The sequence below is a fragment of the Oncorhynchus mykiss genome, chromosome 12 (genome assembly GCF_057628025.1).
Source record: "Oncorhynchus mykiss isolate SJ-2025 chromosome 12, ASM5762802v1, whole genome shotgun sequence".
Lineage (NCBI taxonomy): Eukaryota > Metazoa > Chordata > Actinopteri > Salmoniformes > Salmonidae > Oncorhynchus > Oncorhynchus mykiss.
In genome coordinates, this window is record NC_143033.1 from 37,103,296 (window position 1) to 37,247,474 (window position 144,179).

The following is a 144,179-nucleotide window of genomic DNA, read 5'->3' on the forward strand; positions in this document are numbered from 1 at the left end:
ACACAAAGTTACAAATGGAATAAACAAACATACAGTCAATAATACAGAATAATTTTTTTTTTATATACATTGTGTGCAAATGAGGTAAGATAAGGGAGGTACGGCAATAAATAGGCCATGGTGGCGAAGTAATTACAATATAGCAATTAAACACTGGAATAGTGATGTGCAGAAGATGAATGTGCAAGTAGAGATACTGGGGTGCAAAGGAGCAAGATAAATAAATACAGTATGGGGATGAGGTAGTTGGACGGGCTATTTACAGATGGGCTATGTACAGATGCAGTGATCTGTGAGCTGCTCTGACAGCTGGTGTTTAAAGCTAGTGAGGGAGATATGTGTCTCCAGCTTCAGTGATTTTTTCAGTTCGTTCTAGTCATTGGCAGCAGAGAACTGGAAGAAAAGGTGGCCAAAGTAGGAATTGGCTTTGGGGGTGACCAGTGAGATATACCTGCTGGAGCGCATGCTACGGGTGGGTTCTGCTATGGTGACCAGTGAGCTGAGATAAGGCGGGGCTTTACCTGGCAAAGATTTGTAGATGACCTGGAGCCAGTGGGTTTGTCGAGTTTGCAGATAAAAAAAATGTATGCATTTTCTTTTCCCCTGAACGTAAATACTCTGAACTGCCCGCAAATTCTGAAACATTGTCTAGGCCTACCCTAGACATATGAAATAACAAAGTGAATCCTCTGTTCTACTGTTACGTTCTAATGTAACATTTTAACCTGAGCTCCGGATCTGATCATATATAGCATAATACTTGAAATAGCTTATCTATTTACTACTTTGAAGTAGGTCCAATTAAATATGCAATATGCAACGTTTTGGGCCACCCAACCAAATTCACAGAAAAGTGTGTTAGATCTGTCATCCTCATTGAAAGCAAGTCTAACAAGCGGTCTGTTCTATGTGCGCCATTTATATGTTTCAGGTTCTTAAGTTTTGTTTTTGCATATTTAACTTTCTGTTTTGTACACCAGCTGAAAATACTTTTTGGGGTTTTATGAATAAGCTTGTCATATCCCCTATTTGCACAAAATACCACTTACCTGCTTGCAATGAAATACTTCCACCACCAAAAATAGTATGCTCGCATGGTCTCAAGTTTTCTGGAAGTTAAGCACACGATCTTAATTTTTTTTATTGAACCTTTATTTAAGAACAAATTCGTATTTACAATGATGGCCTACTAAAAGGACAAAGGCCTCCTGTAGGGAGGGGGGCTGGGATGAAAAAATAAATATATATATATATATAAATATAGGACAAAACACACATCATGACAAGAGAGAACACAATACAAAGAGAGACCTAAGATAACTGGTCAAGTAAATGTTTTATAAATGCCAACTTTGCGTGAAAACTGGCATATGCATGCTTTATTGCAAACCGACCCCTTGCCAATAGGCACAAGAGTAGCACAGAGTATTGAATTGCTTACTCAAGTTCTGTCAGATCTATACGTGCTTTCAAAACAACTGGGAACTCTGAAAAAAACGAGGTCATATCATGACGTCAGGGATCTTCAGGTCGGAAAGTCTGAGTTCTAGAAAAATGCCAGAGTTTCGGACTTGGAATTCCAAGTTGGATTTGACCAGTCGGAGGTTATTTCCCCCTCCGACTGAGGTGTTCCTCATTTTATTGACAATGATTTCACTGTTCACTGGTTACTTTAGTGTAGTTTACAAATGTTTTAAATATTTACTAATTTCACAACTAGAAGTGTTTTAAATATAGGTCATTATGATCTACAGTCCAAAAGAAAACAGTACAAAACAGTACATCAGTGAAATTTCACTGCAGGGTAAATATTTAGGCCCTATTATATAGATAAGGTTTTTTTTATTTCAAGGGAACTGACATGCCCTATTGCAATTACATTAAAAGTGAACTCAGAGGCTTCGTCCACAAAGTACAGTCAGTAGCTGTTGTTGCGCAGCCCATACTCTCTGCTGTCCACACGAATCGAACCGACTGAAGGGTACAAGGAGGGTGCTGACGGGGCTCTTTCCAGAACAAACAAAGCGGAGAGATCAGGTGCACTGTCCACAGTGAAAGTCATTAGATCATTTCATCGTTGGTTAGCTGTTGTGTCCTGGAACGCAACATTATCCGGCCTCCCAGAAGTTCCACATGGTTCTGCTTCGGCACATATCCATCGCCCTATCTGCAGCGGTGGCTGCATTCGGGTCCGCGATGTTTATCGCGTTAAATTATTTATACAGAAGGCGAATATGGTATCCCCAAGCGGAATATTATATGATCAAAGAGGTATGCTCTTACCTTTGCCATGTACTGTTAGTGGGACCAGTTACATTAATAACGGATGTAAAAAATAAAATAAAGAACGATAGCAAAAATTAGTTATGTAAAAATGATTTCATACTCGGCATTTAGGCCCCCCCACCCCAGTCGGCATAAATGTATGGCTCTGAAACTGTTGCAATCGGGGGACAGACGCACAGTTTTCACGGTTTATCTCTGAATTCTTGACGTGCCAGAGCGTTAAAGTTCTGTAGGGGCGCCAGTGGAATCGAACGCATGCAGGCATAGAGATGATTTAACGAATCACTTATGTATCGACATGGTGTTACGGTGAGTGAATGAGGACCCAAAAGCGAACTAACTTAAACAGAGCTTCTTTAATAACTAAACATAGGTAGGCTCAGATAGACCGGCAGATTCCGACAGGACAGGACAAGGTTACAGCAAACATGACGATAGTCTGGCTCAGGCATGAAACACAACAAACAAGAATCCGACAAGGACAGGAACAAAAACAGAGAGAGATATAGGGACCTAATCAGAGGGAAAAAGGGAACAGGTGGGAAACGGGGTGAATGGGTAGTTAGGAGGAGACAAGGAACAGCTGGGGGAAAGCGGGGGAGAAAAGGTAACCTAAGACGACCAGCAGAGGGAGACAGGGTGAAAGGAAAGGACAGAGACAAGACACAACATGACAGTACATGACACATGGGGCCTTCCAGCCCAGAGAATGCATATGACAATGATGCACGTTCATCTCAGAACAAGTAAACTGACAATCTGACTACACGTTGATAATGATGAAGGGTTTTGATAAAGAATGATGCACATAATGGTTACGGTCCAAGAAAGCTACAGTATAAGAAAATACACACTAATCGTCTAATGTTAAAGGAGAAAATGCAAATCATTCCAAAGTAATTAAAATATATATATATATATATATATATATATATTTCACCTTTATTTAACCAGGTAGGCTAGTTGAGAACAAGTTCTCATTTGCAACTGCGACCTGGCCAAGATAAAGCATAGCAACAACACAGAGTTACACATGGAATAAACAAAACATAGTCAATAATACAGTACAACAAAAGAAAACAAAAAGTCTATATACAGTGAGTGCAAATGAGGCAAGATAAGGGAGTTAAGGCAATAACTGTCACGACAGTCGTTGTCACGACTTCTACCGAAGGTAACTCCTCTCCCTGTTCGGGCGGCGCTCGGCGTCACCGGTTTACTAGCCGCAACCGATCCCTTTTTCCTTTTCTGGTTGTTTTGTCTGTGTTCCTTTTCACACCTGGTTTCATTTGCGTTTATTTCTGTGTGTATATAGGGCACCTGTTGCCTGCCTTAGTTCGTGCGGGATTAAGCTTGTGTGTATTTGCGCTCGATTATCTTTGATGTTTATTGTTTTCACTATTACGCACGTGTAGTTAAGTTTCGGAACTGAGTTTGTTCCTCCGTGCAAAGTTTCTGTATTGTTTTCACTATTTAGGCACGTGTATGTAAGTGTCGGCACTGTGGTTGTTCCTCCGTGTGTTGGCACGAGTTTCTGATCCTTCAAGAGCTTAGTTTTGGATTTTCGTCTGTGCCATTTTTGTATTGGTGGACTATATATATATATATATATTAAACACGCTTCTCAGAAATCCCTGCTCTCCTGCGCCTGACTCCTACATCTCTCACCGAGACGCACCTTATCACAGAATCCCGCACCAGTTATGGAGTCAGCAGGAGCAGACGCACTCCCAGGGTCCGTGGAGGAGGGAGTTCAACACCACATGGTAGTGTTACACCGGCTGGGGACCGCCATGGATCAGGTGATGGAGAGATGGGAGAGAGGTGGCCTTCCCACACCTTTATCAGCCACACCCCAACCAGTACCACTACCCTCTCCTTCATTGCCTGGGCACAGTGGGATTCGACTCGCCATCCCGAGGGAGTACGATGGGACGGCGGCCGGGTGCCAGGGGTTCTTACTCCAGATGGACCTATATCTGGCGACCGTTCGTCCGGCTCCTTCGTGAGGTGAGAGCGTGAACGCCCTCGTCTCCTGCCTCTCAGGTAAAGCCCTGGAGTGGGCCAACGCGGTATGGAACGATCCTGACTCGGCGAGGGCCACTACCCAGAGTTCACCCGCCGCTTTCGGGCCGTGTTCAATCACCCACCTGAGGGTTGAGCGGCGGGTGAACGGCTGTTCCATCTGAGGCAGGAGAAGAGGAGTGCTTAGGACTTTGCTCTAGAGTTCCGGGCCTTGGCCGCTGGCGCGGGATGGAACGACAGGGCCTTGATCGATCACTATAGGTGTAGTTTGCGTGAGGACGTCCGTAGGGAGCTGGCCTGTAGAGACACCACCCTCTCCTTGGACCAGTTGGCGCCCCGCGGATGTCCAGATCGGGCTCTGTCAGTTCCATCCCCCAGCTCCACCCCTCTAACGCCCATGGAGCTAGGAGGTGCTGCAGCGAGGGCGACCGGAGGAGGGGGCCTTTCCTGTGCCAGCTGTGGTCGCAGAGGGCACACTGCTGACTGGTGCTGAGGGGGTCCTCCAGGGAGTCGAGACGCCAGGCCGAGCACTGCTCGGCACCAGGCTCACCCAGAGCCCCCTGTTGGTCACATGTATGTATGGATTGTTTTTCCTGAATTTTCCCCTCTTTCCCGGCATTAGGCGGTAGTAGATTCAGGCGCGGCGGGGAATTTTATTGACCGCGGTATAGCACACAGGTTAGGGATCCCCCTTGTTCAGCTTGACAAACCCTTCCCAGTGCACGCCTTAGATAGCCGACCATTCAGGTCAGGGCTAGTCAGGGAGGCCACGGCTCCACTGGGTATGGTCACGCAGGAGGGTCATGAGGAGAGAATTAGTCTCTTCCTCATTGATTCTCCTGCGTTTCCGGTGGTGTTGGGAATCCCCTGGTTGGCCCGTCACAACCCCAGGATTTCGTGGCAACAGAGGACTCTACAGGGGTGGTCGGAGGAGTGCTCAAGCAGGTGTGTAGGAGTTTCCATCGGTGCTACAACAGTGGAGAGTCCAGACCAAGACTCCACCGTGCGCATTCCCTCAGAATATGCCGATTTGGCTATCGCCTTCTGTAAAAACCCAATTACCACCTCATCGACGAGGGGATTGTGCGATAAATCTCCTGGTAGGCACTGCACTTCCCAGGAGTCACGTGTATCCCCTGTCCCAGGAGGAAACGGTGGCATTACAATTCAAAAACTTGCACAATTGGTGGCTGACTAAATACTTTTTTGCCCCACTGTATATATTACATCTTTACAGACAACGAATCTGTTGTGTTATGAAAGACACATTTTAGTCAATCAATCTTTTGGTCTTAATCTTTGACCAATAACCCTAATTTTATTGTTCATATTAAATCAACCCATCTCATGAAACCTGAAATGTGTAATTAAAAATTACTGATAAATTGATACAATTTCTTTGAAATAATCTTATGTTTGTCATTGGTTTCACATTGTGTCACTGTATGGCATATTGGTGGTCTGGCATCAGAGTTGCCCAATTTAACTTAATATGTTTTTTGTATCTACCTAACTGTTGCTACATTCATTAGTAAACATTTTAAGGACATTTTGATGACTCAATCTTAATTATTTATGTTTCAAAAAAATATTAGTAGAAATGGAAAAATGTCAGACAATAGAACTTTACACATGCATGTTTAAAGTAAATTATCAATCCAAACAATTTCTTAGTATTACCATAAATGTTTGTCTTTGACTATATATGCAAAGTAAAGACTGAAATTACATTCTAGAAAGCCTGAATTGTCATCTAAAATATAGTTAACACCAGTGACAAAAAAGGCAGAACAAGCATTTTTTTTAAATGTAATGTAGTAAAAATATACAAATGTTAAGCTGTCATTTGTTGATTTATAATGTTAAGGGGTTAACTATTATCTGACTAAGTTTAGATTTTAATTTTTTATTATTACAATTTGTAAAAAGTTGGCTGTTCAAGAAGCCACCATTTTCATAGAATGACCCAGTTAATATAAGTTAAGCATGTAAATTGATGTAAGATTAATATAAATAGGTGTATGGACTTTGTTGTTGTTGAGAAATTCATGCTCTGTTTGAATTATTCAATATTTGTATGTTTTAACTTTTAGGAGGCAGTTGTTTTGCAGACAGCTTTTATTGAAACATTACCTTTCAATCGTCTGATCTTCAACCTTGTTATCAATGACCAGTCATTCCTAAATCATGTATGAATTGTAATGCCATGTTTCTACTGAAGTGGCACCTCTGGGTGTTTTGTTTGACTGCTAAAGTAAAGTGTGATTATTAAAGTGATGGCCTTATTTGTTTAAATCTTAGGTTTTTTGACACAGTTGGAAAGTAGAGGCACTTTTTTATGGGGGTAGATCAGCTTTAATATCAGATTGTGGGTTCTATCATTTTAACTGTTTGTATCATTTCTAATTCACTTTATTTTTCTTTACCCTGTTTTTCACCCATCCCTACCATCTGTTTGAATGTTAAATGACGAGACAGAGGCATTGATGCGAGTAACCAGTCTTGTTCAGTACATCACAACACATCCAGGTATCTCAAGCACCCCGGTAAAACACAAGAGTTGCAGTAATGAACATTTACCAACAGACAGGCATCACGGTGCCATCTTACACCCATGACATCTCCCCTTTAATAAAATAGGACAGGAGGTGTCAATTCACTAACAAAACAAACCTAGTAATAACTTCCAACATGAACAGTTCAGTATTTTCTTTCTTTTCTCAGGTAACAACAACACATTTTGATATTCTCTTAACTTTTATCTCTGTCAACAATCCCTGATGGGAAACCTACAGATTAAGCATTTTTGGTGGCTGGGACAGACGCCCGCAGCGTGAAAAGACAGACGGCTTGTCTGTGAGGACTGCGGGTTCCCACACAGGCATGTCACCTGACTGTCTAAGGGGAGGATTGATGGGTGAGGGAGCGGCCGACCTGTGATCCCCTGGCTCTTCGCCCAGTGCCTCAGGCCCCATGTGACTTGCTGGGGTTCTGTCTTTTGTCATGCGACCCCTTTGACCATCAGGGTTCTGAGTAGGTGCTGGCTCAGCAATCCGAAGGTCCACCCTGTTACAACGGTACAGTGATCCATTCACTTCGACCAAGTAGGAGCGTGGTGCCACTTTCTGTACACAGGATCCGAGTCTCCAGAGGCCTGTCCGGTCCCCTGGTAGGGGCTTCATTCGCACCATTTCACCCTGAGCTCAGACAAGTATTTTGCTGATTTGTCATAGATGAACTTGGAGACCTGTCTTCTGTGACGTAGCTTCACCAGCACGTCTGTCACCACACATGGCTCCAGGAGAGTGCTGGCTACTGGCAGAGCTGCTTTTAAGCGCCATGCCATGAGGCGCTGTGCCGGGCTGCTATCCATGCCTTCTGTCTGGGTATTGCGCCACTGCAGGATTGCTTTCCAGGCATCTTTGCCCTCTCGCAGATTCTTTTTGCAGAGGTTCTTTGCGATTTTTACTGCGGACTCCGCCTTCCCATTAGCTTTTGGGTATCGTGGTGATGAAGTGACGTGCTCGAATTCCCATCCTGCAGCAAATTTTCGGAACTTGACTCCGGAGAATTGGGGTCCATTGTCTGAAATTACCCTATCTGGCTGGCCATAGCGGGCAAACTGAGCCTTGCAGCGTTTGATCGTTGTCTCTGCTGAGAGGTCGGGGAGGAGGTCAATCTCCCAAAAGTCTGAGTAATGATCGACTACCAGCAGAAAGTCTTTGCCACTGTGCTGGAAGAGATCTAGACTTACTATCTGCCAGGGGCGCAACGGTAGCTCATGGGACATCATCGTCTCTCTCTGTTGCTCAATGGCATATTCATTGCAGATTTTGCATTTACTGACATAGTCTTTGATTTCACTCTGCATTCCTGGCCAATACAGTGTGTCACGTGCTTGTCTGTAACAGGTCTCACCTCCTATGTGACTTGAGCGCACGATCGCCAACATCTCAGGGCGCAGAGAACGGGGAATAACGACTCTGACACTTGAATATTACTCAGTTTTGAACACTGAGCTCCTCTTTGACTGGCCAATATTCTCTGACGGCTAAAGCAGTTTCTTCCCTGCAGTCGGGCCAGCCCATCAGAATCACAGACCTCAATGCCTGGAGTTGCTCGTCCCTGTCTGTGTGCTGTCTGATTTGTATAAGGCGCTGGTCCGTAACATTGAGGTAGTCAGCCTGGTTGATGTGTTCAACATCCACTTGCTCTGTTTGTAAGCTGCACACTGCGTGTTGTTCATGCATGGAGCGTGTGTGAGTGCCTGATGCAGTAGCCCTGCTGAGCGTGTCACTCACATACATCTCTGGCCCTGGCTTATACACCACCTTGAGGTTGTAGTTTTGTAGGGCCAGTAGCATGCTCTGCAGTCGTTTTGGGGCATTCAGAAGAAGCTTGCTGAATATAGCAATAAGGGGCTTGTGTTGAAAAGATAAGTGATCAGAAAAGATAAGTGATCATCATTCAGAATCAGTAGGATATGTAGATCTCAGTAAAATTAAGTTAATCATGCAATCAGACATAAAGGAACCTCCTACATATAAAGGAGATGGTACAGACAAATGCTCCATTCATGAATGGGAGGAGTTGATGAGAATATACTTGAGGAGGAAGGGATTTGACCTATTCATGCATGCCTTTGGCTGATTTTTACAATACTAAACCTGTACCCGGAGAGGCTGTTATGGAGTATTGGGTTCGATTGAACAAGGCCGTAGATGTCGCTGACGAGGGCCTTAACCTGTTGATCCTACTTGAGACGCAGACGTCTCAACTAGGCACCTGGAAATGCAAATGCGCTACGCTAAATGCTAAATGTACTTGTTAAAACTCAAACGTTCATTAAAACACACATGCAGGGTATTGAATTAAAGCTACACTCGTTGTGAATCTAGCCAACAAGTCAGATTTTTAAAATGCTTTTCGGCGAAAGCATGAGATGCTATTATCTGATAGCATGCAACACCCCAATATACCTGAAGGGGACATAAACAAAATAATTAGCGTAGCCGGCGCTACACAAAACGCAGAAATAAAATATAAAACATTCATTACCTTTGATGATATTCTTTGTTGGCACTCCTATATGTTCCATAAACATCACAATTGGGTCTTTTTCCCGATTAAATCCGTCCATGTATGCCCAAAATATCCATTTGTATAGCCTGTCTGGTTCAGGAAAAAAGCTCTCTTCCAACACGCAACGTCATTTTTTAAAATTATATAAGTTTCCTATATTCTTTGACAAAACACTTCAACCTACTTTTGTAACCCAACTTTAGGTATTTGTAAACGTTAATAAGCGATCAAATTGATCACTGGGCGATCTGTATTCAATAGCAGCTACTCAAGAAAACAATGTCCCTTTTTCTCTCTCCCAAAATCGATTGCTGTATGCTGGACGGAATGAAGGATCTATTTGTCATGACACAAAGGATTTTTGTCAATGAAAATGACGTTTTTGGCTACATCGTGTGGAAGCTGTAGGAATTGCAACCTCGGCCCTATTTAATTTGGTGCCCCTTAAACAATACATGCAAGTGGCGCATGGATATTTTTTTCAGTTTTCAGTGACCAGTTTTTCTTGCGCTTTTCGATGAAACACACGCTCTGTTATAGTCACAGCCGTGATTTAACCAGTTTAAGAAACTTCAGAGTGTTTTCTATCCACACATACTAATCATATGCATATACTATATTCCTGGAATGAGTAGCAGGACGCTGAAATGTTGCGCGATTTTTAACAGAATGTTCGAAAAAGGAGGGGTAGACTTAACAGGTAAGAAGATTGACAGCTCCAACTCCGATGTCGTTAGGATGTTTGTAACATACTGCCCTGACCCCAAACTGGCAGCAGTATTCCAATACAAGTCTGTTGAGAAATGGACTGCGAGTGAAGTACAGGAGAGAATCTATGAACGTGCCTCCCGGGTGGTTAAGGGCGCTGTACGGCAGCGCCAGCTGTGCCACAAGAGACTCTGGGATCGCGCCCAGGCTCTGTTGTAACCGGCCACGACTGGGAGGTCAGTGGGGTAACGCACAATTGGCCTAGCGTCATCTTGGTTAGGGAGGGCTTGGCCGGTAGGGATATCCTTGTCTCATCACGTAACAGCGACTCCTGTGGCGGGCCGGGCGCAGTGCGCGCTAGCCAAGGTTGCCAGGTGCATGGTGTTTCCTCCGACACATTGGTGCAGCTGGCTTCCGGGTTGGATGCGCACTGTGTTAAGAAGCAGTGCGGCTTGGTTGGGTTGTGTATCGGAGGACGCATGACCTTCAACCTTCGTCTCTCCCGAGCCCGTACGGGAGTTGTAGCGATGAGACAAGATAGTAGCTACTAACAATTGGATACCACGAAATTGGGGAGAAAAAGGGGTAAAAAAAAAAAAAAAGAATCTATGAACATGAACGCCGCAGGAAGGCCACCATGTGTAAATCTACCTCTGTATCCTCAAAGCAAGTAACAGTACATCCCCAGATAACTCCATGTGAAGGCGGGGTCAATGCTGGTGCATGCAGTGACACTTCTCTCACATCAAGCACCAAACAAGATGGGCAGAGTGCAAGTATCGAGAGACTCATTCACCTGCTTGAACGTACCTTAGAGAAGAGCATACCACCCGTTATGGTTTCACAGACACAGGCCAAGGCAACATATTTCCCCGCCCAACCCTTCAGGCGTAGGGAATGCAGGGTTTGTGGCTCAACAGATCACTCTACTGTGATGCTCAACCTGTGCCTCTGGTGCTTTTCCCCAGATCATTGGAAGTCAAATTGTCCAAAACCGGGGGAACGCTATGCCAATCCCGGTGGTGAGAGACGCCCACCACAACAGCAGCAACCATTAAAACTGACACGCCCACAGGTGAAGGGGGGGAATGTGGGTGTTCAACTGTCTACCCCCAAGAAAGAATTTGATGATCTCGAGAAAACGTATGAGATTTTGTGCTCTCTCCTGCGAAAGAAGGAAAGAACATTGTTATGTTAGGTTCACAAGAGGTTGAGGCTTTTTCAGATTTGTTTTACACCTCTGTGTCTGTACATGGGAAAGTACAGCTTAAGTGCATGCTTGACACTGGGTCTATGGCCTGTACATTGAGTGAACATGCGGAGCAGAGACTTTTGGAAGCAAGTGCCCTTCCTCAGCATTATCAGCCTCCCACAGAGTTAGTATTAGTGGGGTGTGGGGGGAAGAAGACCTCAACAAAGTGTTTCTATGATTTGGAGATGCAAATCTATGGGATTGATGTTAAAGTACCCACTAGTTGTTCCTGGACAGCGTGATGATCTCATCCTGGGATCGAACGTCATTAAGCATCTATTGCATGAGATGAAAGGCACTGACGAATACTGGAAGCTCGTCAACAACATGGATGGCCAGACCCACTCACCAGAGGGTGAGCAGTTTCTGCAGATGATGACAAGTGTCACAAGATGGAAGGGACAGCAAGTCGATGACAAGATTGGGACAGTGAAGCTCACTCAAGCTGTGACTCTTTCGCCCAAGACTGAACACTTAGTTTGGGGTAAACTTCCTAAAAATGTGGCATTGTCTCCAGGCAGCACTGTAATAGTAGAACATACCAGGTCAAAGGTCATGCCCAGAAACATACTCGTGGGTAGAGTTATTACACCCATATGGGGAGATGGCTGGGTCCCTTTAAAGGTAGTAAACTGTTCTGACAAACATCTCACCCTAAGACGTAACATGAAGTTGGCCGATGTGTCTACATGCTTGGCTGTCGAGGATGCAACAATCTTTCAGGGCCTTCATGAAGTGAGGAAAACCCCAATGGAACAGAAGCAGGATGACAATGGCTGCCACAATCTGAAACAAAGACTGTCTGATCTAGGAATAGTAGACATTGATGGATGCCAGGTAACTGACCAGTGGAAGGAGAAGCTTGTGAATACCATCACAAAATATGAAGACATCTTCTCAAGGCATAATCTGGACTGCGGAGAAGCCAGGGGTTATGTTCACCGTATCCACCTGGTTGATGACAGACCCTTCCGGCTACCATACAGAAGAGTTCCGCCTGCTCATTACCTGAAGCTGAGGAAGGTATTGACAGACATGGAAGAAGTAGGTCTTATACGCAAGTCAGTTAGTGAGTATGCCTCCCCTTTAGTCATGGTATGGAAGAAAGACGGGAGTCTGAGGTGGATGACTTCAGGTGGATGAATGCACGAACGGTGAAGGACACTCATCCCCTTCCTCATCAAGCAGATTGCCTCGCAGCCCTTGGTGGCAGTGCATTTTTCAGCACCATGGACTTGACCTCAGGATTTTATAACATTCCAGTTCATGAAGAGGACAAGAAGTACACAGCCTTTACCACACCGATGTGACTTTATGAGTACAATCGCATGCCACAAGGTCTGTGTAACAGCCCGGCCTCTTTCATGAGAATGATGTTAAGTATATTTGGGGACCTAAACTTCTCAAATATCCTTTGTTACCTAGATGACTTGTTGGTCTTTGCACCCGCCGAGGAACAGGCTCTACAGCGACTTGAAGCTGTGTTTAGCTGTCTAAGAGCCAACAATCTCAAACTAGCACTGGGGCTGTGCTTTGCCAAGTACCTGAAGGTGAAGATAAGGCAAGGCCCATAGCATTTGCAAGCAAGACCCTGAGTAAGTCGCAGAGAAGGTATCAAATCAAATCAAATTTTATTTGTCACATACACATGGTTAGCAGATGTTAATGCGAGTGTAGTGAAATGCTTGTGCTTCTAGTTCCGACAATGCAGTAATAACAAGTAATCTAACTAACAATTCCAAAACTACTGTCTTGTACACAGTGTAAGGGGATAAAGAATATGTACATAAGGATATATGAATGAGTGATGGTACAGAGCAGCATACGCAAGATACAGTAGATGGTATCGAGTACAGTATGTACAAATGAGATGAGTATGTAAACAAAGTGGCATAGTATAGTATAAAGTGGCTAGTGATACATGTATTACATAAGGATACCGTCGATGATATAGAGTACAGTATATACGTATGCATATGAGATGAATAATGTAGGGTAAGTAACATTTATATAAGGTAGCATTGTTTAAAGTGGCTAGTGATATATTTACATCATTTCCCATCAATTCCCATTATTAAAGTGGCTGGAGTTGAGTCAGTGTCAGTGTGTTGGCAGCAGCCACTCAGTGTTAGTGGTGGCTGTTTAACAGTCTGATGGCCTTGAGATAGAAGCTGTTTTTCAGTCTCTCGGTCCCAGCTTTGATGCACCTGTACTGACCTCGCCTTCTGGATGATAGCGGGGTGAACAGGCAGTGGCTCGGGTGGTTGATGTCCTTGATGATCTTTATGGCCTTCCTGTGACATCGGGTGGTGTAGGTGTCCTGGAGGGCAGGTAGTTTGCCCCCGGTGATGCGTTGTGCAGACCTCACTACCCTCTGGAGAGCCTTACGGTTGAGGGCGGTGCAGTTGCCATACCAGGCGGTGATACAGCCCGCCAGGATGCTCTCGATTGTGCATCTGTAGAAGTTTGTGAGTGCTTTTGGTGACAAGCCGAATTTCTTCAGCCTCCTGAGGTTGAAGAGGCGCTGCTGCGCCTTCTTCACAATGCTGTCTGTGTGAGTGGACCAATTCAGTTTGTCTGTGATGTGTATGCCGAGGAACTTAAAACTTGCTACCCTCTCCACTACTGTTCCATCGATGTGGATAGGGGGGTGTTCCCTCTGCTGTTTCCTGAAGTCCACAATCATCTCCTTAGTTTTGTTGACGTTGATTGTGAGGTTATTTTCCTGACACCACACTCCGAGGGCCCTGACCTCCTCCCTGTAGGCCGTCTCATCGTTGTTGGTAATCAAGCCTACCACTGTTGTGTCGTCCGCAAACTTGATGATTGAGTTGGAGGCGTGCGTGGCCACGCAGTCGTGGGTGAACAGGGAGTACAGGAGAGGGCTCAGGACGCACCCTTGTGGGGCCCCAGTGTTGAGGATCAGCGGGGAGGAGATGTTGTTGCCTACCCTCACCACCTGGGGGCGGCCCGTCAGGAAGTCCAGTACCCAGTTGCACAGGGCGGGGTCGAGACCCAGGGTCTCGAGCTTGATGACGAGCTTGGAGGGCACTATGGTGTTGAATGCCGAGCTGTAGTCGATGAACAGCATTCTCACATAGGTATTCCTCTTGTCCAGATGGGTTAGGGCAGTGTGCAGTGTGGTTGAGATTGCATCGTCTGTGGACCTATTTGGGCGGTAAGCAAATTGGAGTGGGTCTAGGGTGTCAGGTAGGGTGGAGGTGATATGTTCCTTGACTAGTCTCTCAAAGCACTTCATGATGACCAATGTGAGTGCTACGGGGCGGTAGTCGTTTAGCTCAGTTACCTTAGGGAACAGGAACAATGGTGGCCCTCTTGAAGCATGTGGGAACAGCAGACTGGTATAGGGATTGATTGAATATGTCCGTAAACACACCGGCCAGCTGGTCTGCGCATGCTCTGAGGGCGCGGCTGGGGATGCCGTCTGGGCCTGCAGCCTTGCGAGGGTTAACACGTTTAAATGTCTTACTCACCTCGGCTGCAGTGAAGGAGAGACCGCATGTTTTCGTTGCAGGCCGTGTCAGTGGCACTGTATTGTCCTCAAAGCGGGCAAAAAAGTTATTTAGTCTGCCTGGGAGCAAGACATCCTGGTCCGTGACTGGGCTGGATTTCTTCCTGTAGTCCGTGATTGACTGTAGACCCTGCCACATGCCTCTTGTGTCTGAGCCGTTGAATTGAGATTCTACTTTGTCTCTGTACTGGCGCTTAGCTTGTTTGATAGCCTTGCGGAGGGAATAGCTGCACTGTTTGTATTCGGTCATGTTACCAGACACCTTGCCCTGATTAAAAGCAGTGGTTCGCGCTTTCAGTTTCACACGAATGCTGCCATCAATCCACGGTTTCTGGTTAGGGAATGTTTTAATCGTTGCTATGGGAACGACATCTTCAACGCACGTTCTAATGAACTCGCACACCGAATCAGCGTATTCGTCAATGTTGTTATCTGACGCAATACGAAACATCTCCCAGTCCACGTGATGGAAGCAGTCTTGGAGTGTGGAGTCAGCTTGGTCGGACCAGCGTTGGACAGACCTCAGCGTGGGAGCCTCTTGTTTTAGTTTCTGTCTGTAGGCAGGGATCAACAAAATGGAGTCGTGGTCAGCTTTTCCGAAAGGGGGGCGGGGCAGGGCCTTATATGCGTCGCGGAAGTTAGAGTAACAATGATCCAAGGTCTTTCCTCCCCTGGTTGCGCAATCGATATGCTGATAAAATTTGGGGAGTCTTGTTTTCAGATTAGCCTTGTTAAAATCCCCAGCTACAATGAATGCAGCCTCCGGAACACAGACTTGAATTTCTAGCACTGAAATGGAGTGTGTGTGAGAAATTCCGTCACTGGCTTAAGGGGCACGAGTTCACTGTCTGGACAGATAGTAACCCGTTAACGTACATCATGACAAAACCCAAGCTGGACGCTTGCGAGCAAAGATGGGTTGCCAAGCTGGCACCGTACAACTTTGATTTGAAGCATATCCCAGGCAGCAAGAATACAGTAGCAGATGCACTGAGCCGCGACCCCTTCACAGTGACTGTCGCTCAGAGACTGATGAGGGAGTCCTACCTAGCACTTCTATCTGAGGCTGTTGGGACGTTGAATGATGATGTCCAAGATGCCTTCCGTTGGGCTTCTAATCCCCAGGAGATAACCTCTTTGACCACTGCTGAAGTGAAGGCCATATGTCAGCTCCATATCGACTGGGAATGTTCAACAGAGATGCAAGCAATCCAGCTTGGTTCCAACACCCAACGGCTGCTTTCTCCTGCTATTGACACTTTGCCTGAACTCTCGCACGAGGAACTTCGAAATCTCCAGCTGCAAGACTCTGTGACTTCCATGGTCATCCCTTTCGTCTTCAGTAAGAAACGGCCCACCAGACGAGATCGATACAATGTTTCTTCTAAAGTGTTGTTGCTGATGAAACAGTGGGATCACTTGATCCTAAGAGAGGGAGTTCTGTATCGTGTCATGAAGGAGAGTCACACAAACCGGAGAAAGTTCCAGTATGTCTTGCCAGAGGTGTTGAGACTCAAAGCGATGACTGGCATTCACGACCTTGCAGGACATCAAGGCCAAGCTAGAACTCTAGCTCTGGCCAGACAGAGATTTTTCTGGCCTGCAATGGAGAGAGACATCAAGGAGTATGTGCGCTGCTGCCAGAGATGCGTTCTAGCAAAGACTCCAGAGCCAGCGGCTAGAGCCCCGTTAGAGAGCATCAAAACTTGCTCTCCCATGGAGTTGGTGTGTTTGGATTTTTGGACAGCGGAAGACAGTAAGAACTCAGTTGATGTTCTGGTGGTGACTGACCACTTCACTAAACTTGCCCATGCATGGCCATGCAGAAACCAGACAGCCAAGCAAGTAGCTCGTAAACTGTGGGATCATGTCTTCTGTGTCTACGGATTTGCATCAAGGATCCATAATGATCAAGGCGCAAATTTTGAGAGTGAGCTAATAGCAGAACTGCTTAAGCTCTCCGGTGTCCAAAAGTCAAGAACCACAGCATATCACCCAATGGGGAATGGAGAAACTGAATGCTTCAACGGGACTTTAGGTAGCATGCTCAGGAGTCTGCCCTTGAAAACCAAAGAACATTGGCCTGAACAAATCCAGTCATTAACATTTGCCTAGAATGCCACTGTTCACAAGACTATGGGCTATGCTCCATTCTTTCTCATGTTTGGTAGAGTCCCTCGGCTACCAGGGGATGTTGCGCAGTGTTTTGGACGACTCCAGTGTTGTGGATTGCAACAAGTATGTCGAGACTCTGATCACTGGGCTGAAGGAAGCTATGAGTGTTGCCCAAAGGCACACTGACAAGCAACAGAGACGACAAGGTCGGGAGTATGACAAGCGGGTTAAAGGCATCGGTTTGTCCATAGGGGATTGTGTCCTCATCTCCAACAAGAGTGAAAGGGGTCGCCGCAAGCTGACTGACAAGTGGAACCCCGAGATTTTCACAGTGACTTCAGTTAATCCACAAACTCACACGTACATAATCCAAGACCGTTACGGCAGAGAGAAAGTGTTAAGGGAATTTTTATCAATAGTGACTAATTATGTAGTAGTACTGAATATAATGTGTGTAAATATAATCAAGAATTAGAACAATGACTGTCTGTACCATGGTAGAAATGAATTAACTTATAGCCAGGCTGGCTAGAAGGCTTATCTACACAAGCTGGCCTTGGCTCAGTCATATATTATCTTAATAGGGAGAGACGTGAGAACCATACAGCCATTGTACTAGAGCGGAGATGACACGGGCTAGTACTAAAACTAATGACGTCATTTTCAGTTTATAACCTGTGGTAAAATGTGTAATGGGCAGTACTCATGAATAAACGCTGCTGGTTGACTTTAAGACTGGGCTCTGTCCATTTTATACAAATAAGGGTCATACAAATTCTTATGAATTGACAGAGTGTTTGATTTTAATTGGGTATTAAAACAGAGGAATTTAATTCCTGCAACAGAAAGTGGTTCACAGGAATCTACTGCTGCAGGTGAATTTCTTGCCATTTGAAATTGATGATTCAGTACACTTCAATGACAGTGATGCTGCAGGGCCTTCAATCAATGTAGATGCAGGAGAGGTCACCCACTCCGGCGATGGACTGGACAGGGAAGACATGGAGGACTCTGGGGAGGAAAGTGCATCCTGGCTGGCGGAGGATTCAAGTGATTACTCCGAGCTCTGGACATTGGATGGAAATTCAGAGCCAGAAGAACCTTGTTTGCTTGAGGAAAATGACCGGGGAAGCACCTCTGAGATTCTGGAGCTGATTCCTTCAAACGCACCTCTGATCAATGATCTAAGGCCAGAGCCACTGTTAGTCACCATGGCCTCTAGCCACGTGGCAGGTCGCCCAAGGGCGGGGAGGGTAGGTAAACCAGTCAAGAGACTAATAGAGTCAATCCACCAGAAAGTGTAAATTTAACATAGTACAGAGATGATCTAGTACAGAGATGATCTAGTACAGGATTATTTTTTTAAGGCTAAGAATGTAGGTATAGTGTAAGAGGCACTATGCATCTAGGGGCAGTTTAAGGCCTGACCAACTTTCACTTGCCCTGAACCCTATGAGTAGCTTTGAGCTGAATTCAGAATTAAGCCCTGAGCTTGGTAGGTTATTTTGTCGTTTTACAAGGTTGGTGAAATTCAGGAGGGGTGAATGTAACAGTTGTTCAAGTACTGTGAATTTCACCAGGTTCATATATTAATATGTCGTGTAGATTTGTTATGCATGCCTGCATCCTGGGAGAAGGGGAGTGTGTACTTACGTTTTGCCCTGCATGCTCAAATCATTTTGATGCACTGAGAGATAGGCACGCCTTTTCTGTCTTCAGAAAAGTTGGATTATTTTAAGTACAAAGTCATACACAATGTTTTGTTCATGAATAATGTATATTTAGAGGTTACTCATAAGTGGATGGTATTGTTAAGATGCACTTGTAATTGTACTTTTTAGGATGATCATCAACATTCTGAATTCAACATGTGGTTAATAGCTAGCTAAGGTATTAGCAGGCTATTGTATGTGAACTATGGCTAGCTCCTCGAATGATCCCAGTCCCTCCTATTGTGCATCTGTTGTAGAAAGAGGCGACAATTCTCAGAACAGATGTGCTCTACAAATGTTTTATTTCCTTTTGGATGCAGGTATGTGGTTTTATCTATGTAAAATATGTTATGTATAATAAGGAGAGAGTGTATACATTTTTGTATTCAAAAATTATTTTGATGCACTGAGAGAGAAAGAGGCGACGATTCTCAGAACATATGTGCTCTACAAATGTTTTATTTCCTCAGAGTGAGTTCTGCTTGATTAAAACTACCTGATCTCCAAAGTCCACGTCTATAGTCTCAATCAACCACACACAACGCAGTTACAGGTTACATGCACACACAAAAAATAAAACAATGATCGAAAGACCTGTGTTTCCCTTGTTAATGCAGAGAGATAATCTACAACTTCTTAATCATAGCCTCAATTTTATCCCGCACATTGAATATAGTTGCAGAGTCCCAGTAATCCTAGATTCAGATCATTCAAGCGAGAAAAAAACCTTAGCCAGATACGCCAGTCGTGTGAGAAACTCGTCATCATGCAAGCGGTCAGACAAATGAAAATGGTCAGTAAAGACAACTTTAAGCTCATCTCTCAATTTTTAAAAACGTGTTAATACTTTGCCCCTTGATAACCAGCACAGTGAATTATATGCGTTACAGCTGGATGAGTCAACAGATGTGGTGGGCCTGGTCGTAAAAGCGTTAATGGTCGAGACCCATATCATTGCATAATGCAGAAAATACGAGCGTCCAGGGGCCTTGCTTTAACAAAGTTAATCATTTTTACTGTAGTGTCCAAAATGTCTTTCAAGCTGTCAGGCATTTCCTTTGCAGCAAGAGCCTCTTGATGGATGCCACAGTGTACCCAAGTGGTGTCAGGAGGAACTGCTTGCACGCGCGTTACCCCTCCACTATGTCTCCCTGTCATGGCTTTTGTGCCATCAGTACAGATAAACACATCTTGACCAGTCCATTTGATGTCACAAAGCGGTCCAGGACTTTTAAAATTATCCTCTCATGTCGTCCTGGTTTGCAGAAGAGGATGTCTTCCTTAATTGGCCCCCCATAAACGTAACGGACATATACCAGGAGCTGTGCCAGGCCCACCACACCTGTTGACTCATCCAGCTGTAACACATATAATTCACTGGCTTGTATGCGAAGCAGTAATTGTTTCAAAACATCTCCTGCCATGTAGAGCTGGTATGTCTATTTTCGAGCAAACGGAATGAGCTGCAGCTACGTTTGACTACATACGGACCATTAGTAGAATTCCTGTGAGAGCAACGGTTAATGTGATTGATGTTAATTATTTGACTATGCTACCCGTATTTGACATTGTGTGGTTATTCCGCTGAACAGTACATCATTTGATTTTATTTTTGGCAGTGAAACGAGGCTACTCAGGCGAGAAAAAAATATCACCCAAATGTATAGCCCCGTTGGAAAATCTAAATGGACTTTTTGAAAATGTCAATCACATTTTTATTTTGCGTACCCTCAACGGCATTAGGCGTACCCCAGTTTGGGAATAGCCGCCCTAGAGCATGTTCTTCATATTTCTTTATTTTATTGTGTTGAGTTGTAATACTTTTATATGCTGCTGTAAGGTTTCTGACTTTTATTTTTTACAGTGACATTGTTACAACCTTTTGTACAAGCTTGACAAATGACTATGCTTATACATCTTCCCAAAAAAAATCCAAAGAGGAAATGCATTAATGAAACTTACAAACATATGTTGACATCATTACAAAAGCAGACTTAAATGTTCTTACTGTATATCATTTGTGTAACTGTATTTTGGGGAAACATACTATAAGTATGAAGGAGAAAAAAAAGAGTATTTTATGCATGTTAAATCTTGTCTTGTCTTTTTCTCAAATGTTTACAGTTCTTTAAAATCCCAACTCACCGTCTATTCTAAATTAAGAAAGCTTGTGTTTCTGGGTGCACTTTGACCCCCATCTCCTGTTCATCTTTACCACAGTCACAATACTTGCTGAAGAGGAATGGTTTCTTCCCCCCTTCACATTGAACGTCTTTTCCCACCACAGACAGCCAGTTATGTGGAAACTGCTTTCCCACCTTTGAGAGACTCCATGAAGGTGGTGTATTCCTCTGGATGGCAACGTTTATACTGGTCCACTTTCCTCCTGATCTGCGAGGGAGTGTCCTGGTAATAGTTCTTCTCATCTCTGGCCATAGCCTACAGAAAGAGAAAAATCTTGTCTCACAATGCCCAAAAGAACATACAGTAATTATTGCTATGACCCAAAAGGCAATATACTGCAACTACAAGAATAGTACTACTGTACTACTGTAAAGAGTTGTCAGGTAAAGTGAAACTCCTCATCGGCTGTTCTTACCTTGTAGTTCTCGCTGTGTTCCCTGACCATGTACTGCACATACTCGATCAAGTCTGTGGATAAGGTCTTTGTGTCTTTCTCTGGGAGACTGGCCTCAGCCACCAGCTCTGTTGAAAACAAGAAGACATACATGAGTTCACATGAACAGATCTTCTGATCAAATGTAATAGGTGAAGCATTATATGACTAGTCATATTACTGTCAAAGGGAATGTGTATACAGTAGGTGTAATGGTCCTCTGTAGCTCAGTTGGTAGAGCATGCATGGCGCTTGCAACACCAGGATAGTGGGCAGGACCACCCATATGCATTATGTATGCACGCATGACTTAGTCGCCTTGGATATGAGTGTCTGCTAAATGGCATATTAACATCCTGCTGGGTGAAGAACACAAACATGATGTCAAACAAGAAAATATGATTGGTGCCTTACCATTGAGTACATATGGCTTCCTTACAAGTTTGGGAGCGGTAGCATCTTCAGTTCTCCCCACAGCAGCAATCTGCAGACATATCAATTATAAGTGACTCAAATTCACTAATTATTGAAAGTATAGCATATCACCACGATGGACAGGATATACTCACAGCTGGTGTCTTAATTGGGAGGGCGCGGTTTGGGTCAAATGCCAGACCCATGTCTCGCAAGTTTCTTGCCACAGACTTTTTGTCACTCCAGGCATTTCGGATCTGAGGACTTGGAATGAACATTAATTTGTTACACAACTATAGCCATCTACCCATATGAATCTGATAAGTGGGTGAAGTATTGTATGTCTGGAGAGTAGCCACCCTTTGCCTTTAACAGCTTTGCACATTCTTGGCATGAAGAAATTACTCATATTTCCCCTGTTTTTTTCTGCCTTCTAGCCATTAAATCTCATTGAGGAAATCAATGCCGTTGCAGCCTGAACGGAGAATGTTTTGGGTACGAACCGTTACACAGAGACACAAGAGTATTGGCTGCAGGTAGCCTAGCCACCAGTAACCCAAAGGTCGCTGGTTCAAATACCCGAGCCGACAAGGTGAAAAATCTGTCGATGTGCCCTTGAGTTAGGCACTTAACCCCAATTTGCTCCAGGGGCGCTGTACTACTGTGGTTGACCCTGTAGAACACCACATTTCACTGCACCCATCTGGTAGAAGTAACAAAATATTCCTGGCTGCATACAATGCATTTGGTCAGTAAGATGAAACCATCAATACCAGATCGCCATCTGCCAACCTTTGTGCTACCATTAAACAAAATTCCCCTATGACTATTTCATGGAACACTTATCACATAGTCCCAATGTGATATGGCTATGCTTTCCACTGCATGTACACATCTAGCAGACTAAACTCAACGATTTATGATGGAGACTAATGTGGAGGGAATGTTGATATTCAAGTAGGTAGTTAGTTAATAGTTAATAAAAAACAAATTATTATTTACAAAGACGGCCTACCACGGCCAACCCCGAACGACGATGGATAAATTGTGCGCCGCCATATGGGCCTTCCAATCACGGCCGGATGTGATTCACCCTGGATTCGAACCAGGGACTGTTGCACTGAGATGCAGTGCCTTAGCCCGCTGCGCTACTCGGGAGCCCACTCATGAGTTCCGAATTCACATAAAATGACATGATCAAAAACGTATAATTGCGGGTGTTTAAATCAATCGTTTTTGATAACGTAATTTTACGTGACTTCGAGGTCCTGTCCGCCGACAATAGTCGCCGCTCAACTCCATTGTAAATCGTGGAGTTTGTTTAATCAGCTAAACCACTGCAGGACTAGCAAACTGCCACAAAACAAGAAAATAGACTACATACAATAATTCAAGTTATAACGATTCGCTAGCTAGTAGTTACCTATCTATATAGTTTGCATTGATTGCTAGCAAACCTAGCTAGGTAACGTTAATAGAAACAACCGCACAGGATGCATTGCTAGCATAGTTTGTTTTTCATCAACAATATTCGACTTACCACTCTATTCTCGGGGCTTCCCTTTTCTTAAACTGCTTTTTAAGTTTCTTTCTGTCTTTACTGTAGTCAAACGTGTTTCCTTTCCTTTTCTTTTTGGCTTTAGGCATTGTTACTTTGCTTTAAAACGAGCTACCTTTTGATTCTGAACAACGCGTGGAACTGAGCAGGAAGCAAGTGTGGACGCATGTGTTCTAATTCTTCTTCGATGGGGTTTAGCGGCGGTTGACATACAATGTTAATGGTGCGTTACCGCCACCAGCTGGACGGGGTATTGAATAATAAAAAAATAAAAATAAACACTTTCCGTGAAAGGGGGAAAACGACCTGCAAAAAAGGTTTACTAAATAAAATAACATCATAGTTCTTAAATCACAGTTCACTCCAAAATACATCCTCACACAGCCTCAGGGGCCTGTGATGGGGCTTCATTCGCAGACAGGATTTCTTGCACAGCCTCGGCTGTGAAATGACTTAGACCCCAAAAAACATCAGCATTCACAAAGATTCCGATTTTGTTAGACTTCTTCTCCGCTTGTGCTGTACAGTTTGAGAATTGCAATAAATACAAAGTCCACCTTTTCAGCATGTGGCATTTAACTATCCCTCAGTTGATGAGTAACCTTCACTGCTCGTGGTGGCTCTAACTTTACTACCATTGATTCGTCCTTGTTCCTTCCAATTTTCTCACCGCCTCCAGATAGGCGACATGTTGGACACTCCTTATCGTTGCAGAGCACTCCAATAATTCAGGCGCATGTTCACCTCCACAGTTGCAGCATCTCCCTTCATCTGGCATAACAATATTCGTCACTTCTGCACACACTTAACACATGACCAAATATGTTACATTTATAACACTGAAGGGGTTTGTGCACAAAAGCTTTTACAACGTATCTCATGAATCCTAACTTTATATGAGAAGGGAGAGACTTCATCAAAGACCAGTAGCATGAATGAAGTGAACTTATTTTCTCCGTCCACCGTACAGGCCTATAGATGTGCACCAACCACTCCACTGAGGTCTTCAGTTACATCTTTTGCCTTTATATCTCGCGCCATCCCAGACATAAACACCGTTGATATGCGCCCTGCTACGAAAATCCATGCAGGAAACATTCCACTCGGATATTATTTTGTGTCTTAAAACACGTTTATTCTGCTCCGCAGACACAAACATCAAAATAAGACTACTTCTTGTGACTCTCACCGACTCCACACTTTCTTACAATACATTCGGGCTCCCGAGTGGCGCAGCTGTTTTAGGCACTGCATCCCAGTGCTTGAGGCATCACTACAGACACTCCAGTTCGATTCCAGGCTGAATCACAACCTACCGTGATTGGGAGTCCCATAGGGCGGCGCACAATTGGCCCATCGTTGTCCGGGTTTGGCCGGTGTAGGCCGTCATTGTAAATACTAACTGGCTTGCCTAGTTAAATAAAACAAATCCCGATTTTATTAAGCGGATTTCCCAAGTAGCGTTGATCCAATACCCTCTAGTGGTTCCTATTTTCCAACATAGCTTGACTATTCTTGTTTTCCATTTTCTTCGCCACTGTAACCCACTCATTCTCACTTGCTGTACTATTAGCGTCACTCGTCTCACTAGCAGTTTCAAACAAAACCTCAGTTTCCGAATGTGAAGCGCAAGGCCTTATTTTTATTTGCTAAACAATTTCGAACAGATTTTTGTTTTTTTCAAGAGTCTCACTCAATTTTGGCTGATGCCAACTTCTGGAGGTCACAGTGGGGCAACGATATTTGGCTCTCCCATGGATCTGAACGCTCCGCCGGTGTCACTACAATGAAAAATACCTTTGGTGGTAATAATCTACACTCGGAATGTGACCCCTTTGGTCACTTTATTTGTCTTGTGATCAGTTACAATGACATTACGCTCATTACTGTAAACTTCTACAGGTACAACACCAAACATAAGAATGATGAGTTGCTTGAATCTATAGAGAAACATATACTTCATTGGTTATCTAAATTTCCCAATTCGATATTATTGATAGGAGGGGACTTTAACATTACAATAGATAATTCAACTGATAGATGGCCCCCAGGTAGGCCAACCAATCAGAATTTGGGTTTAATACTTATTATGGAAAAGTTTGATCTTACGAGAGTTTGATATGGAGAGAGAGGTTTCCGTCTGAAAGATCATTCACGTGGAGAAACAAAACAGGTTCCAGACAATCCAGAATAGATTGTTGTCTTATATCCAAATGTATTGATGGTGAATGTGTTACTACAAATATTTGTACTACTCCCCTCACAGACCATAGGGCTATTTACATTGATATCAAAATATTTACCCCTGATACGAACCTTGGTAGAGCATCCTACTGGAAGCTAAATAGCTCATTATTAAATAATGATATAGTTAAATTTGAGGTTAAAGATCTGCTCTCACACTTCTGGGAAAGGGCTTGCGAAGAAAAATCTTATTGCAAGAACTGGGAGCTCTTTAAATTTGAGGTGTCAAATACCTTAGAAAATATGGTAATAATCTTGCTAAGACCAGAAGAGCTGAGGAGGAAAAGGTGATCATTAAGATTGCTTCCCTTTCTCAGAGGTCCCCAGCCGACCTCTTGGGGGAGGAGAAGATGGAACTAATTGAGTTACAAAATAAACTGGATAATATATATAAATTAAAAGCAGAAGGAGCCTTTATTAGATCTAGGAAAAAATCGATTGAGGAGGGAGAACAGAATTCGTCCTATTTCTTTAGACTTGAGAAAACACTATCCATAAGTTAAACATTGATGGTGTTATTACAGATGACCAAAAATTAATCGCTAAATACTGTAGCAATTTTTACAGAAAATTATATAGCTCAACGTACTGTCAGGAATCCACAGATAAGTTTTTTAACTCACTGAATAATGTTCACTCTATCAGTGATATAGAATCTAAACAGTGTGATGAACCCATCAAAGTTGAAGAGATTATAGAGTCTATCAAACATCTAAAGAACAATAAATCACCAGGTGTTGATGGAATTCCATCAGAATTTTACTAATTATTTTCTGAACAAGTCCCTTCCTATTTGAAGTCTTTTTAGAGAGTATTAAAAACAATGTTCTCCCTCCTACAATGAGTCAGGGGTTAATAATACTGATACCTAAGCCTAAAAAAGAAGTGCTGCTCATCGATAACTGGCGTCCAATTTGTCTTCTTAATAATGACTATAAGATATTAGCCTTACTACTTGCAAAAATAATTAAAGAAGTCCTGGATGCAATCATTGATGAAACACAGTCTGGCTTCATGAGGAACATACATATTTCTAACAATGTCAGACTAGTATTAGACGTACTTGACTACTCAGACCTAATATCTGAGGATAGCTTCATATTATTTTTAGATTTTTATAAAGCATTTGACACAGTAGAGCATCAGTTTCTCTTCTACTCCCTTGAGAGACTTGGCTTTGGGGATTTTTTCTGTAAGGCTATTAAGACTCTCTATGCAAATGGTAACAGCTCTATCAAATTGAAATATGGCACCTCACCTAGATTTGAGTTAAAGAGAGGAATTAGGCAAGGTTGTCCTATCTCTCCGTACCTGTTTTTATTAATCACCCAACTTCTTGCAAATTCTTTAAATAATAGTCCTGTACAAGGTATTTCCATAGCTGGTAAAGAAATTATTATAAGCCAGCTGGCTGACATTACTACACTTTCTCTGAAAGACGCTAACCAAATTCCCATATCGATCAATGTGATACAATCCTTTTCCAAAGCGTCTGGTCTATATCTTAACATTAATACATGTGAACTCATAGCAGTCAAAGATTGTGTGACACCTTCATATTATGGTATTCCAGTAAAATAAGAACGTACATATTTAGGCATAACCATTACAAAGGATCAGAAGTCTAGAGGCTTACTAAATTTGAACCCTCTTATTAAAAAAACCCAGAAGAAACTAAATCAATGGCTACAGAGGGACTTATCTTTAAAAGGTAGAGTCCTAATAACCAAGGCTGAAGGTATCTCTAGACTAACCTATGGTGCTCTATCTTTATATCTTGACAGTAAAATAAGCAAGGAGATAGACCAGATGCTTTTCAACTTTCTTTGGAGAAACCGTACCCATTACCTTAGGAAAACTGTTGTAATGAACACTTATGAGAATGGTGGACTGAATTTTCTGGACTTTACTACTTTAAATAATACTTTCAAGATCAATTGGATAAAAAAATTCCTAAGGAGACCCACTTCTATCTGGAATTTTATTCCTCATCATGTCTTCTCTACTTTTGGTGGCCTTAACTTCATGTTGTTTTGCAATTATAATATTGACAAAGTTCCAGTGAAACTTTCTGCTTTTCATCGGCAGGTTTTCTTGTCATGGTCCTTAATTTATAAACACAATTTTTCTCCACACAGATATTATATATGGAATAATCGGGATATATTGTATAAAAATACCTCTCTGTTTTTAGAATATTGGTTCAGAAATAATATCCTATTGGTGAGCCACCTAGTAAATGCTAAGTTATAAAGAATTCTTATCACTTTACAAGGTCCCTGTAACGCCTAAAGATTTTGCAATTGTTTTAGATGCCATTCCCTCAGGCGTTGCTATGTTATTCAGGAACGTGTCAAGACCTGACCCTCAGAGCTTACCTTCTATTGACCCTGTTGACTCATCAGTAGGAAAGATTTGTTTCTCTTTTGGTCCATTCAACAACAGAGCGATACGATCCTTGTTTCAGCAGGATGTTGTATATATACCTATACCTTATGTCATGCCTTATTGGAATGGATTTATTGATAATATCTGTTGGAAAAAAGTTTGGATGTTGCCACACACATTGTCATGTATTGTCATGTTGTGTCTTGTTTCTGTCCTTTCCCTTCACCCTGTCTCCCTCTGCTGGTCGTTATTAGGTTACCTTTTCTCCCCCTCTTTCCCCCCAGCTGTTCCTTGTCTCCTCCTAACTACCTCGTCACCCCTTTTCCCACCTGTTCCCTTTTTCCCTCTGATTAGTCCTCTATATCTCTCTCTGTTTTTGTTTCTGTCTTTGTCGGATTCTTGTTTGTGTTAGTCATGCCTGAACCAGACTATCGTCATGTTTGCTGCAACCTTGTCCTGTCCTGTCGGAATCTGCCGGTCCATCTGAGCCTACCTTTGTTTGGTTATTAAAGAAGCTCTGTTTACATTAATTCGCTTTTGGGTCCTCATTCACGCACCGTAACAGAAGAATCCGACCAAGAATGGACCCAGCGACTTCGGATCCTCTCCACTCAGCCGTCGAGATCCAGGGAGCGATGCTAGGCAGACACGAGCAGGAATTGTCTGCTGCTCGACATGCCGTTGAGACCCTGGCCACCCAAGTCTCCAACCTCACAGAACAGGTTCACCATCTCCGCCTCGATCCACCGGCCACTTCCAGGGCTTTCGAATCTCCGGAGCCCAGAATCAATAACCCGCCGTGTTACTCTGGGGAGCCCACTGAATGCCGCTCGTTCCTCACCCAGTGTGATATTGTGTTTTCTCTCCAGCCCAACACTTACTCCAGGAGCACTGCTCGTGTCGCCTACGTCATATCTCTCCTTACTGGACGGGCTCGTGAGTGGGGCACGGCAATCTGGGAGGCAAGGGCTGAGTGTACTAACCAGTATCAGGACTTTAAGGAGGAGATGATACGGGTTTTTGATCGATCTGTTTTTGGGGAGGAGGCTTCCAGGGCCCTGTCTTCCCTATGTCAAGGTAATCGATCCATAACAGACTACTCTATTGAGTTTCGCACTCTTGCTGCCTCCAGTGGCTGGAACGAGCCGGCTTTGCTCGCTCGTTTTCTGGAGGGTCTCCGCGCAGAGGTTAAGGATGAGATTCTCTCCCGGGAGGTTCCTTCCAGCATGGATTCCTTGATTGAACTCGCTATTCGCATTGAGCGACGGGTTGATCTTCGTCACCGAGCTCGTGGAAAGGAGCTCGCGTTCTCCGTTGTCCCCCTCTCCGCATCACTACCATCTTCCTCTGCCGGCTCGGGTGCTGAGCCTATGCAGCTGGGAGGTATCCGCATCTCGACTAAGGAGAGGGAACGGAGAATCACCAACCGCCTCTGTCTCTATTGCGGTTCCGCTGGTCATTTTGTCACTTCATGTCCAGTAAAAGCCAGAGCTCATCAGTAAGCGGAGGGCTACTGGTGAGCGCTACTACTCCTGTCTCTCCTTCAAGATCCTGCACTACCTTGTCGGTCCATCTACGCTGGACCGGTTCGTCAGCTTCCTGCAGTGCCTTAATAGACTCTGGGGCGGAGGGCTGTTTTATGGACGAGACCTGGGCTCGGGAACATGACATTCCTCTCAGACAGTTAAGGGAGTCCACGGCCTTGTTCGCCCTGGATGGTAGTCCTCTCCCCAGGATTCAGCGTGAGACGCTACCTTTAACCCTCACTGTTTCTGGTAATCATAGCGAAACCATTTCTTTTTTAATTTTTCGTTCACCTTTTACACCTGTTGTTTTGGGCCATCCCTGGCTAGTTTGTCATAATCCTTCTATTAATTGGTCTAGTAATTCTATCCTCTCCTGGAACGTCTCTTGTCATGTGAAATGTTTAATGTCTGCTATCCCTCCTGTTTCCTCTGTCTCTTCTTCACAGGAGGAGCCTGGTGATTTGACAGGGGTGCCGGAGGAATATCACGATCTGCGCACGGTGTTCAGTCGGTCCAGGGCCACCTCTCTTCCTCCACACCGGTCGTATGATTGTAGTATTGATCTCCTTCCGGGAACCACTCCCCCCCGGGGTAGACTATACTCTCTGTCGGCTCCCGAACGTAAGGCTCTCGAAGATTATTTGTCTGTAGCTCTTGACGCCGGTACCATAGTCCCCTCCTCCTCTCCCGCCGGAGCGGGGTTTTTTTTTGTTAAGAAGAAGGACGGGTCCCTGCGCCCCTGCATAGATTATCGAGGGCTGAATGACATAACAGTGAAGAATCGTTATCCGCTTCCTCTTATGTCTTCAGCCTTCGAGATCCTGCAGGGAGCCAGGTTTTTCACTAAGTTGGACCTTCGTAACGCTTACCATCTCGTGCGCATCAGGGAGGGGGACGAGTGGAAGACGGCGTTTAACACTCCGTTAGGGCACTTTGAATACCGGGTTCTTCCTTTCGGCCTCGCTAACGCTCCAGCTGTCTTTCAGGCATTAGTCAATGATGTCCTGAGAGACATGCTGAACATCTTTGTTTTCGTTTACCTTGACGATATCCTGATTTTTTCACCGTCACTCCAGATTCATGTTCAGCACGTTCGACGTGTCCTCCAGCGCCTTTTAGAGAATTGTCTTTTTGTGAAGGCTGAGAAGTGCTCTTTTCATGCCTCCTCCGTCACATTTCTCGGTTCTGTTATTTCCGCTGAAGGCATTAAGATGGATCCCGCTAAGGTCCAAGCTGTCATTGATTGGCCCGTCCCTAAGTCACGCGTCGAGCTGCAGCGCTTTCTCGGCTTCGCGAACTTCTATCGTCGTTTCATCCGTAATTTCGGTCAGGTGGCAGCTCCTCTCACAGCCCTTACTTCTGTCAAGACGTGCTTTAAGTGGTCCGTTTCCGCCCAGGGAGCTTTTGATCTCCTCAAGAATAGTTTTACATCCGCACCTATCCTTGTTACACCTGACGTCACTAGACAGTTCGTTGTCGAGGTTGACGCGTCAGAGGTGGGCGTGGGAGCCATTCTTTCTCAGCGCTCCCTCTCTGACGACAAGGTCCACCCTTGCGCGTATTTTTCTCATCGCCTGTCGCCGTCGGAACGTAACTATGATGTAGGAAACCGCGAACTGCTCGCCATCCGCTTAGCCCTAGGCGAATGGCGACAGTGGTTGGAGGGGGCGACCGTTCCTTTTGTCGTTTGGACTGACCATAGGAACCTTGAGTACATCCGTTCTGCCAAACGACTTAATGCGCGTCAGGCGCGCTGGGCGCTGTTTTTCGCTCGTTTCGAGTTCGTGATTTCTTATCGTCCGGGCTCTAAGAACACCAAGCCTGATGCTTTATCTCGTCTCTTCAGTTCTTCAGTAGCCTCCACTGACCCCGAGGGGATTCTCCCTGAGGGGCGTGTTGTCGGGTTGACTGTCTGGGGAATTGAGAGGCAGGTAAAGCAAGCACTCACTCAAACTCCGTCGCCGCGCGCTTGTCCTAGGAACCTTCTTTTCGTTCCCGTTCCTACTCGTCTGGCCGTTCTTCAGTGGGCTCACTCTGCCAAGTTAGCCGGCCACCCTGGCGTTCGGGGTACGCTTGCTTCCATTCGCCAGCGTTTTTGGTGGCCCACCCGGGAGCATGACACGCGTCGCTTCGTGGCTGCTTGTTCGGTCTGCGCGCAGACTAAGTCCGGTAACTCTCCTCCTGCCGGCCGTCTCAGGCCGCTTCCCATTCCCTCTCGACCGTGGTCTCACATCGCCTTAGATTTTGTCACCGGACTGCCTTCGTCAGCGGGGAAGACTGTTATTCTTACGGTTGTCGACAGGTTCTCTAAGGCGGCTCATTTTATTCCCCTTGCTAAGCTTCCTTCTGCTAAAGAGACGGCACATCATCATCGAGAATGTTTTCAGAATTCATGGCCTTCCGTCAGACGTCGTTTCGGACAGAGGTCCGCAATTCACGTCTCAATTTTGGAGGGAGTTTTGCCGTTTGATTGGGGCTTCCGTCAGTCTCTCTTCCGGCTTTCACCCCCAGTCTAACGGTCAAGCAGAACGGGCCAATCAGACTATTGGTCGCATCTTACGCAGTCTTTCTTTTCGCAACCCTGCGTCTTGGTCAGAACAGCTCCCCTGGGCAGAATACGCCCACAACTCGCTTCCTTCGTCTGCGACCGGGCTATCTCCTTTTCAGAGTAGCCTCGGGTACCAGCCTCCGCTGTTCTCATCTCAGTTCGCCGAGTCCAGCGTCCCCTCCGCTCAGGCTTTTGTCCAACGTTGCGAGCGCACCTGGAAGAGGGTCAGGTCTGCACTTTGCCGTTATAGGGCGCAGACTGTGAGAGCTGCTAATAAGCGTAGAACTAAGAGTCCTAGATATTGTCGCGGTCAGAGAGTTTGGCTCTCCACTCAGAACCTTCCCCTTAAGACCGCTTCTCGCAAGTTGACCCCGCGGTTCATTGGTCCGTTCCGTATTTCTCGGATCATTAATCCTGTCGCAGTGCGACTTCTTCTTCCGCGATATCTTCGTCGCGTCCACCCGGTCTTCCATGTCTCCTGTGTCAAGCCCGTTCTTCGCGCCCCCGCTCGTCTCCCCCCCCCCCCCCCCCATCCTTGTCGAGGGCGCACCCATCTACAGGGTCCGTAGGATTTTGGACATGCGTCCTCGGGGCCGTGGTCATCAGTACCTAGTAGATTGGGAGGGGTACGGTCCTGAGGAGAGGAGTTGGGTTCCCTCTCGGGACGTGCTGGACCGTGCGCTGATCGATGATTTCCTCCGTTGCCGCCAGGTTTCCTCCTCGAGTGCGCCAGGAGGCGCTCGGTGAGTGGGGGGGTACTGTCATGTATTGTCATGTTGTGTCTTGTTTCTGTCCTTTCCCTTCACCCTGTCTCCCTCTGCTGGTCGTTATTAGGTTACCTTTTCTCCCCCTCTTTCCCCCCAGCTGTTCCTTGTCTCCTCCTAACTACCTCGTCACCCCTTTTCCCACCTGTTCCCTTTTTCCCTCTGATTAGTCCTCTATATCTCTCTCTGTTTTTGTTTCTGTCTTTGTCGGATTCTTGTTTGTGTTAGTCATGCCTGAACCAGACTATCGTCATGTTTGCTGCAACCTTGTCCTGTCCTGTCGGAATCTGCCGGTCCATCTGAGCCTACCTTTGTTTGGTTATTAAAGAAGCTCTGTTTACATTAATTCGCTTTTGGGTCCTCATTCACGCACCGTAACACACATACCTACTTGTTAACAAAATTAAGGAAGTTTCCTTTAAAATTATTCATAAATATTATCCTGCCAACCACTATATGAAGAAGTTTAAGGAAAACATAAACTCAAATTGCTCCTTTTGTAATGACCACCCAGAAACAGTTTTGCATCTTTTTTGGCATTGTATGCATGTAAGAAAACTATGGAAAGACATCAGTAGGTTTATAATTGAACACATTTATGAAGATTTTACACTATTGTGGAGAGATGTACTGTTTGGATTCTTTACATACAATAGAAATAAGCGGAAACATTTTTATGTAATTAATTTCATTATTCTTTTGGCCAAATTTCATATACACAAATGTAAATTTACAAACAGAAAACCACATTTTCGTACCCTACAAAAAGAAATTGAACTGTATTTTAAGACGGTTAAATGCTCTACTAACAAAAAAGCTGTTAGAATTGTAAGTATATGCATGTCCCTTAAGGTCCTTGTGTAATTGTAATGTGATATTGTACCCCCTAGCTCGATTGTCTATTGTTTGAAATCTATGTATGCTTGTGTTCCCTCATGTGATTTATGTATTGATTTGTTGTTAATAAAAAAAATATAAAAAAATAAAAATATAAAAACAAAACCTCAGTTTCCGCCATCTTCCATTTCCCACATCCGTTACATCCCTCCTCCTCTCTTCGGAGTTCGGACGCCTGGTGTTTGGTGTCACGTGGGTGGAATAAACGGCCCTTTATCTTTGACCTTTCTGTAGTAAAGAAAATAAGAAATAAATATTATTACAGTAGTAGCAGATTAAATAAAAGTATCAAGACAATATTACTATTAAAATCTAATTTAAATCCATTCAATGATGGGCGATAATTTGATAACAGGGAAGGTGTGACAATGACCTATTCTGCTTCTGGTGGTGCTTATCTTGCTGCTACTGGTGATGATGATTATTATGATGAATGATTAGGGATTCATTATGGAATACAATTATATATTCATTTGCAAGTAATATAACCCAAGAGTTGTCATTCTTCATCAGTGTCAACACAAAGGTTCCAACCACCTAGCCAACTGCGCAAACATCAGAAAGCTATACTTGTCCATCTGGGTTCATTTCAATTGATTGACAATGACAAACATGGCAAGGACTTTTAGCAACGATTGAGTTGAAATTGGTTTTCTTTCTTATTTTCAGAATATATTTCTTAACAAATTAGAAAGGATGTACACAAGCATTGGAGAAAGAGGAAGAGGAAGAGGAGAGAGAGAGTTCGCCACCTCTGTGCAAAATCTATTCCAGATGACAATAGCCTCAAAGATATGAACATCCAAGAGGATTTCTACATCTCATTCTGAGGACAAAAATAAAATGAGGCTTGTAGTGGTATCATTATTTTTTATTCCTTGTCTTCTGGGGACCATGGTAACCAGGCTGCCAGCATCAAACCTCATTCAGGGGTGTAAGGGAACACATATTTTACTGAGAAGGAGAGATCTCACTTTTTTGAACCGTTGGATTAGTGTGTTCTCAGGAGCGTTGATTCGATTTCATACTCTCCAAATGGACTTTGGTATATGACTGTTTCCATTTCCTTCATCTTAATGGAGGATTCTGCTACTCTCAGAGGAGATCTCTTATGTCCATCATAACAACCCACACTCACTGAGACTGTAACAACTAGGTTACCAAAAGAGAGCTTTTCCTAGGACGTGAAAGAACATTTCTTTCAATTCCTTTTTTCTTTCTATCCATTCACACTTTTTTTCAGCATAGACTACGATATCTAGTTTTATAAAGCATACCAACCCGAGAGCCAATATGAGAAACAAGACCCAATGCTATTACACGTCTATACATAGTTTATGCTATTACATTATCTATAAATGTGTTAGTTTAAAAAAAATGTTGGTAACCATATTTTAATCTCAGAGAGACAAATAGTCTCTCTCGCCAGACTCCGTGCATGACAAAAAAAAGAGACACACAATGGTCAAGGAGGTGTTAAGCGGCGCAGCACAGGGGAACCCAAGAGCAGACTCAGACCAGGAAACAGGGATGAATGAACCAATATATTTATTGTAACACATGGAGAACTGAAGTGCAGATCCAGGGAGGCTTGGATGAGTTGTAGGAAACCAGATGTGGAGGCTGAGGTTGGAGTGAGCTGGGTTGGGACAGGGTAAACAGGTCCGGAGGGGAATCCAAGGGAGTGGTGGTGTGGTGAGTCCAGAACAGGGTAGTGAGATGTGTAGCAGGAGACAGGAACCAGAGTGGCAAAACAGCAGCGAGAGGAGAAACAGTGTCACGCAAGGAAATAGGCACAGCAGGATATTAAATAACAACAAATTGCTAGAAGCATGACTGACTGAACGGCGATTACGATCTGGCAGAGTGGAAGTGGCAGTGGCAGGACTGAGTATTTATAGAGGTCTTGATTATGGAACGGGCTGCAGGTGGTGGGGAACTGCTTTGACTCCAGCACACCTGTCTCCAACCACACAATCGCACACATAGAGAGCGAAGAAGAGGGAGAGAACTGGGGGAATGGCTGCAGGTCAATGAGACTTCGGATGTCCACTAGGGGGTGTAGCAGGAGCAGATGGGACAGGGGGATTCTTGTTAATGCAATGCCATGCCTCTAGATGTCCCTGTAACCAAGCAAAATTTCCGTTTACTGTAGAATCCATTCTTCATGCTCATTTTCTTTAGTCAGACATTGCATTCAACTGAATGGTCATCAGGTAAAAAGTGTTATATTGCCTCCCCTAAAATGTGAATGGCAACATTTTGTTACTAGTTGGCCTTCATTTGAGACTATGCTGCATTCATAACCAAGTGGGGAAGTGGTAATTACCAGTTGTGAAGTCGTAAATACCGATTGGATTTATTCCAGTGATTTGAACTCGAAACGCTGACTGGCCAACAAGCTGCATCAACCCTAAACTAAAAGTACAGTTATCATGCTTTTAAACAGATTGTAGTGTAAAAAATGGTATGTGCCTCCCAAGTGGCGCAGTGGTCTAAGGCACTGCATCGGCAGTGCTAGAGGCATTACTACAGACCTGGGTCACAGCCGGCCGTGACAGGAGACCCATGAGGCGGTGTACAATTGGCCCAGCGTTGTCCGGGTTAGAGGAGGGTTTGTCCGGCTGGCTGTCTTTGTCCCATCGCGCTCTAGAGACTACTTGTGGCTGGCCGGGCACATGCACGCGGACACGGTCACCAGTGTTTCCTCCGACACATTGGTGCGGGTGGCTTCTGGGTCAAGCGAGCAGTGTGTCAAGAAGCAGTGCGGATTGGTGGGGTCGTGTTTCAGAGGACGCATGGCTCTCGACCTTCACCTCTACCGAGTCAGTATGGGAGTTGCAGCAATGGGACAAGACTGTAACTACCAATTGGATATCACGAAATTGGGGAAAAAGTACACACAAAAAAAATGAATTAAAAAAATAACTTATTATATTGCTTTTCATAAATAATGTTTTGTGTTACATTTAACTGCTGACAAGTGTGTAATCTTGGTCATTTCCTTAGTAGGTGACGTCAGAGGTCAGGATGTGGGAGAAGTCGAAGCTCAGGAATGATTGTGGAGTTTCCCACTTGTATTTACGATTTGGAGGGGCGTTCATGTGTATGGTTCCCAGTCATATGTGGTAAATACCACCGTTCACTTGGTTATGAATGCAGCATTGTTTTGCGCTTCTTACGTCATGCGTTGAATAACTGAATATGAATATGAAGATTTTATCCAAGTTTGGTATTAAATGGGCGTGGTTATGTCACTAGAGTCCAATGAAAAAAACACAACTACTTCCACTGTCAGAATACACCAATAGTTCACGTGTGGGCGGGGTCCAGTGGTAAACACAAAATAGTCCCAGTTGGAATCGACGCAGTTTGACGCTTCGGGGGTGGCGGTACTACGGGGAGAGAACGACGGAGCGGAGAGTCATTCAGGGTTAAAATATTCCGCCTTGGGGGGTGGGGGAGGACATACTTCACTGCCAACCCAGTGACAAGGTTGGGTCTGCGGTGCCTGCAACCCAGGAAAACATGGAGCTCGAGAATATCGTGGCCAACACAGTCCTGTTGAAAGCAAGAGAAGGTAAGAGACGTCGAAGGGCAGGGACTAAGCTTGACAAGCTTGACAGCTCCTCTCTCTGCACCGCCAGAACCAACTCTGAATCCGGGGATTCCCCCAGGAAGTCCAGGCCATAGAGATAGGCGCTGGATGATTGCTGCCCCTCTTTATTATTTGCAAATCCTCTGAAGCGTTAAGATAAATATTAACATCCCATATGCTCGCTGTGGCCTTCGTCACACAATATTTATCCGAGTTTAACCTTGGACAGTGGTAGGCTACAGAAAAGATGCGAGTGTCAATCTGACTGCGCGAGACGTTTGATTCCCCTTATTCCGCTTTGTACACTACAGCGTCCTTCGGTATTTTTTTTATACAGGATGTTGAACAGAATACCATATTCAATGAGAATAAAAAGAGCAACACTCATCACTCATGCCAGTACGTACGCATGCATTTGTGGACCTCTTTTTGGCATTGACAGCGTATGTCAGTGCGCTCCATGGTTGCAAGAATATTGTAGTGGTGTTGACAAGGGTGTCAACATTGTCAATTTGTGAAACGACAACAAAGATTACGACTGAATTAGCAGCACTATAGACTCTAGCGTACTATCTAACTGTAACAGGCAGGATGCACATTTGAATAACTGTATAATGTGTCCATCTGAAACACAAATTGCAACAATGTATATCAATTTACCACCCAATCACAGATTATCTGCAGAAGTAAGACATTGATGTATCTGTTGTAACTCTTTCCTACTAAATCAATTAGTGCAAACACAATAAACAAATATCTTGTTTTAGAACTAAGGAATGTTTTTCCTTCAAACTATTTACAGAATCATTCGGTTCACAGGGTGGTAGACCCCAATCTCATGAACCTCACTCTGGCTGTATCAGTCTCATGGCGTGCACAGCTTTCTAGCAGATCTGGCAGTAGTGGATATATAAAGTAGAATAGAAAGTAATATAATAACTTTTATTTTCCCCAGATAGAACATCAGTATCATCATTGAATAACATCATACTGATCTGTAAATGTGTTTTATTTCCAATCAATCAATCAGTTTTTCATTAGTTAAATGTTTTATAATGGCAAACAAAAAAAACAATTGTACTGTGGTAGTCTATAGCAAAACACAGGGTTCAAAATGTTATTGTCCTGTGGTAGGATCAGTAATGAACCACTGTGCTGGCTCTGTCTACTGTGCTGGCTCTGTTTGATAGAGGAGAAGTATTGAATCAGCCATAGACATTACAGACTTCTGTTGTCATGTCGCCTTTCTCTGGTCAGGTTGTATGCAATTGAAATCTACATTCAATGCCACTGTGTAGTGTTATTATAGTTCGGTATAGTACACCTCAACACTAAGTTCTACTTAAAATCTCTTAAGATTGCAAGTCTTATTTCAGCCATCAGGGACTAAAGAGGGTGTGTTTTGCAGCAGAATGTAAAAAGATGAATCAATTAATTCTAAATGATAAAAGTAGTTATCTGAGAGACCGAGCCCTACTCAGTAGCCAAGTGAAGTGGTATGATCAACTCAAGCACCTCTACTTTATTTCCACTCTTGCTGTTTATGGTGGTGGTAATAACACTGCAAGTATCTTATTATTATCAAATAGTGATAAAGTAGTTAATAATAGCTTTATACTTTCGGTCACAAACAACAGTTTAAAATGGAAAAGGGCGGTAGAGTGAAAGAATAAGTCTCTGATTTGCAATATTATTTCCATACTGTTTGTCTGTCTTTGCATTTGCACTAATGCAGGATGTGGACACCTGCATGTCGAACATCTCATTCCAAAATCATGGGCATTAATATGGAGTTGGTCCCCCTTTGCTTCTATAACAACCTCCACTCTTCTGGGAAGGCTTTCCACTAGATGTTGGAACATTGCTGCGAGGACTTGCTTTCGTTCAGCCGCAAGAGCATTCCAAAGTTGGAAGCACAGAATGGTCTAGAATGTCATTGTAGGCTGTAGCGTTAACATTTCCCTTCACTAGAGCTAAAGGGCCTAGCCCGAACCATGAAAAACTTCCCCAGACCATTATTTCTCCTGCACCAAACTTTACAGTTGGCACTAAACATTGGGCAGGTAGCGTTCTCCTGGCATTCGCCAAACCCACCGTCAGACTGCCAGATGGTGAAGTGTGATTCATCACTCCAGAGAACATATTTCCACTGCTGCAGAGTCCAATGGCGGCAAGCTTTACACCACAACTTTACACCAAACCCATTTCATGAAGCTCCTGACGAACAGTTCTTGTGCTGACATTGCTTCCAGAGGCATTTTGGAACCTGGTATTGAGTGTTGGGACTGAGGAGAAATTATTTTTTACACACTACGTGCTTCAGTATTCGGCAGTCCCATTCTGTGAGCTTGTGTGGCCTACCACTTCGTGGATGAGCTGTTGTTGCTCCTAGATGTTTCCACCTCACAATAACAGCATTTACAGTTGACCAGGGTAGAAATTTGACTGACTTGTTGGAAAGGTTGCAGACTATGACAGTACCACGTTGAACGTCACTGAGCTCTTCAGTAAGGCCATTCTACTGCCAATGTTTGACAATGGAGATTGCATGGCTGTGTGTTCCATTTTCCATTTTGTCTTTGCATTTGCACTAATGCAGGATGTGAATAGGTCGGATCTCATTCTTTCAACACCAGTGAGTATATCTCCATCAAACAATACTGGGTTAGTGATAATATACTGTACACTGTCATTTGTCATTCTTGTACATCTATTTGCCAGGCATAAACAATGTACTCAGCGTGTTATTTGCATCCTGTCCACTTCCCATTGTGATAAAACATTGTTAGCCACACAGTGTCAATATTTTCTCTGCCAACTACTATTTGAATAGCAAATGTTACTTTGCATGGCATCCAGTTCCTCCTCGTGCCCCTTATAGAGTTGGTTTCCCCATCCAACCAAGATGGGAAACTTTACATCATAGGCAGAAGGCATATTCTGCATGTCAGTTTGTTTGTTGTCATACTGTGGCTACCCTTGACCAATGTCAGATTGGGCGAGGATGTTTGCATAGTTGGTGTCCTTTATTTGCACTGGTGAAAGTTAAAGCAGGATAATGGTCAGCTGTGCAAAGCCTTGTTTTGAATCTGGGTTCTGTTGATTTTTTTTGAAGGTGCACACCATTACCATAGGGCAACAAGTTAACCCCTAGCTTTTTAACTGGCACTTAGTTGAAACGAAGATGAGGAACTGACTTAATTTTCTCTCCTTATGTTCTTTGTCTGCGGGACAGACGTTAACAAGTTCCTCATTGCTGCCCTGAGTCCATGTATGCTAGCTAAGCTATATATCACTACACTAAAACCCTCCCTCCCCATTCCCTTCCTCTGCCTTCCTCTACCACTAAAGACAAAGGGCCTCAACCCTCCTGCCTCAGTGTGTACTGTAGGCTCCAGTTTACACACACACAGTCAGCCCTGTGACCTTTCCCTGGACGGCATGTTGACAAGCCAGCTTTTCTAATAAGGAGGGAGCAGCAGGGCCTCCCACCTGGACCAGCCATTCTGCCTGCTCGCTGTGTGTGAATGCTGCAGCGTGTGACGTGGGTCTCACAGACGTTAGGACAGCGGGGCATTCTCATGGCATTGACATGATTCTTTTCCTGAAGCCACTCCAGGACGCCTGCAGTCCATAGGCCTGTGGGAGGGAAGGTGGTGGGAGGGAAGGGAATAGTGGAGCCTTAGGCTGGGCAGTCTCCCTTGAGGAAAACAGAAACAGTTCACTCTCTCTCCAGTAACCTTTGGAGTTGAGCAAAGTTGTACTTTTATGTCGTACTGTTTTCTATCATCTATTGGAAGATTGGCATCTGGATTTTGTAGTCCCCCTGGCTCTTTCAGACCCCATGACCTTGGTGTGGGTCAGGGTCTCACCAGGTCACCATTCAAGGTCAATATTTGTGTCAAGACCTTAAAGAAATTCAAAAGCTGTAGGCTATTTATTAGCATTGTGGTTGGGTATTACTAACCCTATCTCATAGACAGTAATAAAGTAAGTATGCTTTTTCTATGTCAACAATGGAGCACTGTCTTCTTGAAACACACTCCAGGACATCCATTATTTTAATCACCCTGACCCTCCTCTTTATCTTGGCCGATGTACAACAGCACTTTTGTTCTGAGTGTTTTTAGGAGAGCTGTATGTATTTTATGGATTGCTCAAGTCTTAGTCTACTTACTGTATGTATAAGGTATTATTTAGTGTTTCCCCATGTGTTAAATGTTCCCTTTATTTGATTAATCAACCACTGTTCTTTTGCAGGAGGTGGTGGAAACAGAAAAGGAAAGAGCAAGAAATGGAAACAGATGCTTCAGTTCCCCCACATCAGCCTGTGTGAGGAGCTCCGGCAAACTACAGGTACGCTACCTCTCCTCTGCCCGCTAGCTCACCGCTGGCTCATGACTAGATATACTATATGTCCAAAAGTATGTGGACACTTGCTTGTCGAACATCTCATTCCAAAATCACGGGCATTATTATGGAGTTGGTCCCCCTTTGCTTCTATAACAACCTCCACTCTTCTGGGAAGGCTTTCCACTAGATGTTGGAACATTGCTGCGGGGACTTGCTTTCGTTCAGCCGCAAGATCATTCCGAAGTTGGAAGCACAGAATGGTCTAGAATGTCATTGTAGGCTGTAGCGTTAACATTTCCCTTCACTAGAGCTAAAGGGCCTAGCCCGAACCATGAATAACTTCCTCAGACCATTATTTCTCCTGCACCAAACTTTACAGTTGGCACTAAACATTGGGCAGGTAGCGTTCTCCTGGCATCCGCCAAACCCATATTAGTCCGTCAGACTGCCAGATGGTGAAGCGTGATTCATCACTCCAGAGAACATATTTCCACTGCTGCAGAGTCCAATGGTAGGGAGCTTTACACCACTTCAGCCAACGCTTGGCATTGCGCATGGTGATCTTAGGTTTGTGTGCGGCTGCTCGGCCATGGAAACCCATTTCATGAAGCTCCCGACGAACAGGTCTTGTGCTTACATTGCTTCCAGAGGCATTTTGGAAAGGTTGCAGCCTATGACAGTGCCACGTTGAACGTCACTGAGCTCTTCAGTAAGGCCGTTCTACTGCCAATGTTTGACAATGGAGATTGCATGGCTGTGTGTTCCATTATTTTTACACCGGTCATCAACGGGTGCAGCTGAAATAGCCAAATCCACTATTTGAAGGGGTGTCCACATACAGTGCCTTGCGAAAGTATTCGGCCCCCTTGAACTTTGCGACCTTTTGCCACATTTCAGGCTTCAAACATAAAGATATAAAACTGTATTTTTTTGTGAAGAATCAACAACAAGTGGGACACAATCATGAAGTGGAACGACATTTATTGGATATTTCAAACTTTTTTAACAAATCAAAAACTGAAAAATTGGGCGTGCAAAATTATTCAGCCCCTTTACTTTCAGTGCAGCAAACTCTCTCCAGAAGTTCAGTGAGGATCTCTGAATGATCCAATGTTGACCTAAATGACTAATGATGATAAATACAATCCACCTGTGTGTAATCAAGTCTCCGTATAAATGCACCTGCACTGTGATAGTCTCAGAGGTCCGTTAAAAGCGCAGAGAGCATCATGAAGAACAAGGAACACACCAGGCAGGTCCGAGATACTGTTGTGAAGAAGTTTAAAGCCGGATTTGGATACAAAAAGATTTCCCAAGCTTTAAACATCCCAAGGAGCACTGTGCAAGCGATAATATTGAAATGGAAGGAGTATCAGACCACTGCAAATCTACCAAGACCTGGCCGTCCCTCTAAACTTTCAGCTCATACAAGGAGAAGACTGATCAGAGATGCAGCCAAGAGGCCCATGATCACTCTGGATGAACTGCAGAGATCTACAGCTGAGGTGGGAGACTCTGTCCATAGGACAACAATCAGTCGTATATTGCACAAATCTGGCCTTTATGGAAGAGTGGCAAGAAGAAAGCCATTTCTTAAAGATATCCATAAAAAGTGTTGTTTAAAGTTTGCCACAAGCCACCTGGGAGACACACCAAACATGTGGAAGAAGGTGCTCTGGTCAGATGAAACCAAAATTGAACTTTTTGGCAACAATGCAAAACGTTATGTTTAGCGTAAAAGCAACACAGCTGAACACACCATCCCCACTGTCAAACATGGTGGTGGCAGCATCATGGTTTGGGCCTGCTTTTCTTCAGCAGGGATAGGGAAGATGGTTAAAATTGATGGGAAGATGGATGGAGCCAAATACAGGACCATTCTGGAAGAAAACCTGATGGAGTCTGCAAAAGACCTGAGACTGGGATGGAGATTTGTCTTCCAACAAGACAATGATCCAAAACATAAAGCAAAATCTACAATGGAATGGTTCAAAAATAAACATATCCAGGTGTTAGAATGGCCAAGTCAAAGTCCAGACCTGAATCCAATCGAGAATCTGTGGAAAGAACTGAAAACTGCTGTTCACAAATGCTCTCCATCCAACCTCACTGAGCTCGAGCTGTTTTGCAAGGAGGAATGGGAAAAAAATTCAGTCTCTCGATGTGCAAAACTGATAGAGACATACCCCAAGCGACTTACAGCTGTAATCGCAGCAAAAGGTGGCGCTACAAAGTATTAACTTAAGGGGGCTGAATAATTTTGCACGCCCAATTTTTCAGTTTTTGATTTGTTAAAAAAGTTTGAAATATCCAATAAATGTCGTTCCACTTCATGATTGTGTCCCACTTGTTGTTGATTCTTCACAAAAAAATACAGTTTTATATCTTTATGTTTGAAGCCTGAAATGTGGCAAAAGGTCGCAAAGTTCAAGGGGGCCGAATACTTTCGCAAGGCACTGTACCTTTGTATATATAGTGTACCATGGTAGTAAAAGTCTGAACAAAAACACAAGATGGGAGAACCTGCAATCCACACTCGAGGTGAAAATTCACACAAAACAATAACTAGGCACTGAGATTCTTTATAAAATGCAATTCAATGTGACGTTCACTGTGGTGTGGTCTGACAGAAGTCAAGGTGGGGTTGGTGGTGACAGACTGTGTTATGAAGTAGTCTGATGGCAGTTGACCATACTGTCCTTTCAATGGTGGAGCAAATCACCACCCCATCCTCTCAAGACAAGAAGCATATATAATTTAGTACAGTTGGAATGCAGGTCTGTATAATATGCATCAGTTATCTTATTGTCTAATCAGGAGTCATTATTCTATCATCCCATTATTTCCTTAGGAAGTACATTAGTTATTGTCAATTTTGTGCACAAAGCAACATATATTGGCTTTGTGTTTTTTGGCAGTTGTGGCTGGTGCTGCTGGTGGTAGTCAGGAGTTGTTGAACATGGAGTCACACCAATGCAGATCAGCTCACTGCATGGTCTTTTGTAATCATGGGGCTTGCATTGCATCCTGTGGAACACGTGAATGATGAAGATAGGCTGCTGTGGTAACTTCTGTTTTTCTCAACCTTTCCCGATGATTTAGAGGCATTGTCGGCTGTTCCTCTACAGCTGCACAGAGAGGGTTTATAAATCCCTCTCATCCATCACTCTCTCAGATGGATGAGTTTGGGATTAGGGCTGTGATGGTCATGTAATTTTGGATGACGATTATTGGCCAGCGAAATGACCGCAGTCACCATAATTTAAGACGCACATTTTCTCCTCTCCTCTGCTCCTGACTTCATGTGCTGCCATAGAAATAGAATGAATAGAACGGGCGTCCCCGTTCAAGTCAATGAGGGCATAATGGGTGGACTGTACCCATTGGAGCAAAGCAGGAAGTAAAAGCAGGAAATGTACCCATCAATATGTGCTGTAATTTGTTGATTCAACTCAACTGACATTACAAAAATATATTCCATTGCATGAGCCACATCAGTTAAAGCTTTTGCTTTTGGTTTTGTACAAAGCTTCAAACAGCTGAAAATACTATATTTTTGGTTATTGAAAAGGTATTTCACAGCGGTTTAGATGGTACAATGATGCTCTACACTATACTTGCTTGTTTTGTCACATAAACTAAAATTAAACGAACGATTAGAATTTTAGCAACCAGGAAATAGTTAATCTTTAAAATAATTTGAATGAACATTCTATATTACCATGAAAATGATTGCGTCACAATACCAGTAAGCCATTGCGACGGTATCCATGAGTATACCAGTCAAATTGTCTGGGTTAGAGGTCCGTTCTATTCATTCTGTGACTCAACCACATGAATGCCCTGCCATCCTGTCTTCAGTCAGCTGTTCGTGACAGTTATTTTATTTTCATGACCGTCATCATCCATATCCAACTGTTACATGGTAACTGTACCAGCCCTATTTGGGATGTTTATGAAATGAATCCTGTTTACGCTGTAAATGCTGAGTGCATTTTATCATTGACTTCAGCCATGAAGCAGAGGCAGACATACTGTATTCATGCTTCAATTGTACCACAGAGGAAACTGTGGCCTGGGCAGAAAGAGGAAGCTGACTCGCATGTATACTTGAATTCACTCTGCCGTTTTTAAAAAGAAAATGGTGACACAAATGTTTATAGATCACTGGTTTGGAACACAAAGTAGGCACAGAACACACACACACAGTTTTACTGTGAGATTTCACTCACGATTATTGAAGTTTCGTACAATAAGTAGACGTTAGAACGGTCAAAATAGGTTTGTGTTGCATATTTGAGTATGTTCTGCAGCAGTTTGAAGAGATTGCATTAGTTTAATACAAAACACAATCTAAACTAAGGAAACAAAGGTGGGTTGTTCCTCTAAAATGAGTGCCTCAATTAGAAGTTGTGCACCAATATTGATTTTTAAAAGCCAGTTATATTCAATGAAGTTCCCTTTATTATAAACCACATAAATGCAGCCCAATTCTGATCTTTTGCCCCATTAGTGGCAAAACATCTGAGCTGATTGGCAAAATACCAATTAGAGACAAAATATCAGAATTGGGTTGCCTGTAGAGGTGTGAACATTTACATGTTCAAATATTTAAACGAAATTGGGATCCTGAAAGCTGCAATATGGAACTTTTTGGATGACCCAACCAAATGATCATAGAAATGTAAGTTATAGATCTGTCATTCTAATTGAAAACAAGTCTAAGAAACGGTAGATCTGTTCTATGTGCGCTATTTATATGCTTCAAACAGCTGAAAATACAATACTTTTGGTTATGGAAAATATATATCACAGCGGTTTAGATGGTACAATGATTTTCTACACTATTCCTGCTTTGCCACAAACTGGTGAACTAGTCGTTTTTAGACTTATTCATCTTATTGCTTGCTAGCTACTCTGTGACAAGAACATGTGGTAGGTAGCTAACTAGCTTGTTGTTAATGGTTTACAAACCAATTAGTGAATGTGTTAGAAAGCTAAACAGCTACCTAGCTAGACAGGGGACTGCTGTGCCTAGCCAAAAAGGACTCGCTTTGAAAGTTGGATCATGTTATTCTTTGAGGGATTTTAAAAGAGTTCTTACCCTATGATTTTGAACATTCAAAGCAACTGGGAATAGTCCATGGCAGGCATTGTCACCATAGCTTGCTAAATAACTTCTGAGTGATAGAAAGCACAAGCGCCACCACCAATCATCCTACCCCAGGGTTCCCCAACTGGGATGCTGGCCTAGGCAGAGTTCCTCTCTGTCCAGTGTCTGTTCTTTTTCCCATCTTAATATTTTATTTTTATTGGCCAGTCTGAGATATGACTTTTTCTTTGCAACTCTGCCAAGAAGGCCAGCATCCCAGAGTCGCCTCTTCACTGTTGATGTTGAGACTGGTGTTTTGCGGATACTATTCAATGAAGCTGCCAGTTGAGGACTTGTGAGGCGTCGTGAGAAATACTGTACTTTATTAATGTTACAATGGAACCAACCAAAATCATACAAATATTTAATACAAAATACATTACACCAAAATCAAGGTTTCATAATTATTGGCACTCCTCATTTAGTACTTTGTGCAAACACCTCTGGCAATGATATCAGCACGGAGGCTTTTCCTGTAATGTTTGACAAGGTTAAAGAACACATTTGGAGGGATTTTGGACCTTTCCTCTATTCAGATCCTTTCAACATCCTTCACATTCTTGGGTTTGCTTATCAACTGCCCTCTTCAACTCAGGCCACAGGTTTTTGATTGGATTGAGGTCCGGCTACTGAGATGGCCATGGCAGAACATTGATTTTGTTGTCACAGAACCATTTCTGTGTGGATCTTGAGGTATGTTTTGGGTCATTGTCTTGTTGGAAAGTCCACCTACGGCCAAGTCCCAGACTTCTGGCGGAGGCAACCAGATTGTCAGACAAAATTGCCTGATACTTGGTGGAATTCATTATGTCATCAATCTTAACTAGTGCCCCTGGACCTCTGGAATTAAAACAGCCCCAAAACATCACTGACCCACCACCATATTTAACAGTGGGTATGAGGTGCCTCTCCTTGTATGTATCTCTGTTTTGACGCCAAACATGCCGATGCTGTATCTGACCAAAATGTTGGTCTCATCTGACCAGAGCACCTTCTTCTCTCACCATCCTCCTCCCTATCCTGGGGGACAAAATGGATTTGCGTCCTCTACCCATGAGGATTTCAACTGTTCCATATCTTTTGAATTTTTTAATAATTGCCCTGACAGTGCTCAGTGGTATATTAAATTGCTTGTGGATGTTCTTGTTGTCATTACCAGATTTATGAAGGTCTATGACCATCTGTCTCTTTTGAACTGCCAGTTCTTTAGTTTCCTTCATGGTGTTGGATGACAAAGGGATATTGCATGCGTGTTACGTCATGTCTATACCCTATTGAAACATGAAGTGATATAATGGCTCAATATAGTTCCTTAATACTTAGATAAACTTAAATAAGGGGCATTTAATTCCTTGTTTATAATCGTTTAGGGTGCCATTCATTGTGAAACCTTGATTTGGAGGACATTGATTTTTAATTAAATCAATAAATGATTTTGGTGGGTTCCATTGAAACATTAATAAAGTACAGTATTTCTCACCTGTTGGTATTTTGAGTTTCTCTTTAATAATATTGTTTATATTTTTTTTAATGTATTGTTTTATTGTGCGTAGCCAGTCAGTGGTGCCAGTAATTTTGGAGCCCACTGTGTGTATAACACATGGACTCATGTCGTAACTAAAAAAGTGTTAAACAAATCAAAATAGATTTGATATTTTATATTCTTCAAAGTAGCTACCCTTTGCCTTGATGATAGCTTTGCACAATCTTGGCATTCTCTCAACCAGCTTCACCTGGAATGATTTTCCAACAGTCTTGAAGGAGTTCCCACATATGCTGAGCACATGTTGGCTGCTTTTCCTTCACTCTGCGGTCCAACTCGTCCCAAAACATCTCAATTGGGTTGAGGTTGGGTGATTATGGAGGCCATGTCATCTGATGCAGCACTCCGTTACTCTCTTTCTTGGTCTAATAGCACTTACACAGCATGGAGGTGTGTTGGGTCATTGTCCTGTTGAAAAACAAATTATACTAAGCGCAAACCAGATGGGATGGCACGCTGGTTAAGTGTGCCTTGAATTCTAAATAAATCAGAGTGTCACCAGCAAAGCAACTCCACACCATCACACCTCCTCCATGCTTCATGGTGGGAACCACACATGCAGAGATCATCTGTTCACCTACTCTGCATCTCACAAAGACACGGCGGTTGGAACCAAAAATTTGGAATCATCAGACCAAAAGACAGATTTCCACCGGTCTAATATCCATTGCGTGTGTTTCTTGGCCCAAGCAAGTCTCTTCTTATTGGTGTCCTTTAATAGTGGTTTCTTTGCAGCAATTCAACCATGAAGGCCTGATTCACGCAGTCTCCTCTGAAAGTTGATGTTCCAGGTGTGTCTGTTACTTGAGCTCTGTGAAGCCTTTATTTGGGCAGCAATTTCTGAGGCTGGTAACTCTCTAATGAACTTATCCTCTGCAGCAGAGGTAACTCTGGGTCTTCCTTTCCTGTGGCGGTCCTCATAAGAGCCAGGTTCAACATAGCGCTTGATTAGTTTTGCGACTGCACATGAACAAACTTTCAAAGTTCTTTGTACCGTATTGACTGACCATAATGTCTTAAAGTAATGATGGACTGTTTCTCTTTGCTTGTTTGAGCTGTTCTTGCATAATATGGACTTAGCCCTATTTGGTAAAATACCTTCTTCTGTGTACCACCGCTCCCTTGTCAAAACACAACTGATTGTCTCAAATACATTAAGGGAATAAATTCCACAAATGAACTTTTAACAAGGCACACCTGTTCATTGAAATGCATTCCAGGTGACTACCTCATGAAGCTGGTTGAGAGAATTCCAAGTGTGTGCAAAGCTGTCATCAAGACAAAGGGTGGCTACTTTGAAGTATCTCAAATATAAAATAGGTTTTTATTTAACTAACACGTTTTTGGTTACTACATGATTCCATATGTTTTATTTCATATATTTGATGTTTTCACTATTATTCTACAATGTAGAAAAACCCCTGAATGAGTAGGTGTGTCCAAATTTTTAACTGGTACTCCCTTTTTCCTCCAAACATAATGATGGTCATTATGGCCAAACAGTTCTATTTTTGTTTCATCAGACCAGAGGACATTTCTCCAAAAAGTAAGATCTTTGTCCCCATGTGCAGTTGCAAACCATAGTCTGGCTTTTTATGGCGGTTTTGGAGCAGTGGCTTCTTACTTGCTGAGCGGCCTTTCAGCTTATGTCGATATTAGACTCGTTTTTACTGTGGATATGGATACCTTTGTACCTGTTTCCTCCAGTATCTTCATAAGGTCCTTTGCTGTTGTTCTGGGATTGATTTGCACTAAAGTACGTTAATCTCTAGGAGACGGAACGCGTCTCATTCCTGAGCGGTATGGTTGCTGCATGGTCCCATGGTGTTTATACTTGCGTACTATTGTTTGTACAGATCAACATGGTACCTTCAGGCATTTGGAAATTTCTTCCAAGGATGAACCAGACTTGTGGAGGTCTACAATTTTTTTTTTCTGAGGTCTTGGCTGATTTCTTTTGATTTTCAACATGATGTCAAGCAGAAAGGCACTGAGTTTGAAGATAGGCCTTGAAATACATTCACAGGTACACCTCCAATTGACTCAAATTATGTCAATTAGCCAATGAGAAGCTTCTAAAGCCATGACATAATTTTCTGGAATTTTCCAAGCTGTTTAAAGGCACAGTCAACTTCGTGTATGTAAACTTCTGACCCACTGGAATTGTGATGGAGTGAGTAATAAGTGAAATAATCTGTCTGTAAACAATTGTTGGAAAAATTGTGTCATGCACAAAGTAGATGTCCTAACCGACTTGCCAAAACTATAGTTTGTTAACAAGAAATTTGTTGAGTGGTTGAAAAATTAGTTTTAATGACTACAACCTAAGTGTATGTGAACTTCCGACTTCAACTGTGTGTGTATGAATAAATGTTGGGCTTTCATCTTCCACTATATATATATATATACTATGCCATCATGGATTAAAATCCTGCTGTGCACGCAAGGTCCCCCTGCTCAAGCCAGCGCATGTCCAGGCCCGTCTGAAGTTTGCCAATGACCATCTGGATGATCCAGAGGAGGAATGGGAGAAGGTCATGTGGTCTGATGAGACAAAAATAGAGCTTTTTGGTCTAAACTCCACTTGCCGTGTTTGGAGGAAGAAGGATGAGTGCAACCCCAAGAACACCATCCCAACCGTGAAGCATGGAGGTGGAAACATCATTCTTTGGGGATGCTTTTCTGCAAAGGGGACAGGACGACTGCACCGTATTGAGGGGAGGATGGGTGGGGCCATGTATCGCGAGATCTCGGGCCACAACCTCCTTCCCTCAGTAAGAGTATTTAAGATGGGTCGTGGCTGGGTCTTCCAGCATGACAATGACCCAAAATAATACGGAGTGGCTCCGTATGAAGCATCTCAAGGTCCTGGAGTGGCCTAGCCAGTCTCCAGACCTGAAGGGAGCTGAAAGTCCGTATTGCCCAGCGACAACCCCGAAACCTGAAGGATCTGGAGAAGGTCTGTATGGAGGAGTGGGCCAAAATCCCTGCTGCAGTGTGTGCAAACCTGGTCAAGAACTACAGGAAACGTATGATCTCTGTAATTGCAAACAAAGGTTTCTGTACCAAATATTAAGTTCTGCTTTTCTGATGTGTCAAATACTTATGTCATGCAGTAAAATGCAAATTAATTACTTAATCATACAATGTGATTTTCTAGGTTTTTGTTTTAGATTCCGTCTCTCACGGTTGAAATATGATACCTATGATAAAAATTACAGACCTCGACATGCTTTGTAAGTAGGACAACCTGCAACATTGGCAGTGTATCAAATATTTGTTCTCCCCACTGTATATAGTGGAAGATCAAAGCCCAACTTTTAGGATAAGATGGCTGTTTTTAAGGGTGTCAGTTTAGTCGATGGCCTACACCCAGTTTGGAGCGGTTTGTTACAACACCTCGTTGACACCATTTACTCATTGCAAAATCTCACTACGCTTCCTGTCCATCAAAGTGTCATGAAACTAGGGGCAAACAATTGTATTGTGGTTCCTGTTCCTAGTTCTTACCCATCTTGTCTCTAAGGGCAGCACAATTTTATGGATTTGAGTCAGGTTCACACAGTAGGTTGTTGGGGGGTGGTGGACAAAGAAAGAAACAGTCCCTTATTAAGGTTAAATGGAATCATATGATTGCCTAATTGTCATGATTTATCTCCATAATACATTATGTTGAGATGCATCCACTGGGCTGAGGCTCCATCTGGCCAAGGGCCTTCTGGGTTATGACTCCAGCTCCCATGGTGGCCTTCCATACATACAATAGACACATTGATTGTTCCCTGATCATTCAAATGTTTTATTTTCCCCTGAGGTTATGAACGAATGTATTCTGTCTTTTTCTTTACTGTGCTTTCTGAATGAAGCTACAACAGCTAGCTCAATAGACTAGGCTGCTTGGCCTACATCTCAGCATTGGCAGACAGTGTTGTCGTGCTGAAACGTGGGAATGGTGGTGGTAGAAACATGCAGGTGAAGGAGTCTTGAGTCTAGTGGTGCATTGTTCACTTAGGCTCTTGGTGCTCCACTGGAGTCTAACGGTACAGTGCTTTCCACTTCAGCTGAGGCTCAACTTGCTTCAATCAGGAAGTGAAAACAGCACTTCGTGCAAGTGGTGCATTTAGGGGCGGGGGAAACAAGGACAGGCTTAAACGGTTCTGAATTGTTGGTTTGTTCATTCACTTAATGTCGATCATAGTCATGGGTCCTCAGACAGTCAAAATGGCATTCTGTACGCTCTCACAATTCTTGAAAATTTCCCTCTATGAAGTTATGAACGATAATGGTTGTCAGGAGCCAAACAATGTAAACATTGTGAGCAGGAATAAACTGTTAAGATGAGCTTAGAAGATAACAGGACTGCCCTAAGGTCTTTGGTTTATTTAAAAACTCACCCTAATGGCTAGGCCTATTCCTAGATGTTATTTTCCATCTAAAACGCACATATACATACATACACTCACACACACACACACACACACACACACACACACACACACACACGCTCAGTAAAGTCTTCTTAATCATTGTGTTTTGAATTTTTTTTCAAAGGACATAATCACAGTGTCATGACCTGGTGAATTGCAAATATAAATTTGACTAGCTATTCATCAACGCTGAAACCGACTCCTAAGGCTTCGGAGCGTTCCTTTTAAGTGTTATTTTCTAAAGCTCCGCTTGAGATCCACTTTGTCAGATTCATGTTGCCCCAAACTAAAACGACCCACGTAGTGGGAGGTCAATGCAGGCGATGCAATCTTCTTTTTGTCCTCCAGGAAAAAGGCATGGCACAACACAAAGCTTGACAGTGTTGCGAAGAGGTCTTGTTTGTGTCATATTCTCACCATAATGTTCATGCTTTAAGCTACAAACTCCGACCAGGCTATCACAGAGAGGCTGTTGTTGGAAAGACATCCGGAAGTTAAACAATTAACTGATGATGACCCGGGAGCCAGTGCTATATGCTCCCTCAGGGAGGTGACCAAGAACCCTCTGTGGAGATGGGAGAACCTTCCAGAAGGAAAACCATCTCCACCAATCAGGCCTTGATGGTAGGGTGACCAGACGGAAGCAACTCCTTTGTAAAAGGCACATGACAGCCCACAGATTATCTGGTCTGATGAAACCAAGATGTAACTATTTGGCTTAAATGCCAAGTGTCACATCTGGAGGAAACTTGGCACCATCCCTACGGTGAAGCATGGTGGTGGCAGCATCATGCTGTGGGGATGTTTTTCAGTTGCAGGGACTGAGAGACTAGTCAGGATCGAGGCAAAGATGAACAGAGTCTGTAAGGGCAGCACAGAGTTTCTTGATGAAATGTCCTTGAGTGGCCAGACAGAACCCAGACTTGAACCCGATCGAACATCTCTGGAGATACCTGAAAATATCTGTGCAGCAACGCTCCCCATCCAACCTGACAGAGCTTGAGAGGTTCTGCAGAGAAGAATGGGAGAAACTCCTCAAATACAGGTGTGCCAAGCTTGTGGCGTCATACCCAAGAAGACTCAATGCTGCAATCGCTGCCAAAGGTGTCTGAATACATTTTGTAAATGTAAATTAAAATAATATGCAAACATGTCCAAAAACTATTTTTTGCTTTGTAATTATGGTGTTTTGTGCTTAAATTGATGAGGGAAAAATTATTGAATACATTTTAGAGTAAGGCTGTAATGTAACAAAATGTGGAAAAAGTCAAGGGGTCTGAATACTTTCAGAAGCCACATTACAACAGGGGGCATCATTACAGGCCTGAGCGGCTGACATTTGGATATTTCTCATTGTTCACTGCTTGTTACCTTCACCAGATGCTGTCTGATACACAGCGACAGAGAAGGACAACCTCCCACTGAGATTGTGCAGGATAAAAACAGACCGTTGTCTGAGCACCAATCAAAGCTTTTCTTCTGCCTGCAGTTTGCAAAGAGAGTCTAGAGAGAGGGAGAGTGCGTGGGGTTCAGGAAACCCTCAACTTCCGTGTTTACCGCTGAGGCCTGACAGAGAAATTGTCTGCTACCCTCTGTTAAAGTGGGGCAGGAGAAAACCTATGTACACCCCCAGTTTCCTTCCAGTCTCCCAGGGAGCTAACGCCACTGTGCCACCCAACGGGGCAGAGAATGACTGGACTGTCACTGACTGAATGACTTTTCTCATCTCCTGAATGACCTGGTTATTTAGAAAGGCCCAGGCCGCCCCTCTTCCTCTCCCCCACTGCCCTCCTCCTCCCAGGCTTCAGCCCTAATGAGGGACCCTCTGGTCTCCATGCTCGGCCTGGAGTGGCTGTCCAATCGTCCGGTGGTCAATAAAGCTTTGTGCACTCTCTGTGTTAGCTAATGAGCACATGCTTCAGGTTTAACATACAGCGCCTGTGCTCGCTGCCTCCCTCCTCTCTCCATACATTTTGTTACTGTTATCTGAGAATTGCCCCCATTTGACAGTCAGAGCAGCGATGAGAGAGGAGATTGAACAGGGCAGGGTGCAGTATCGGGCTATCAGCCCCAATGCAATATGGCACAGATTCGCTGAATGCAAATAGCTTACCGTTTTAATGCCTGTGATCTTGTGGGATTAATTTCACAATTGGAACATCACTACAATTTTTTTAAGAGCCCATGGAATCAAGTGTATATGTTTATGTATTAAATTACACCAAATACAGTGCTACATTTTTTTGGGGGGCTGACTTAAATTCACCTCTCGATCTTCTGACTCACATTTTGGTTGAATCAGGTGCTCTTGTAGCGGGGCCAAAACAATCCATCCATTGGATGCAACAATAGATGTGAAAAGGCCAGGGCTCAAAGGGGGGGAGCTGCATGATCTCTTCCGACTGTCTTCCTGTCAATAGAGCCTCTGTCAGGGACTAAATGAAATTGCATTGTAACTAATGTGATTATCTCCATGAAACGGCCATTAGTGGGTCAAACCTTGTTTGTCCTCCTCATCGTTTCATTGTACAACCCAATCAGAGACCACCTAGCATAGGCCACTGGCAGAGCACATAGGGCCCTATAGATACACAACAGACCCACAACAACCGACAGCTCATGAAAATCTATCAAAATGATTTATTGGAAAGAAATGGGTAGTACTACTGTTTTTAGTGTCATTAAAGGGCAAATCTGCAATTTTATTATAAACAAATAAGACATACACATAAGACAAGCATGTTGCTAAATTAGGCTACAACCTGTAACTGGAAATCTCTACACTATTATCGCATAACATGCGCATAACACTTCTAGCAACTAATTTAGTTAAGGCCAGTGGTGATTTTAGCAGTAAATCTTGGTGGGGCAAACCCCCAAACATGTTTTAGATGCATGCCACAAAGCCACTACACAACACTAAACAATGCATTAATTGCTCTATAATGGTGACAAACTGTTAGGGCCTACAGAGCTTTCTTTTCAGCACCATGGAGTGAATCCTTACAACTGCTACACCTGGCTATCAGCAGAGCCTTGTCTGGCAGTAAAACGGTTCATTCTGGCTCATTTACTGCCTAAAAAAACAAACATGTGGTTTCTACTGACAATTGAGATGTACAAACAATGGCATAAGGGAAAGATAAGAGGCAATCCGTAATTTCGATTAAGACAGTAATGAGCGAGCTAAGACTGACGTAGTCAATATAACTATTCTAATCAAATTTTAGTCACATGCGCCAAATACAACCGGTGTAGACCTTACAGTGAAATGCTTACTTACGAGCCCCTAACCAACAATGCAATTTAAAAAAATACGGATAAGAATAAAAAAATAAAAGTATCAAGTAATTAAAGAGCAGCAGTAAAATAACAATAGCGAGACTATATATAGGGGGGTACTGGTACATAGTCAATGTGCAGGGGCACCGGTTAGTTGAGGTAATATGTATATGTTGGTAGAGTTATTAAAGTGACTATGCATAGTTGATAACAACAGAGAGTAGCAGCGGTATTTGTTCAGCACTTTTGAAATGTACAGCGTATGAATTCAGAACATGGGCCGTTCTTACAGTATTCTCCCTGTACACCAAGTCAGAACAGTAGGATAAATAAAGGGGGCATATAAGCAAACAATGAAAGCTCATGCAATATGTGAATGTTTATCATTTTAAGCTTGGAAAAGAGACCCTTAAACCCAGACTTGGACCACACACCCTCTTCACTGAATAGCAGGCTACGGATGGCTTTGCAATGCTTGCAGTTAGCCACTGATTCCTTCCTAACCACTCACTGTTGAATTTGCGATTTCCAACTTGTTGTGTAATGTTTATGTTCTATGGTCGTTCAGCACCGATACGTTTTATCTATCATTTATTTTCATAATACAAGGATTTGCCAGTAGATTGTTGACTTGATTCATGATGATGACTGCTTGTCTAGCTTGCTAGCTAAGATTTTGAAAGTATGATGTTGACATTATCAGTCCAATTAAAGCTACGGTAGATATAACGTGATTTGACGTCATTTTATCTGTGGCCAATGACCTTTAGCCTTCTTGGATGGGCACTTCTAATGTAAATCCATGGCAGCCCCAAGGGGCTTGACATTTTGAGCTCTCCCTGTAGAGTTTGTGGTGAGTAGTGTCCCATGACTGATAGAACACTGAGTCAATCACAGTGCAAACTTTAGCTCTGTATGTTACGCTGGCTGCCCCACCACCATACAAAGTACTGAGCTAGGCTGAAGCACCTGCATATTAGAGCTGCCTTACTCAAGAGAGCAAAAAGAGACCATGTTTGTATGTGGCATTATTAACCCAATTACATATATTTTTAACATTGTTTGCAAACTGATACGTGACACATATTAATGCCAAAATAACATGCAAAACAGGCAACACTAGTTTTTTTACCTTAACATTTTTTTTTCTTTTTTCTAGCTAAACAGGTGGGGCTCAAAACAGGTTTTGAATGATGGGTCGCCACCGGTTAAGGCACAGTAGAGCTTTTGTTTTTTTTAGTAGAGAGTAGGGCTGTGGCTGTTATGCAATGTTGTCAGCCTGTTTAATATCATGCAAAAGCCTACGGACTCATGGTAACATAAACACATTTAGCATCTCCAGGCCTCCACGCATACAAGCTGCTGATGTGCCTTTTGAACATCTACATTTAAAAGAGTAAAATAAATCAGTACCTACAAGCTGTAGGCTTGTTTATTTAGCTGACAAGATCGGTTTATAAGTCACATGCCATTTATGTTATAGGATTTTATAGAATATAATTGAACTTAGCTGAATAAAATGGAAAGGATATTTTTCCCATTACAGAGCAAGTGCGCATGTGAAGTGGTTATGTTGAGTGTAAAAGTGATCATTCGAAACACGTCCTATATGCCAGATTTTGAGTTATTTGGCAACTTCAGTTGTGAACTATACCAACCTTAGAATGTCTTAGAAATCAACACATATATGGGCAGCATGGTGCGACTATAGGCTATTGACAAAGTAGCAAAAAAGCTTGCGATCTGTTCCTTGCCCCAGGCTGCACAGCTGTTCTTTCATCATGTGATCATATTTTCATCCATCAGACTAAATTTCAATTGAATCTTGCCTTTCGATTTAGAATGGCCCAATGGAATGGCCAAATTAGAATGATCAAATGGGCAGGGGGAAAATACATGTAATCTATATGCCCTCGAATAGCGAATGGAGGCCGCGTGCTTTCACGCCGGTCCATTTTGTAGGCTACTTCGGGTTATATAGCAGAGCATGTGCTTAATGAGTAGCTGAGAAATACATTTAAGAACACTTATTTCACTCCACGCATAAACATCTGTTTGAGGCGCATGTTCTCTCTGCCTGACAGGTGATACAAAAATTCCCTATTACTAGGCTATTCAAAATCAAATACAAATTCACTAATTGTAGGCTAACTGTAAGCCTGCCCTGCACAATCAGTGAACCAACAGCATCGCCTAGGGCTGGCTATACGTTCTCTAAAAGACTCATGGGTATACATTTTGGGGCATAGCATAAGGTAACCAGTCCATCCAGTATAAATAATAATACAGTCCACACTCAAAAGCTAGACCAATTATGTACCAAACACTTCTTAAATCAGTTTTACATTTTGTACTTTTTTCTGCAATGCTTAAAATGCGGTAGGCTATATATTCTATAACAGCACAATCATCATTTTTTCTTGTTTTGATGATGTTTGATGTGGTTTTTCGATTGCATATGCATTGATATCAGAGTAGTTAGAGGGACAACAGATCTCTGAGTACCAGCCCATTAGGACCTGATGGTAGTTACACAGTTGGGTACTACCAAAGCATGTCCAGAGTGCATAAAATGAGATTCCGGTGTGGCCATAATAAGGTCACCGCAACAGACCTAGCAGATAGCATGTAAGGTACCATACTGTACATGCATAGGCCTAACACTTCCAGAATGATGTCTGCTCCTGAAAAATGTAACAGCTAGCTAATAGCTGTGTGTGCACTGTGCACATGCTTGTGCGTTGGTGTGTGTCTAAAGTTGCTCTCCGGTTACAGAGAGGAGCTTGCAGCAGCTCTCAAATGTATTTACTCAATAACGGCCACCTACACATGTCCTCCTTAGGCTCGGCTGGATCCTCACATTGTTTTTTTTTTGGTCATACAGCCACCTGTGTCCTCTTTTGCATCTACCTGAGCCGCAGATGCAAATCGCAGTTTCCCTCTGTCAATTTGTTGTTCACCACACATACACAGACAGACAGGGAAATGGGGCCTAATAACTTGGATACATAAATGTAAAATACCTCTTCATAGCTATTTACACATGTGGAGAGACGATGGACCGTTTCTGATTAATTAGTTGAAGATGAGATTGTGCTGTGTGTAGGGTACGTCTAGACCTCATTCATAACCCTTTCTCCGTCTACAAAGGGTGGTTAGGCAGAGGTGTGTGGGAATAGTTTGATACTCATAGTACTCACAGTACATTTGCTAATGTGCCCTATGTCTATACAAGATGTTTAAGTGCACACGCCTTTGAGTAGGCGTGAGCATGTGCGTTATGCACAGTACAGTATATATTTGTTTACTTCTTACGTGTTTTTGTGCTTGAGTGTTTTCATTATACCCCGAGAGAGGCCCTCATTGACACCCCTGTCTTGTGTTCTTCCACAGAGAAATACTACAACAGCCTTTGTGAGCGGCAGCCAATCGGACGCATGCTCTTTCGCCAGTTCTGTGAAACCCGGGTTGAGCTGAGGCGCTGTGTCAAATTCCTGGACACTGTGGTAAGCAAGAAAGACAGATAGGCAGGATTAAAACACTTGTGTTTGTTTTTCCTCGAGATGCACATCTTCTGAAGGACTCTGAATGAGCTTGTCCAAATGTATCAAGTTCTCATGTGTTAGGGGGGAGGAGAGGAGAGGGGAAATCATTCATTTGAAGGCATTCAGTTATACAACTGACTTGGTATCCACCTTTCCTTTCCCTCATGAAATACAGGATCTCTTGAGTTCTGGGAGCAAAGGGTTGCAATCTGTGTACATTTTCCACCCTCCCTCTCCTCTACTTTTTCAGTGAATGTGCCCCGCACTACGCTCTTGTGGAATAATGTTTAGGTTCTACTCACTCAGTCCCGCGAGGGAAGGGGCAGTGTTAGGTGGTGATGTGGAGGTGCAGGGGGGGCAGCAGGTTAGCTAGCCTACCAGTGTGTTGTTTAGAGCCCCTACCTGTTGACTCAATGATAAACCTGATCTTCCTCTTTCCACCCTGGCTTACCCCCATAGCATTGTGTGGCATTCTTCTAAAATATTGTTCTGGTACACACACACATACACACACACACACACACTCGCGCATGCATGCACGCTAGAGGTCTTCATGTGTCCAACAGGCCTAAAATTCTGAGATCTGACCCGGGACCAGTGCAGTCCTAAATTATGACTTTTGTCTTTGATCTGGGTTGGGTCTGATATACAGTGGGGTAAAAAAGTATTTAGTCAGCCACCAATTGTGCAAGATGAGGCCTGTAATTTTCATCATAGGTACACTTCAACTATGACAGACAAAATTAGAAAAAAAAATCCAGAAAATCACATTGTAGGATTTTTAATGACTTTGTTTGCAAATTATGGTGGAAAATAAGTATTTGGTCACCTACAAACAAGCAAGATGTCTGGCTCTCACAGACCTGTAACTTCTTCTTTAAGAGGCACCTCTGTCCTCCACTCGTTACCTGTATTAATGGCACCTGTTTGAACTTGTTATAAGTATAAAAGACACCTGTCCACAACCTCAAACAGTCACACTCCAAACTCCACTATGGCCAAGACCAAAGAGCTGTCAAAGGACACCAGAAACAAAATTGTAGACCTGCACCAGGCTGGGAAGACTGAATCTGCAATAGGTAAGCAGCTTGGTTTGAAGAAATCAACTGTGGGAGCAATTATTAGGAAATGGAAGACATACAAGACCATTGATAATCTCCCTCGATCTGGGGCTCCACGCAAGATCTCACCCCGTGGGGTCAAAATGATCACAAGAACAGTGAGCAAAAATCCCAGAACCACACGGGGGGACCTAGTGAATGACCTGCAGAGAGCTGGGACCAAAGTAACAAAGCCTACCATCAGTAACCCACTACGCCGCTAGGGACTCAAATCCTGCAGTGCCAGACGTGTCCCCCTGCTTAAGACAGTGCATGTCCAGGCCCGTCTGAAGTTTGCTAGAGAGCATTTGGATGATCCAGAAGAAGATTGGGAGAATGTCAGATGCAACCAAGATAGAACTTTTTGGTAAAAACTCAACTCGTCGTGTTTGGAGGACAAAGAATGCTGAGTTGCATGCAAAGAACACCATACCTACTGTGAAGCATGGGGGTGGAAACATCATGCTTTGGGGCTGTTTTTCTGCAAAGGGACCAGGACGACTGATCCGTGTAAAGGAAAGAATGAATGGGGCCATGTATCGTGAGATTTTGAGTGAAAACCTCCTTCCATCAGCAAGGGCATTGAAGATGAAACGTGGCTGGGTCTTTTAGCATGACAATGATCCCAAACACACTGCCCGGGCAACGAAGGAGTGGCTTCGTAAGAAGCATTTCAAGGTCCTGGAGTGGCCTAGCCAGTCTCCAGATCTCAACCCCATAGAAAATCTTTGGAGGGAGTTGAAAGTCCATGTTGCTCTAGAGGAGATCTGCATGGAGGAATGGGCCAAAAGACCAGCAACAGTGTGTGAAAACCTTGTGAAGACTTACAGAAAACGTTTGACCTCTGTCATTGCCAACAAAGGGTATATAACAAAGTATTGAGAAACTTTTGTTATTGACCAAATACTTATTTTCCACCATAATTTGCAAATAAATTCATTAAAAATCCTACAATGTGATTTTCTGGATTTTTTTTCTCTCATTTTGTCTGTCATAGTTGAAGTGTACCTATGATGAAAATTACAGGCCTCTCTCATCTTTTTAAGTGGGAGAACTTGCACAATTGGTGGCTGACTAAATACTTTCTTTGCCCCACTGTAATTGCCACAGATCTCGGGTATGTACAATTGAAATGTATACTGACTGGACCTGATTGGACAGTGTCCTCTGTTAAAGAAGCCAACAAGGGGAATGTCTTCAAGGACAAGTTTTAGTGAACAAAGATGAGAAGAATGTTGGCGCAGTCAAATGGACTGTGTGCAACTCGCTATTCAGGTTTGATGCAATTTTCTAACATTCATTAATTTTCATATTTGTTTTTGTATATCATTATTATTGTTGTAGGCCTATTTAATAAATATAAGCCAGTTCTTTTAAATGAGGCAAAAAGTGTTTTTTGTTTCATTTTGCTGAGATTTTTGTTGGCTAAATGAAGTTCAAACTGTCTTTTTATGTTTGTGCGATGTATTTAATTAAAGATAGATTAAAAGTAGGCCTGTTGTAAAATAAATAAGATTAGCCTCTTGCGGTCATTTGATGGGTGGGCCTTTGGTAGGCACTCACTTTTGTTGGTAATTTCTGCAATATAAGCCTGTTCAAAACTTTTGAAGGTTGAAATTGGTGTTTATTTCTTTCTGTTGAGACATTTTCTTTGGCAAATTAAGTTAATGTTGTGTTTTCCGCAATATAATAGAATTACCGGTAGTGCTACTCACACTCGAACCACGAAGAGGAAAAACCAAAGAGGGCAAGATGCAAAACTTATTTTAATGCCACAATATAATAACATGTTCGTATTTTCCTTATAAACAATGACTTTAATTACTTTTGATATTACTAATAAAGTCAACATTTTGTGAAGGTATGGTGGGGTGTGGCTATTATTAGGCTTAGCTATGCAGGCCTATGAAGGCAGAGCGCACCAGCGTTCCAACTGACTCCTACAGTTGAACTTGAGGTGAGGAAGTATGTTTTGGGCCTACGAGGGTTACCAGTCTGTCGATTGAGAATAAATTATTCCGCTGCTCTGTCGTTCTCTACATACTTTAGTCTGAGACTGACATAATTTGAAGTTGTTTGTGATGATGAGGGGCGTTGTACAAGAAGTCATCAGCAATTTGATCGTCTCTAACCAATCTGAATATCAAAGCCACATTTTCAAACTGCCGCTTTACCTGTGCCGCTTTACTTTCACCTGTGTCCTGGCTCTGGCCCAACCCATGGGTATCTGGACCAATCAGACGGCCCTAAATGTGTTCGCATTCGGTGAATGTTGGAAGAGGTACTCCGGTCCAGACTTATTGCGGAGAAGAAACTAACGTCCATTGGAGTGGTGCAGCGTTTGGCCAGAGCAAGGAGTCTGGGTAGCCAGGCAACAGAGTTACCCCTTTAATCTAACAATATAATGCTTATCTTTATAAAAAATGTACGAATTAGCCTCTGTCTGTATGCCTATAGAGTATCACAGTATGTCATAATACCCATAAAACCTAGCGGTCAAACAAGGAAATGGTTCCAATCGTTTTTCCACCATACATTTTTCCCATAGGGGATTTTATAAACACTTAAAATAATGGCTGTTTCATGTAGGCTTACCGTGGTGTGATGTTTTGAGGTCCTAGAGAGATTTACACGGTTAAGGTGACATCAATATATTCTTCCGTATTTACCCCCAAAATTAAATGCTAATGTGGCTATCATAAAGAACTACAAATGCCATGATCTGGATGAGACTGCCATTGAGGCAGGATTAACTATCTCATTTGAGCTACATATAGTAATGAATAAATGGTCTATATTTCTTTAAATTGACAATTCTTTGAATTATCTTGTGCAAGTTTTAAATTGACACAATACCTGTTAGCAAAGGTATCAGCTAGATGACGTTAGCAAAGGTATCAGCTAGAGGACATGCAGGAGCTTGCAGGGATTTATAGCCAAGCATGATGTCTACTTTGACGCTAATTAGCATTTTTGAATCGGAGTAAATAGAGCCGAATGTATTGATAAAAGTCACTTTGTCCGAGAGAGATTTACATGGTTATCAAAACGTCATGCCAGGGTAGGCCTACGAAACACTGCCCTTTTATTTTAAGTTTTTATAAAATACCATGTGGGAAAAATGAATGGTGGAACAACAATTGGAACCATTTCACTCTTTGACCGCTAGATTTTATGGATATTTGGTATTTTGGTATTTATTGGGATCCACATTAGCCGCTGTAAACGCATCAGCTACTATTACTGTGGTTCCACATGAAACATGACATAATGCATTAGCCAAGGAAATGAAATACATACATTTAAAAACGCCACACACAGCCGACATTCCAGAACGTACACACAATATCTAGGTCTAGTACATAGTACAGTGTAAATTACAATACAGGTTATTTAAAATAGCTGTATCTCTTCACAGTTCCCTTTGTGCAGTAAGGTGTTTTTTAAACTGTTTTTCTTTTGTTTTTTTGTTGCTAGTTACCTGTTGTGGCAGAGAGTTCCATGTATTCATGGCTCTATTTTAATACTGTGTGTTTCCCAGCCTCTGTTCAATATTATGACACCTCCCCTGTGGGGCTCTATATCTGTACAGTAGTACAAAGACAAGTACAAAGAAATGTATATCTGTGTCAGAACTAAAATGTAGAATGGGAACATGGTACCGACCATATCTTTCTCTCGGTCTCTCTAGGGTTAGGCCTAAGCTTCTCTTCCTTTTTATATATACATTTGTTTAAATATTCAAATCATACAGTGGACGTCTAGGCCTATAGGAATGACATGATGCATTTAGCTCTCATCTCTGACTGCTGATCCGTGAAGTGGACAAATATTGTTTTTGAAAAGTAGAAACCAATAAAACAATAGGCTACAAAATGTTGATTATGCTATACAACGAATAGTTTTTTCTTTCATTTGTTATAGGCAGTTAAGAACACATACTTGGCCAATATTGCTTGTTGATTGATGGCGCTGCCCGGTCGGAGGGTTTCTTTATCTCTCTTTCTACTCTTGGATATGAACGGGTCTCTCGAATCCGATGGGTCTGTTTTTCCACAGGCCTTTTCCAAATGGGTCTGATTGTCCTTGGGTCCATTTGAACAGGTCTCTGTTTTCCTTTTTTAAATTTGTATTTATATCTGGTTGGGTGGGAAAGCCATGGATCCATTTCGGACAGATCCAACTTACGCACACACACACTCAGTTATGAGCCACCCACTTTATCTCCTTCCCTCTAACACATTATTACTTACACACGCTAATATTGATATGAGGAAGTGTCCTTGTAGCTAGATCCTCTCTGGTTGATTTAACAAACGCAAAAGCCAAGTAGAAAAAAGGCTCAATGGGATGATGGCTAGTAGCATAATGAAGATAGTCAATGGCAGTAAAATGATGAATAGGTGGCTGACTTTATGAATCAAGAGAGAGCAGACAGTCATAACAGTTTTTATCAAGCAGTCTTCTCAAACTTTGTAAGTAGTGATCATGTCCTTTTACTGCACTGTCTCCTTCCTGCCTCGCACAGAGCCTGGGCTACATGAGAAGGAGCAAATGAGATTTGAACCTTCTCAACTGTCATTAACCATTATGGACAAGTTGTGCTGAGAGTCCATCGGAAGCACTTTAGAGTGAGGCTCTTAGCTTACTGTAAGTCATGCTGCTGGATGGCTGGATGATGGCATGGCACATGGGCTTGATGCTTTTGTACTTAGCAGGATTCAGGAATCAACAACACAGAGAGAAATATTAAAATAAAAATGATTTTGGGAGTGGGACCCAGGCATGTGGCTCTGTAGAACTGTGCCTTAGTGAAGGGATATACTACTTACAGTAGGACTGGGTTGTGTTCAGTATTCATATTAAACTTGTTTAATGAACATACTCAGGTACTATTTATTCCGTTTCAAATAGTGTTCTACGGCTGCGTGCCTATTGAACACCCCTGTGGTTGCAGTGATGTGGTAATTTGGTACCATCAGAGGTTGTACAGAAAGTACTAGATTGTAGGCTACTGTTATGTGGAAATAGTAGAACTGACCTGTTAGAGCAGGTGTATGTTGAATGATGTATGTTACTGTTTCTTCCCCCCACAGGCAGAGTATGAGGTCAGTCCAGATGAGAAGAGGAGGGACTGTGCTCAGGAGCTCCTAGACAAGTACTTCAGCCCAAAGGTACAGTAGAAGAACCCCTATTTTCAGCCAATGAGTGATTTGATGTCAACTATTCAATAATGGTGACGTGTGGTTTCCCGAACCCAGATTAAAACTATTCACGGTCTAAAAATCTATTTCAATTAAGATACTCCATCGAGCATGCTTTTTAATTCAGGAGAGGGCTTAATCTGGGCCTATGATGTCATATATATGAAATTCACGCTGTATTGTGTTCCATCCCCCTGTAGTCAGAGGATCATGTCCCCGAGTTGGGGGAGGAAATGATGGGTCAGTTTACAGAGAGACTGGAGCAGGAGCAGGAGCCCTGTAAAGAACTCTTCAACGAGTGCACCAAGTGAGTCTGTTAACACAGAAACCCAGTCACAGAGAATAAACTAACATCAATACTTACTTAGCATATGGGATATATTCAAGATTGGAAAAGGTTGATTTTTTTTATTTTTATGATCATCACACCATTATTCAACGAAGGAAGTCAGTTAAGAATAAAGGGTCATTTTCAGTGATAAAATATGCCAAGAGGTTTTCCTTTAAATTGTCTCCTACATTGTGCAACATCCTGTGAAAGGTTGTTCACACTTGTTGTATGGGCATGTCAACAGCATTGAGTGTATGTGGCGGCTGATGAAAATAGTTCTAATCAATCAACCCTAGCAACTTCAATCACCCGCCATTCCATTCAGCAACATTTATATTCTAGAACATTCTCACAACATGAACAGACTCTTTGTCATTCCTCCATCTGGTTGGGGTTAATGAATGTTTAGATGTGAACTGATGTTTGGGAATGGTAGACAGAGAGATGGGCCCATGGCAGCATGGTACATGTGTAGGGCCTGGAGATTTTCCTGGCCATGTGACCTGACCAGAAAAACTCAAGGCCTTAGGGAGGGACCAGAGTATTTCCTGTTTAGGTCATGTAGTGGGCTGTATGTGTTCTGACTGTGTTCTGTCCTCTGTTGTAGACTGATCCATGACTACCTGAGTGTGGCTCCCTTCGCAGACTACCTCGACAGCATGTACTATAACCGATTCCTGCAGTGGAAGTGGCTGGAGAGGTATGGTAGCCTACTAGTTGAAATCAAAGTAAAAATGACAAATACTCACACACACCCTTTTGCTGCTTCCCACACTTATGAACACACACACACTCTCTTATCAGCCTGAGAACCTCACCTCAACACAGCACAAGTGATTACATGTTACGCTAACTTCACACCGCTCCATAGTATCCTCCTAGTCACGTGTACTCAACTCTCAATGGGACTGTGTTTTTGAAATGCTCTGCTGTTAATTCGCTAATATTGATGGGATTTATATAAATATTAGCGGCTCTCAAGGTTTCCTCCTATCTAGAGTTATTCTTATCAACTGTTCCTCAACTTGGTCTCATGGGTTTTTAGGCCAGTTTACCATTAAGAGCTTTGTGACAAAAGTATTTGTTAAAAGCTCTACACAACGCACATACAATGTTATGAAGTGATTGATAGTGTTCAGGATAGTGGCATTGTGATGTACTGTATAACCTACACTTTTGGTTTCGTTTACATTCGTACTCATACTTCAAATCAAGCTTTATTTATACAGCACATTTCAGACATGGAATGATTAACAATGTGCTTCACAGGAAAAAACTCAACTGAAATATTTACTACATAATTAACCTAAGAGGATGAAAAGCAAAAGAATAACAATAGAGACTGAAAAACTAAAAAGCACCCTAAGCAAAAGCAAAGCTATGTTTTAAGATCTCATATAAATATACAGTGCCTTGCGAAAGTATTTGGCCCCCTTGAACTTTGCGACCTTTTGCCACATTTCAGGCTTCAAACATGAAGATATAAAACTGTATTTTTTTGTGAAGAATCAACAACAATCATGAAGTGGAACGACATTTATTGGATATTTCAAACTTTTTTAACAAATCAAAAACTGAAAAATTGGGCGTGCAAAATTATTCAGCCCCTTTACTTTCAGTGCAGCAAACTCTCTCCAGAAGTTCAGTGAGGATCTCTGAATGATCCAATGTTGACCTAAATGACTAATGATGATAAATACAATCCACCTGTGTGTAATCAAGTCTCCGTATAAATGCACCTGCACTGTGATAGTCTCAGAGGTCCGTTAAAAGCGCAGAGAGCATCATGAAGAACAAGGAACACGCCAGGCAGGTCCGAGATACTGTTGTGAAGAAGTTTAAAGCCGGATTTGGATACAAAAAGATTTCCCAAGCTTTAAACATCCTAAGGAGCACTGTGCAAGCGATAATATTGAAATGGAAGGAGTATCAGACCACTGCAAATCTACCAAGACCTGGCCGTCCCTCTAAACTTTCAGCTCATACAAGGAGAAGACTGATCAGAGATGCAGCCAAGAGGCCCATGATCACTCTGGATGAACTGCAGAGATCTACAGCTGAGGTGGGAGACTCTGTCCATAGGACAACAATCAGTCGTATATTGCACAAATCTGGCCTTTATGGAAGAGTGGCAAGAAGAAAGCCATTTCTTAAAGATATCCATAAAAAGTGTCGTTTAAAGTTTGCCACAAGCCACCTGGGAGACACACCAAACATGTGGAAGAAGGTGCTCTGGTCAGATGAAACCAAAATTGAACTTTTTGGCAACAATGCAAAACGTTATGTTTGGCGTTAAAGCAACACAGCTCATCACCCTGAACACACCATACCCACTGTCAAACATGGTGGTGGCAGCATCATGGTTTGGGCCTGCTTTTCTTCAGCAGGGACAGGGAAGATGGTTAAAATTGATGGGAAGATGGATGGAGCCAAATACAGGACCATTCTGGAAGAAAACCTGATGGAGTCTGCAAAAGACCTGAGACTGGGACGGAGATTTGTCTTCCAACAAGACAATGATCCAAAAGATAAAGCAAAATCTACAATGGAATGGTTCAAAAATAAACATATCCAGGTGTTAGAATGGCCAAGTCAAAGTCCAGACCTGAATCCAATCGAGAATCTGTGGAAAGAACTGAAAACTGCTGTTCACAAATGCTCTCCATCCAACCTCACTGAGCTCGAGCTGTTTTGCAAGGAGGAATGGGAAAAAATGTCAGTCTCTCGATGTGCAAAACTGATAGAGACATACCCCAAGCGACTTACAGCTGTAATCGCAGCAAAAGGTGGCGCTACAAAGTATTAACTTAAGGGGGCTGAATAATTTTTCAGTTTTTGATTTGTTAAAAAAGTTTGAAATATCCAATAAATGTCGTTCCACTTCATGATTGTGTCCCACTTGTTGTTGATTCTTCACAAAAAAATACAGTTTATATCTTTGTTTGAAGCCTGAAATGTGGCAAAAGGTCGCAAAGTTCAAGGGGGCCGAATACTTTCGCAAGGCACTGTAACTACAGTTTCGGCCACCATCGGGTTCTCTGGCAGGCTATTCCAGATGCTAGGGGCGTAATAACTAAAGGCTGCCTTTCCCTGCCTCGTGGTCCTAGGCTTTGTGATAGTTAAAGTGCCAGAGGACCTGAGAGACCTACTGGGCACATAACTTAAACTCATGTCTGACATGTATTGGGGTGGACAATCATGGATTGATTTTAAAAACCAATAGAAGAATCTTAAAATGTATTCTAAAACTCACAGGCAGCCAGTGCAGACACCTTAAAACTGGTGTAATACGTTATCTCCGTCTGGTCCTATATGGGCCATTTAAAGACCTTTAGCCCAGCAGGCCTATCATACATGGAATGGTCTCTATATTTATTTACATTTGCAAACAGAACATGTCTCCACTCATCAGCCTAGCAGAGCGGCAAGGCTTGTGCAATGCCTTTGCCATAATAGTCATAGATTAAGTTTACCCACACACTTTCATCACTTTGGCTGTTTCGTAAATGGCACCTTTAGTGCACTACTTTTGACCAGGGCCCATAGAGTTCTGGTCAAAAGTAGTGCACTATGTAGGGAATAGAGTGCCATTTGGGATGCATGCATCCTTTGACTCACAGTAAATATGCCAACACTTGTTAAAGGCCTTAAGAAAGTTGTCTCATCTTGTCTTTGGTGCTGGGCCAAACTCAAGTTTTTCTCTACAAGATAAAACAGAACATTTGACAGAATAGTATTTTTAAAGCAAAAACATTGTTAAAGTGTAATGGTCAAGCTGCTTACTTACAAAGTCAGATGTGTATGTTCCTGTGCATTGCTGCTGTACAGTCAGTGTATGTCCATGAAGTTGAGCAAATTTCCCCCACATTGGACAATAAAGTTGTTGTTTTCTATTGTATTGACCCTCTTCTCTGTATCCTCATAGGCAGCCAGTCACCAAGAACACATTCCGACAGTACAGGGTATTAGGAAAGGGAGGCTTTGGTGAGGTAAGGACTCTCTCTGTTTCTCTCTTTAACTAAAGCATACTTTCATTTAGAATGAGATTATAGAAGTGAAGTTAGTCTACAGTCAGTCTCTTCATCAAAGTTAGTCAACTTGTAAATTATCAACAAGGTCCAACAAGGATCTCAGTCTGGATGTAATTTGATGGGCCTATAAAATTATAAACTGTGTGTTTGGGAAATAACTGCCATTTAACTGGTGTCATCTTGTGGTGTGAAATGGGTCATGCCACCATTACATTGTATTTACTGGGTCAAAGAGTAGACATTGCAATGGGGTGTTCATCACTTTTCTCTTGACCCTCACCCTCCTCCTCTCCCTTTCTCTCTCTCATCCACTTCTCTCATCAGGTGTGTGCTTGCCAGGTGCGAGCCACAGGAAAGATGTATGCGTGTAAGAAGTTGGAGAAGAAGAGGATTAAGAAGAGGAAAGGAGAGTCCATGGCCTTGAACGAGAAGCAGATTTTAGAGAAAGTCAACAGTAGGTTTGTAGTAAGTATTCGAGCTACCTATTTACCCCCTACCATTTGTCACGTATGTATAAGATATGCACTGTATGTAGGGTTGTGCGATATCAAAATAATTTGAATATATGTTTTAGCGCAATGTTCCAAATGCCTTTATTGCAAGTCTCTAGGTTTTTTTATTTGGTCTTGTCTCATTCGCTCCTTCTGTGCTGTGTGCACTGTGCACCTTCCCACTCGCACACAGACACCAAGCCCCGCCCTTTGCCACTCACAGCAACAAAGATAAAATATCACTTCTTCCTGTCTGAAAACAAACAGTTTCAACTCGCTATTTGCATTTGAGGTTTGGTCGATTTTCCCTTCTAACGATACCCTTTTATGTCTCAACTTCCAAAATGTAGAATGGAGTAGACCCTACTAAAACGGGAGTTATCAATGAACATGATTGTGGAAAATGAATGCTCAGTTTCTGCAGTACCGTAAGCAGCATTTTAGCTACATACTATTATGTGCTAGCTCTCTAGTCTGTGTTTTATAAATGTGCAATGAGCATAAAAATAAGCATTTATATAAGGAATTGGCAACTGTTCTCATTCTGAGAAGTAAGCATGTTATCCAGGTTAGCCACTTGATTTCAACATCTAAACAAAGTTAACAGGCTGTTGTTCAAACAGACGGACAGGAGCGTGTGTTCATAATAGTTCAGCTGTTCTACCTTGTTAGCAAGCATATAGATCCAAGTTGGCTAGACTTGAAATACAAAGATTAGCTGGCTACTCACTAGAGATTATTTGAGATCTGTGTTCATTTTCTATAATGCCTGCTACAAGTAGTTGGTCATTATTAGTGGATGTGCATGGTTCTGGTTAAATTTGTAACAAAAAGAGCATTTTCATCGACAGACATGAAAGCCAGATCAGTGATTATTGCAACAAAAAAAAAGCATGTTAAACTATACCGAACAAGAATATACCCCCTGGGGAGCCAGGCTCAGCCAATCATAATTTGTTTTTCCCCACAAAAGAGCTTTATTACAGACAGCAATACTCCTCAGTTTCATCAGTTGTTCAGGTGGCTGGTCTGACAATCCCGCAGGTGAAGAAGCAGGATATGGAAATCATGGGCTGGCATGGGAAAACGTGGTATGTGGTTGTGAGGCCTGTTGGACGTACTGCAAAATTCTCTAAAATGACATTGACAATGACATGACTTATGGTAGAGAAATTAACATTAAATTCTCAGGCAACAACTCTGGTGGACATTCCTGCAGTCAGCATGCCAATTGCACACTCTCGAAACTTGAGACATCTGTGGCATTGTGTTATGTGATAAAACTGCACATTTTAGAGTGCCATTTTATTGTCCCCATCACAAGGTGCACCTGTGTAATGATCATACTGTTTAATTAACTTCTTGAAATGCTACACCTGTCAAGTGGATGGATTACCTTGGCAAAAGAGAAATGCTCACTAACAGGGATGTAAACACATTTTTGCACAACATTTGAGAGAAATAAGCTTTTTTGTGTGGATGGAAAATTTCAGGGATCTTTTATTTCAGCTCATAAAGCATGGGACCAACACTTTACAGGTTGCGTTTATATTTTTGTTCAGTATATTTTGATAAAATAATGTAATTATTAGTAGGTCTTGTTTGTGGAAGGCTTATATTTAGCCTTGGTATAATTTTTCAAGCCCTGATTTAGATTACATTATGTTATTCCTAACTGTTTGAAATGCAGTGTATTGACCTTAATTTGTCCTTATTTAGAGAAAAGATGAACAAAATAGATCGAGTCGCTCATAAGTTTGAAAAAAAATTAAAAAATGGGCTAAAAATCCTATTTGTATGTACAGTATATGTAATATATTTAATGTATACAGTACATGATCTACATTCATATATTATGCTGCACCACTTACTCATATTTCGATCAAAGATGTCAAGATGTCTGAACTCATCGAATTCAACTGTTGACCGCAACATAAACACTTTTGACAGTTGAGTCTAGATGGCTCTTCCAGACGACTGTGTGATAGCTCGTAATAATAATAAAAACAACACTAGTAATTAAAAGATAACATCAGGGTTTGGTTCAGTGGGGTTTGTTTTCATTTCAAGTGACCCCACACAATCCATTTTAGACTTATTTTATTTGGACATCCATCAGTCAGTGATCCAATGTTCTGGCCAAAAGTGGACTTAGATGTTCATTCTGTTTTCCACACACACTCCTCTCCTTCTCTTAACTCATAGCTTCAAACTGGTCTCTAAGCCCAGGGTCGTATTCATTAGGGCACACCATAACAGAATGTAGCGAAAACAAGCGCTTATTGTACAAGTTCAGGTAGGCCCTCCCTGTTTTAAGTCTGTTTTCTTTTGTTTGGTGCCTAATGAATATGACCGTGTTGTCTGTCTCTCATGGAGGTGAGTCTAGCGTACGCCTATGAGACGAAGGATGCTCTGTGTCTGGTGCTCACCCTGATGAACGGAGGAGACCTCAAGTTCCACATCTACCACATGGGAGACGCCGGCTTCGAGGAGAATAGGGCTGTGTTCTACTCTGCCGAGCTGGCCTGTGGCCTTGAGGACCTGCACAGAGAGAGGATCGTATACAGGTCAGGCTGCACACACAGTCTCTCTCTCTCTCTCTCTCTGTTCTAGGCTGTTCTAGGGGAATGGTTTAGCGGGTACTCAGCTTTCTGCTTACAAGGCTGCAGGAACTTTATGGAGCATATTTAGTGTTTACACAAGTATCAGCTTACAAGGGAGGATGGAGAGAAAGAGAGAGAGCGCTTCATGTTTTCAAAAGGGAGAGAGAGAGATGGAGAATGATGGCTAGCAAGATGTAGATTGAAAGAAAGGGGGGAGAGGGAGAACAATAAGTAGTAAGATGTAGAGAGAAACAAAGAGAGAAGGAGCGATGGAGAGCTTGTCAAAGTTTTGTAAATCTGTCCCTCAGCTGCTCACAATGCTGTTGGAGGCGATAAAAGTTAGTTCTTAGTTTCATAACTCCTGGTATTTATCTCTTCTTCCAGGGACCTGAAGCCTGAGAACATACTATTGGACGACCATGGTGAGTAGAGAGAGCAATAATATGAATGCCCACTTGTATACAAGTAAATAAATATTCTAATGGACCAACCCTGGTCTTGGAGACCAACCATGGTCCTGGAACAATAGCCTGCATACCTTGTTGTTCCAGCTGAGCACTACTTTAAAATAATTGATTCAACTAATCAAGGTCTTGATGATTAATTGATTAATAGATCCGGTGTGTTAGTGATGGGCTGGAACAAAAGCCTGCACACACACTGTAGCTCTCTGTAACCAGACCTTACTGCTTGTGTGAACCAACGCTGCCATTCTGTTATTCACCAATAGAGGGAGCAGATTGTCTATGAAAAGACTTGTCTCAAGATAAGGGCTCCTGCTTTCTCAAGGTTGTCAGTGAAGCCTGCTACCACTGAATGGTGCTCTTTAGCAAAACAAAATAGATAAGGTTTCCACAGTACATGGCTTTCATGAGATCTGCTTTGACCAAAGGAAGCCCTCTATTGATATACATAGTCTCTTGTCCAGACTCCAGACTGGAGATAGCCTGTCAAATGACATCGGATTGAAGGGTATGATAAGTAATACTGTATGTGTCTTGTTGTGTTGTGTCGTGATTGGCCGTACCCGGGATCTCCATTGGTATGCATCGTCTGTGGGATAGCATGTCATTTGACATAAGGTTAACTGTTCCAGCATTAGGCAGTGTACTGTAACACAGTGTGTGTTGTGTTCCTATAGGCCATATCCGGATATCAGACCTGGGCTTGGCTGTCCACGTGCCCGAGGGAGAGACTATCAAGGGTCGGGTTGGCACCGTTGGGTACATGGGTAAGTACATTCAACAACATTCAACAAAAGATATTCAACATATTGTTTTCTTATACTGTTCCTGTACTGTATAATGAACAGTACCAATATACACGGAACAAAAAAACTCAACATGTAAAGTGTTGGTCCCATGTTTCATGAGCTGAAATAAAAAATCCCCAAAATGTTCCATACGCACAAAAAGCTTATTTCTCTCAAATGTTGTGCAGATTTCTTTACATCCCTGTTATTGAGCATTTCTCATTTGCCAAGATAATCCATCCACCTGACAGGTGTGGCATATCAAGAAGCTTATCAAACAGCATGATCGTTACACAGATGCACCTTGTGCAGTGGACAATAAAAGGCCATTCTAAAATGTGCAGTTTTGTCACAGAACACAATGCCACAGATGTCTCAAATGTTGAGGGAGAGTGCAATTGGCATGCTGATTGCAGGAATGTCCACCAGAGCTGTTGCTACCATAAGCTGCCTCCAATCTCGTTTTAGAGAATTTGGCAGTACATCCAACAGGCCTCATAACCGCAGACAACGTATAACCACGCTAGACCTTGATCTCCACATCCGGCTTCTTCACCTGCGGGATCGTCTGAGGGGTGCTGAGGTTGTGCTGAGGAGTATTTCTGTCTGTAATAAAGCCCTTTTGTGGGGAAAAAAACGTATTCTGATTGGCTGGGCCTGGTTCCCCAGTGGTAGGGCCTGAATGCCAAGTGGGTGGGCCTTTACCCTCTTATGCCCACCCATGACTCCCCCCCTGCCCAGTCATGTGAAATCCATAGATTAGGGCCTAATGAATGAATTTAAATTGACTGATTTCCTTATATGAGCTGTAACTCAGTAAAATCTTTGAAATTGTTGCGTGTTGTATTTATATTTTTGTTCAGTATAAATGAACAACGACATTCATAAAGTCATAAGTTCTACGTAAATGCTTCTAAAATTATTTGTAATCATGTGTCTGTTTGTTTGCGCATACGTATGTATGCTTGCCTCTCATCCTAATGTGTGTCAGCTCCGGAGGTGGTTAAGAATGAGCGCTACACATTCAGCCCAGACTGGTGGGCGCTGGGCTGTCTGCTGTATGAGATGATCGAGGGACAGTCTCCCTTCCAGCAGCGCAAGAAGAAGATTAAACGTGAGGACGTGGAGAGGCTGGTCAGAGACGTGGAGGAGGAGTACTCAGACAAGTTCTCAGAGGACACCAAGTCCCTCTGCAAAATGGTACCGGACATATTATCAACAACATGAGATCATGCTTTGTCTGTTGGCACAGGCATTTGCTTTGCATATCAAAATATATCTTTATAGTAGTGACTTTTATTTGTGAAGGCAGCGTCATGTTTAAAAAACATTTGCATTCGTGACGTACGTGGATGAAGGACGCTTTTATTCAGTTTTTTTACGACTTCTAATATAAGCACAGAAGGTTGTCTTTGATGATTTGAAAACGAACTCCAAACACATAGTTCCAGTCAGTATCCACATAATAATAAGGAATTTTCCTCGACCATGCCCATAAATTGGGGAAAACCAACATTCTTTCCTATTGACCCTCTTTGTAAGAGGCAACTTCGTCGTCGATGTTATACAGAAACAACAAAATATGCCGAGAAGCTGCTGTGTTGTTCAAATGTACATGTAGCCAGGTCAAAAATCCCAACCCACAGTTCGCAATGCTCCCATGTAAGGAAATAGAGCCTGCGAGAAGAGCCCTGTGGCTTGAGGCTATTCGGTGTGGTAAATGTGGGGATGCGTAGGCTACACGTAGCTATGTGTGTGTGGAAAACATTTAATCACAGGTAAGACATTTAACTTGTACAGCCCGTTTGTAACTCCACTCACTACTTGTAGCTGTATAGTCCGTTTTGTTTGTGTTGTTGGTCTTGGCTAGCCTAATGTTCCGGTCGGTAGCTAACTAGCACTCACGCTCAAGTGGCTGCTAGCATCGTCATGAAAAGGGGCATGAGGGAAGCGGTACAATATTACGTTTTTCTAAGTAGGGAGAATGCTAGGGAGCAGGCAATGTTGAATCTTTAGACACACTTTTCTTTAAATGTAGTTTTGTAATGAACTAAAACAAGCAGACAAGAAAATTGCTTTGAAAATGTCAAGTTTTTGCTGTGAGCCAATGGGGTAACTTAGGTAACCACATGTTGTTTTCCTCACAGATGGGCATGGTCGCAACATTTTTATCTATTGCCGACTGGGTCTATACAGCAGATCAGTCAATCATTCATCAATTTAACAGCATAACATATTTACTTTGTTGCCTAGTAACACTGCTATCTCTCACTCTTGTCTTCGCCCAGCTGCTGGCCAAAGAGCCCAGTGAGAGGCTGGGCTGCCAGGGGGAGGGTGCTACGGAGGTGAAGGCCCACCACATCTTCCGATCCATCAACTTTAAAAGGCTGAAGGCTGGCAGGCTGAAGGCCCCCTTCACCCCTGATGTAAGGAAACACACTGTGGTCCAATCTGTTCACTGTACAGACGTCATCCTTCATAATGCATAATTTAGATTTCAAGTGGCACATGTAGTGATGTTGTCATGACATGAAACATCTAGCCTTTTTGTCTTTATATGGTAGTCGTCTTGGTTAGAATTAATGAGCTGCCTCCACTTGATGTGACTGCGTGTGTGCACGCATGTGTTTAGTGCATTAAAAAGTAGGATTGAAATAGATGTAATTCGGTCATTGATCTATACAAAATACTCCATAATGTCAAAGGGATACTTGAGGATTGTTACAATGAGGCCCTTTATCTACTTCCCCAGAGTCAGATGAACTTGTGGATACCATTTTTAAGTCTGCTAGCCGATACCCATAGACTTCCAGTCATTGCTCTAATGCTAGTTAGCATTGGCTCGCAAAACTACCTTTAACTTCCTTCATACTGGACACAGACACACAAAAAATGTATCCACGAGTTGGGGAAGTAGTTAATGACCTCATTGAGAAAATCCCAAGGTATCCCTTACAAATTAAATAACTCTGTCTGCCATACATACAACATCTGTAAGGTCCCGCATGACCCCAAGTCACTTTGGATAAAAGCGGTTACTAAATGGCATATGCATTCGGAAAGTATTCAGACCCCTTCCCTTTTTTCACATTTTGTTATTTTACAAATGGATAAAATATATATTTTGCCTCAATCTACATACAAAAACTGCTTTTTTAAAAATTTGTGCACATTTATAAAATAATCTGAAATCAGAACCTTTACTTAGTACTTTGTTGAAGCACCTTTGGCAGCGATTACAGCCTCGAGTCTTCTTGGATATGACACTACCTTATTTACATAAGTATTCAGGCCCTTTGCTATGAGACTCAAAATGTAGCACACACCATAAGGTCCCACAGTTAACTGTGCATGTCAGAGCAAAAACCAAGCCATGAGGTCTGTTAGGTTCTAATTCTAAGAGTAAAACACTCAACGGACATTATGAAAGCTTAACCAAGTTTATTCTGCCCAGTGGGTCAATACAGCTGCATTCAGACAAAACATGTTTCCACCACCACAAGTATATATACTCCAATTTAGGCACTCCTCCTCGCCAATCCGTACATCTATTATGGTTTGACAGGAAGACAAAGTAATAGGGTAATAAACCATAATTTCTCCCTTAAGGGGATCTGACCTGACCTCAACCCCTCATTTGCCTAATCCACAGATGTCCACCCGTTTCCCCTATAGCAATCCTGTGTCTTCCTGTCCACCCAGCGCCATCAGGCTCCTAGAGATAACTATTCACTTCTGATGTAAAAACCCTCTAAACCTCAGCACTCCATCAGTGACATGAATAAGTATATTCTCAGAACCCAACAGGTCGAAGAGATTGTCTGTTGCGCTTCAAGACCGGATGGTGTCACGGCACAGAGCTGGGGAAGGGTACCAAAAACATTATGCAGCATTGAAGGTCCCCATGAACAGAGTGGCCTACATAATTCTTAAATGGAAGAAGTTTGGAACCACCAAGACTTCCTAGAGCTGAGCTATCGGGGGAGAAGGCCTTGGTCAGGGAGGTGACCAAGAACCCGATGGTGACTCTGACAGAGCTCCAGTGGAGATCTCTGTGGAGATAGGAGAACCTTCCAGAAGGACAACCATCTCTGCAGCACTCCACCATTCAGGCCTTAATAGTAGAGTGGCCAGACGGAAGCTACTCCTCAGTAAATGGTACATTGACAGCCCAATTCGAGTTTGCCAAAAGGCACCTAAAGGACTCTCAGACCATGAGAAACAAGATTCTCTGGTCTGATGAATCCAAGATTTCCGGGTTTGGCTGTTGTAGGCTGTCATTGTAAATAATAATTTGTTCTTCACTGACTTGCTTAGTTAAATAAAGGTTGAATAAAATAAGAAATGTAACTATTTGGCCTGAATGCCAAGTGTCACGTCTGTAGGGAACATGGCACCATCCCTACGGTGAAGCATGGTGGTGGCAGCATCATGTTGTGGGGATGTTTTTCAGCGGCAGGGACTGGGAGACTAGTCAGGAATGAAGCAAAGATGAACAGAGCGAAGTAGAGAGATCCTTGATGGAAACCTGCTCCAGAGCGCTCAGGATCTTAGACTGGAGCAAAGGTTCACCTTCCAACAGGACAATGACTCTAAGCACACAGCCAAGACAACGCAGGAGTGGCTTTGGGACAAGTCTCTGAATGTCCTTGAGTGGCCCAGCCAGAGCCCGGACTTGAACCCGATCTAATATTTCTGGAGAGACCTGAAAATAGCTGTGCAGTGACGCTCCCTATCCAACCTGACAGAGCTTGAGTGGCTCTGCAGAGAAGAATGGGAGAAACTCTCCAAATACATGTATGCCAAGCTTGTAGTGTCATACCCAAGAAGACAAGAGACTGTAATCGCTGCCAAGGTGCTTCAACAAAGTACTGAGTAAAGGGTTTGAATATTTATGTAAATGTACAAATCAGTTCAAAAAAATATATACATTACCAAAAATTTCCAAAAAACAGTTTTTGCTTTGTCGAAATGGGGTATTTTGTGTAGATCGATGAGGAGGGAAATTATTTAATCAATTGTAGAATAAGGCTATAACAAAATGTGGAAAAAGTCAAAGGGTCTGAATACTTTCTGAATGCATTTCAAGCACAGACTAAACTACAAAGACCAGAGAGCTTTTCAGAAGCCTCATAAAGGGCAGTGATTGGTAGATCAAATCAGTCATTGAATATCTCTTTAAAGGCAGCTATTTCTATCTCGGTAACAATTAAGGTCCTTACTGTTTATTAATTTATTTTTTAAATGGTTAAAAAGAGACAAAAATAGCTTCTTAGCAAAGAGCAATTTCTCAAGCAAGAATTTTGCCAGGAGTGGCCTGATTGAGGGGCTTAATTGGCCAAGATTATGGGAGGGATATGTAATCTGAAAACAAGCTGTTATTGGAAACTCTTTGTTATTGGTCTATTAATTTATACTGCCTGGTGATGTCGCCAGGCAGGCCAAAACTCAATCCCACCAAAACAGGATTACATTTCAGGTGGTCTTTACAAACCGCTCTTCCACTAAAAGGACATTATCATTTTCACAATTTCATAACCTCATAGTGGGGAAATAAACTGACAGAGCTTGAGAAGGATGGGAGAAAATCCTCAAATACAGGTGAACAAATCTTGTAGTGTCAACCTGAAGAATGGTGACGGAGGGGGGATGGCTGCCGTTTTACGGGCACCTAACCCATTGTGCTATTTTGTGTGTTTTTTTCGCATTGTTTGTAACTTATTTTGTACATAATGTTGATGCTACCTTCTCTTATGACCAAAAAGAGCTTCTGGATATCAGAACAGCGATTACTCACCTCGACCTGGTCGAAGATTTGTTTTTTAATGAGTCTGACGCGAAGAATATAATGTCTAATTTGAGAAACAGATGCCTCAAAAGTCCTGAACTGACAGCTTCATTAAATAGTACCTGCAAAACACCCGTCTCAACGTCAATGGTGAAGATGCGACTCTGTGATGCTGGCCTTCTAGGCAGAGTTCCTCTGTCCGTGTCTGTTATTTTGCCCATCTTAATCTTTTCTTTTTATTGGCCAGTCTGAGATGGCTTTTTCTTTGCAACTCTGCCTATAAGACCAGCATCCCGGAGTCGCCTCTTCACTGTTGACATTGAGACGGGTGTTTTGCGGGTACTATCTAATAAAGCTGCCAGTTGAGGTCTTGTGAGGTGTCTGTTTCTCAAACTAGACACTAATGTACTTGTCCTCTTGCTCAGTTGTGCACCGGGGCCTCCCACTCCTCTTTCTATTCTGGCTAGAGCCAGTTTGCGCTGTTCTGTGAAGGGAGTAGTACACAGCGCTGTACGAGAACTTTAGTTTCTTGGCAATTTCTCGCATGCAATAGCCTTCATTTATCAGAACAAAAATAGACTGAGTTTCAGAAGAAAGACCTTGTTTCTGGCCATTTTGAGCCTGTTATCGAACCCACAAATGCTGATGCTCCAGATACTCAATTAGTTTAAAGAAGGCCAGTTTTATTGCTTCTTTAAGCAGGACAACAGTTTTCAGCGTGCTAACATAACTGCAAAAGGGTTTCTTAATGATCAATTAGCCTTTTAAAATTATAAACTTGGTTTAGCTAACACAACGTGCCATTGGAACAGAAGGAAGCAACACTGATTGACAATAAATTTCACATGCTGTTGTGCAAATGGAATAGACAACAGGTGGAAATTATAGGCAAGACACCCCCAATAAAGAAGTGGTTCTGCAGGTGGTGGCCACAGACCACTTCTCAGTTCCTATGCTTCCTGGCTGATGTTTTGGTCACTTTTGAATGCTGGCGGTGGTAGCATGAGACGGAGTCAACAACCCACACAAGTGGCTCAGGTAGTGCAGCTCATCCAGGATGGCACATCAATGCGAGCTGTGGCAAGAAGGTTTGCTGTGTGTGTGTCAGCGTAGTGTCCAGAGCATGGAGGCGCTACCAGGAGACAGCCGTAGGAGGGCAACAACCCAGCAGCCGGACCGCTACCTCCGCCTTTGTGCAAGGAGGAGCACTGCCAGAGCCCTGCAAAATGACCTCCAGCAGGCCACAAATGTGCATGTGTCTGCTCAAACGGTCACAAACAGACCCCATGAGGGGTCTGACGTCCACAGGTGGGGGTTGTGCTTACAGGGACATCATCATGTCTCGCTCCACTCACCAACGCCACATTGCACCACATACTGTTCAGGAGTTGGCGGATGCTTTAGTCCAGGTCTGGGAGGAGATCCCTCAGGAGACCATCCGCCACCTCATCAGGAGCATGCCCAGGCATTGTAGGGAGGTCATACAGGCAAGTGGAGGCCACACACACTACTGAGCCTCATTTTGACTTGTTTTAAGGACATTACATCAAAGTTGGATCAGCCTGTAGTGTGGTTTTCCACTTTCATTTTGAGTGTGACTCCAAATCCAGACCTCCATGGGTTGATAAATTTGATTTCCATTGATAATTTTTGTGTGATTTTGTTGTCAGCACATTCAACTATGTAAAGAAAAAAGTATTTCATAAGAATATTTCATTAATTCAGATCTAGGATGTGTTATTTTAGTGTTCCCTTTATTTTTTTGAGCAGTGTCGTTTCATTTACTTGATTGCCTATCCAATATGCTGTGTCTATGGGGCCAAATTGCACTTCCCAAGGCTTCCAGCAGATGTCAACAGTCTTTAGAAAATTGTTTGAGGCTTCTATTGTGGAAGGGTGTCGAATAAGAGCTGTTTCAACAAGTGGACTAGGCTGAGGCCAATCAGTTGTTTACTGCGCGGTCACACGGGTGCGCCGTGCCTTCTTTTTCCTCTCTAATGAATACGCTATTGTCCGGTTGGAATATTATTGAAGATTTATTATAAAAATACCCCAAGGGTCTTGATTGCCCCTTGATTGTAAACATCGTTTGACATGTTTCTACAAACTGTAATGGAACTCTTGACTTTTTGTCTGGATTTTGCGCTCGGGCATTGTGCCTTTGGAATAGTGAACTAAACGCGCGAACAAAACGGAGGTATTTGGGCGTAATCGAACAAAAAAATAAATAATTGTGGGAGTGCATTCTGACGAAGATCAGCAAAGGTAAGTGAAGATTTATAATGCTATTTATGACTTTTGTTGACTCCACAATTTGGCGGGTAACTGTATGGCTTGCATTCGTGGCTGAACGCTCTTCTCAGATGATTAAATATTGTGCTTTTGCGAAATCTGACACAGTGGTTGCATTAAGAACAAGTGAAAAAGGAAAAACATCTTTCATTAAAGTCTATGATGAGTATTTCTGTTATTTGATGTGGCTCTCCGGATGTTTTGGAGGCATTTCTGAACATGGCGCCAATGTAAACTGAGGTTTTTGGATATAAATATGAACTTGATCGAACAAAACACACATGTATTGTGTAACATTGAGTCCTGGGAGTGTCATCTGATGAAGTCAAAGGTTAGTGATTTCTGCTTTTTGTGACACCTCTCTTTGGTTGGAAAGTGGCTGAATGCTTTATGTGACTAGTTGCTGACCTAACATAATGATATGTTCTGCTTTCGCTGAAAAGCCTTTTTGAAATCGGACACTGTGGTTGGATTAATGAGAAGTGTATCTTTAAAATGGTGTAAAATACTTGTATGGTTAAGGAATTTTAATTATAAGATTTCTGTTGTTTTGAATTTGGCGCCCTGCAATTTCACTGGCTGTTGGCGAGGTGGGACGCTAGCGTCCCGAACGATCCCAGAGAGGTTAATGGGGGAAAAAGCTTTTCTTTAAAAAACAGGGACATTTCTAAGTGACCTCAAACTTTTGAATGGCAGTGTAGGGGTTCCTTTTGTCCAGGTGTGAAAGGGCAGTGTGGAGTGCAATAGAGATTGTATCATCTGTGGATCTGTTGGTGCGGTAAGCAAACTGGAGTGGGTCTAGGATAATGGTGTTGAAGTGAGCCATGACCAGCCTTTCAAAGTACTTCATGGCTACAGACGTGAGTGCTATGGGTCGGTAGTCATTTAGGCAGGTTACCTTTGGACTATGGTGGTCTGCTTGAAACATGTTGGTATTACAGACTTGAGCAGGGAGGTTGAAAATGTCAGTGAAGACACTTGCCAGTTGGTCAGCGCATGCTCACAGTACACGTCCTGGTAGCCCTGCGTCCTTGTGAATTTTGACCTGTACAATGGTCTTTCTCACATCGGTTGTGGAGAGCGTGATCACACAGTCTTCCGGAACAGCTGGTGCTCTCATGCATGTTTCAGAAGCGAGCATAGAGGTAGTTTAGCTCGTCTGGTAGGCTCTTGTCACTGGGCAGCTCTCGGCTGTGCTTCCCTTTTGTAGTCTAATGGTTGGTGTAGTACGATTCAATCTTAGTCCTGTATTGCCGCTTTGTTTGATGGTTCATCAGCGGGCATAGCAGGATTTCTTATAATGTTCCGGGTTAGAACCCCCTCCTTGAAAGCGGCAGCTCTAGCCTTTAGCTCAGTGCAGATGTTGCCTGTAATCCATGGTTTCTGATTGGGGTATGTACGTACAGGCACTGTGGGGATGACGTCATCGATGCACTTGTTGATGAAGCCAATGACATCGGAGGAATCCCGGAACATATTCCAGTCTGTGCTAGCAAAACAGTCGTGTAGCTTAGCATCTGCTTCATCTGACCTTTTTTTATTGATCTAGTCACTGCTATAATTCTTGCTTGTAAGCAGGAATCAGGAGGATAGAATTCTGGTCAGATTTGCCAAATTGCAAATGTATGCGTCACTGTGTGTGGAGCTTTTTATGCGTCTCTGTGTGTGGAGTAAAGGTGGTCCAGAGTTTGTTTTCCTTCTGGTTGCACATTTAACATGCTGATAGAAATTTGATAAGACAGATTTAAGTTTCCCTGCATTAAAGTTACCTGCCACTAGGATCTCTGCCTCTGGGTGATCATTTTCCTGTTTACTTATGGCGGAATACAGCTCTTTGAGTGCGGTCTTAGTGCCAGGATCAGTCTGTGGTATGTAGACAGCTAGAGAAAAATACAGAAACTCTAGGTAGATAGTGTGGTCTACAGCTTATCATGAGATGCTCTACCTCAGGTGAGAAAAACCTTGAGACTTCCTTAGATATTGTGCATCAGCTGTTATTTACATCGTCTGCCACCCCTTGTCTTACCAGATGCCGCTGTTCTATCCTGCCGATACAATGTATAACCAGCCAGCTGTATGTTGATAATGTTGTTGTTCAGCCATGACTCCGTGAAGCATACGATTTTGCAGTTTAATGTCCCGTTTTCCACATAGGTCATCGATTTTATTTTCCAATGATTGCACGTTTGCTAGCAGGATGGAAGGCAGTGAGGGTTTATTCAATCGCCTATGAATTCTCAGAAGGCAGCCCGCCCTCCGGACCCTTTTTCTCTGCCTTCTCTTCACGCAAATGACAGGGATCTGAGCCTGTTCCTGGGAAAGCGGTATGTCATTCAAATCATAATGCTGGTAGTTCTGGTGAGTTACCACCACTCTAATATCCAATAGTTCTTCCCGGCTGTATGTAAGGGAATACTCTCATGAAATGGACAAAAATGAATGGGAACTTATTGGCACCGTACGAAGCATATACACGATGTACAATACCACTCAAATGGACGTTGTTTCATTCAAAAACTTATTGCAAATGCCAAGTGTCACACAGCAAAAATCCAATAGATGGCGGGCGCGCTCCACTGTAATTTTCATATTGCAAATGCACATCAAGTCAAGACCAAAGGGTAAAATTTGGAGAAAAAAAAAATCTAACTTATCACCCTCTTAAAGTGCTTTCTGGACCATTTTTCAAAATTCTTTCGATTTTTTTTTTTTAGTTGGTCAATTATACATGTATAAGAACTATGTGGACATACTTTGTCATATTTCTTTTAATTGTCCATAAGACATATGTTTTGTCCATTTGCAATATGATTTCATAGGAAGTCAAAAGTCAGTGAGCCATTGCCAAATGCCATAAATGTCCAAATGCAATAGGAAAGTATTGAAAGTACCAAATCAGGATGTTATGTCCATTTGCCATGTACGATCATAGGAAGTCGGTTTACAAACCCAAAGGTCAGTGAACCATGTCCAAATGGCATGTATACTGCCCAAATGATATATAGCACTATGTTAAGCCTTGAATCAACCTAGATGGTCTAATTGTCATGTATGATGAGGGAGCAGTGGGACTGTTTGTTTATGATTTTTTTGAAAAACGTCCAAAATGACCAGGGGCGCCCCCTATTGGATGGGCACAGGTGGGGCGTGCTCCCTACCCAACCGTAGACCCCCTCCCTAAAGGCATTTTATTATTTTTTTAAAATAAATAAATGTGCTCCTGGTAACCCATTCCAATCACCAGGCGCACGGCTATCCATTTGCAATGTTTCAATGGGCATTTACCATCACGAATTTGACATGCTCAATAATACTGCAGAAATGCAAAATTGACTGGCCCAATGAACTCGGGATGGCCGGGCAGTGATAGTGGTTCCTCTCCATCGCTCGTGATTTCAGACTGTCAATTTGGTGAAAGTCTTTACGTTAAGAATTGACTGATTTTACACAGGGTTGAATGCAGTGTTTTCACAATATGCAGGTTGGGTATATCGAAACACCTTCAGGGTGAATTTAACCACTTCCGGTTGCTCCAGGAAGCTTAGAATCAACACAGGTAGAGCTCATAGTGGCCTGATGAATTGTCATCGAAGACAGGTTCATACGACATTCATAACCCACATAGGCTCCAGGTTGAATTTAGGGGAGCAGGCAATGTATTCCTATGGGGAGAGATGTCATTGTAATCTGTGAGATGAAAAAACCCTGTTTTCACTGTTAAGGGTTAATGCCACACGGTTAAGGTTAGGCTTGCACAGATCGGGAGGACCTTAGGAACATTCCTGTGGTTGAATTGTTCTTCTAACCCTAACGGTTCTCCCGCTGTCACCCAAAAGCACCTGAAATTTAGAGCCAGGCTTCATTATGGGCCTACTTTTTTTTCACGGTCGCTGTGCTCAGACCGAGCGAGCTACGGTCAAGCGGGGCATCTCGTTGAACTCGGCACAGCCGAGAGATTATGGTAATGCCATTGTAGCCTCTGTGTGTCTTTAAGCCCTTCACTGTGTCACTCCATCCTTGCTGTTTTGTGTTTGTGTGAGAGCTTTTCTTTGACATCTGTTGGGAGAAATGACTGATTTACAGTTCATGAGGGTTGCCTAATCACACATATGAAGTTTTAAAAAGATCTGACCTTTTTAACCCTTCGAAACAGCCCCTATGACCCCAATTTAAGGCACTTCTGGTTGACACAGGAAGCTGAAAGTGTCAGGTGCGTGAATGAGGACCCAAAAGCGAATTAACGTAAACAGAGCTTCTTTAATAACAAAACAAACGTAGGCTCAGATGGACCGGCAGATTCCGACAGGACAAGGTTGCAGCAAACATGACGATAGTCTGGTTCAGGCATGAATAACACAAACAAGAATCCGACAAAGACAGAAACAAAAACAGAGAGAGATATAGAGGACTAATCAGAGGGAAAAAGGGAACAGGTGGGAAAAGGGGTGACGAGGTAGTTAGGAGGAGACAAGGAACAGCTGGGGGAAAGAGGGGGAGAAAAGGTAACCTAATAACGACCAGCAGAGGGAGACAGGGTGAAGGGAAAGGACAGAAACAAGACACAACATGACAGTACCCCCCCACTCACCGAGCGCCTCCTGGCGCACTCGAGGAGGAAACCTGGCGGCAACGGAGGAAATCATCGATCAGCGCACGGTCCAGCACGTCCCGAGAGGGAACCCAACTCCTCTCCTCAGGACCGTACCCCTCCCAATCTACTAGGTACTGATGACCACGGCCCCGAGGACGTATGTCCAAAATCCTACGGACCCTGTAGATGGGTGCGCCCTCGACAAGGATGGGGGGGGGGGGGGGAAGACGAGCGGGGGCGCGAAGAACGGGCTTGACACAGGAGACATGGAAGACCGGGTGGACGCGACGAAGATATCGCGGAAGAAGGAGTCGAACTGCGACAGGATTAATGATCTGAGAAATACGGAACGGACCAATGAACCGCGGGGTCAACTTGCGAGAAGCGGTCTTAAGGGGAAGGTTCTGAGTGGAGAGCCAAACTCTCTGACCGCGACAATATCTAGGACTCTTAGTTCTACGCTTATTAGCAGCCCTCACAGTCTGCGCCCTATAACGGCAAAGTGCAGACCTGACCCTCTTCCAGGTGCGCTCGCAACGTTGGACAAAAGCCTGAGCGGAGGGGACGCTGGACTCGGCGAACTGAGATGAGAACAGCGGAGGCTGGTACCCGAGGCTACTCTGAAAAGGAGATAGCCCGGTCGCAGACGAAGGAAGCGAGTTGTGGGCGTATTCTGCCCAGGGGAGCTGTTCTGACCAAGACGCAGGGTTGCGAAAAGAAAGACTGCGTAAGATGCGACCAATAGTCTGATTGGCCCGTTCTGCTTGACCGTTAGACTGGGGGTGAAAGCCGGAAGAGAGACTGACGGAAGCCCCAATCAAACGGCAAAACTCCCTCCAAAATTGAGACGTGAATTGCGGACCTCTGTCCGAAACGACGTCTGACGGAAGGCCATGAATTCTGAAAACATTCTCGATGATGATTTGTGCCGTCTCTTTAGCAGAAGGAAGCTTAGCAAGGGGAATAAAATGAGCCGCCTTAGAGAACCTGTCGACAACCGTAAGAATAACAGTCTTCCCCGCTGACGAAGGCAGTCCGGTGACAAAATCTAAGGCGATGTGAGACCACGGTCGAGAGGGAATGGGAAGCGGCCTGAGACGGCCGGCAGGAGGAGAGTTACCGGACTTAGTCTGCGCGCAGACCGAACAAGCAGCCACGAAACGACGCGTGTCATGCTCCCGGGTGGGCCACCAAAAACGCTGGCGAATGGAAGCAAGCGTACCCCGAACGCCAGGGTGGCCGGCTAACTTGGCAGAGTGAGCCCACTGAAGAACGGCCAGACGAGTAGGAACGGGAACGAAAAGAAGGTTCCTAGGACAAGCACGCGGCGACGGAGTGTGAGTGAGTGCTTGCTTTACCTGCCTCTCAATTCCCCAGACAGTCAACCCGACAACACGCCCCTCAGGGAGAATCCCCTCGGGGTCAGTGGAGGCTACTGAAGAACTGAAGAGACAAGATAAAGCATCAGGCTTGGTGTTCTTAGAGCCCGGACGATAAGAAATCACGAACTCGAAACGAGCGAAAAACAGCGCCCAGCGCGCCTGACGCGCATTAAGTCGTTTGGCAGAACGGATGTACTCAAGGTTCCTATGGTCGGTCCAAACGACAAAAGGAACGGTCGCCCCCTCCAACCACTGTCGCCATTCGCCTAGGGCTAAGCGGATGGCGAGCAGTTCGCGGTTTCCCACATCATAGTTACGTTCCGACGGCGACAGGCGATGAGAAAAGTACGCGCAAGGGTGGACCTTGTGGTCAGAGAGGGAGCGCTGAGAAAGAATGGCTCCCACGCCCACCTCTGACGCGTCAACCTCGACAACGAACTGTCTAGAGACGTCAGGTGTAACAAGGATAGGTGCGGATGTAAAACGATTCTTGAGGAGATCAAAAGCTCCCTGGGCGGAAACGGACCACTTAAAGCACGTCTTGACAGAAGTAAGGGCTGTGAGAGGAGCTGCCACCTGACCGAAATTACGGATGAAACGACGATAGAAGTTCGCGAAGCCGAGAAAGCGCTGCAGCTCGACTCGTGACTTAGGGACGGGCCAATCAATGACAGCTTGGACCTTAGCGGGATCCATCTTAATGCCTTCAGCGGAAATAACAGAACCGAGAAATGTGACGGAGTAGGCATGAAAAGTGCACTTCTCAGCCTTCACAAAAAGACAATTCTCTAAAAGGCGCTGGAGGACACGTCGAACGTGCTGAACATGAATCTGGAGTGACGGTGAAAAAATCAGGATATCGTCAAGGTAAACGAAAACAAAGATGTTCAGCATGTCTCTCAGGACATCATTGACTAATGCCTGAAAGACAGCTGGAGCGTTAGCGAGGCCGAAAGGAAGAACCCGGTATTCAAAGTGCCCTAACGGAGTGTTAAACGCCGTCTTCCACTCGTCCCCCTCCCTGATGCGCACGAGATGGTAAGCGTTACGAAGGTCCAACTTAGTGAAAAACCTGGCTCCCTGCAGGATCTCGAAGGCTGAAGACATAAGAGGAAGCGGATAACGATTCTTCACTGTTATGTCATTCAGCCCTCGATAATCTATGCAGGGGCGCAGGGACCCGTCCTTCTTCTTAACAAAAAAAAACCCCGCTCCGGCGGGAGAGGAGGAGGGGACTATGGTACCGGCGGCAAGAGCTACAGACAAATAATCTTCGAGAGCCTTACGTTCGGGAGCCGACAGAGAGTATAGTCTACCCCGGGGGGGAGTGGTTCCCGGAAGGAGATCAATACTACAATCATACGACCGGTGTGGAGGAAGAGAGGTGGCCCTGGACCGACTGAACACCGTGCGCAGATCGTGATATTCCTCCGGCACCCCTGTCAAATCACCAGGCTCCTCCTGTGAAGAAGAGATAGAGGAAACAGGAGGGATAGCAGACATTAAACATTTCACATAAGAGACGTTCCAGGAGAGGATAGAATTACTAGACCAATTAATAGAAGGATTATGACAAACTAGCCAGGGATGGCCCAAAACAACAGGTGTAAAAGGTGAACGAAAAATTTAAAAAGAAATGGTTTCGCTATGATTACCAGAAACAGTGAGGGTTAAAGGTAGCGTCTCATGCTGAATCCTGGGGAGAGGACTACCATCCAGGGCGAACAAGGCCGTGGACTCCCTTAACTGTCTGAGAGGAATGTCATGTTCCCGAGCCCAGGTCTCGTCCATAAAACAGCCCTCCGCCCCAGAGTCTATTAAGGCACTGCAGGAAGCTGACGAACCGGTCCAGCGTAGATGGACCGACAAGGTAGTGCAGGATCTTGAAGGAGAGACAGGAGTAGTAGCGCTCACCAGTAGCCCTCCGCTTACTGATGAGCTCTGGCTTTTACTGGACATGAAGTGACAAAATGACCAGCAGAACCGCAATAGAGACAGAGGCGGTTGGTGATTCTCCGTTCCCTCTCCTTAGTCGAGATGCGGATACCTCCCAGCTGCATAGGCTCAGCACCCGAGCCGGCAGAGGAAGATGGTAGTGATGCGGAGAGGGGGGCAACGGAGAACGCGAGCTCCTTTCCACGAGCTCGGTGACGAAGATCAACCCGTCGCTCAATGCGAATAGCGAGTTCAATCAAGGAATCCACGCTGGAAGGAACCTCCCGGGAGAGAATCTCATCCTTTACCTCCGCGCGGAGACCCTCCAGAAAACGAGCGAGCAAAGCCGGCTCGTTCCAGCCACTGGAGGCAGCAAGAGTGCGAAACTCAATAGAGTAGTCTGTTATGGATCGATTACCTTGACATAGGGAAGACAGGACCCTGGAAGCCTCCTCCCCAAAAACAGATCGATCAAAAACCCGTATCATCTCCTCCTTAAAGTCCTGATACTGGTTAGTACACTCAGCCCTTGCCTCCCAGATTGCCGTGCCCCACTCACGAGCCCGTCCAGTAAGGAGAGATATGACGTAGGCGATACGAGCAGTGCTCCTGGAGTAAGTGTTGGGCTGGAGAGAAAACACAATATCACACTGGGTGAGGAACGAGCGGCATTCAGTGGGCTCCCCAGAGTAACACGGCGGGTTATTGATTCTGGGCTCCGGAGATTCGAAAGCCCTGGAAGTGGCCGGTGGATCGAGGCGGAGATGGTGAACCTGTTCTGTGAGGTTGGAGACTTGGGTGGCCAGGGTCTCAACGGCATGTCGAGCAGCAGACAATTCCTGCTCGTGTCTGCCTAGCATCGCTCCCTGGATCTCGACGGCTGAGTGGAGAGGATCCGAAGTCGCTGGGTCCATTCTTGGTCAGATTCTTCTGTCAGGTGCGTGAATGAGGACCCAAAAGCGAATTAACGTAAACAGAGCTTCTTTAATAACAAAACAAACGTAGGCTCAGATGGACCGGCAGATTCCGACAGGACAGGACAAGGTTGCAGCAAACATGACGATAGTCTGGTTCAGGCATGAATAACACAAACAAGAATCCGACAAAGACAGAAACAAAAACAGAGAGAGATATAGAGGACTAATCAGAGGGAAAAAGGGAACAGGTGGGAAAAGGGGTGACGAGGTAGTTAGGAGGAGACAAGGAACAGCTGGGGGAAAGAGGGGGAGAAAAGGTAACCTAATAACGACCAGCAGAGGGAGACAGGGTGAAGGGAAAGGACAGAAACAAGACACAACATGACAGAAAGTGAACACATATCCTCCTTGAGGTAGGCTCTTACAGAATTTTGAGTTTTAAGTCTATGTTAACTGACTGATTTACAGAGGGTTGAATGAGTGTGTGTGATTTCAGAAAATCACAGAAATCTCGCAGAGCTCCGAAACCCACCTTAACAGATTCGTCTGAACACGCCAAACTGGATCTAACTTTTTTTGGGGGGGAAAACACTTTTTTTAGCATCACCAATTGTACATTGTACGATTTCTCTTAAATTACGATAGATAAATGGCTGCTTCTTTTTTTCCTGACACCGTTGGTTCATGTACTTTGATGTGAAGCAGTCAAATTAGCGCTCTATTTTCATTTGACCTTTAATCCCAGCAAAATGACCTTAACTCAAAAAGTGTTGAGTCCTCGACGTCATATTTTCGGGGCTAACAGCCCATTAGTCCAAAACTATGCTCACCAAGTTTTGTCTTCGAGGTCTTTTCCGATTAGGAGAAATAGCCATGTCGTGATTGGTGATGTTTTGTACATTTGCAATAAGATTCCATTCGCCATCTGGCGGAAAAATGACCAACATTTTTAAAAAGTATAAAACGGAAACCGAAGGTCCGAGAGACTTCGTTCGATGACTTCCCGGAAGATCTGGCCCCGGTGCACGACCTGCCGCAGTCGGCAAATTTTACAAACATTCGCGGACGTCTAGTAAGGGACCGTACATTTGCAATATAGAGTTTCTCATCGATCATACAGCAAATCTCAAAAAGCACCCTTCATGTATGTAATATGACACATTTCCTGAGCTAATAACGTAAAAAATAGTACATAAGAAAACAAAATACTGCAAAGTCTCCTAAGAGCTAGTCACGATGCTGCCATCTCCGTCGACGCCATCAGTCTCTCCAAAGCAGTGTTATTCAAAGTCTGGGTTTGCGACAGAAGAACTGCTTTGGGGTCAGCAAAATTTCAACTACAAAAGTATATTAAGAAAACAACAGATTTGTATGGGAATATATACAAACGTTTTTGAGAAAGCTAATTTAAAACATGCAATTTTATTGAGTAAATGTATTTATTTGATTATTTTCATTTTGATGAGAGATCAAAATGATCTGAATTTAAGCTTGTTGATATAAAAATTTAAAATTTACAGATTTTAAGGTTGTGTCATTAGATTTTGGGTGCGGTGGGGTCGCAAGAAATGGGGTCCCCAGAAAGTAATACTGCAAAAAAACAAGGCCTAAATACAAAGCCTTATGTTAGGGGCAAATCCAACACAACACATCACTGCCTCCTTATTTTCAAGCATGACGGTGGCTGCATCATGATATGGGTATGCTTGTCGTCGGCAAAGACTGGGGAATGTTTCGGGGTAAAAATAAAATCCTAGTGGGAAACCTGTATTAGTTAGCTTCCTACTGCTTGAGCTATGTTGTTATCTCATCCATTTATATGCAGAGGATAGTCTTAATAAAGCTGGCCCCTCCCCGGATTTTGTGTTAAACGCTCTAAAACAAAGCTTTCTTAGTGTCCAACAAGCTTTCTCTGCCCTTAACACCTCCAAAACAAAGGTCATGTGGTTTGGTCAGAAGAATACCCTTCTCCCCACTGGTGAGATTACTACCTCTGAGGGTTTAGAGCTTGAGGTCAAATCAAATCAAATGTTATTTGTCACATACACATGGTTAGCAGATGTTAATGCGAGTGTAGCGAAATGCTTGTGCTTCTAGTTCCGACAATGCAGTAATAACCAACAAGTAATCTAGCTAACAATTCCAAAACTACTACCTTAAAGACACAAGTGTAAGGGGATAAAGAATATGTACATAAAGATATATGAATGAGTGATGGTACAGAGCGACATAGCCAAGATACAGTAGATGGTATTGAGTGCAGTATATACATATGAGATGAGTATGTAAACAGTGGCATAGTTAAAGTGGCTAGTGATACATGTATTACATAAAGATGCAGTATATGATATAGAGTACAGTATATAAATATACATATGAGATGAGTATGTAAACAGTGGCATAGTTAAAGTGGCTAGTGATATATTTTACATAATTTCCCATCAATTCCCATTATTAAAGTGGCTGGAGTTGAGTCAGTGTGTTGGCAGCAGCCACTCAATGTTAGTGGTGGCTGTTTAACAGTCTGATGGCCTTGAGATAGAAGCTGTTTTTCACCTCATACAGGTACTTGGGACTATGGCTAGACGGTATACTGTCCTTTTCTCAGCACATATCAAAGCTTAAAACTAGGTTTGGTTTCCTCTATCGTAATCGCTCCTCTTTCAACCCAGCGGCCAAACTAACCCTGATTCAGATGACCATCTTACCCATGCTAGATTATGGAGACGTAATATATAGATCGGCAGGTAAGGGTGCTCTCGAGCGGCTAGATGTTCTTTACTATTCGGCCATCAGATTTGCCACCAATGCTTCTATACTACTCTGTAAACTGGTCATCTCTGTATACCTGTCGCAAGACCCACTGGTTGATGCGTATTTATAAAAAACATATTAGGCCTCACTCCCCCCAATCTGAGATATCTACTGCAGCCCTCATCCTCCACATACAACACCCGTTCTGCCAGTCACGTTCTGTTAAAGGTCCCCAAAGTACACGCATCCCTGGGCCACTCTTCTTTTCAGTTCGCTGCAGCTAACGACTGGAATGAGCTGCAAAAAACACTCAAACTGGACCGCTTTCATCTACATCTTTTCATTCGAAGACTCAATCATGGACACTCTTACTGACCGTTGTGGCTGCTTCGCGTGATGTATTGTTGTCTCTACGTTCTTTCCCTTTGTGCTGTTGTCTGTACCCAATGTTTGTACCATGTTTTGTGCTGCTACCGTGTTGTGCTGCTGCCGTGTTGTTGTTGTCATGTGTTGCTAACATGCTATGTTTTCATGTGTTGCTGCCATGCTATGTTGTCGTCTTAGGTCTCTCTTTATGTAGTCGTGATGTGTTTTTGTCCTATATCTGTATTTAATATTTTTAATCCCAGCCCCCGTCCCCACAGGAGACCTTTTGCCTTTTGGTAGGCCGTCATTGTAAATAAGAATTTGTTCTTAACAGTCTTGCCTGGTTAAATAAAGTTTTTTTTAAAAACAGCTTTATTCCAGACACTGGGAGAGAAATTCACATTTCAGTGGGAGAATAACCTACAACACAAGACCAACTCTGCACTGAAGTTATTTACCAATAAGACTCTGAATGTTCCTGAGTGGCTAAGTTAGTTTTGACTTAAATCTGCTTGAAAATAGCTGTCTAGCCATGACCCCTAACACCTTGACAGAGCTTGAAAAATAATTGATATATTGCAGGTGTGCAAAGCTCTTAGACTTACCCAAGACTACTCACAGCTGTAATCACTGTTTCTAGCATGTTACTCAGGGGGGTGAATACTTATCTAATCACTGTACATGACCAAAAGTATGTGGACACCTGCTCGTCGAACATCTCATTCCAAAATCTTGGGCATTAATATAGAGTTGGTCCCCCCTTTGCTGCCAAAACAGCCTCCACTCTTCTGGGAAGGCTTTCCACTAGATGTTGGAACACTGCTGTGGGGATTTGCTTCCATTCAGCCACAAGAGCATTAGTGAGGTTGGGCTATTAGGCCTGGCTCGCATCCGGCGTTCCAATTCATCCCAAAGGTGTTCGATGGGGTTGAGATCAGGGCTCTGTGCAGGCTAGTCAAATCAATTTGTATTGGTCAAATACACATGGTTAGCAGATGTCATTGTGAGTGTAGCGAAATGCTTATGCTTCTAGATCTGACAGTGCAGCAGTATTTAACAATTCCACAACAAAACCTAATACATACAATCTGGTAAAGGAATGGGATAAGAATATATAAGTATAAAATATATGGATGAGCAGTGACAGAGCAGCTAAGATGCAATAGATGGTAAAGAATAGATAGTGAAGGATACATTATATACATATGAGATGAGTAATGCAAGATATGTAAACATTTTTAAAGTGGCATTGAAGTGATTAGTGTTCCGTTTATTAAAGTGGCCAATGATGTCAAGTCTGTAGGTAGGCAGCTGCCTCTCTGTGCTGGTGGTGTCTGTTTAAACAAACTGGTGGCCTTGAGATTGAAAAACCGCTTCTATCTCTTTCCCAGCTTTGATGCACCTGTACTGACCTCGCCTTCTGGATGGAAGTGGGGTGAACAGGCAGTGGCTCGGGTGGTTATTGTCCTTGGATCTTTTTTGCCTTCCTGTGACATTGGGTGTTGTCGGTGTCCTGGAGGGCAGGTAGCTTGCCCCTGGTGATGCGTTGTGCACACCACTCTCTGGAGAGTCTTGCGGTTGTGGGCGTTGCCGTACCAGGTGGTGATACAGCCCGACAGGATGCTCTCAATTGTGCATCTGTAAAAGTGAGTGAGGGTTTTTGGTGACTAGCCACATTTTTTTCAGCCTCCTGAGGTTGAAGAGGCGCTGTTGAGCCTTCTTCACCACACTGTCTGTGTGCGTGGACCATTTCAGTTTGTCTGTGATAAGTTCCTCAGTGTTCATAACTTTCCACCTTCTCTACTGCTGTCGTGTCGATGTGGATAGGGGGGTGCGCCCTTTGCTGTTTCCTGAAGTCCACGATCATCTCTTGTTTTGCTGACATTGAGTGAGAGGTTATTTTCCTGACACCACACTCCGAGGGCCCTCACCTCCTCCCTGTAGGCCGTCTCGTCGTTGTTGGTAATAAAACCTACCACTGTTGTGTCGTCTGCAAACTTGTTGATTGTGTTGGAGGTATGCATGGCCACGCAGTCATGGGTGAACAGGGAGTACAGGAGGGGGCTGAGAACGCACCCTTGTGGGGCCCCAATGTTGAGGATCAGCGGAGTGGAGATGTTGTTTCCTACCTTCACCACCTGGGGGCGGCCCGTCAGGAAGTCCAGGACCCAGTTGCACAGGACAGGATCGAGACCCAGGGTCTCAAGCTTAATGATGAGCTTGGAGGGTACTATGGTGTTGAATGCTGAGCTGTAGTCAATGAACAGCATTCTTACATAGGGTATTCCTCTTGTCCAGATGGGATAGGGCAGTGTGCAGTGGGATTGCATCGTCTGTGGACCTATTGGGGTGGTAAGCAAATTTAAGTGGGTCTAGGGTGACAGGTCGGGTGGATGTGATATGATCCTTGACTAGTCTCTCAAAGCACTTCATGATGACTGAAGTGAGTGCTACAGGGCGATATTTAGTTCAGTTACCTTTGCTTTCTTGGTAGCAGGAACAGCGGTGGCCGTCTTGAAGCATGTGGGGACAGCAGACTGGGAAAGGGATTGATTGAATATGTCCGTATAAACACACCAGCCAGCTGGTCTGCACCTGCTCTGAGGACGCGGCTAGGTATGTCAAGTTCTTTCACACATTCTTGACAAACCATTCTGTATGGACCTTGCATTGTCATGCTGAAACAGGAAAGGGCCTTGCCAAGTTGGAAGCATAGAATCGTCTAGAATGTCATTGTATGCTGTAGGGTTAAGATTTCCCTTCATTGGAACTAAGGGGCATAGCCCGAACCATGAAAAACAGCCCCAAACCATTATTCCTCCTCCACCAAACTATGCATTCTGGCAGGTAGCGTTCTCCTGGCATCACTCCAGAGAACGCATTTTCAACTTCTCCAGAGTCCAGTGGCGGCGAGCTTTACACCACTCCAGCCAACACTTGGCAATGCGCATGGTGATCTTAGGCTTGTGTGCAGCTGCTCGGCTATGGAAACCCATTTTATGAATCTCCTGACAAACAGTTATTGTGCTGAAGTTGCTTCCAGAGGCGGTTTGGAACTCGGTAGTGAGTGTTGTAACTGAGGACAGATGATTTTTACGTACTTCAGCGGTCTCTTTCTGTGAGCTTGTGTGGCCTACCACTTCGCGGCTGAGCTGTTGTTGCTCCTAGACATTTCCACTTCACAATAACAGCACTTACAGTTGACCGGGGCAGCTCTTGCAGGGCAGAAATTTGATAAACTGACTTGTTGGAAAGGTGACTGTGTCACATTGAAAGTCACTGAGCTCTTCAGTAAGGCCATTCTACTGCCAATGTATGTCTAAGGAGATTGCGTGGCTTGTGCTCGATTTTATACATCTGTCAGCAATGGGTGTGGCTGAAATAGCCAAATCCGCTAAATTGAAGCGGTGTCCACATACTTTTGTATATTAGTGTTGTGTTTTTCATTAGTCTTTAAAAAAAATCTTCCAGAGTATACAGAGTATTTTGTGTAGATTGACAACAACAAAAAATTAATTCAGTGGAGATTCATACTTATGATACCTACTGTATATACCATGTGACATTAATACCCTCAAGAGTAATTAAGAAGGCATTGTCAGAGCACATAAATGTACAGTGCATACAGTAGACATACAATGTTGTTTGCTTCCCCAGCCCCAGGCCATTTACTGTAAGGACGTACTGGACATCGAGCAGTTCTCCACGGTCAAGGGGGTGGAGTTGGAGCCCAAAGATGATTCCTTCTACTGTAAAGTGTCCACAGGCAGCGTGTCCATCCCCTGGCAGATGGAGGTCAGAGGTCACACACACGCATGCACCAAAAGGAAAAATGACTGCCGTGGTTTGATTTGTCATCAGCCTGTTTTAAAACACTTTTAATTATTTAATTATTTTCCTATCAGCTATGTCAGACAAAGACACTGGGCAAATCAGCTCTATTTTTAAATGCTTTCACTTCCCTGTCCTATCAAGATGTCCTTCACCTTTATCATATTAATGTGCTGGTCAGTGGCCTGGCAAAAAAACACTTGGGTTCTGCCCCAAACAGCACCATATTCCCTATGTAGTCCACTACTTTTGATAGGGTGCCATTTGGTACGCATCTCAAAGTCCCCTTTACCCTGATATGCCCCTTTATCAAACGATTTTAGGTTTGACGTTGCGATCAATGTTGTTTCTTCTGTTTCCAGATGATCGAGTCTGAGTGCTTTCAGGAGCTCAATGTGTTTCACACAGACGGGACAGTTCCCCCGGACCTGGACTGGAGAGGACAGCCCTCGCCACCACCTAAACAAGGGCTGCTGCAGAGGCTCTTTGGGAGACAGGTGAGCTCCTCAACCTTATTAAACAGAAAGCCTCAGTATTGTTTGTCATTGACTTTCCATGTTTTTGGCTGTAAGTGTATGTATTCTTATTGACGACTGGGATTTTTTTATAAACCAGAATACACCTATTTTAGCATTTGTTATGTACTACATAACCCACCATGTAAGATCTCACACCGAGCAGTATGGGTACTGTAGTGCATCATGCTCCTGAAGCATACATATTGGTGTCCTGTCTATCTATGCTCCAATGTTTTCCTCATTAACTTCTTATTGGGCCTCCTGATAAATCTGTTCTGTATCACCCCGTCAGGACTGTTGTGGGAACTGCAGCGACAGTGACGAGGAGCCCACCAGGCTGTGACTGAGCTCCCTCCAACCAATTACACCAAGGATCTCATTTGTTTACAAATTTTGCACATTTGTATCTTTAAGATAGTTCTATATAAATATTGGAATGTATATTTTCAGTATATAGCCATAAAGTCCATGTCATTTAAATGTAATCATTATTCAGAACCCATCATAGGAGGCAACAACAGGTAAGCCTAACACTGCTGTGGTCACCCCCCCCCCCCCCCCCCCCCACCCCCCCCCCACATCTGTTGATAGTGTTGTCAGCTTTTCTTTCTCTTTTAAAAAGTGTTGACCGTGCTCGGACTGCTAAGTGTTTCTGAATGGGGGATGAATGAAAAGTGTACGTCCACAACTATTTTTATATTTATATTTTATTTTTATTTACTTCATGTAATTCTAGGCAATCAAATTAGGAATGTTGTGTGAACTGTAGGCTTAAAGGAAATTGAAGACTAAGGTGAACTTTTGGTATGAGGTGATACATTATGTACATTCTAGGGTTCAATCTAGAGACACTTGATATAAACCAAATAGATATGACTAAACACTGCATATGTAAGTGCAAACAAGTGTATAATTTGTGACACTCGCGTCCGAAGTGTGTCTTCCAATGAATCTGAGTTTAGGTAGAAAGCATGTTAGTTCCCAACCATATTATGAGCTAGAGAAGTGAATTGACAAAAAAAAAACTGCATTGTAATACAGTTGTAAGAAATGACCTTTTTCGTAAGACGTGGATAGCCGAGAATGGCCTGGAGTTTCCTCTACCATGACACGTTTGTCACGGAGCACTTGAGTTTAATTAAGCGATGCACTTATGACCAAACCGGTTTGTTTTCATCCTCCAAATATTTTTTATGGTTAATTCCTTCCCATTCAAGGTTCCTTTGATTAGTTTATGGTACTCTATATAATTACCATTATTTTATCAAATCTAACAAAGCTGTCTAGTAGGTTGAGACCATGCTGCGTCTCTCTCTCCCTCCCTCTGCTGTACCTCATGTGTTCCTCTTCATCGTGTAACTCAGTGGGATTCTCCTTGTAAATGTGGGACTATAATAGGACTGAGGGACTGAGCTCCCTGACAGACTATGGGACTATGGTATCACCCTCTGAACCCTCCTTACCAGAGACTCTATCAGACTGAGGAAGAAGGTTCAAAGGGGAGGGGTCACCGAGAGTTCAAACCATCTCAATGTAAAGCTCAGCACTCCGAGGAAAATTGGAAGAGACTCTCAAACTCCTCCTACCATCCTCGTCTCTCATTATCAAATCATGTTATCGTATGTGATTCAAATTAACTTGCCTACATTCCAGTCTATACCGTACTGTACAGTGTAAAGTTATGCTACTTTTGTTTATTTTACAATGTTTTTTTTACCGGTGTAAAGTTACAACAACAATAACAGTTCCACCATGAAACTAGAATAGGACTGAAAGTAAGATGAGTATGATTTCTCTTTACAATGTGCTCCTGAGCCAAGCTTACACACTGAGAGGGAGGGCTTCTGTCTGTCTCTGCATCCATGAAACACCTCTGACACTTTCTTTTTGCAATGCACTGACGTTTTTTGTGTGTGCACGCATGTGTCACCATAACCACTAGACTCTGTACCCACTTGGCACAAACTGGTTAAGTCAACGTATTGTGACGTGGAAAATACATTGGATTTGAAAAAAGTAGTCAACTGTTGTAATTTCAACCACAGGAATATTTCATAACCAATTTTCTAAATATGTTGAATTTATACCTTTGAAACAACGTAATATCCACTATAAGAAAACAACTGTAGGGGGGGTTCTACTAAGCTAACATATGTAATTGTTTTAAGTTAGCTAAATGATCCATCATTTGACTATTTGATTTGGAATTTTAGGACCCCTGTAGGTATCCCGACTTGATTTTGGCCTTCACCACTATAGCGCATTGAGTAACGCATTCATACGTGGGAAAACAGACATAAGGAATAAGGTTTTGATGTGTCTGTCCTATTTATAGGAGATATAAGAAAGCTCAGGAAATATTTTTGTTTTTTGAACACACATTTAACCCCTATTATTGTTGGCACAAAACTACCTCCAACCTTCCGTTCATTTTATAAAACTGGTACTGGGTTACATTCAGACCAGTGTGGTTTTTTAGTTTCATCTTTCCATAGAGTTGTAATATTCGTTAGTAAGCCAAACCGTTCAGACGTTTTTGTAAGAAGACAGATTTTTTTTTTAGATGTATCCTGGTCTGACAAACAGCACCGTAGCTCTGCCATTTTCTACTGCAGTGGCAGGAGGTCGACATAGGCGGATAGAGATGCAAAAAAACAGAAACTGATGGATTTTTTTTGTTTGTTAATTAGATTGACGCACTTAAGGATTTTTTTTTACCAAGCCCTGCTAAACTTTGATATTTGTCATCAACTGTTACTAATGTGCTATTGTGAGAATGATTGTTGATATATTCACCGTTATCAAAGTCAAGGGTAGGTTTAACAGAGCAAATGAAATATGACCATATATCATCAATGATGATATTTAGGCCTATATAGCATTTCTAAAGTCATCAACTGCTATTGTTTCAATTCAACACACGATTCAAGCTTTGGTTGATTTCAAATGGAATCTACAAGTTAGTAAAATATAAAGTTGGATTCATGTCTCCATCTCAACCAAAAATGTAAGTTAAACAATGACTAAATTAAATCAAACTGTATTTAAAGTGCACTTAATGTTTCATCTGATTTAGCCCTATTAATTCAAATTGTAAGTATACATTTGTAGACAAACTGGAATTAAAGCCAGATAGTTTCATCCGTGCCACTATCTGAGGACACATCTCCTTCATATGTCTATTTTTGGTTGCGTTGACAACCAAGCACAATTAAATATTTTTGCAATACAGTAAATATCCTATTAACTTGTCGATTAGTTAACAAATTAATTGTGTGATTCAGGTCTCCATGTCAACAGAAAATAGAAGTTAGAGAATAGATTTAAGCCAGTGGCTCCGACGGAACTATACAAGCAGCAGTTATTTCCTTTAAATGTGCATTGTCAACCAAACAATTCTATTTATTTTGTAATACAGCAAATAGCTTAAAGTTAAGGCTCTTACAAACTAATGTAACACTATTTTATCAACTTTAAAATGAGTATCACATCCCTGGCCACATTGAGGTTACTGTAACAACAAATGTCTTATGTAATCATAAAAGGTGTGCATGTTCAAGATAGCATGCAAATGTCGCAGGTCTATGGAGATTTTCTTGCCTGGCTACCCAAACCCTTTGCTCCAGCCAAACGCTATGCCATGCCCACAAACGTTAGTTTATTTCAATGAGTCTGGACCTGAGTACCTCCCTGACGATTTCTAGAATTCTCAACGTTGAGCAAAGTGGGTACCCACGTTGGCAAGAACTGGTTAAATCAATGTTGTTTCCACGTGATGTTGAATTAATGTGGAAAACTGAGTGGATTCTTCACCCAACTTTTATTCTAAATCCAATGTCCTGGTGAGATTTTGTGTGGAATTCACATTAGTTGACAACTCAACCAAATGTAACTCAAAACTAGATGTTGAACTGATGTCTGTGCCTAGTGGGTAAGGTACTGCTCATGATGAGTGAACATGCTACTGTACTAAAGGGAGTTCTCTGAACGTTCTCTGAATGTCAGGAGGTTGTCTAAATCTCTGTTAGTTTCCCAAGCCCAACAGGAGAGCACTAAGCAACAGGTTTTGACAGTGGGTATGAGAACAGTTACATTTTACCAAACACATACTTAATTTTTACCTCAGTAAAGAATGACGTAGTTAATACAGTAGAGTACCAACAATTAAAGCACTGAATAGGATGAATACAACAAGTCAAAGTACAATATACACTACATGGCCATAAGTATGTGGACACCCCTTCAAATTAGTTGATTCGGCTATTTCAACAACACGGCCATAAGTATGTGGACACCCCTTCAAATTAGTTGATTCGGCTATTTCAACAACACCCATTGCTGACAAGTGTATAAAATCGAGCACACAGCCATGCAATCTCCATAGATAAACATTGGTGTTAGAAAGGCCCATACTACTGAGAGCTCAGTGAATCGCCGGGCACCGTCATAGGATGTTACCTTTCCAACAAGTTAGTAAGGACATTTTTCTGCCCTGCTAGAGCTGCCCCGGTCAACTGTAAGTGCTGTTATTGTGGAAATCCGCGAAGTGGTAGGCCACACAAGCTCACAGAATGGGACCACCAAGCGCACAGCGCGTAAAAATCATCTGTCCACGGTTGCAACGCTCACTACTCAGTTCCAAACTGCCTCTGGAAGCAACGTCAGCACAATCACTGTTTGTTGGGAGCTTCATGAAATGGGTTTCCAGCTAGCAGTCTGACGGACGCCAGGAGAACGCTACCTGCCCGAATGCATAGTGCCAACTGTAAAGTTTGGTGGAGGAATAATGGTCTGGGGCTGTTTTTCATGGTTCGGGCTAGGCCCCCTAGTTCCAGTGAAGGGAAATCCCAACGCTACAGCATATTCTACATGATGCCTGCACAGAGCCCTGACATCAAACACCTTTGGACTGAATTGGAACGCCGACTGCGAGCCGGGCCAAATCGCCCAACATCTGTACCCAACCTCAATAATGCTCTTGTGGCTGAAGGGAAGCAAGTCTCCTCAGCAATGTTCCATCATCTAATGTAAAGCCTTCCCAGAAGAGTGGAGGTTGTTATAGCTGCAAAGGGGGGACCAACTCCATATTAATTCCCATGATTTTGGAATGAGATGTTCGACGAGCAGGTGTCCACATATTCTTGGCCATGTAATGCATGTGCACAATAATGGGGCAAAACGAATTAAGTGCTTGTCTTGTATTGAGTCATGGACTGAGCTGTTTCCTATGTGAAAAGGCTTTATCTGTGAAGCGGAAATGGCGGTTAGCATCTGCTAGCGCTGGATAATGAAGTCAGGTTCATGTGTCACACAAGTTACAGTACATTGACTTTAAGGGTTCAGGGACGTTTGCTTACCCTTTTAATATTTATCTGTTGCTTTTGTTATTTTATGTTGCGCTCTTAACTCTTGTTTTTATAGCCTTCTGTGAGTCTAGACTGTAATGCTAGGCTATGCTAATGCTAGGCATTCAAAATTGCCATGTCCTTATTAAGGTGCTTCCTTACATTATCTACCTGTACATCCGCATTTTATTTCAGTATTTATTTTTTGACCATGTGCTTAATGTTTTTACCTTACACTGTTGGTTTCAGTTCAAATATTCAGTCATATTTTTGATGTTGCCATACTCTTCACATTTTGCCAACTATGTTCAGACTGCACTAAGCCCTCACAATTAGGAGGTACGCTTTGTTACAGTTCACGGGGAGAGAATTGACAAGTGTATGAGGTGAACATTTTTTATCTGAAATTATATTGTGTCCAATGTCCATATCCTTTTAAATACCATATTAAACCAAGCACTAGTCTTCATTGTCTGATTAATTGTAGCTGAATCCATGTCACATTTGTTTCAACGTTGCATTGTAATGCAGCTCTGCTTTGGCGTTCCGTGTGATATCTCTCTAAGCTCTGGAAGGTTGGAGACTTCATTCATGTAACCATCCTCTGTTACTCAATTTCCTTCCCACCCTGTCCTCTGCTAGGCCCCATGTCATACTGTGTGTGTCTCTAGAGACCATTAGATCTGTTGTCCTACTGTGTTAACATGCCAAATGGAAGCTACCGAGATGATGATTGATGAAAGGAGTCGATAATGATGATAATCAAATAAAAACGTATTGGTCGTGTACAGAGATGTGAAATGCTGATGTTACTAGCTCCAACAGTGCAGTAGAATGTCTAGCAAATACAATACTAATACACAAATAATGAAAAAAGTATAAAAAAATGTCAGAACGAGTCCAATTAACAATCCAAAGTAGATAGTGAGCAGTGTCAGAATCCAGAATATAAATGTTAATACGTGGTGTGTATAGACAGTTTATAATTTTGAAAATAAAATGGTATGTACAGTATTAGGTATATTAGGATGAGCTATGTCGAGAATACAGTATATACATAGTGAGTAAACAACAGTATATGAATTGACCAGAGTTCAATGTCTCTCTGTACATGGTTCATTAGTCTCACCATGCAGAGTACCTGGCAGGTAGACGGCTAGTAATGGCTGTTCAACAGTCTGATGGCCTTGTGATAGAAGCTGTTTCTCATTGTCTCGGTCCTGGCTCTGATGCACCTGTACCTTCTCTGTCTGCTAGATGGTAGCAGAGTGAACAGACCGTGGCTTGTGTGGCTGAGGTCCCTAATGATCTTCTTGGCCTTCCTTTGACACCAAGTGCCATAAATGTCCTGGAGGTGATGATCATATGTAAATGTGCCATGTGCATGCTATGTATCACTCTGATGTGGTGTTTGTTTGAGCTCTTTTGGTTCTCTCGCTCTCCTCTGAAATCAACTCGTACTGTCTGACTCTGACCCGTCTCCATAGGTGCCTGTGAAACTAGTCATGGCCAGTCAAACTGGACCTCCATGTAACATGAGTTGGAATAATTTTTTTTTGCATAAGTATTTTACTTCAATAAAACATTGTTTCTTTAGCTTTGGCTTGTCTTGTGTAATTCTTGCAAACATATTTATGACAGTTTAAAATGTCATGAAGATGGGAGCCAGGAGAATATAGATGACAGACTAACAGGTGGGATTCGTACCTGGTAGCTCGAGAACCAAAATTAAGTCAACCAGTAGACTAAAGAGAAATCCCCTGGTCCAAGGGGGAACTATTTGGCTTATGCATTTCAGGCAGAGCTAGCAATCACAGTGTGATTTTAAATCATTTCCGCTACACCTGCATTCCTTTAGGTATTTGATTTTCCACTCAGTGGGTGGCTCACATCAAAATCATCATCCCCGAAACACTAGACCCACTCCAATGTGAGAATGCTGTTCATTGACTATAGCTCAGCGTTCAACACCATAGTGCCCACAAAGCTCATCACTAAGCTAAGGACGCAGGGACTAAACAACTCCCTCTGCAACTGGATCCTGGACTTCCTGATGGGCTGCCACGCTGATCCTCAAGAGTGCGTGCTTAGTCCCCTCCTGTATTCCCTGTTCACCCACGCCTGTGTGGCTAAGCACAACTCCAACACCATCCCTCAACATGAGCAAGACAAAGGAGATGATCGTGAACTACAGGAAAAGGAGGGCCGAACACGCCCTGATTCACATTGACGGGGCTGTAATGGAGAGGGTCGAGAGTTTCAAGTTCCATCACCAACAAACTATCATGGTCCAACCCCACCAAGAAAGTCATGAGGTCACGACAACACCTTTCCCCCCTCAGAAGACTGAAAAGATTTGGCATGGGTCCACAGATCCTCAAAATGTTCTATACCTGCACCATCGAATGCATCCTGACCAGTTGCATCACGTCCTGGTACAGCAACTGCTCAGCATCCGACCGTAAGACGCTACAGAGGGTAGTGCGTACGGCCCAGTATATCACTGGACCAAATATATACTAGGCGGTGTCAGAGGAAGGCCCAAAGAATTGTCAGACTCCAGTCATCGAAGTCCTAGACCATTCTCTCTGCTACCGCACAGCAAGTGGTGCCAAGTCTAAGTCCAAAAGGCTCCTTAACAGCTTTTAACCCCAAGCCATAAGACTGCTGAACAATTCATCAAATGCCCCGCCCCCTTTGTTTTTTTTCACTGCTCCAACTCACTGTTAATTATCTATGCATAGTCACTTTACCTCTACCTACATGTACAAATTACCTCGACTAACCTGTACCCCTCACACATTGACTCGGTACCTGTACCCCCTGTATATAGCCTCATTATTGTTATTTTACTTTAGTTTATTTAGTAAATATTTTCTTAACTGCATTGTTGGTTAAGTCGTTGGTAAGTAAGCATTTCACGGTAAGGTCTACAACTGTTGTATTCGGCGCATGTGACACATTTTTGGTGCAGCAGATGCATCACCTGACATTATAACAGTCTGACTGCTCCCATGTTGGTAACCACCATCCATTTGAACTTTTCCCCCAGTAGGATCTTGATGTGTAGCACCCACAGCACTGCATATCCCCTGTCCTCTGTTCAACCAGAGAGCCTCTGTCTCCAGCACTTATTTTCACCATACAGGGCTGATACAGTCTATCCTACTCTCCAAACCATAATCTATGCCTCTCCCTCCCTCACATCTCTCTTTCCTCTCTACTCACTAGCCTCCCCTCTGTTGCCTGGCAACTCTCTTTAAGAGGAATTTTAAATAAATAAATAATGCTGCAAATAGACTTGTTTTTTTAAATTGAAAGGAGGCACAGAGTGCCCAGTGCAGACTGTCTTTATGGCATGAATGTATCATCAGGGTGTTGCATGCTTCAGGAGGGAGGGAGAGAGATAGAGGGTGCTTAGACAACACAATGTTTTTCTATTTTTCTCACCCAGTCGTGGATCACCAAGGACGTTGAATGTATTGTTCTTACGTGGACATTAGCTGATTGGGAGTGTGCTATTTGGCGCCCCTCTTTCATTCATTCTCTCAGAGCCTCCCTCTCTCACTCTTTTCATCACTCTAAAAGTCTCCTGAAGCATGTAACACCAGGACCCCCTCTCCCCTCTTCCAACCCCCTCTCAACCACTGATGGCTTATGGTTGAAGGTGGTCAGTTACTGATTAGAACAGGTGACTACGATGATGTAGAGCACAGAAAACACATGTTTAGGCTCAGCTACTGTCCCTTCAGGTATAGAGAGTGTTGCTACCTTAACAATTTTACGCATTTGAACAATGCTGGTACAACACAAATTGTACAAAAAATGAATTTATTTAATCACATAGATCTGGCTCAGCACCTTTAATTAAATTGTTCAGGTACTTTTTGTCATCATAGAAGAGTGCAGTATGTGGATCTTAGAACGTAGAAAGTCTCTTCAAGTATAATGGCGCCGGAGGGGATGGCTGCTACGAGTTCCGAAACAACTGCTATTTTATTTTCTCTCACATTGTTTGTAACTCATTTTGTACATAATGTTGCTGCTACTGTCTCTTATGACCAAAAATAGCTTCTGGACATCAGAACTGCAATTACTCACCTCGAACTGGATGAATATTTTTTGTGTTAATGAGTCCGACGTAAAGGATATACTGCTTTGTCAAGACAAGGCCCAAATTCCTGTCATCGGCGCGTAGAAAATACAGAGAAAAAGGGGGAGGGAGGGAGAGGTACCTTGTAAGAATTAGCCGACTAGTAGGTAAACCACCACTACCCTCCGTATTATTGGTCAACTTGGAATCATTGGAATACAAATTGGACTACGATTAACACTACTAATCTACGATTAACACTATCCTACCAATGGGACATTAAAAACGAATATCTTATGTTTCACGAGAAGTGGCTGAACGACGACACTGATAATATATAGCTGTCTGGCTCCTTGGTGCATCGGCAGGACAGAGCAGCTACGTCCGGTAAGACGAGGGGAGGGGGTGTGTACCCATTTGGCAATAATTGCTGGTGAGCGATGTCTAATATTAAAGAGGTCTCAAGGTATTGCTTGCCTGAGGTAGAAAACCTCATGATAAACTGTAGACCACACTATCTACCAGGAGAGTTCTCATCTATATTATTTGTAGACATGTATTTACCACCACAAACCGATGCTAGCACTAAGACCGCACTCAACGAGCTGTATTAGGCCATAAGCAAACAAGAAAATGCTCATCCAGAAGCGGCACTCCTAGTGGCTGGGGACTTGAATGCAGGCAAACTTAAATATGTTTTACCTCATTTCTACCAGCATGTCACATGTGCAACCAGAGGGGGGAAAAAACTCTAGACCACCTTTACTCCACACACAGAGATATGTGCAAATCTGACCATAAATTTATCCTCCTGATTCCTGCTTACAAGCCAAAACAAAAGCAGGAAGTACCAGTGACTCGCTCAATATAGAAGTGGTCAGTTGACGCGATGCTACGCTACAGGACTGTTTTGATAGCACATAGTGGAATATATTTTGAGATTCATCCAATGGCATTGAGGAGTATACCACCTCAGTCACCGGCTTCATCAGTAAGTGCATCGACAACGTCGTCCCTACAGTGACCATACATACATATCCCAACCAGAAGCATTGGATTATAGGCAACATCCGCACCAAGCTAACAGCTAGAGCTGCCGCTTTCAAGAAGCGGGACACTAATCCAGACGAAATCCCGCTATGCCCTCAGACGAACCATCAAACAGGTCAAGAGTCAATACAGGACTAAGATTGAATCCTACTACACCGGCTCTGATGCTCGTCGGATGTGGCAGGGCTTGAAAAATATTATGGACTACAAAGGGAAACTCAGCTGTGAGCTGCCCAGTGATGTGAGCTTACCAGACGAGCTAAATGCCTTTTATGCTCACTTCGAGGTAAGCAACACTGAAGCATGCATGAGAGCACCAGCTGTTCTGGACGACTGCGTGATCACGCTCTCCGCAGCAGATGTGCGCAAGACCTTTAAACCGATCAACTTTCACAAAGTCGCAGGGCCAGATGGATTACCAGGTTGTGTACTCAAAGCATGAGGGAACCAACTGGCAATTGTCTTCACAACACATATGTCATGCTGATCCTCAACACTGAGGCCCGTCAGGGGTGCGTGCTTAGTCCCCTCCTGTACTCCCTGTTCACCCACAACTGCGTGGCCAAGCACGACTCCTAGATCATCATTAAGTTTGCTGACGACACAACAGTGGTAGGCCTGATCACCGACAACGATGAGCCAGCCTATAGGGAGGAGGTCAGAGACCAGGCAATGTGGTGCCAGGGCAACAACCTCTCCCTCAATGTGAGCAAGACAAAGGAGCTGATTGTGGACTATAGGAAAAAGAGGGCCAAACACGCCCCCATTAACATCAATGGGTCTGAAATGGAGCGGGTCGAGAGTTTCAAGTTCCTTGGTGTCCACATCAACAACAAACTATCATGGTCCTAACACACCAAGACAGTTGTGCAGAGGGCACGACAACACCTTTTCCTCCTCAGGAGACTGAAAAGATTTGGCATGGGTCCCCAGATCCTCAAAAAGTTCTACAGCTGCACCATCGAGGGAATCCTGACCGATTGCATCACTGCCTGGCATGGCAACTGCTTTTAAGGCGCTACAGAGGGTATTGCGTATGGCCCAGTACACTACTGTGACCAAGATTCCTGCCATCTAGGACCTACAGTGGGGCAAAAAAGTATTTAGTCAGCCACCAATTGTGCAAGTTCTCCCACTTAAAAAGATGATAGAGGCCTGTAATTTTCATCATAGTTACACTTCAACTATGACAGACAAAATGAGGAAAAAAATTCCAGAAAATCACATTGTAGGATTTTTGATGAATTTATTTGCAGATTATGGTGGAAAATAAGTATTTGGTCACCTACAAACAAGCAAGATTTCTGGCTCTCACAGACCTGTAACTCTTTAAGAGGCTCCTCTGTCCTCCACTCGTTACCTGTATTAATGGCACCTGCTTGAACTTGTTATCAGTATAAAAGATACCTGTCCACAACCTCAAACAGTCACACTCCAAACTCCACTATGGCCAAGACCAAAGAGCTGTCAAAGGACACCAGAAACAAAATTGTAGACCTTCACCAGGCTGGGAAGACTGAATCTGCAATAGGTAAGCAGCTTGGTTTGAAGAAATCAACTGTGGGAGCAATTATTAGGAAATGGAAGACATACAAGACCACTGATAATCTCCCTCGATCTGGGGCTCCACGCAAGATCTCACCCCTTGGGGTCAAAATGATCACAAGAACGGTGAGCAAAAATCCCAGAACCACACGGGGGGACCTAGTGAATGACCTGCAGAGAGCTGGGACCAAAGTAACAAAGCCTACCATCAGCAAGGGCATTGAAGACGAAACGTGGCTGCGTCTTTCAGCATGACAATGATCCCGAACACACCGCCCGGGCAACGAAGGAGTGGCTTCGTAAGAAGCATTTCAAGGTCCTGGAGTGGCCTAGCCAGTCTCCAGATCTCAACCCCATAGAAAATATTTGGAGGGAGTCCGTGTTGCCCAGCAACAGGCCCAAAACATCACTGCTCTAGAGGAGATCTGCATGGAGGAATGGGCCAAAATACCAGCAACAGTGTGTGAAAACCTTGTGAAGATGTACAGAAAACGTTTGACCTCTGTCATTGCCAACAAAGGGTATATAACAAAGTATTGAGAAACTTTTGTTATTGACTAAATACTTATTTTTCACCATAATTTGCAAATAAATTCATTAAAAATCCTACAATGTGATTTTCTGGATTTTTTCTCTAATTTTGTCTGTCATAGTTGAAGTGTACCTATGATGAAAATTACAGGCCTCTCTCACTTTTTTAAGTGGGAGAACTTGCACAATTGGTGGCTGACTAAATACCTTTTTGCCCCACTGTATATACTAGGCGATGTCAGAGGAAGGCCCAAAAATTGTCAAAGACTCCAGTCACCCAAGTCATAGACTGTCCTCTCTGCTACTGTACCTCAAGCTGTACTGGCGCGCCAAGTCAAAGAGCAAAAGGCTCCTTAACAGCTTCTACACCCAAGCCATAAGACTGCTGGACAATTAATTAAATGGCCACCCAGACTTTTTACATTCATCCCCCTTTGTTTTTACACTTCTGCTACTCGCTGTTTATTATCTATGCACAGTCACTTTACAAATGACCTCAACTAACCTGTACTCCCGCACATTGACTCGATACCGGTACACCCTGTATATAGCCTCGTTATTGTCAAGTAATTTTATTGTGTTACTTTTATTTTATTTTTTTACTTTAGTTTATTTAGTAAATATTTTCTTAACTCTACTTCCTGGACTTCATCGTTTGTTTAGGGTTTGTAAGTAAGCATTTCACAGTAAGGTCTACACCTGTTGGATTTGTTGCATGTGACAAATAAAATGTGATTTGATACTAGGAAGTTCACAAGGTGAGAAAGACAGCGGTTTCCCTCCTCTCTGTCTATTTGTATTAGCCAGAGATGATGCTATGCTGCCAACTCTCAGCTGGTTCATCAGCAAGGGCCATGGAGGAATTATAGCTTTATCTCCTCTCATTGGCTACAGGCATCACGCACACCGCATGTCTTGTGTCCCTGAGGTATTCTCTAATTACTGGAAAATTAGGACCTCACTTGAGTCCACTTCCAGAGAATACCTAAGAATGCCTCGAGGAGAGAGAGTGAGCGGGACCCGACGTAACGACACAATGCTTTTCATTGTGCCCCGGCCTGGCCTCCGTGATGCTGCTGTGTCACTGATGCTATCAATCTGAATTACACCTCCGTGTGCCACGTGTCACAGTCACACTGAGTCACAACAACCAATCACAATGGACAGAGTGACTTGAATGTCACTCCAGTGAGCACATGATATGCTCACGTCTCTGACTAGGAAAAAGTTACTGTTTAGGTGTTTTCAATGCTCTCACTCACAAGGTCACATTTTCCTGAGTCACACACATAATTATGACCAACCCCCATTCTCCTGTTCCCTATAGAACAACACTGGACATAACCAGTCAGGATTAGGTCACATCTCACACCCAGAACAGTTAACCCTTGCTGTGAAATAAAAATATCACTCTTCAATATTTAGGAAATGGGTTTCCTTCACTGCATCTGACCACTGAGCCCACAGTGTAAGTCAATCTGTCAAAACACTATCCATAGGGAGGAGAGAGAGACCCACAAAGAATTTGAAAACTAATCCAATTTTGATAAAACTCCCATATCTATTGGGTGAAATACCAGTGTGCAATCACACGAGCAAGATGTAAATACAACCCATATTTATTTCCCCTTTTGTACTTTAACTATTTGCACATCATTACAACACTATATATAGACATATGACATTTGAAATGTCTTTATTCTTTTGGAGGTTCGGGAGTATAAAGTTAACTTTAAACTTTTTTATTATTTAAAGTTAACTAAAAAAAAAAAAAAAAAATCTATTTCACTTTCTTTGGCAATGTAAACATATGTTTCCCATGCCAATAAAGCCCCCTCAATTGAGAGACAGTTATTATTTTGGATTAAATTAGATTTGTTTATTTCCTTGGTTGTACTGTACTCATGGGAATAAAGATACAAATTATAGCTCTCAATGGCTGATGGCCGTGATTCCTCGTGAACGTGCTGTACTCAATATGTCATGATTTAGATGTTTGTGTTTTCAAAATACTGGATAACACTTTACTTAAGGCGTACAGGTACAGTATAATGCATGATGAAGCATTAAGGGGCCGATTCAGACCCTAGTTAAGTGTGTGTAAATGGAACTTAATTCCCTTTTTATACACTTTTCTCTCAATGCGTATTCTGACCTTGAACTTAAGCATGAGAATAGCATGCTATTCACCCGCTATTAGTTCGGGTGGGGATCTAAGAAATTAAGATGTGGTGGAAGCGTGTCTACATATGTGCCATATTCTGATCTTGACTTAATTCCCTCATAATTCCACACAAGGAAACCATTAATATGGTTGAGCCGAACCTACCGTTTCCAAGTGGAAAAAGGATCTACTTTCTTTTTTTCCGACAGAAACAACAGCATTCTCCATGCATTGTAATTTACACTGCTCCAAAAAAATGAACACTAAAATAACACATCCTAGATCTGAATGAATGAAATATTCTTATTAAATACTTTTTTCTTTAGATAGTTGAATGTGCTGACAACAAAATCACACACAAATTATCAATGGAAATCAAATGTATCAACCCATGGATGTCTGGATTTGGAGTCACCCTCAAAATTAAAGTGGAAAACCACACTACAGGCTGATCCAACTTTGATGTAATGTCCTTAAAACATGTCACAATGAGACCCAGTAGTGTGTGTGGCCTCCACGTGCCTGTAGGACCTCCCTACAACACCTGGGCATGCTCCTGATGAGGTGGCGGATGGTCTCCTGAGGGATCTCCTCCCAGACCTGGACTAAAGCATCCGCCAACTCCTGGACAGTCTGGTGCAACGTGGCGTTGGTGGATGGAGCGAGACATGATGTCCCAGATGTGCTCAATTGGATTCAGGTCTGGGGAACGGGCGGGCCAGTCCATAGCATCAATGCCTTCCTCTTGCAGGAACTGCTGACACACTCCAGCCACATGAGGTCTAGCATTGTCTTGCATTAGGAGAAACCCAGGGCCAACCGCACCAGCATATGGTCTCACAAGGGGTCTGAGGATCTCATCTCGGTACCTAATGGCAGTCAGGCTACCTCTGGCGGGCACATGGAGGGCTGTGCGGCCCCCCAAAGAAATGCCACCCCACACCATGACTGACCCACCGCCAAACCTGTCATGCTGGAGGATGTTGCAGGCAGCAGAACGTTCTCCACGGCGTCTCCAGACTGTCACATGCTCAGTGTGAACCTGCTTTCATCTGTGAAGAGCACAGGGCGCCAGTGGCAAATTTGCCAATCTTGGTGTTCTCTGGCAAATGCCAAACGTCCTGCACGGTGTTGGGCTGTAAGCACAACCCCCACCTGTGGACGTCGGGCCCTCATACCACCCTCATGGAGTCTGTTTCTGACCTTTTGAGCAGACACATGCACATTTGTGGCCTGCTGGAGGTCATTTTGCAGGGCTCTGGCAGTGCTCATCCTGCTCCTCCTTGCACAAAGGCGGAGGTAGCGGTCCTGCTGCTGGGTTGTTGCCCTCCTACGGCCTCCTCCACATCTCCTGATGTACTGGCCTGTCTCCTGGTAGCGCCTCCATGCTCTGGACACTACGCTGACAGACACAGCAAACCTTCTTGCCACGGCTCGCATTGATGTGCCATCCTGGATGAGCTGCACTACCTGAGCCACTTGTGTGGGTTGTAGACTCCGTCTCATGCTACCACTAGAGTGAAAGCACCGCCAACATTCAAAAGTGACCAAAACATCAGCCAGGAAGCATAGGAACTGAGAAGTGGTCTGGTCACCACCTGCAGAACCACTCCTTTATTGGGGGTGTCTTGCTAATTGCCTATAATTTCCACCTGTTGTCTATTCCATTTCCACAACAGCATGTGAAATTTATTGTCAATCAGTGTTGCTTCCTAAGTGGACAGTTTGATTTCACAGAAGTGTGATTGACTTGGAGTTACATTGTGTTGTTTAAGTGTTCCCTTTATGTTTTTGAGCATTGTATATATTGATAAAAGCTAGGTAAATGAGTAATCCATTTGGAGAAGGGCATACACATAAATACACATAGCTTTAAAAAAAAAAAAACATTCATTAGGATCCCTGGGGACTAATGTGAAACCTGTCATATGGAGGCAAACAAAAAAATCAACAAGACCCCTTTTCCACAGTGAAGTAGGCTACAAATAGATGTGCCGTTATTCAACATTTGTATTGTGTTCCTTCTTAATTTGCGTGGATGAAATTTGGAGAGCCAAGCTATAAGCTTCTGTAGGGCTGAACCTTCCAAGTTAAATTAAATTATATGCCCAGACTTTTCTCCATTTTATTTTACAATTTGTAACATGTTATTTATTAGCCACTATCATGAGCCACCGTCAGTAATACCCACATACATTCTGTCAATTTGTAGCTTACATTTGGCATCATTCCATTTCATTCTGTTTACCTTTCTGTACTCTGTCATGCTCGTGTGTTTCCTGAGGGTCGCTAGCATTAGTGGATCATTTTAGGCTAACGTTGTGGAATAATTTGGGGCATGTAGCCATTTGAATCATTGTGGAACTCAGACCACACGTAGCAGGTTAAACCTGGAGCCTGGCGCACAGTACACCATGACTTTCTTTAATTGATTCCTATATTCTGAACCTGTTCTCTCGATGTATTCTAGTGAGCCTGTTGCCAAAATTATAACTAAAAAGGTACACCATATTTAAAGGGATGGCTTAAGAAAAATGTACTGAAAACCCTATTGAATGAAAAGTCCAGGAGAAAATCTGTTGCCAGCAAGTGGGAGGGTTTTCAGTGGTTGAATTAAATGTTTTCAGCGCGCTCAATATAACCACACCTGCAAAGCCCATTACGCACCTGCATAAGGTGTCTGAATGCCAACTACTGAGAAGTGCGTAGGAAAGGCGTGGTTAGGAAAAGCGTAATTGACTTAAGTCGGAATCTGCCCCTATATGCCTCGTCAAAAGTATCTATGAACTGCTTATAATGTGTTAGTATTCTCTCATAATGGGCCTCTATTAGAAAAAGTGTCAAGTCCCTCCTCTGAACTCTGGTTTCCCTCAGCAAAGCGAAGGTCAAAGCCGACAAGAAGAATGCATATTTTCAGCTCAGAACAAAGACACTATTTCAAGGAGCTTTTCGCCCAGGGTCCTAAAAACCAAAGAGGGCACTGATGTACGCCAAGCAGTGTGCCTCACAAGTGAACTACAGAGGAACTAAGTAAGAGCTGGTGTGTGTACGTGTGTGTGTGTGCGTACGCCCCTGTGTGTGCGTGTGTGCACTGTGCATGTGTGTGTGTTCAAACGACGCACGAGGCCGAGGTAAGCTAAGGTAGCTCTCAGGCATATGGAACAAATTTTCAGAAGAAACTGCTAGAAACGAGATGTTTCGAACGCTGTTATACTCTGTAACGCAGTGTGCCAGGGTTTTTATTTTGCTACCCTTGTAGTGATGAGATGAATCAATCCGAATGCAGGACGAGAACTACATTACTGCTGCATACTGTTGCTATTATGTCGCTAAATCACCATGAGGCAACATACAGCATCTTTATGATGCCAATGCTCTGGTGCCCTTTCCTCTTGGCTCCTGCATGCTCTCTGGTATGTTTGTTATCGCACAAAAAAAAGGTGAAGTGAGAGAGATCATTCACAGCCTTTAGTACTGTAATATCCCTCAGCTGTGAGTGTTGTCATAGCAATGTGATACTCAGGTCTGTATTGTTTCATGGTGATGTTGTACAGATTCCAGATTGAATGATAGGTCACCCAACCACAGATTGTTAGTTTAGAGCTAGAAAACTGTTTGACCATGTTTGGAACTTCTATAGTAGCCAGATTCCCCTACTTTGGAATAAAATGGTCTGGAATGGAATCTAGTGGTCTAGGTATATTTCACACTTCTCTTTATTACCAGAATGATTTAGGCTGGGATTCAATCTGATCGTGTTTTGTTGACAATGTGCCATTTAAAGGTAATTTTCCAATTGAGCCGACATTTGCAGCGTTTACCGTGAATGCGGTCTCCGTGAATGCAAGAACATTGCCTTTAAAAGACTCATTGTTCAGAAAGCGCAATTGGATTTAATTCTGGCCTTAGTCATACCATTCAACAGTACATGTGGTAAAGGAGGACACTACGTCAATTAATATTTATAGAAATGTCGTACAAGTACTTTGGCAGATCCAGTCTGACACAGCCACTGAACACAAGCAGGGGAGAGATCCTAGCCGTCCCTGTAAAAAAATCCATAACTCCTGTACATGCTACAGCATTTTCTCAGTTACATTAAATATTGTCTATATGGTGTTCATATTGAGACTGAGGTTGTCCTAACATGGACACTTGATCTGCAAAATGAATAACAGTTGTGAATTTCACTGGAGAGTCACTCATCTGACAATGACCTGATAGATCATCTCTTTGTACCACTCTAAAGCTGAGTTTGCACAGCAGACCATCTGACAAAATCCAGTTTTCAGTCAAGATTTACTCTGTTTTGAAGATTTGAAGTTGAACATTCAATGCTCAATCTTGATCAGCCTCAAAATCCATTTTTGGATGTATAAATTAATGATTATGTACCCATTGATACATGAAGAATATAACTTATCAGCTTAGTTCAACTGTCGTACCCCCATCAGAATTCAAAATATAAGATTGTTTTACTCCAATGTTTGTAAACAAAGTAAATGTAAAAACACTATATAGCACCAAAACATGGTTAAGGGCTCTATTCAATCTATATCGCGGAAATTCAGCGTTACAGCATGATTGAAATTTAAAGTCTGTTTTTTACCGAAACAGGGGCGGGAGGATGCTTTTTTATTGTTTTAACTGCTGATTGCCGCTTTAAGGAGGCTGTGGAGAATCTCTCCCTCATAACCTCATGTAGTGTTTGTCTAATTCATTACCCTGTGACACAGTCGTGGAGACTTCTGACATGGCCTTGGAGTTTTAGAGAGTTTTAAACTGCATATTAAAATATGGGTGAGGTTTGTGCAAAGGAAAATAGCCAGAGGAAATAACTTTTGATTGAGCTAGGCCAAGAGTCCAATTGAAATCACTTTTTGGGAAACAAATGCATCTTTTATGATAGAGAAGCTGGATGAAGACAAGAGTTCTAGTGTATAGTATTGTTATGAACTGTAGAATGGCTGGAGACTATTAGGAGATCAAATGTTGCAGTGCCAAGAGTGGAGTCGGCTAAAGAAAGGAGGCCACAGAGGTTGGTTTCTGACAGGACCACAGAAAAAGACTGCTCTCAGAGCCATCTACAGCAAAATGTCAAAACACTATTGACAATGAATTATAATTGAATGATAATTCAATGCATTGTTCTGGGGGTATTGAGGCTGTATTGTGTGGCGTACCTCTCAATTTAAATCGGCACGTGTCCCAAAAGACACCAAGTGTTAAGCAATGATCAATGAACACACAATGGCTGTATTGTTAGAGTGGAAATGGTGAGTAATGTAATGGGCTGGCTCTCTCAGTCATTGAAGAATAGTGGGATTCTCCAATGGCGTGTTTCAATGCAATGTATTGCAGATGAGCAGAATCAAATTTTATGATTGGGCTCACAACTTTATCTTTAAACTCCCTAAAGTATGCAATCCTAAAACAAAGCCACAAATCCACTAGACAAAACACATGGTCAAACGCACACAAAGGTTATTCAACCAGTTTTTGGCCAGTGGGGATGACTCATGTTATGTGAAATATGGATACAAAATGTGCCATTTGCAGGTCTGGATAATGGGGTAGCATATTTATACAATAACACGCCAAATATTATTCAAGAAAATGTGAGAAAGCAAAAAAAGTTAGATAATCATACCCTGCTATATCAAAGATGAAACCTTTTCAATATAGCCTACTTGTGCGCTTTAGCCTCAGCCACAATGCAACAACAATTACGCACTTGTGTCCTGCGTCCTTGGAAAACCCCTATCCGCATTGATTGTGTGGGTCACGACGATTACGATGGAGGGAAATGAGAAGAGATTGACTGACTATACGACAAATAGATAGGAAGGGAGGAGCCAGGTTGCCAAGGTGAATGTAGACTACTGTCTACTCTACGGTATAATCCAAACCTCATTACTAAACACGACACCGCACTCATGATTGCCGCACATCGTTCATTAAAGGCGATACCAAGAAACCAGAGGAAATTAGCGTGAAACGGACGAGTAGCATCACTCACTTAAATTGCGGTCAAGGCAACATAAAATATTTTATGAAATCTGTATTTACTTTATTGTTAAATACACCCGAAACACCTTGGTTTACCTATTTCCTTGCTGTCATAAACTGTGCGCTCAGCTGACATTTCAATGGAACGGAGCGAGTCGTGTTTCTGATCCATCAGGAAGACGTCCTGGCAACAAAGGTAAACAACGAATTGTATTTGCATTTTTTATGGTCAGATTTTATGGAAATGGCGCGCTGTCTCCCTACCTGACATTCATCAGGTGCGCATGCGAAAGAAGACAATTAGGTTTTTATATCACAAGTGTTGCATATCTGTTGCATCATTTTAATTGTCCATCTCGTATGCGTTTTGGTGAAGCTTGGCACTGGCATTATCATTCCAAGATAGATTATACAAAACATTTAAAGTGTGAGTGTTGATTCAGTTTACCAACATTTGTTATCAAGCTGCTCTAACATTTAATGTCAAATCCAATCCGGATTACTTGTGGAGTTATTTAATCAAATTAGACACATTTGGATTGAACATTTGTTGAGTGAACAACAATGTGCTTCAACTGATATTTGTATTAGGTGTGCTAATAAAGCTACACACGTGGTTTTGACAATTTCCTAAGAGAGGACAAGTATTTGCTAGTCAGAATTTTTTCGAGTTACTAAAGTTTGTAACCAAGCTGCCTTAAAAGTTTAAATTGTGTCAACTTCCTATACAGTAGAAACAACTGATTTGAAAATTATACATTTCAGAAATGACTAAATCTTTGAAATTATATAATATAGATTTCAGTAGGGAACATTATGCTTCAATCTGTCTCTTACACGTGTGAGCTTTTTTTGACAGTTTCAAAGCTGGCACTGCACTCAGTAATGTTCAATTCTGTGTTTCCCCAGATACAATGCTATACTCTAACGTTTATAGGGAAGGACATTCAACAAGCATGGCACTTAGCCAATCATCAGTTATTTGTGTGAGAGAAATTGATTATAAAAAGATTGTGGGAGATGTTTTGTTAGACTTCAGCACGGCTTTTGACATTGTCATTCATAATCTGCTGATGGAAAAACATATGTGGTATGGCTTTACACACCCTGCTATATTGTGGATAAAGAGTTACCTGTCTAACACAACACAGAGGTGTTTTTTAATGGGAGCCTCTCCAGCATAATCCCGGTAGAATCAGGAATTCCCAACGGCAGCTGTCTAGGCCCCTTACTTTTTAAAATGTTTACCAATAACATGCCACTGGCCTTGAGTAAAGCCAGTGTGTCTATGTATACGGATGACTCAAATCAAATCATATGTCTCACATGCGCCGAATTCAACCTTACAGTGAAATACTTACAAGCCCTAGCCAACAATGTAGTTTAAGAAAAAAAAAATATGAATAAGAAATAAAAGTAACAAATTAACAAAGAGATGCAGTAAAATAACAAAAGTGAGGCTATATACAGTGGGTACCGTTACAGAGTCAATGTGTAGGGGCACCGGTTAGTCGAGGTAATATGTACATGTAGGTAGAGTTATTAAAGTGACTATCCATAGATAATAACAGAGAGTAGCAGCAGTGTAAGAGGTGGGGTGGGGATTTGATTAGATGTTTGATTAGATGCAAAGTGTCAATACAGGACTAAGATCGAATCATACTACACTGGCTCCGATGCTCATCGGATGTAGCAGGGCTTGCAAACTACTACAGACTACAAAGGGAAGCACAGCCGAGAGCTGCCCAGTGACACAAGCCTACCAGATGAGCTAAATTACTTCTATGCTCGCTTTGAGGCAAGTAACACAAACGTGCATGAGCGCATCAGCTGTTCCGGAAGACTGTGTGATCACCCTTTCCGCTTCCAATGTGAGTAAGACCTTTAAACAGGTCAACATTAACAAGCCAGCAGAGCCAGACAGATTACTAGGACGTGTATTCCAAGCATGCGCTGACCAACTGGCACTGACATTTTCAACCTCTCCCTGTCGGAGTCTGTAATACCAACATGTTTCAAGCAGACCACCATAGTCCCTGTGCCCAAGAACACTAAGGTAACTTGCCTAAATGTCTACTGACCTGTAGCACTCACGTCTGTAGCAATGAAGTGCTTTGAAAGGCTGGTCATAGCGCACATCAACACTATTATCCCAGAAACTCTAGATCCACTTTAATTTGCATACCGCCCCAACAGATCCACAGATGATGCATTCTCTATTGCACTCCACACTGCCCTTTCCCACCTGGACAAAAAGAACACCTACGTGAGAATGCTATTCATTGACTACAGCTCAGCGTTCAACACCATAGTGCCCTCAAATCTCATCACTAAGTTAGTGATGGGACTAAACACCTCCCTCTGCAACTGGATCCTGGACTTCCTGATGGGCCGCCCCCAGGTGGTAAGGGTAGGTAACAACGCTGATCCTCAACACAAGGGCCCCTCAGGGGTGCGTGCTCAGTCCTCTCCTGTACTCCCTGTTCACTCATGACTGCACGGCCAGGCACGACTCCAACACCATCATTACATTTGTCATACAGTCTTGTCCCATCGCTGCAACTCCCGTACTGACTCGGGAGAGGTAAAGGTTGAGAGGCGTGCGTCCTCCGAAACACGACCCCACCAAGCCGCACTGTGTCTTGACACAATGCTCGCTTAACCCGGAAGTCAGTCGCACCAATGTGTCAGAGGAAACACTATACACCTGGCTACCGTGTCAAACCCTCCCCTAACCCGGACGACGCTGGGCTAATTGTGCGCCGCCTCATGGGTCTCCCGGTCAAGGGCCAGCTGTGACACAGCCTGGAATCGAACCAGGATCTGTAGTGACACAGATAGCACTGCGATGCAGTGCCTTAGACTGCTCCGCCACTCGGGAGGCCCTACGTTGTAGTTATCTTAACTTGACATTTTTCAACACAACTGCGTAGGGGTTAAGGGCGTTAGGCATTGTGTAACTTTCCATTAAGGTATCTATACTTTTACTCAAGTATGACAATTGGGTACTTTTTCTACCACTGGTTGAAAGCAAATCAACGTGACATTTTTTGTCAACTCAACAAATTATGGGTGCACCTGGCAAGACCCAGATGCAGATGGTTAGAGTCAAAGATGTTTATTAACAATCCAAAAGGGGTAGGCAAGAGAATAGTCATGGACAGGCAAAAGGTCAAAACCAGTTCAGAGGTACAGAATGGCAGGCAGGCTCGAGGTCAGGGCAGGCAGAATGGTCAGGCAGGCGGGAATGGAGTCCATAAAACAGGCAAAGGTCAAAACCAGGAGGACTAGTAGAAAAGAATAGAAAAGCAGGAGCACGGGAACAAAAACACACTGGTTGACTTGAACATACAAGATGAACTGGCACAGAGAGACAGGAAACACAGGGATAAATACACTGGTACAGAGAGACAGGAAACACAGGGATAAATACACTGGTACAGAGAGACAGGAAACACAGGGATAAATACACTGGTACAGAGAGACAGGAAACACAGGGATAAATACACTGGTACAGAGAGACAGGAAACACAGGGATAAATACACTGGTACAGAGAGACAGGAAACACAGGGATAAATACACTGGTACAGAGAGACAGGAAACACAGGGATAAATACACCAGGGAAAATAGGCGACACCTGCAGGGGTGGAGACAATCACAAGGACAGGTGAAACAGATCAGGGTGTGACGCAATTTTAGTTGACTTGGCTAATTAAACAAGTCATTTTGACTGAATTTCAAAATATATATATTTTTTTACAGTGTAAGTATCAGTCAATAGGAAAGCTGTTTATGTTGGCATCAGGTGCATGCAGGGTGGTTTCTCCAAGCATGGACATCTGCATATTATTACCTCTCCAAATTAATTAACCTCTAAATATTTACCTTTTTTTGTAGGATGTGCGATATTGAATATAATGCTTTTGCATGAACTATCTTGTGTACTGTATATCAAGATGTAATAGGTATCAAGATATAACAGTATCAGGCTACTACAGTGTAATAATCAGAATAGTCTAACCAACAAATGGCAGAATCGTAATAGGGGTTTCAGTGAACAGCTGTGTTGGGTTATTACATGAGAATAGGTGTCGATGCTTTACAGTGCATGACTCAAATGGGTAATATAGGAGTCTATCAGCCATTAGCGCTTGTGTAGATTGCACCGGGGCAGGGCTCACACACTGAGATTGGACTAGTCATGCTGTATATTAAGTGAAATGTGATGACAGCTTGTGTCACAGTCACCCTCCAATAAACTACCTGAGGAGAAGGAGGTACGAGGAGAGATTAAGGAGAGGAATCTAGGAAGCTTGGGGTAGAGTGGTGTAACCTTACCAAACCACAGCCCTATCCATGATCATGATGAGTCACAGTCAGGAGGTGTGCCAGGCAGTAACATCAGAGGAAGGGACAACAAGACACTTCCATTGGTTCCATAGGTTTGGAAATGTTATGAGGGAATCACTCTTTCCTTTCTCCTTCCTAACCACCACTCTATAAATCATCCATTATGCCACCTCTGGGTGTTAAAGTATGATAATCATCAGAGATATACAAGATAAAAGAGCAAGGCCAATGACCTGTAAAGGAAGGAATTTATCCACCTCTATGAAAGTCACGACAATAAGAGTCTAGCGTTATTATTTTGTGGGTGTATGGAGGCCAAGGCCAGATTACAAATGTTCTAATGTGATGTGATAGCGAGGAGAGTGGCACGACTAGAACATTTACTAGAGGTATCAACAATTCTGTCTATAAGATTCAGTATATGTGGCCTGGAGTTTTTCCTGACCATGTAACCCGACCAGTTAGAACTCTGGGCCCTAGTTAGGAGCTACTAAGATCCAGAGTATTTCCATATTTTTTCCTGGTTGGGAAAAAATGTCATGGCCTAGTTATAACTATGATTTCTGGTCAGGTCCAGTGATTCCATTGAGTACTGTCCCAGCTAGTGCACCCTGAGTGTGGGTGTGGCATGTGGGGACAGAGAATGACCTGCTATGTTGAGGTCAGCATTATTGGGGCCCACACAAAGGGCCCTGTTTTCCCCATGAGATCCATGTAGGGTTCTGCTCCTTCCTCTCTGATGTGTGAAACTGATACTCACCCCCTGAGGTCACCATCATTATGATGCTTGAACATTTGAGATCACTTACCAGACAGGCCCATTTTTGGGGCGTATTTCATAATTGATAATGATTGTCCCCTCTGCCCTCTCTCCTCCCTCTCTCCCTTTGTTGAGCAGCGTGACGTTGAGAGTCCTCTGGAGTTCTGAGGTGCCAGAACCCATCAGAACCCATAGTCTGGGGATCAGGGTGCCAGAGGGGGGACGCGGAACCAAGTGGAACCGCTCAGAACTCCGCAGGAGTGTACGGAACCCCTGGCCCTGTGTCCTGGAGGAGGCAGCTGAGGGACGGACCGGGGGCGTCACGTGGCACTGCTCTGCCTGACTCCCACCCAGACCACACTCCTCAGAGGGCCCTCTCAGGCTGCCTGCTGGGGAGAAGAGCAGGCCTTCAATCTCAGTGGGAAGGAGGAGCAGTGCTCTGTGTTTATTTGTGCTTTCATTCAACTGTGTTTTTTCAGGATACCTGGACAGTGGATGTGATTTAGACAAGGAGTTTTGCAGTGAGACTGCAGGGAGAATGTAGATGACCTTGTTTTACCTGTAAAGAACCATAGGACATCTGATCTGAAGTGACCAGCAGGCTGGAAAACAACTGATCACACCTGGCCTTTGGACTACAGAAGCGCCTCTGAGACAGTACTGTTGGTGTGGGTGTTGTTGTGTGGGTATGAAGACACTGGACAGCCGGTCATTTTAACAGGGATCATGTACACTGTCATCAGGGCTGATCTGAGACATCAGCTGTCACACTGATATAAGATGACTAAAAATCAACAGAAGACTACACATTCAACCAAACTCCTCTGGAGACTGGAGCCCTGTTTTCCCGTCTCCTCAGTGACAGTCAGTGCTATTTGATTTAACGTATCTCCAGTCCAGTTGGCTCCTCATTTAACGCACCTCGGTAGTGCCAAGTCAACTAGTTTCTCATCACCATGGTGATGTCCCAGGGCACATACACCTTCCTGGCCTGCTTTGCTGGGTTCTGGCTGGTGTGGGCTCTCATCGTCATACTGTGCTGCTTCTGCAGCTTCATCCAGCGCCGTCTGAAGAAGAGGAGGGAGGAGAGGCTGAGGGAGCAGTGTCTGAGGGCCTTGGAGATGGAGCCATTGGAGTGCCTGGGCCCAGAGGGGTTAGGAAGGGAACCCCCCACCAGAGAGCCCCTCCATTTCTGCCCCCCACTGACCCTCTCCCCTCCGCTGCACATTCTTCACTCCCTCCCACAGGGCAGCTGGGCCTCCCCTCAAGGTAATGTACTGATACAGTACTTTTCTTTACGGCTTTGAATATTCCACCACACAGATGCACGCACACACAAACACTACGACTAATTAAGATTAGACTGCAGTACTTTGAATCAAACACACTTCAACCAAGCTAAATTACTTCTATGCTCGCTTCGAGGCAAGCAACACTGAAACATGCATGAGAGCATCAGCTGTTCCAGGCGACTGTTTGATCACACTCTCCGTAGCCGATGTGAGTAAGACCTTTTATCAGGTCAGCATTCACAAGGCCACGGGGTCAGACGGATTGCCAGGACTTGCACTCCGAGCATGCACTGACCAACTGGCAAGTGTCTTCACTGACATTTTCAACCTGTCCCAGACTGTCTGTAATACCAACATGTTTCAAGCAGACCACCATAGTCCCTGTGCCCAAGAACACTAAGGTAACTTGCCTAAATTACTACCGACCCGTAGCACTCACATCTGTAGCAATGAAGTGCTCTGAAAGGCTGATCATAGCTCACATCAACACCATTGTCCCAGAAACCTAGACCCACTCCACCACTTAATTTGCATACCACCCCAACAGATCCACAGATGATGCAATCTCTATTTCACTCCACACTGCCCTTTCCCACCTGGACAAAAAGAACACCTACGTGAGAATGCTATTCATTGACTACAGCTCAGCGTTCAACACCATAGTACCCTGAAAGCTCATCACTAAGCTAAGGACTCTGGGACTAAACACTTCCCTCTGCAACTGGATCCTGGACTTCCTGACGGGCCACGCCCAGGTGGTAAGGGTAGGTAAAAACACATCTGCCACGCTGATCCTCAACATGGAGTCCCCTCATGGGTGTGTGCTCAGTCCCCTCCTGTACTCCCTGTTCACCCATGACTGCATGGCCAGGCAGGACTCCAACACCATCATTTAGTTTGCCGATGACACAACAACGGAAGGCCTGATCACCGACAATGACAAGACAGCCTCTAGGGAGGAGGTCAGAGACCTGGCCATGTGGTGCCAGGATAACAACCTCTCCCTCAACGTGGTCAAGACAAAGGAGATGATTGTGGACTACAGGAAAAGGAGGACCGAGCACGCAACCCATTCTCATCGACGGGGCTGTAGTGTGGCAGGTTGAGAGCTTCAAGTTCCTTGGTGTCCACATCACCAAAACTAGAATGGTCCAAACACACCAGGACAGTGGTGAAGAGGGCACAACAAAGCCTATTCCCCCCCAGGAGACTGAAAAGATTTGGCATGGGTCCTCAGATCCTCAAAGTTCTACAGCTGCACCATTGAGGGCATCCTGACTGGTTGTATCACTGCCTGGTATGGCAACTGCTCGGCCTCCGACCGCAACGCATATACTGAGGGTAGTGCGTCTGGCCCAGTACATCACTGGGGCCAAGCTTCCTGCCACCTAGGACCTCTATACTAGGTAGTGTCAGAGGAAGGCCCTAAAAATGGTCTAGCCACCCTAGTCATAGACATATCTCTAATACCGCACGGCAAGCGGCACCAGAGTGCCAAGTCTAGGTCCAAGAGGCTTCTTAACAGCTTCTACCCCCAAGCCATAAGACTCCTGAACAGCTAATCAAATGGCTACCCAGACTATTTACATTGTCCCCCCCCCCCCCCCACGCCCTCTTTTACGCTGCTGCTACTACTCTCTGGTTATTATCTATGCATAGTCACTTTAACTCTACCTACATGTACATATTACCTCAATTACTTCGACTAATCTGTGCCCCCGCACATCGAGTCTGTTCCGGTACCCAGTGTATTTAGCCTCGCTACTCTTATTTAACTGCAACTCTATTTGTTGTTTTTGTTTTACCACACACTTATTTTTCTTAAAACTGCATTGTTGGTTAGTAAGTAAGTAAGCATTTCACTATAAGGTCTACTACACCTGTTGTATTTGGCACATGTGACAAATACAACAAAAACAAGTTTGTTTTAGCTCTGACGTTTACCATGCAACCTCCTTTTCCAGTTCAATATGAGAGCAATATAAACACACAAAGAGCATAACCTAGGAGACACCTGCAGTTTTCTGTACATTACATGTTACAGGCATGACAGCAGTGACTATGAAGGTTTGCTGTAGGCTCTTGTTGTATCTGTAGCTGTGTTCCTTCATGGATGACATGGTGACAGTTAGCACTGTAGCGTAGGCGGTGTGTAGGCAGAGCAGTGGCAGATTTGGCAGCACAGCAGCCAGCGCAATGACAGAGACTGCAAGCAGCTCGACACTTAGTAGGCGCTAACGGCGTGACAGTCAGTCAGTGGCGTGAAAGGTAGGCTAGCAGCAGCCATTGAAATAGACAGAGAGGGCTAGCAAGCACAACAGCCAGACAGAGGAACTCAGTACCAAGGCGGCTAGGACAGGCTGGTTAAGGGGTGCACCTCAGAGTGGTAGAAAAATGGGGATACCCTCCCCTAAATGTCATTATAGCTCCAGGACATAAAATGTACATTTTTTATTGCCGTTTCCTCATGCTGAGATCCATAGGCCTCCAGCATTGGAGAGGACTTTTTCCAATAATATCTTCCTCCATGTAGCTGCTGTTGTGCCTGCGTCATAGGGGCTGTCCTTGGCGGCAGATGTGGGCCCCGGAGCCCCAGGATCACGGAGGCTGAGATTAGCAATCCTGCCCCCGGTGAAGGTGGCTCCCCTCTGGATAGTCCCTGAGCCTCGTCCCCCCCGCCTGCCATTCCACCATCCTCTATACTCCTCCACGGCCCTGCCAGCCCTCTGCACCCGTGGCCCTCTCTAGGTTTGGAGGCATTGCTGACACTGGAAACAAACACCCGCCTGACGCAACACATGAAATACTCCTTTCATCTCCCAGTGTTCTGGGCCTCCATTGTTACTGTATGGAAGTCATTTTTATTCATACATATAGCAGCTGGGGCTAATATTAGAGACCAAAGCAGGGCATTATAAATGTGTGGTGGAAAACGAGATCATAAAAACTATAGTGTAATTCGTTGTGAATATGTGGACACATACAGGGCATGTACAGTCGTGGCCAAAATGTTTGAGAATGACACAAATATACATTTCCACAAAGTTTGCTGCCTCAGTGTCTTTAGATATTTTTGTCAGGTGTTACTATGGAATAGTGAAGTCTAATTACAAGCATTTCATATGTGTCAAGGGCTTTTATTGACAATTACACAAAGTTGATGCAAAGAGTCAATATTTGCAGTGTTGACCCTTCTTTTTCAAGACCCAAAATATCGATGTTTTGTTCCTCGAGCCACTTAGTTATCACTTTTGCCTTATGGCAATGTGTTCCATCATGCTGGAAAAGGCATTGTTCGTCACCAAACTGTTTCTGGATGGTTGGGAGAAGTTGCTCTCAGAGGATGTGTTGGTACCATTCTTTATTCATGGCTGTGTTGTTAAGCAAAATTGTGAGTGAGCCCACACCCTTGGCTGAGAAGCAACCTCACACATGAATGGTCTCAGGATGCTTTACTGTTGGCATGACACAGGACTGATGGTAGCGCTCACCTTGTCTTCTCCAGACAAGCTTTTTTCCGGATGCCACAAACAATCGGGAAGGGGATTCATCAGAGAAAATGACTTGTCCTCAGCAGTCCAATCCCTGTACCTTTTGCAGAATATCAGTCTGTCCCTGATGTTTTTCCTGGAGGAAGTGGCTTCTTTGCTGCCCTTCTTGACACCAGGCCATCCTCCAAAGGTCTTCGCCTCACTGTGCAGATGCACTCACACCTGCCTGCTGCCATTCCTGAGCAAGCTCTGTACTGATGGTGCTCCGATCCGGCAGCTGAATCTTTCTTGGGCGCCCTGAAGCCTTCTTCACAACAACCGCTCTCCTTGAAGTTCTTGATGATCCGATAAATGGTTGATTTAGGTGCAATCTTACTGGCAGCAATATCCTTGCCTGTGAAGACCTTTTTGTGCAAAGCAATGATGACGGCACGTGTTTCCTTGCAGGTAACCATGATTGACAGAGGAAGAACAATGATTCCAAGCACCACCCTCCTTTTGAAGCTTCCAGTCTGTAATTCGAACTCAATAAGCATGACAGAGTGATCTCCAGCCTTGTCCTCATCAACACTCACACCTGTGTTTACGAGAGAATCACTGACATGTCAGCTGGTCCTTTTGTGGCAGGGCTGAAATGCAGTGGAAATGTTTTTTGGGATTCAGTTCATTTGCATGGCAAAGAGGGACTTTTCAATTCATTGCAATTCATCAGATCACTCTTCATAACATTCTGGAGTATGTGCAAATTAACATCAAACAAACTGAGGCAGCAGACTGAAAATTAATATTTGTGTCATTCTCAAAACTTTTGGCCACGACTGTACACTTAATTAGTATTTGGTAGCATTGCCTTTAAATTATTTATCTTGGGACAAACGTTTCAGGTAGCCTTACAAAAGCTTCCCACAATAAGTTGGGTGAATTTTGGCCTATTCCTCCTGACAGAGCTGATGTAACTGAGTCAGGTTTGTAGGCCTCCTTGCTCACACACGCTTTTTCAGTTCTGCCCACAAATGTTCAATTGGATTGAGGTCAGGGCTTTGTGATGGCCACTCGAATACCTTCACTTTGTTGTCCTTAAGCCATTTTGCCACAACTTTGGAAGTATGCTTGGGGTCATTGTCCATTTGGAAGATGCATTTGCGACCAAGCTTTAACATCCTGACTGATGTCTTGAGATGTTGCTTCAATAAATCCACATAATTTCCCTCCCTCATGATGCCATCCATTTTGTGAAGTGCACCAATCCCTCCTGCAGCGAACCAGAACATGCTGCTGCCACCCCCGTGCTTCACGGTTGGGATGGTATTCTTCAGCTTGCAAGCATCCCCCTTTTTCCTCCAAACCTAACGATGGTCATTATGGCCAAACAGTTCTATTTTTGTTTCATCAGACCAGAGAACATTTCTCCATAAAGTACAACCTTTTTCCCCATGTGCAGTTGCAAACCGTAGTCTGGCTTTCTCCAATGAGTTTTGAGGAGGCGGCGAGGAGAGCAGGCAATTGAGGTTTTCCCATTATATAGTATAGAAAGGCTGTGGGTAGTCTTTGAAAGAGATGCGGCCTGTAAAATGGGAGTTTATGATTAGTAGTACCTCTCCCTTTATCAGCCTGGGTTTCCACACTGGAGGAAGTAGCACTGTCAAAGCACTGCAAATAAAGTACTCCAGAGGTGTGGTCAGAGGGTGTGTCATTGTTATTAGCCCAGCTAGCTACATTTTACAACCCTCCGGATTCATCACCGAGTAGTCAGAGTCCAAGGAGATATTACTTCACCAGTTTGCTCCACATCCTTATCTCTGACTTGTATTCTGTTGTTCAAACCACAAGTATATTAGAGTTTCCAGGCGTGAATGACCTATGACGTCTCAACTGTACTAACCTCACATGACATCATTCGAAAGGAAGTCGTCCCTATATGGTAAACCCTGGGGGCGTGAACACTTCATACAGCTGAATGTACTTTACCGCCCACTAATTACTTTACAGACTTCATGTTATTGCCTCGTGCTACCGGTTTGTCACATCAAAGCATGCTTACTATGTTTTATGTATCAATTGCAGTTATACCGGTTTTCAAAGACAGAAAAAGCAGAGTTAAAATAAATGTTCTACATTCTTTCATTACAATCAACATGACGAGCACAAGGCTCTATCTATAAAAATAAAGTTCTGAACCCTTATCGTTTGAATGGTGTCAGCAATTTTTATCTTGTATTCTTTTGAACTTAATTAAAAACATGAATTGGGGTATTTAGAAAACTATATGGGTAGAGAACATTGAACAGAACAATAACTCCATTTGGACAAAGAAATTCAGATAGAACCTTATAGTCCCAAGCTAACAATGATTTGTTTCACCTGAAAAGAAATGCACAGTGCTTTCAGAATGAATTGTCTAATTCACACTGAACACTAGTACAGGCTTGCCTCGGTTCGGCCCTACAGTGTGAATCAGACACAAGTCTATCTAACCGCTCGCCTCTACTCTCATTCCATATTTTACAGGTCCCTCTCTCTGTGTCACACCTGTCCTGTTCCTGTGGGTTTTCTCTTTGTGAGCTTTGAAGGGAGTGAATCCAGATGATTGTGCTGAAAACATCAGTAAATTAGCCTCCGACTTGTGGCTTGAATGTTTCTGTCAGAACAAATATCTCACTAAGCTCTCTGTACACTGTGTGTGTGTGTGTGTGAGAATGTGTGCACGTGTGTGAAGCCATTCAGTATTTCAAAATGTCCGAATTGAGTCAAAGAAGCCTTTATTGTAGGCTACTGTACTCAATGGAATTATCACCGCTCAACCTGTGTTCCACATGATTCACAGTTTAAAGGCAGAGCTGTCAGTGTAGGAGTTGGACTTGGCATTGGTATCAGTTACTTCAGATGTATAGTCAGCCATCTGAGATGACTGAGGCATCAGTGAAGCTCCATTAACATTATGTAATAGCCAGCAGGAGTCAGCTTAGCAATAATAATCACCCACACAACCCTTTCCACAGGATCCCTACCTTTAGACCTAAACACTGACAATCCAATGGCCTAATATGACTGTGTCCATGGTAAAGTAGCATTTGATAATAATGATGGATTTGGTTTATATTAAGCTTTTCCAATGCTTACAGCACTTTACATTGTTAAGGGGAAACTAACATACTGTACGTTTGTCTGTTTCCTCCCCAGAGACGGACGTGTTTGGAAAGCCCCCCTGCTATGAGGAGGCTGTTCTGATGGAGGACCCCCCTCCTCCCTACTGTGAGGTGCTGGCTGACAGCCGGGGGGGCACCAACACCAAGCCCTCCTCCCGGACCTCCAGGCTGGAGCAGCAGGAGACTGAGACCTCCAAGACTCCTCCGGTCACAGTGTTCTCAGAGAGGGGCTACTCCTCCCTGATCCGCCTGCCCACTGCCCGACGCTGGGACTCCCTGGGGCACCTGCTGTCTACCATGGACCTCAACCACAACACCCTCCCCATGGAGCCCCTCTCCCTGCAGGCCCAGGCCACCACTACCATGCCCCGCGAGGGCCGGACTCACACACAGCCAGAGCTGGGGCTGAGAAGTATCCAGGGGCTCAGGCGGCTAGAGCAGAGCTGTGGCCTGCCCACGTCCTTCCCTCTGCTGGGTCGCAGCACGGCCGTGTAAGCCTGAATAATCCTCCTGGAGGTGGGGGTGAGGCTGAAGCTAAGGACGCTGGGTTGAGGTGGAGAGGCGTTGGGTTGGGTTTGAGGAGGGGCGTCTGGTTTGTAGAGTTGGACTGATGGAGGGGGTAGGAGGAAAAACACATTTTAGACTCCCAGCAGCCAGAGGTGTTGTTCTCTGCTTTCTTCTGTGCAGTGAGATGAGGACAACTTTTCTAAAGATGACATATCTGCCTTCCTCTCATCATCCCTCTTTTATCTTGCTTTGTCTCCCTCCATATCTGTCTCGCTCTATTCTCTCTCTCTGGCTGTGTTGATCTCTCTATTCTCCATGGCGTCGCAGCCTGATGCAGAGCAGCTATTACACCGAGGGTACAAAACATTTGGAACATCTTCCTAATATTGAGTTGCAACCCTTTTTGCCCTCATAACATCCTCAATTCGTCGGGGCATTGACTCTACAAGGTATCGAAAGCATCCACAGGGATGCTGGCCCATGTTGACTCCAATGCTTCCCACCATTGTGTCAAGTTGGCTGGATGTCCTTTGGGTGGTGGATCATTCTTGATACACACGGGAAACTGTTGAGCGTAAAAAAATCTAGCAGTGTTGCAGTTCTTGACATACTTAAACCCATGCGCCTGGTACTTACTGTACAACCTTACCCCGTTCAAAGTCACTTAAAACTCTTGTCTTGCCCATTCACCCTCTGAATGGCACATACACAATCCATGTCTCAATGCATAAAAATCCCAGTGGTGGAAAAAGTACTCAAATGTTATACTTGAGTAAAGGTAAAGATACTTTAATAGAAAATGACTCAAGTAAAAGTGAAAGTCACCCAGTAAAATACTACTTGAGTAAAAGTCTAAAAGTATTTGGTTTTAAATATACTTAAGTATCAAAAGTAAAAGTATAAATAGTTTCAAATGTCCAGACTGCATCATTTTCTTGTTTTTTTTAATTTACAGATAGCTAGGGGCATGCTCCAACACTCAGACATTACATTACAAACAAAGCATGTGTTTAGTGAATCCGCAGTAGGGATGACAGTGGCAGTAGGGATGACCAGGGATGTTCTCTTGATAAGTGTGTGAATTGGACAATTTTCCTGTCCTTCTGAGCATTCAAAATGTAACAAGTACTTTTGGGTGTCAGGGAAAATGTATGGAGTAAAAAGTACATTATTTTCTTTAGTAAAAGTTGTCAAAAATATAAATAGTAAAGTACAGATACCCCAAAAAACGACTTAAGTAAAAATACTTGAAAGTACTACTCAAGTACTTTACACCACTGAAAAATCATTCCTCCCCTTTATCTACACAGATTGAAGTGGATTTAATAAGTGACATCAATAAGTGATCATAGCTTTCACCTAGATTCATCTGGTCAGGTGTTCATAATGTTTTGTGCACTCAGTATATGAGTCTGCTGTTGCCATGGCTCCCTGGAACGTCTGTTGCCCATGATGCCTTGGCCCCCTAGCGACTCCAGGTAAAAAGACCTCTAGTAGCTCTGTGTTGCTCCTGTTGTATAACATTAACAGTGAAGGACCAAGAGATTTGCTGAATTCAGTAGCTATCGCCCTGCTCTGAGAATTGCGATGTGCAATGGAAACATTGTTTTGAATTGAAAAAGCTCTTCTCCATCATATCTTCAAGATGTTCTGGGACTATGTGGTCTATGAATATCAATTTAATAAACCACAGCTGGGGATTGTTGCTCCTCGGTGTACGGATGACTGTGTGTGTGTGTGTGTGTGTGTGTGTGTGTGTATGTGTATGTATGGTCTAGCTCCTAAATCATTAGTCCAATCAAGTACAAAGGGAGACAGCAGCATTTTTCCAGCAGGAATAAGTTCCCTCTATCCGAAGAATTGAAACCCTTGTATAAATAATTCATAACGCTAATCATAAGATTTCCTTTCGCTCCCTCTCTGGGTTGTAAATTACTTCCTAATGGTTGCAATCTGTCCATCAGTGAAGCGTTTCATCGAGATTGTAAATGCATTTCTCTCTTTCTCTCCCTCTCCATCTCCATCTCAAGCTACTCATCAGGCTAGATGTGACTGTGAAACACTCCTTCACATTGCCATGCGGGTGCTACAGTACATACAGCAGACACCATTACAGAAAATGTAAACAGTCATGGTAGCAAGGCAAACCCATCACCATGCAGCAATTACAAACACAGGATTTTCTTTCCTTATTTCCTCAAATATGATTTAGCTATTCATGGCTTTCTCTCTCTCACTCTTTCATAATATCTGACCCCTTCTCTCAGCACCACTGGTGTTTTCAATGGCATTCAGACAGCTCCTCTTCGTTGGGCTTTGGAAAACACTTTAGACAAGAAGCTTTGGAAGACGCTTTAAACAAGTGCTTTCCCTTGTCACTCACAACCAATTATATCTTGGGAATATTTTTTCTGTTTTCAAACATTTTTTTCACAGCTAGTGTGATTAAGCGCTGAATTCAATCCGTGGAGCTGATGATCAGCGTTACAGCATGATTACATTTAAAGACAATGTTCCCCATCAGCGGAGACTGCATTCACAGTAAACCCTGCATATGTCGGCTCAATCTGAAATTACCTTCATATTTTGATCACGCAGTCGTGCCCCAGATGCTTTTGCAGGGGAAAAATCTGAACAAATCTGGGAAAATTAGTGAGATATGAACAACAGTGCCAAAGTATTTCCTTCTTCTGAATCCATCCAATACGGACCCCTTTTACTACCCTTCTCAGCCTATGAGGAACCATGTTAGGTCCACCTCTTTGTTATTAGCTGTTATGTAACCCAATTCAATCACATTATGTAACCACTGAAATTAATGCATTATTTGATGGGCTTACCTGGCAGTACCCTTGAGATACTTGGACAAATTAGGAAGCCTGTCAGCTTGGTTCGGTCCTCAAGGACGCTCGAGTTAGGGAATTGGATTGGAGGTCTTCAATCCAACGAACACCACCATTACAGTATGGGGCACAGCAGGTTATACAAATGTGCAGGTAGGAAACATACAGTACCCAACAGAAGGAGAGAGATGGAGAGACCGGAGGGGGAGAGAGAGAAAAAGGGGTGAGAGGAGAAAGAGCACGAGAGAAAGCTACTTGAGGTCATTCCTGTAAATAGAGAATGTTATTACTGAGAGGTAAAAAAAAGTATTGCAGTTTGAAGTGAGGGGCAATAGAGGAATGTCAAATAGCACTTATTTATATATTAAGGTAGTTGTGGTTATCTTGAAACCTAAAATTTAGGCAGTCTTAAGTTTATTCCAGATGCTGGTTTTTGTGGGGTTTTTTTTTTTTACAGAATACATTTAGACAATCATTTTGAGAGCTTAGGAGTGTTCCTTTTTTGGAACAACCAATTTGATTATCATGGCCCCTGAATGTACAGATTCATGATATAAGTGTAACTGAAAATGAACACAATTTAATTTGAGGTGTTTCTATCCATGCTTGAATGTAGAAGTAAATGTTAAATATTATTTTGCCAAATGTTTTGTCTGTTTAAATCACACATATAGTCTTCTTGATTGATTGACAATTGCTTCTGAGCTGTCATGCCTGGATTCCAGTCGCTTATTTAATTGTACAACTGTTATTTTGTTTATGCAGTTTTTCTTTTTCCCCTCCTCCGCCACAGAAGGAAAAGACAGAGGTGTAAAACTGTCATCCTTCCTCTGTTGGCCTACGTGTTGCTTGGCAACCACCAGGCCAGAGTGCTAGCTCAGAGTTTGTTTACATAGAGTGAATGGGAACGTCAGCTGTGTGGCCAGTGCTGAAGATAGTCAGAGCACAATGGATATGGGCCACTGGGCAAGGTTACATGGCTTCTAGCTACTAGTGTGGGACTGGGACTGTCAGTAGTGTCAGACAGAGTTTCCCATCTCCTAACCCAGGGGTCACTCAACACAGTTGGAACTGGACCCATATCATAGAGAATGAGAGGCCTCTAGTGGCCAATAGGTATTAGCATTTGCAGCGCCATTGAGGGCTTCCACCACTTTAATATAAACAACTGGGTGGGACTTCCAACTTCCTTGGCTGGTCCATTCTAGTGACCCTGTTGGAGTCGTGTCCAACTGGGTTATGAGGAGGGATCAGTCAATTGTGAAGAAGAAAATGGACTACTTCAAAATGGAGATTTCTTTAATAGGGTTGCCTATGCCGTCACAGACGCTTTAACGGTACAAAGATGAGTCCTCTACCTCTGTGCCCGGGTACATCAACTGTCTAGCTGGCAATGTGGCAGCCATTTTGAGGAGCTCAATAAAATGCCCTGATAGAATGGACCGTTCCTCTAACATTGGGTTGGCATCACTGTGGTATATCCATCATTTGAGGAATTCAAACAGACATTTATTTACCATCCAAGGAAGCATATTATTCCAGACAGGCTACAGATTGATATGGCTTATAGCAGAACGTGGCCCTGCCATAGTATGGACTCTCTGACACCTCCTCACAAATACATACCTGTTCCGCTGTGACTGTCTGTACAGCATGTAGCATGCAAAGTGTTCTGTATACATCTGACTGCAGGAGCTGTTCTATGTTAGTTCTCTCCTACATCTGCTGCTACTACTGTATTGTATGGAATGCATTGCAAAAATGTCCCCCTACTACCTATATAGTACTTTTGACTAGGGCCCATAGGAACTATATAGGGAATAGGGTGCCATTTGGGACACAACCTATGTATTCTATGTATACCTGTGAGAAAGGGGCTTCATAGTCCAGTTATGGTTCTAAGTCAATGGTACCAACATCTCTTTGATAAAAATGCAGTTGAATAAAAATATAGATTAAAAACAAACATGACAAGTGGCTTTGACAGATTTGGGTTTCAATGTTGCTGGATGTTTTGTGTTTATGATCATACCTGCTTTGAAGAGATTATTTGATTGCTAGATCATTTAAATGTAAAAAAAAAAACAGAACTTCCAACAATATATGCTATAAGATTCCCTGACCAAGATGGATGTCACGTTGCAGGGATGCCAATGTTCATTCTAATGTTCTATTTAAATCTATGATGCTAGCATTTCCCTTTGCACTTCCTCCTTAAGTCATGATAATATTTCAGTGCTCAAGTGCATTGGATTTTTGGAGATTATATATATATATATATATATATAAATAAACATTGTATTCTTAACTAGACAAGTCAGTTAAGAACAAATTCTTATTTACAATAATGGCCTACAGAGGAACAGTGGGTTAACTGCCTTGTTCAGGTGCAGAACGACAGATTTTTACCATGTCAGCTAAGGGATTCGGTCCAGCAACCTTTTGGTTACTGTCCCAATGCTCTAACCACTAGGCTACCTGCTGCCCCAGTTGTACAACTGGATTGGGGAGAAGTGGGCAAAAATAAAAAAGTCAAAAAAAGTCAAATCAAAACTCTGAAGTCATCGTTTGGAGGTTTTTAAGTCTTTTATTAACATACATCAGCACCTAGCATGTCACAAAAGATCTTGCGCTTATTTAAAAAAAACAGTGTGTGAGAAGCGGACGCAAAAGAGGGAAGAGAATCTTTTTATTTCTATCTTTTAAATAAAAAGATCAGTAAAGCCAAGGAACAGCTAAGCCTTGCTTTGGGGGCGAGTATTAGGGGTAGTAGTAGAGTAGTAGTCTCCTAGTAGTGCAATAGGGAGAGAATAATAATCACTAACCAGGAGGTTATCAGAGTGAAGAAGTATACATTGAAATTAGGTGGAAACGGTGTCAGTTACTGCTAAAGATGCAGGTTGGTCGGCTCTTACCAAGCATTAGGTGATTCTCATATACAGAAAAGGCTGCGAGGGATATGGAATCCCACCACGACTCAAATCTCTCTTCAAAGAAACTTCATGTAAAAATCTCACTCAATCCCACAACAAGCCTCAATTCAAAGTGTCATAAGGGCCACAATGACCAAAAAAACAAGTGTTAGTCGATCATTAGTTGTATATTACTAAATATCAAACACTATTTACAAGACAAAAAAACAACATTGTTCTTTTTTTCTTTCTTATTGCTTGCTGGTTCCCACTCAGAACTCTGTGGTAAGAACAGAGAGATATAACAATATAGAACTGTTCTATCTCTATGAATAAGAATGACAGGATTTATTTAGAATCAGATCAGAGGTGTGGAATCTCAGAAATGAAACTACCCTTGAACAGTAACAATAATAAACAACCTCTAGATCATATGAAGGAAGACTGAGACAGACAGTCTACAAGCCGTGTGTGTGTGGGGGGAGGGGGGGGGGGGTCAATAATCATCTGTTCTAAACATTGGAACATTAATAAAGGGGATAATGAGTCTTGATGATCAAAATCATTTCTAAGGCCTACGTGCAAAGCTAGTCTACTGTACTGTTTCTCATTTAGACTGTAGGGGTGAAATCAGAACTGAGATGACTGGGTGAAAGTCAAGCAGGGAATGAGACCTGTGCGAAAACAACATAGTCCCAATGGTAGAATTACAATAGTGCCTCTGAGGCCATCAAGGGGGCGTGCATGTGAACTACATCATTTTATAAGAAGGACGAGGGAAATTTAAACAGATGGAATGCAAAAAATTGTGAATTTGTGTCTACTGAAAAGAAGGGTATCATGTCATACAGCAGAGACTAGTGTGGCAGCTCTCCAACAACCTTAGCACAAGACACACTGTTCCGTTCATAGTGCCACAACGTGTGACGAATGTCCTCGTTCCCATCTGAGTACTCTAGATATAGTTATTGCCTAGTTTTCACTGGAGACGAAACAAAACGAGACTACAGCTATGGCCATGATTCAAAGATCCTGAATATTAATTTCTAGTACACTTTTAATAGGTAGTAAAAAATATACACATTTTCCTCTAGTCTGATTTTATGCTGGGATAGCACTAATACCTTCCCAGCAGAAAAACAGACTAGGGGAAAATGTGTATATGCCAACAATAAACAATAAGAAACTACGATAGATATTCCTTTTCAAAGTGACTTGCACATATATATATATTTTAGGGTTTTACTATGATATAGTACAATAGTACTGCTATCCCAGCCTGTACTATGATGTCCGCCATGCCTTTGTCTGGTTCCCCGCTCCTCCTCTATCTGTCTACAGTGGATTACGAGTAAGGTCCCATGGCCAAACTGACACATTGAAAAATTCAGGATTACACTTGGCACCATTCCCTCTCTGATCCCCCTCGCCCTTCCCCCAGGCACCGTGCCCACTTTTATCCCCAACCAGCTACCCAGAATGGGGGGGGGGGGGGATGTGTGTGTGTGTGTGTGTGTGTGTGTGTGTGTGAGGTTAGGTCCCCTAGGCCTCAGGGGAGAGGGCCAGAGCAGGGGAACTCTTGGCACTAGGGAAGGTGGAAGGTGGGGCCCAGGGTTGGGGGAGAGAGGAGGAGGGGGCTGTGGTAGGAATAATTGTGATTGGTCACAAAAGGGTTTGCTTTAACTTTTAATAGGCTACCTGTCTGGTACAGGGGTCATATCTGCTGTAGAAGACACAGACATGAGCTACTGAGCTGTGTATATAAGTACGCAAGAAAGTAGTTATCACTCTCTGCTATTTACTCTACATAGCAAATAAGGAGAAATATAAGAAATACATTTTAAAAAACAAGAGCTCATCATCAACCAATTAGCATCTCTAACAATAACTCGACAACCTTTTCGGTGGCTAACATTTTTTTGTTTTATTCTAGAACATTATACAGATTTTTTTTTTTAAATGCAAGACTTGTAATTATTACTTAAAAAAAAAAAAACAGTTCCGTCATTGATGATGCGTTGTTTCTACTTCCCTCCACCGGACTGTTCTCCTCCGCCATCGTCTAGTCGCTGTCCTCCATTACAGGGTCCGTGTCCCAGCACGTGATGTCAATCTCTGTACACACACAGTGCATAGATAAACATCCACAAATCCACTGGGTCAATCTTTGCACACACACACACACACACACACGTTTTAGTATTTTCATCAAGGGTGTCTTGCAATATGTCAAAGAAGGAGGCAGAATCAACCACATACCATCATCATCACACATCAGACTGTCTCAAAAATAAGTGTGACAGCAGTTCTTAAAAAAATGTGTTTCTGACTTCGCCAAACATGAAGCTCTCTCACTCACCTGGTGGCTTGTTATAAAACACTGGCGTCGGGTTCGTTTTAGCAGAGCAGTCCTCCTCCTCCTGCGATTGGCTGAAGTAACCCTCGCTCGCCTGCACAGGCAGACAGATTAGTTAATAACAGTATCGTCTCAGCATATAGACATTTTCCTCCAGCTATGCCATCACAAGTGTACACGGTTCAGTATACTGCATGTACAGTACAGTTTGGGTTATCTGGGGGCAATTCGTATAATCCAGTGCTGTACTGTGTGTTTTAGTGTATCTCTGTGTGTGTCAATCTTTGTTCCATATCAGGAACACAGAACAGACTTCCATCGTCTCCGTCCTAGGTAACCAGCAGCACTCACTACTGCCGATGTAGAATGCATTTACTGCCATCTTGTGGCCCATAATATTATCACTTTAGAAAAAGGAGAGATGCAATACAGGCATACAAAGTAAACAACTCACAACAAGTCATAAACCCCACATATGAAATACAGGAAAGTGTGTTCAATGTTAATTACATTCTGGTTATCAAAGTAGTTTCAAAGTAACTACATGGCATAAGGCTAACATAATGTAAAGTTCTGCCAAGTCATGTAACATGTCGTAATGACCTGAGTCCCTTCTTTGAGGAGCGTCTCCCCATTGGTCATCAGCTGAGTGTCATCTGAAGCATGTTGCAGTGCATGCTGGTAGCTCAGGGTCATATCGTGGGTCCCAGCCACGTCCACCAGGCTGGAGGGCTCGTCCTCAGCACCCCCGGGGCCCCCCGGGTAGAATGGTACGTCCCCCATCTCGTCGAAGCTCAGCAGGGGCTGGACTCGCCCTCCAGGAGGCAGGGCCTGAGAGGGGGCGGAGCCTGTGGCAGGACTGCTGTCCCATAGGTCCACCAGGGGGTCTGCGGCAGTGGGTGCGGGAAGGGGCCTGAAACCTGAGAAGGGGTCGTAGTCGTCCGAGGTTGAGGACGGGGCTTGGGAGTCTGGGCGGGTCTGGGGGGCCACGCTCTGAACGGGCTTGGTGGGAGTGGACTCCTGGACTGGGCCTGGCTGCTGCTTCGGCTCACCTGGAGGGGAGGGAGAGCGGGAATGTTATCAAAAGTTATCAATAAGCCCTGATAGGAGACAGAGCGAAACAGTCCAACGATCATTCATTTTTAAAACAAACTATAGGAAGTTGGTTGCAATTTCAGTTTAATCCACCAGAAAAGACCGAACAAATAAAACAACAAATATTATGGTTAAACTCAAATATACTAATTGATAAACTTTTTTTTTTTAAATAAACGGTACAATCTTTGTAAATTATATCATAAAGAGGACTGGTGGAGCTGTCACATGCAGCTGACAAAAATATATGGAAACGTCTGCGCTACCCAAAATTACAACCAACTAATTAAAGAATTACCGCAAAAGTGGAAGAGGCAAGTGGAAGGGGGAGAAAGAAAGGAACTTGTCTGTCGGCCCTGCATTAAAGACCAATTGTTTAAAGAATATTGTGATAAATAAAAAAGTATACCAGTTTATTTTAAGGGCCAAAAAATTGACAGCTGTGCCATACAGATTGCAAAATAGTTAGGAAGAGATCGAGTCAAAACTACAAATTTTTCCATTTAAATCATAATACAAAATTCATGCAACCAATAGAACGTTATATACAGTGCCTTCGGAAAGTACTCAGACCCCTTGACTTTTTCCACATTTTGCTACGTTACAGCCTTATTCTAAAATTGATTAAAATATATTAATATATATATATATATATATATTTTTTACAAATGTATAAAGTTTAAAAAATATATATACAGTGGGGCAAAAAAGTATTTAGTCAGCCACCAATTGTGCAAGTTCTCCCACTTAAAGATGAGAGACCTGTAATTTTCATCATAGGTACACTTCAACTATGACAGACAAAATGAGAAAAAAAATCCAGAAAATCACATTGTAGGATTTTTAATGAATTTATTTGCAAATTATATGCAGATCTCCTCTAGAGCAGTGATGTTTTGGGGCTGTTGCTGGGCAACACGGACTTTCAACTCCCTCCAAAGATTTTCTATAGGGTTGAGATCTGGAGACTGGCTAGGCCACTCCAGGACCTTGAAATGCTTCTTACGAAGCCACTCCTTCGTTGCCCGGGCAGCTCTTTGGTCTTTGACAGCTCTTTGGTCTTGGCCATAGTGGAGTTTGGAGTGTGACTGTTTGAGGTTGTGGACAGGTGTCTTTTATACTGATAACAAGTTCAAACAGGTGCCATTAATACAGGTAACGAGTGGAGGACAGAGGAGCCTCTTAAAGAGTTACAGGTCTGTGAGAGCCAGAAATCTTGCTTGTTTGTAGGTGACCAAATACTTATTTTCCACCAGAATTTGCAAATAAATTCATAAAAAAATCCTACAATGTGATTTTCTGGATTTTTTTCCCTCATTTCGTCTGTCATAGTTGAAGGGTACCTATGATGAAAATTACAGGTCTCTCATCTTTTTAAGTGGTTGAACTTGCACAATTGGTGGCTGACTAAATACTTTTTTGCCCCACTGTATATACACACATACATGTTACAAGTATTCAGACCCTTTAAATCAGTACTTTGTTGAAGCACCTTTGGCAGCGATTACAGCATCGAGTCTTTTGGGGTATGACGCTACAAGCTTGGCACACCTGTGTTTGGGGAGTTTCACCCGTTCTTCTCTGCAGATCCTCTCAAGCTCTGTCAGGTTGGATGGGGAGCATTGCTGCACAGACATTTTCAGGTATCTCCAGAGATGTTCGATCAGGTTCTAGTCTGTGCTCTGGCTGGGCCACATAAGGACATTGAGACTTGTCCTGAAGCCACTCCTGCAT

General features: G+C 43.3%; 4 protein-coding genes and 1 long non-coding RNA gene across 8 annotated transcripts in view; 2 read left to right on the forward strand and 3 right to left on the reverse strand.

Moving 5' to 3' along the window:
• Nucleotides 1-20,548: 20,548 nt before the first annotated feature.
• On the reverse strand, nucleotides 20,549-23,843 carry LOC110537518 (nucleolar protein 16). Its single transcript, XM_021623622.3, has 5 exons — nucleotides 23,284-23,843; nucleotides 21,899-22,007; nucleotides 21,744-21,813; nucleotides 21,312-21,418; nucleotides 20,549-21,151 (listed from the first exon to the last, which is right to left on the reverse strand). Exons 1-5 carry the CDS (start codon nucleotides 23,388-23,390, stop codon nucleotides 21,008-21,010), a joined length of 537 nt encoding a protein of 178 aa, XP_021479297.1. The 5' UTR covers nucleotides 23,391-23,843; the 3' UTR covers nucleotides 20,549-21,007.
• An 11,356-nt stretch (nucleotides 23,844-35,199) lies between these two features.
• LOC110539141 (uncharacterized) lies at nucleotides 35,200-37,085 on the reverse strand. The gene is made up of 2 exons (XR_002475871.3): nucleotides 36,206-37,085; nucleotides 35,200-35,791 (listed from the first exon to the last, which is right to left on the reverse strand). It is a non-coding gene; the product is annotated as an uncharacterized LOC110539141 (long non-coding RNA).
• Nucleotides 37,006-105,895, forward strand: LOC110537519 (G protein-coupled receptor kinase 6). The gene is made up of 16 exons (XM_021623623.3): nucleotides 37,006-37,248; nucleotides 41,527-41,622; nucleotides 59,417-59,529; nucleotides 65,765-65,842; nucleotides 66,073-66,179; nucleotides 66,811-66,903; nucleotides 70,129-70,192; nucleotides 70,559-70,699; nucleotides 73,102-73,292; nucleotides 73,713-73,750; nucleotides 74,470-74,559; nucleotides 75,572-75,780; nucleotides 76,869-77,006; nucleotides 98,263-98,400; nucleotides 98,799-98,933; nucleotides 99,247-105,895. Exons 1-16 carry the CDS (start codon nucleotides 37,197-37,199, stop codon nucleotides 99,295-99,297), a joined length of 1,734 nt encoding a protein of 577 aa, XP_021479298.2. The 5' UTR covers nucleotides 37,006-37,196; the 3' UTR covers nucleotides 99,298-105,895.
• A 13,517-nt stretch (nucleotides 105,896-119,412) lies between these two features.
• Nucleotides 119,413-138,056, forward strand: LOC110537520 (proline-rich protein 7). Its single transcript, XM_021623624.3, has 3 exons — nucleotides 119,413-119,887; nucleotides 124,942-126,072; nucleotides 132,767-138,056. Exons 2-3 carry the CDS (start codon nucleotides 125,760-125,762, stop codon nucleotides 133,225-133,227), a joined length of 774 nt encoding a protein of 257 aa, XP_021479299.1. The 5' UTR covers nucleotides 119,413-119,887; nucleotides 124,942-125,759; the 3' UTR covers nucleotides 133,228-138,056.
• A 593-nt stretch (nucleotides 138,057-138,649) lies between these two features.
• The window catches only part of LOC110537521 (drebrin), a 99,629-nt gene continuing 94,099 nt past the window's right edge, over nucleotides 138,650-144,179 (reverse strand). For all 4 annotated transcript variants that reach the window (XM_036937479.2, XM_036937477.2, XM_090192388.1 and 1 more), the window contains 3 exons: nucleotides 141,954-142,402; nucleotides 141,354-141,444; nucleotides 138,650-141,109 (listed from right to left, as the gene is read on the reverse strand). In XM_036937479.2, the coding sequence (XP_036793374.2) occupies nucleotides 141,057-141,109; nucleotides 141,354-141,444; nucleotides 141,954-142,402 (593 nt within the window). In that variant the 3' untranslated portion in view covers nucleotides 138,650-141,056. The remainder of the gene's footprint in view (nucleotides 141,110-141,353; nucleotides 141,445-141,953; nucleotides 142,403-144,179) is intronic.

Coding starts and splice junctions, on each gene's coding strand:
- LOC110537518 (XM_021623622.3), bottom strand. CDS start 23,390: ATGCCTAAAGCCAAAAAGAAAAGGAAAGGAAACACGTTTGACTACAGT. Junction 22,008..23,283: donor GAAGCCCCGAGAATAGAGTG/GTAAGTCGAATA, acceptor GTTCATTCCAAG/TCCTCAGATCCGAAATGCCT. Junction 21,419..21,743: donor GAAGCCATATGTACTCAATG/GTAAGGCACCAA, acceptor TGTTTTCAACAG/AGCTGGTGGCTGAGGCCAGT.
- LOC110537520 (XM_021623624.3), top strand. CDS start 125,760: ATGGTGATGTCCCAGGGCACATACACCTTCCTGGCCTGCTTTGCTGGG. Junction 126,073..132,766: donor CAGCTGGGCCTCCCCTCAAG/GTAATGTACTGA, acceptor TTTCCTCCCCAG/AGACGGACGTGTTTGGAAAG.
- LOC110537519 (XM_021623623.3), top strand. CDS start 37,197: ATGGAGCTCGAGAATATCGTGGCCAACACAGTCCTGTTGAAAGCAAGA. Junction 59,530..65,764: donor TCAAATTCCTGGACACTGTG/GTAAGCAAGAAA, acceptor TTCCCCCCACAG/GCAGAGTATGAGGTCAGTCC. Junction 73,751..74,469: donor CATACTATTGGACGACCATG/GTGAGTAGAGAG, acceptor GTGTTCCTATAG/GCCATATCCGGATATCAGAC.